The following is a 144,179-nucleotide window of genomic DNA, read 5'->3' on the forward strand; positions in this document are numbered from 1 at the left end:
TCCGGAGGCCCTTAGAATGGGCTCCAGACTGGTCCATGCATATCCCTATTGTACTGGCAGCGGACTAGAAAGCTTCATGACATCAGTAGCTGCCTTCTGAATGGCCATGAAGGAGCAGGAGGAGGACCAGCCCTGCTGAAGCAGCTCCAGCTTCAGGATCATAGAGTGTCCTTTGTAGAGTGGCATGTCTATGGATTTCCATGTGAGAGAGGCCTGCTGGGTCCTGGCAGCTGGGTAGAATAGGTGAGTGGGATCACATGGCCAGAGAATCAAGGTAGGAGAGCTCCCTTTTCCTCCTCCCTCACTTAAGAACATAAGAACAGCCCTACCGGATCAGGTCCAAAGCCTATCTAGGCTCAAGGCCTATTTAGTCACACAGTGGCCCACCAGATGCCTCTGGGGAGCCCACAGGCAAGAGGTGAGGACATGCCCCCTCTCCTGCTGTTGCTCCCTTGCAACTGGTATTGAGAGGCATTGTGTCTCTGAGGCTAAAGGTGGCCTATAACCACTTGACTAGTAGCCATTGATAGGTTAAGAATAGAGTGGGAAAGTGCGGTTACCCTGCTTTGAGCCACCAGGGCTGGAGGGTGTTTTCTGAATTCCCACAATCATGCTACCCTGATTTTGATTATTGTGTGAACCAGCCTGGTATCTTCTTGTTTTGTTTAGTTGTTTATCTTGTGTATTGCCTTGGAAGTCTTGTACTGAAGGACAGCCTATATGCATTTATTAAATAAAATAAAGAAATAAAAATACCTATTCTGCCCCATCTTCTACCAGCTAACATTCTCATGTTTCCATCCCTACTGTGCTCTCAAAACAGCTTTTCCTTCACTACAGGTCATTGCTAGAGCCCCTGGTTAGCAAGTGTAGGGTCAGAGGTCCATTCCTTATTAATTCCCATGGTGTTTTTGTTTTAAGGGGAAAGCCTGGTGGTGGGGGCAGAAGGACACAGAAAGCCGCAGCCAGACAGAAACATTTATAATGCTTCCCTAGACAAAAACAAATCCTCCCTGAACACAGAAAACTAATTTTGACCTAGCCTTCTCTCTGACATGCTAATTTTCTATGGGCAGATTCTATCTATCTGCCCATAGAATTCAGTCTATTGGAGCCTGAAGCGGCACAGTTCAGGAAAAGGACTCGATCCCTTGATTTTGCCAGCTGTATGAACTAGTCCTGTTATGTGCAGAGGGAAGGGCACAGAATGAACCAGAAGGGTTTCGTAACACACCAGTAACTCAATCCTCCTGAAACTCGGGGTAATTATACTGGTTAATTATACTGGGGTAATTATACTGGTTCCCATAATGCACAGTGAACTGCTGATCCAAGAGAAGGATGAGCTCGCTGCTTCTGGGACTCCCTGCAGCTCATTCGTGCTGCTTCCAATGGCAGGCTACTCCATGTCTATCAAGGACTGTGTCATCACACTTCCGATACTACTCCCATCATTCCCAATGGGAGTAGCATTGGAAGTGCATTTATGCATTCCTTAATAGCCATGGAGCAGCCCCACTGGAAGCAGTGCATGCAGACTGCAGAGTGACTCATAAACAATGAGTATACCCCCCTTTTGAGGGGCAACTTACTACATGGTATATGAGCAGTATCTCCAAGGATTATTACCATTTTACAGACAGAAAAACTGAGGCTGAATGGCCCAAGTCCAACCCACTACCCACTGGATCTCATTAGTTCTTGGCATCAAAGTTTCCATAGAGAGTAAGTGCCTTCAGTAACAGGACCCAAAATTAATGTGTCCAGCTCTAACCAGTCCTCCCATCAGCTTGCACTGATTAATAATTAAGTGCTTGAACTGATTAATATTCTTAGTTTATCACAGTCGATCACTTTGAAAGCAAAATGAACATGATAAAGAAATAGGTGATTTCTCCAGATGCAGCAGTAGCCAGCGCCGTGCAAAACTTTCTAATAAATGAGATTTGTTAAAGATAAAAGTACAGTAATTGTCTTTTTAGGGGAAAGGTCATTAGTACTTGGAAAAAAGGTTAATAGAACAATATTAATAGCTTTATACTGGGCAAGAGAGATGCAGTATTAATGTGAATGAAAATCAAGAATGAAGATGTTGCCCATTACCAAAAGTTAGGTCAAGATTCAAAAGGTCATCTTCATCCCTGGTGTGCCTAGAAATGGCAAATTAGAAAGAATATGAAGTGTTATCAAGGTTTTTCATTCAATTACTTTAACTGAAAACTGCAGGAAGGAAGCAATCAAAAAGCCCACAGTCAGAGCCACTGGCCAAGCTCCATGGCAATGGAAAGAGAAGGATCTGGGAAGGGGAAAAGTCAGTCTGACACTGCTCACAGCCTTCAGTCAAAAAGAGTATCCACCATATTGAATGCTTGAGCAATGTTTTACTGAGTGACATAAGCATTCGAGTGGGGTGGTGCTCAAAAAAGTGAATGTCCCTGTTTTAAAACTTGCAAGCAGCATGTTGGCAAACACAAAGCTTCACACAGACTGTTGCAAACAGAAAAGGAGGGATGTGTTTGCCTCAGTCCTGTAAGCCACTCTCTTCCCTCTTTCCCCAGGCCCCTAGAAATTTAACTTGGGTCAATGGAGTGTGCCGGGGTGGTGGCTGGTATCTATCTATCTATCTATCTATCTATCTATCTATCTATCTATCTATCTATATGTAATTTTATTTATTCAATTTCTATACCTCCCTTCCAAATGGCACAGGGAGGTTTACACAGATTAATAATAAATAAATAAGATGGATCCCTGTCCCCAAAGGGCTCACAATCTAAAAAGAAACATGAGATACACACCAGCAACAGTCACTGGAGGTCCTGTGCTGGGGATGGATAGGGCCAGTTACTCTCCCCCTGCTCAATAAAGAGAATCACCACATTAAAAAGGTGCCTCTTTGCCAAGTTAGCAGGGGACATATAAAGCTGCCATTTTCCCAATTAGCTCAGTATTATCTACACTGGTCTGGTTTACCACAGTAGTTCGAATCTAGGTTTAATGCAGCAGTTTCCAACCTCCCACGTTGGGTAAGATGATTGAGAGGGTGGTGGCTGACCAGCTCTAAGTGGTTTTGGAGAACAGGGCTGCTCAACTTTGCCCCTCATGTAGATGTTGGCCTACAGTTCCCATAATCCCTGGCTATGGGGGGGTGGGGGCTAAGTTGAGCAGGCCTGATTCTAGACCCATTTCAAACTAGCTTTAGGGTGGGCTTTAGTGTTGACATGGCCTTGGACAGCCTGATAGATGACCTTTGCCAGGGAATTGACAGAGGGAATGTGACTCTGGTGGTGTGTGTGTGTGTGTGTGTGTGTTTAACACATTTGTATATCACCCAAAACTATTGTCTTTGGGAGGTTTACAACAAAACAATACAAAATAAAACAAAATTAAAAATATCACAACATTAAAATAACTCAGAATTTAACACAATGAGCCTTTTTTCATGAGCAGTAAGCAAAAGCTGTACAGTTTGCGGGGAGGAAGCCCCAAAGCACTCACCTCACCGCAGACAATCATGCTGTCTTCCCTGAGCAGGCAAATTGCCCGCCCAGATGAGCAGCAACTGCTGCCGGCAGCTCTGAGGGTCCGGGTGCTGGTATGCGCCACCCCATGCCATTCCACCCCACCCCCCAGAACTCCAATAATACACTGCATGAGTGTGCAGTGCATTATTGGGACCCCCCCCCATGAATCTGCTAGATGATCCAGAAAATGAGGTTAAGGGAGCACTCACTCCCTTGACCTTGTTTTCAAGGGAAGCTTCGCCACCGTGGTGCCACCAGGATCAGGCCCGACCTCAGTGGTTCACACACGCATACAAAACTGGACTGGGCTCCCTTCACCTGGTTTTGCACGTGCGTGTGAGGCTCAATGTTAAATCCAAACATTTGGATCTCTCAGCAACTTTTGATACTATCGATTATGGTATCCTTCTGGATCACCTAAGAGATTGGGGGTAGGGGTGTTCACGGAACTGCCAGTGGTGGTTCAGTTCTAATTAGAACCAAATCTGAACCACGCCACCAGTCTGTGAACCGGTCCATTAGAACCAGCGGGGCGGTTCGATTCGTGCACATGGGCTGGACCAAACCGAGACCAAAAACTGTGATTGACCCAGTTCGACCCGGTTCTGGATGCTTGTAAAGGGGAATCCAGTAAGGATTCCCCTTTACAAGCCTCAGGGGATCCTTAGTGACCAAAGCTGGGTTGAAAAGGGTAGGCAGGAGGTCACAATACCCGCAGCGTCTCCATAGCAATGCCGGCGGCAACTCCTCTAGGCCCCGCTGGTGAACCCCCCTCATCAGCACAGGCTGGCAGGGGCCTGGTTTGCCACTGCTGCCATGGAGTCACCACAAGTAAGGTGACCTCTTGCCCACCTTTTTTAACCCAACTTAAGTTGCTAGGGATCCCCTGATGCTTGAAAAGGGGAATTCTTACTGGATTCCCCTTTAGAACATCCTGAACTGGTTGAACCAGGCCAAACCAATTCAATCCCAAACAGGCCTGGTTTAGTTTGAACTCAGACTGTCCCCCCTTTGGGGGGGGCTGGTCAAACCAGGCCATTTTTATTTGAAACAGATTTGATTCGAACTGGTTCTGCAAAACCCTAATTTGGTGAAAGGAGGCACTGTTTTACAGTGGTTCTGCTCCTATATCTTTAGTAGATTTCAGATGGTGGTGCTTGGTGATAGTTGCTCTTCAAAATGGGAGTTCCTATATGGAGTCCCTCAGGGCTCCATTTTGTAACCAATGCTTTTTAACATTTGCATGAAACTGCTGGGTGAAGTCATCAGGGGATGTGGTGCTTGGTGATATCAATAATCTGATGACACTCAAATCCATTTCTCTTTGTCATCGATATCAGGAAATGGCATTAGCCCCTTAAATGCCTGCCTACAGGCAGTAATGGGCTGGATGAAGCTGAATCCAAACAAGACAGAGGTGCTCATTTTGGGGGGTTGTAATCCATAAGATGAGATAGAGCTTCCTGTTCTGGACAAGTTTACACTCCCAAAGAAAGAACAGGTTCATAACTTGGGCATGCTCTTGGAGCTGGGACTCACCCTAGTGCAGTGATTCTCAAACTTGGGTCCTCAGGTGTTATTGGACTTCAACTTCCATAATCCTCAAGCAAAGGCCACTGAGGCTGGGGATTATGGGAGCTGAAGTCCAATAACACCTGAGGACCCAAGTTTGAGAATCCCTGCCCTAGTGCCTCAGATCAAGGCTGTGGCCGGGTGTGCTTTTTACCAGCTGCGATTGATTCAACAACTCTACCTGTTCCTTGAGGAGAATGGCCTGGAAACAGTGATACACCAGCTGGTGACCTCCAGGTTGGATTACTGCAATGCACTCTATGTAGAGGGGCCTTTGCACATAGTTTGGAAACTTCCATTAGTCCAAAATGCGTCAGCCAGATTGGTCTCTGGGGTATTCCTGAGAAACCACATTATACTTGTTCTTAGACAGTTACACTGGCTGCCAATATGTTTCTGGGCAAGATACAAAGTGTTGGCTATTACCTTTAAAGCCCTGGATGGCTTAGGTCCAAGTTACCAGAGAGAATGCCTTTCTTTACAAGATCTCCACTGCTCATTAAGATCTTCAGGAGGGGTTCGTCTTGGGGTGCGACCAGTTCATCTGCTGGTGACCTGGGATTGGGCCTTCTCAGTTGTCACCTCTGTACTGTGGAATGTGCTCCATGAAACCGCTGGGAGAGATCATTGAGAAGTTTGGGGCTGGGTGTTATCACTATGCTGATGACACCCAGATTTACTTCTCCATGCCAACCTCATCAGGAAATGGCATGTCTTCCCTAAATGCCTGCCTGGAGGCAGTAATAGGTGGGATGAGGGATGCTTTTTATCAGCTTCGGTTGATACATCAGCTATGTCCATTTCTAGAGGTGAATGACCTTAAAACAGTGGTACATATGCTGTTAACCTCCAGGCTTGACCACTGTAATGAGCTCTATGTGGGGCTGCCTTTGTATGTAGTCCAGAAACTACAATTTGTACACAATGTGGCAGCCAGATTGGTCTCTGGGGCAACACAAAGGGTACTAAAAGCCATTTTCTAAAAACCTAAAAGTTTCTAAAAGCCATTTTCTAAAAACCACTCTGAGCCATTTTGGAAGGGCAAATCAAATCAAATCAATCAATCAATCAATCAATCAATCAATCAAAGAACACTGGTTCTAAAAAAACTGCACTGGCTGCCAATATGTGACCAAGTGAAATACAAAGTGCTGGTTATTACCTATAAAGCCCTTAATGGCTTGGGTCCTGGCTATGTGAGAGAGCACCTCTTTTGTCATAATCCCTGCCACCTGTTGCGATCTTCTGCAGAGGTCCGGTTACAGTTGCCACCAGCTCGTTTGGTAGCAATCCAGGACCGGGCTTTCTCTGTGCCTGCCCCAGGGCTTTGGAATAAGCTTCTTGCTGAAATAAGAGCATCTCCTTCTCTGTTAGTTTTCAGGAAGAACCTCAAGACCCTCCTGTTGTCTCAGGCTATTAATTAGAATTAATTTTAATAATTTAAAAAACTTGTTTTAATAATTTTATTGTATTGTATTTATTGCTATGTATTTTAATTTGTGACTTTTAAATGTTTTAAATTCTGTACACCACCTAGAGGTATACATCAGGCGGTATAAAAATATGATAAATAAATAAATGAATGAATAAATAAGAGGATTAGCTTCCTTAGCGGCCTTCAGGAAAGCTTTAAAGACCCATCTTTTTAGCCTGGCTTTCAATGATATCTAGTTTTAATTTTAATTTTAATCTAATGCAGAGCATCATTTCCCCCTGGGGACTGGCTGCAGACTAAAGATCCCAGAATCCTGGGTATGAAAATGACCCTCTGCATAGGATTCCAAGTGGGAAAAGGATATTGCTGGGGACCACCACATCCACTGTTTTCTTCCCTTTTTAAAGTCAAGCAGCTCACTCCTTCATAGCTGCTTCACTCCCCACTCCTTTTGAGAGGAGAGCTGATCTTATGGTAGCAAGCATGAATTGTCCCCTTTGCTAAGAAGGGTCTGCCCTGGTTTGCATTTGAATAGGAGACTACATTTGTGAACAATGTAAGATATTCCCCTTAGAGGATGGGGCTGCTCTGAGAAGAGCACCTTCATGCTTGCATGCAGAAGGTTCCAAGTTCTCTTCCTGGCATCTCCAAGATAAGCTGAGAGAGACTTCTGCCTGAAACTTTGAAGAAGCTGTTGCCAGGCTGTGTGGACATTACTGAGCTAGATGGACCAATGATCTGACTCAGTAGAAGGCCACTTCCTATGTTCCTGTGAGAAAGATGGAGATCTGGAGAAAAGCTGTCCTTGTGCAAGCATGAAGTGTTCAGTTTCCTATGGAGGTTCCACCTATGTTTGCATTTGGATGGGGGACTACATGCGAGCCCTGTTTGCTGTAAGATGCCGAGGAGCTTCACACGACTGGTGTGAAGCGCTGTTAAGGTTAGTGCAGGGAGCTGTGCCTGCATGGCTGGATTGGCCACCCACATGATTGCTGGCTCCGTCACGGAGCCGGCAGGGGCAGCAGGGATCGGGGGCCAGCCAGCCCCCAGAAGTTCCAGGATGTCATGTGAGAGCATGTGGGGCATTCTGGAGAGACCCTCCCCCCCCCGGGACTGGGAGGTTTGTTTTAGCCTCTCGGCGGGATCTCCTCGTGGGTTGCCATGGCATGGAGCCATGCCAGGCAGCACACGATCAACCAAATGGGGTTAGCGGAGTGCTCACTCCACTAACCTCGTTTAGGGGGAGCGGTACTTTTGGTAGGTTGCTGGCGGGTGCCACGTGGCTCCCATGGTAGCAGATGACAAGGAGAAATCAGACTCAGCTCCCTTAGCCCAGTTTCTCCTGGTCGTGAGAATAGTTTCACCATATTCCCTTAGGGGATGGAGCCATAGCTCAGTAGTAAAGCAACTGCTTGCATGCAGAAGGTTGCAGGTTCAATTCCTGGCATCTCCGGGTAGGACTGGGGGGGAAACCCATACTTGAAACCACAGAAAGTCTCTGTCAATCAGTGTAGACGATGCTGAACTAGATGGACCAAAGGTCTGACTTGGTATATAAGGCAGCTCCCTGTGTTCCTAAAAACTAGTGACTTTTCTCCTCACCCCTCCTGGTTCTGGTAAGTAGTTTGAGGAACGAGGTGGGGGTGAGAGGGGCTGAAGGGTTCAGCCAATTTTGCTTCACTTCATCCTCACTTTTGCCCCCTCAGACAGCTTTGGGTCAAAGAGGGTCAACATGAGTCAAAGTTGACAACCAAAATAGACCCCTGGTGCTGCATACAGTTCAAATTTACATACTGCTTTTCAAGACAAAGGACTGGGTCTCACGATCAGTGAGACCTGGTTTGGGGCAGTGAGCGGGCAGGGAGCCCTGGGCGGCTGGATCGGCCACCCACACGATGGGTGGGGGGAGCGGGGGCTGCACACCCCCTGCAAGCCACAGTATGCCCTGCACAAGTGTGCAGGGCATACTGGAGAGACCCCCGGAGCTGGGAGGCAGCTTTTCGCCTCCCGGCTGGGGGTCTACTCATGAGTAGGCGTGGCGCGAAGGCACGCCGCAGCTACTCACAGTCCTAAAAAGCAGGTTTCATAGATCATAGGATCATAGGAAGCTGCCATATACCAAATCAGACCATTGGTCTACCTAGCTCAGTATTGTCTACACAGACTGGCAGCGGCTTCTCCAAGGCTGCAGGCAGGAATCTCTCTCAGCCCTATCTTGGAGATGCTGCCAGGGAGGGAACTTGGAGCCTAGATGCTCTTCCCAGAGCGGCTCCATCCCCTAAGGGGAATATCTTACAGTGCTCACACTTCTAGTCTCCCTTTCATATGCAACCAGGGCGGATCCTGCTTAGCTTAAGGGGACAAGTCATGCCTGCTACTACAAGACCAGCTCTCTTCTCCACAAACCTGCTCTTTAGCAGGGGTTCTCGAGCAGGTTACCCACTCAAGAACCACCGGGCTCGGTTGCGAGCCCGGTGGTTCTTATGGTCAACAAAAATCGGGCTAGCCTCTGCTAGCCCGATTTTTGTTGATTGTGAGAATCACCCCAAAGAGTTCCCAAAGCAGTTTACATAGCAAAAGGATGCACACATGTGCTCCTGTGCATTGGTAAAACATCATGCAAAAGGTTGTACAATCAGTTGATTGTACAACCAAATGTATAACCATCACACCAAGATCACTTTGGGGGACTTTCAGTCAATAGGCTCATATGCTTTGGAAATGTTTGGACAGGAAGGAAGTGAAAAAACTGAAAGCTGAGCTGCACATCCCCATTGCTCTATATAAACTTTGGAATGTTTTGTTACAAATGGAACAATGGATAATCCCTGTTCCACCTAGAAGCAGGCAGTTTGGACTTCCAAAAATCTGGAGAGAAATGCAGATGAGGATAATTTTGGAAGCACCCTTAATATACCATTCTTAATATTTCAATACTTAATACTGCAATGCTCAATTGCAGAGAAGTGCAGGGGTTATATAGGAACCTGCTGTGTACTGGGTCAGACTATTGCTCTATCTAGCTCATTATTATCTACACCAGGGAGTCTCAACGTTGGATAATAATAATAATAATTATTATTATTATTACATTTATATCCTGCTCTTCCTCCAAGGAGTCCAGAGCGGTGTACTACATACTTGAGTTTCTCTTTCACAACAACCCTGTGAAGTAGGTTAGGCTGAGAGAGAAGTGACTGGCCCAGAGTCACCCAGCTAGTTTCATGGCTGAATGGGGTTTGAACTCAGGTCTCCCTGGTACTAGTCCAGCACTCTAACCACTACACCATGCTGGCTCTCACTGGATAATCCCCAGCCCCAGTGGCCTTTGGTTGGGGATTATGAGAGTTGAAGTCCAATAACATCTGGGGACCCAACGTTGAGAATCCCTGGTCTACACTGACTGGCAGCAGCCCTTCAAGATTTCAGGCAGGAATCTTTTCCCAGTCCTAACTGGAGATCCTAGGAATTGAACCTGGGACCTTTGCATGCAAAGCAGATGCTCTACCACTGAACTATGGCCCTACCTCATAATCTGCCTACAAAGAAATGTCTTCCTTATAACCTGCCTACGAAGAAACCTACTGGGTTGTAAGGGCTGGTTGACAGGGAGATTGGGACAGTTACACTTCAGGATGGAGAAGAATAATGGGGATAGGTTACTTCAGTGAATTACTTGATTACTGTTTCTGGTGTACTTGATAAGACTGAAAAGTGTTCCTTATCAGGTGTCCAAGCAAACTACACATGGGAAGAAAAGGAGAATTTAAGAAATATTTACGAGTCTGTTGCCCAAATGCCTGGGTACCCAGTTGTGGAAATTCCTCAGGTCAAACAAACAAAACAGATTTGGAAAGAACAGATAAGGATTGCTTAGTCAGCTGAAACTTTGTCTCTGCTGATGAAACTCTGCTTCTTCAGAGAACAGAAGACTTCCATACTTTTCAACATAGTATCTTTGGGAACTGTGGCAGGATCCCTCAAGAATTTGTAGCTTTGGCCCGAAATGACCCCAACTGCAGTGTGACCTCATTCCAGATGGTTATAGTGTGTTGAGGGGCTGATTATACAGAGGCTGTGACTGCACAATCACAGATATCTTGGTTAAACAGTTAACCATTATTGCCAATCCCTGCAGAGCTGATATGAGAACCAAAAATTTCCAGGCAATTTCTGGTCATACCACTGTAGTTAAATTCACTTAACCAGGATAGATAGTGAGGATCTGGTTTTAGTTATCTGTCTTGGTTAAATGTGTTTTGACCAGGATTGCCTGGAAATTCTGGGTTCTCACAATCAGTTCTGTGGGGCTTGTCAATCCTGGTTAACTCTTTAACCAGGACCACCATGATTGTGTGAACATAGAATGTAATTTCTCAGAATATCAACCTCTTGGCTTAAATGACCTCATCCAAACTGGTCCCATCTTGGGTTACCCACAATGCAACACAGCCCGGAAGCTGAAGGCCTTCTAGATTACCATCTTTGTGCTATGAATGTGCCATAGTAAATACATAGCTGTCAGTCTGCAAAGCACTACTTCCAGGAGTGTAACTACTATTAGGCAAGGGGAGGCAGCTGCCTGGGGCCCCCCATGCCTTGAGGGGCCCCCCAGAGGCAAGTCACATAACTATATATTGTGAAGTGTGTGTGTGTGTGTGTGTGTGTGTATCAGCGAGGAGCCCATTTTAAAATTTTGTCTCTGGGCCCACTCCAGCCTTGTTACGCCCCTGACTACGTCCCAATCTGTACCATGAGAAATAAAGTATCCATCAACAGAGGAGTAGATGTGTCTCTGGAGGCATCATTGTTTTGGCCTTGTCTCCTTCCAAAGTGTTCCTGATGGAGGAGAGTAATGAAGCTATATTTCTACATCAGAATTCATTCAATCACTTCTGATACAAAGCCATAACAGAATTACATGTTTTTGGAGGAGAAAAGTTGCATCTCTGTATGAACTACGGTCAGGAGCTGATCAGAGGAGTGACATACAATGGGGGATTTCCCCACTACTGGGCACTCTTGCTCCCCAGCTTTACGGATGCTTGGGCTGTAGGCAGCGCAAGTAGTCACACTATTATCTCAGGTACAAATCCCAGGAATCGGGGCTGATCCTGGCACTCTGCGCAACCAGTCCTACCCAGGTAGGTCTGTGCAAGCTCACGTAGGGCTGGTCCTGTGAATGAACTATGTACTGCTGCTGCTACTGCCACTGCCTGTAGTACGCCATATGCAGGAGAATTCTTTGGGTAGCAAAGGATTCCAAAGTCACTGTCTCCTGCTGATCTGGGAGGATTATAAAAGCTTCTGCGTCATCCAGGACTTTGCCTGGACAGCATCATAAGCCTCACTCTTGGCTCTCAAACTTGGAAGCCCTGCTTGCTGTGTCTTTCTCCCAGAATGTGAGGCAGGTGAGCTGACGAGACTTTCTCAGTGGTGGCTCCTCACTCCCTACCTTCCCAGTGAAGGTCCACTGGGGCCTCTTCAATGAAGATGCTAAAATGTTTTTTATTTCAACGGGCTTTGAATGTGTGATTCTGCTGCTGACATCACAAATAATTTTTTAATTGATTTCTGTGGGCCTCAAGGTCTTTTAAATGAAGGAAGGAGCAGAATCCAGGGCTTTGGGAACCGTGCATGCTCCACTATCATAACCATGAGAACTCCGAAAACATCATGGCTGCCTGGTTGGCAACATACCAACCCAAGCTGCTCCTCCCAGCATCAGGTCTAAGATTACCAATATCAAGAAGGGCTCAGGCTGGCTCATTGCCAGCCCATCACCACCATTTTTGCGGATTCTCATGACATCTTCCACAGGAGTGTGCCTGTCTTGGGAATCTCCAATTCACCTCTCCCATTGTGATGATCATGAGAACCCACACTCATAGTTAGCACTTAGGATTTCTAATTTTTCGATTTAAAAATGCATTACTTTTGTCATTATTATATTGTGTTTTTTCCTAGTGTAAGCAAGTGAGATATAGATCTATCAAATGTAAAGATCAAATAAATAAATAAAAATAAGCAGGGTGGTCTCTTACCCTTACAGATTTAAAAGGTGGCATGTTGATGATGTAAAAGCCAGGTGTGCTCTCAATTTTGACTCAGAACAAATGTGTGCTTTCAGCTATCAGAAGTTTGGCAAACACATTCCAAGAAACAAGCTCTATGCTACTGTACAGCTGTACTCTAACAATAGTTCATGCTCATATTTTGAGTTTCTTCCAGTTCATTGCACACTTGGGTGTGAATTTTATTCCATGTACTTGTTTATATCTCCTTTAGTTTACACAGCCAGAAGTGGAACTGATCTGCTACGTGTGAAAAAAAAAATAGTTCATGAAATAATCCCTAAGGCATCCTAGTATGAATCTATTGCCAAGCAAGCAACGGATTTGTTTTCCATAATAAAATCTCTTCAAGAGGCTTGATGTCTACCTGTTTTCTTTGACATCTCTTCAGTGCAATTCCGTTTTTTGCTTGGATAGTTTGCTCCAATACATCTTAAACAACCTGCAACCAATTTTGCATAATGGTTGTTACTGAGGATTGAAAACTTTTGATTTCAACAACAACAACAACACAACTTTATTTGTTAGTCACCCCATAACAAATTGTTCTCTGGGCAGCTCACAACACAGCATTACAACATCAAATAAAAACACATTAAACACATTAAATCACAACACACACACAAAATACAAGGCAAAATATTTAAAGCAAATTGTCAATTTTTAAAAATCCAATTAAAAATCAAAATTTTAAAGAACTAAGTGAACAAAAAAGTTCTTTATCTGGCATCTAAAAGAACAAAGTGATGAAGCCAGGCAAACCTCACTATGGAGGCTATTCCTTAAACAAGGTGCAACCCTAAGGTACAATCTCTCGTATTCGGGCTGACTTGGACTCCGTCTCCACAATTACTTCAGTGTCTGATGTGGAGGTGTCCAGTGACTCCTCTTGTGTGGTTAGGTTGGATCAGTTCCAGGTTTTGACTCCTGAGGATGTGGACAAGCTGATTGGAACGGTGCGGCCCACCACCTGTCTTCTTGACCCTTGCCCGACATGGTTTATACTATCTGGCAGAGCGGTTGTTGTAGAAGGCCTGGTAGAGATTATAAATGCGTCTCTGAGGGAAGGTAGGATGCCTCCTAGTCTTAAGGTGGCAATTATTAGACCACTTCTGAAGAAGCCTACCTTGGATCCCTTAGCGCTGAGTAACTACAGGCCTGTCTCCAACCTTCCATGGTTGGGCAAGGTAATTGACAGGGTGGTGGCCTCCCAGCTCCAGACAGTCTTGGATGAAACTGATTATCTAGACCCATTTCAAACTGGCTTTGGAGATGGCTATGGGGTGGAGACTGCCTTGTTCGGCCTGATGAATGATCTCCAACTGGGAATTGACAGAGGAAGTGTGACTCTGTTGGTCCTTTTGGACCTCTCGGCAGCTTTCAATACTATCCACAATAGTATCCACTGCTCTGCCGTGGTTCCGCTCCTACCTCTCGGGCAGGTTCCAGATGGTGTCCCTTGGAGACTGTTGTTCTTCAAAATCTGAACTTTTGTATGGTTTCCCTCAGGGCTCCGTATAGTCTCCGATGTTTAACATCTACATGAAACCACTGGGAGAGATCATCAGGAGATTTGGTGCAGGGTGTTATCAGTATGCTGATGACACCCAAATCTATTTCTCCATGTCAGCATCATTGGGAGAGGGCATAACCTCCCAAAACGCCTGTCTAGAGTCGGTAATGGGCTGGATGAGGGATAACAAACTGAGATTGAATCCAGATAAGACGGAGGTACTCATTGTGTGGGGTCGGAACTCGAGAGATGATTTTGATCTGCCTGTTCTGGATGGGGTCACACTTCCCCAGAAGGAACAAGTACACAGTCTGGGGGTGCTTCTGGATCCAAGTCTCTCCCTTGTGTCCCAGGTTGAGGCAGTGGCCAGAGATGCCTTCTATCAGCCTCAGCTGATACACCAGCTGCATCCATTTCTTGAGATAGATGACCTCAAAACAGTGGTACATCTGCTGGTAACCTCCAGACTGGATTACTGTAATGCACTCTATGTGGGGCTGCCCTTGTACATAGTCCGGAAATTACAGTTGGTCCAGAATGCGGCAGCCAGGCTGGTTTCTGGGTCATCTAGGAGAGACCATATTACTCCTGTATTGAAGGAGTTACACTGGGTACCGATATGTTTCCGGGCAAAATACAAGGTGCTGGTTATAACCTATAAAGCCCTAAACAGCATGGGCCTTGGGTATTTAAGAGAATGTCTTCTTCATTATGAACCCCTCTGCCCACTGATATCATCAGGAGACATCCGTCTGCATTTGCCACTGGCTCATCTGGTGGCTGCTCAGGGACGGGCCTTCTCCGTTGTTGCCCTGATGCTTTGGAATGCGCTCCCTAGTGAAATAAGAGGGGGGGGCCATCTCTGACCATTTTTTAAAAGTCTTTAAAGATGCATCTGTTCACCCAGGCTTTTAACTGATATTGTTTTGATTGTTTTTAATGTTGTTTAAGAATATTGTTTAAATTTTTTTTTCAACTGTTGTGTATTAAATTTCTTGTTTTTGTTTTTAACTAATGTTTTAATGTTTTATCTTGTAAACTGCCCAGAGACGTAAGTTTTGGGCGTATAAAAATACGTTAAATAAAATAAAATAAAATAAAATAAAATAAAATAAAATAAACCTACCTCTCTCTTGTAGCCACCTGCCTGACTTGGGGGGCACTCGGAGCAGGGCCTCCGAAGATCTTTAGGTCCCAGTTGGGACATATGGGGCACGGCACTCTCTCAGGTCACCTGGTTCCAAGCCATTTAGGGTTTAAAGGTTAAAACCAGCACTTTGAACTGGGCCTGGAAACAGACTGGGATCCAGTGTAGCTGATGAAGCACTGGCATAACAAGATCAAAATTTCCAGCCCCAGTTAATAAAGCAGCCCTATTTTGTACCAGCTGCAGTTTCCAGACCATTTCCAAAGGCAGCCCCACCTACAATGCATTGCAGTAGTCTAAGTGGCAGATTACCAGAGCATGAGTAACTATGGCCAAGCTATCACTATCCAGATAAGGTCGCAGTTGGCGTATCAGCTGAATCTGATAAATGACACTCCGAGCAACAGAGGCCACTTGAGCCTCTAGTGACAGTGCTGGATTGATTAGCACCCCCAGACTGCAAATCTGGTCCTTCAGGGGGAGTGCAACCCCATCTAGAACTGGCTGAACATCATTCATCCAGGCAGAGGAACCACCAACCAGCAGTATTTCTGCCTTGTCTGGATTGAGTCTCACCTTGTTCACTTTCATCCAGTCCATTACTGCATCCAGGCACTGAATCAGGCCTCTCACCACCTCACCTGCATCTGATAAAAAAGAGAGATACAACTGAGTGTAATCCGCATACTGATGACACCTCAGGCCAAATGTCCGGATGACCTCTCCCAGCAATTTCAAGTAGATGTTAAACAGCATAGGGGGAAGAGTGGAACCCTGTGGAACCCCAAAGCATAACTGCCAAGGGGTTGAGCAGTAACCCCCCAGCACCACCTTTTGGAAATGGACCTCAGGGTAGGAGTGGAACCACCTCCAAGCAGTGCCTCCAACATGCAAATCAGTCAGCCTATCCAAAAGGATATCATGGCCAATGGTACCGAAAGCCACTGAGAGATCCAAGAGAATTGACAGGGTTACACTCCCACTGTCTCTCTCTGTGTACAGATCATCCCAAAGGTTGACCAAAGCAGTTTCTGTTCAAAAGCCAGGCCTGAAGCCTGATTGAAATGGATCTATAGAATCCATTTTCTCCAAGTGTGTCTGGAGCTGGTCTTGTGGTAGCAAGCTTGACTTGTCCCCATAGCTAAGCAGGGTCTGCCCTGGTTGCATCTGAATGGGAGACTTGATGTGTGAGCACTGCAAAATATTCCCCTCAGGGGATGAAGCCACTCTGGGAAGAGCAGAAGGTTTCAAGTTCCCTCCCTGGCTTCTCCAAGATAGGGCTGAGAGAGATTCCTGCCTGCAACCTTGGAGAAGCCGCTGCCAGTCTGTGAAGACAATACTGAGCTAGATAGACCAATGGTCTGACTCAGTATATGGCAGTTTCCTATGTTACCTTGTCCAGAAAGGGAATATTGGCCACAGGCCAATAGCTGTTAACATCCTCTGGGTCCAGACTGGGTTTCTTTAGGAGTTGTTGAATAATCACTTCCTTCAATGGAGCTTGGGCCACTCCCTCTCTCAATGAGGCATTTAGAATCTGCTGGACCCAGATAAAAATTCTCTCTACTAGATTTAATAATCCATGAAGGGCAAGGATCAAGCATGCATGTGGTCGGCCAAACTCAACTAAACAACTTGTCCACATCCTCAGGCTCCAATAAATGAAACTCCTCCAGCAAAACTGGACCAGGTGTTACTCTGGACACCTCTCCCAATGACACTGTGTAAACTATAGAGTCAAAATCATGGTGAATGTGAGTGACTTGACCCTCAATGTGGTGTGCAAATGCATCACAGTGTGCTACCGGGTTCTAATACATCTTGCTTGGGGCAAGATTTCAAGAGGCCCCTCACCAACTAGGCAAGCCCCACTGGACAACATTGAGAGAATGCAATGGTGGATGAAAAGAAACGTTTCTTCTGTTCTATCACTGCCACAAAATAGATGTGATAGTGAGCTCTAACTTGTGTTCACTCAGACTCACCCCAAGTTTTCCTCCACTTATGTTCCAGCCATCTCCCAGCTTGCTTCATCGCCCTCAGCTCAAGTGTATACCGAGGAACTGCATGGGCTCTGCTTGGCAGGAGAGGGCACTTGGGAGCTATCATGTCAACTACCCGAGCCATCTCTCCATTCCAGAGAGCTACTAGAGCTTTGACAGGAGCACTTGCCATACCAGCAGGAAAATCCCCCAGAGTCCCCAAGAATCCATAGGATTCCATTGGTCTCTGGGGGCAGACCATTTTAATAGGTCGCCCAACCTCACAGAGTAGTGTAGCTACTGAGACTCTAAACCTCAGAAGGAAGTGATCTGATAATGACAAGGGCATGGATGACATACCCTCTGCTTTCAAATCACCATCCTCCAGTCCAGTCGAAAAAATCCAGAGTGTGACCCAATTCATGTGTTGGGCCAAAAACATGTTGGGACAGCCCCATGCTTCATGGCAGCCATGAAGTCCTCAGCCACTCCAGAAAAGGCAGCCTCTGCAGGGATGTTGCAGTCACCCAGAACAATCATTCTGGGAGTCTTCAACACCAAGACCAAGACCACCTCCGTGAGCTCAGGCAGGGAGACAGTTGGGCATCAGGGTGGTCAGTACACCAACAGAATTCTCACTCTGTCCCAAGAGCCCAACACTGGGTACAAACAGGGGCGTATCTAGGGTGGGGCAGGTAGGGCATGTGCCCCGGGCACCACTTGAAGGGGGTGCCATTTTTTAAAATAATTTTTTTAATGGCCACCAAAAATAAAATGGCCACTGTGCATGCTCAAATGGCCTCTGTGAGGCCCTAGGTCATGCCAGGCCTTGCAGAGGCCATTTGAGCATGCACGGTGGCCATTTTGTTTTCAGTGGCCATTAAAAAAAAATAAATTATTTTTAAAAATGGCCTCTGCACATGCTCAAATTGTCCCTGCGAGGCCCTAGAGGCCAGCGGGGGGAGGGGGAACCTTTGCAGACCCCTCCCCACGGCCTTTAGGAACCCCCCCCAAAGGGGCTACAAGTTAAAAAGAATAAAAATAATAATATAAGTCACTGTACACATATTCAGATTGGCACTATGTACAGAGAATCAGGGCTTGTGAATACTGAGCTGAAGCTTATGAGCTAGGATTGTATTCATTTGCTCTTACTTTGCTTCTTGTGATAACTGAGTTAAATGTGATGTCTTAAAAATATGGCTATTAATGGTGAGTTTGTCTTTAAATTAGTGTGAAATCCTTAGTATTAAGGCCCACTGGGAGTTCCTTGCTCTCTTTCCTTCATTTTAACTGTCTTTCTGAAATACTAGAATATATTCCAAGCAGTGACACAGTTTACTCTGCATATCCTTTCAATATTTTCAGAGTATCTGGGAAAAGTCAAATTCCCCATTTATTTTTAAAACTTATGTAATAGTGATGCTACAATGAGTAGTAGAGAATTAGACAGGCACTTCTGTTTAGTTTTCCAAGTACACCTCCACATAGTATTTGGGTATTTCATGAGCCCCAGCATACTGAAATTTGTAGTTTTCCAGCATTTTTTGGTCTGGCTAAGTCCACTGCTAAATAGTTTTTGAAATATTAAAAGATTAACGAGCTTGACTTGTATTTTGAGTTAATATTATGGTAAAGTTATCTGAAAGGTGGGTGTCAGGTGTTTGGACAGGGGGCACAATTTCAGTGCTTGCCCTAGGCACTATTTTCCCTAGATACGCCTCTGGGTACAAACACTCAGAACTGGCACTCACTTGGACATGGGGCCTAGAGAGGAAGCTAGAGCTAGTGATGTGCACGGAAGCGTGGAGCTGCGGTCCGGCACTGGGGTGGGTTTTCTTTTAAGAGCAGGGGGAGGGTGTACTTACCCCTCCCGCCGCTTTCCCCCCTATGGTGTGCCTTTTTTAGTTAGCAATTGGGGTGGCAGGATACCTCCCTGCCGCCCCTTTCCCCACTTGGCTGCAAAAGGCTTAAGGAAGCCTTTTGCGCGTGCGCACATCGCATGTTCGCATCACATCTCTGCGACGTGCATGCATGTGTTGCATGCATGTGTTGTGTTCCTGAAGCCTTTTGCAGTCGAGCAGGGAAAGGGGCGGCAGGGAGGTATCCTGCCTCCCTAATTGCTAACTAAAAAAGGTGCGCTGGAGGGAGGAAAGCATCGGGAGGGGTAAGTACACCCTCCCCCCTCCCTTAAAGGAACCCCCAGTCCGCCCGAACCCTGAACCGCCCATGTCCGGACCGGTCCGGAGGCCTGTAGAATGGCCTCCGGACCGGTCCGTGCACATCACTAGCTAGAGCTTTTATAAAATACCCTGGACACAGCTGGGAAAGACTAATCTCTCCCAGCTCCCCTACCCAATAGACCTGTATTAATGTGTCTTATATTGAGTCAGAGCACTGGCCCGTCGAACCCAATACTATCTCATCTGATTAGCAGTTGCACTCCACAATCTCGGGACTCATTCCCAGAACTGCTGCTCAAGATCCCAGAGACCTGCCACCCCTATAACAGAGGTGGCAGAAGAAGCGGGGAGGAGGCTATGTGGGAAGCAGCCATATGTGAGCAGTGGTCTGCTTCCTCAGGAGGTTGGCAGGCACTCCTGAGCCAGAGAGAAGACTGCTCAGGCATTAGGACTTAATCAAGGGAACTGGGAACTGAGTGTGGTTAAAAAGCTGGATATCGGTGGCAGAAGAAGGGGCTACCTACCGACCTACTGCCCTTCATCCTGAGATCCCAGAGCCATTAACAAGAAGATAAAAACAATTCAATAAAAACATAAATACAGAACAACTGCGGCTAAAATCTTAAAAAGAGCAAGGGACATCTCATTGGTAAAAAGCCTAGATAAAGCCTGAATAAGTTACCAGAAATGGATGAGAGACAGAAGTAGGGATGTCCATGAAGTGTTTTGTGAAATCCCTGGGGTGGCGGAGAGTGGTAGCTTTAAAAGGAGGCATGCAGATCCCTACCTGCTCCTCCGCTGCCCCACTGTGGCGCTGTCCATTCCATCCATTCTAAAAAGCCCCGCACCGTGTGGCTGCTTTTCTGTTCCAAGCAGCACATGCATGGGCATTGACATGCGCATAGCATCTGCGCATGCACAGGCACCATTTGTGTAGTCAGTAGTGATGTGCACAGACCAGTCCAGAGACCATTCTGAAGGCCTCCAGACCGGTCTGGATATGAGGGCAGTTCGGCGATTCGATGCCGGGGTGGGGGGCTCTTTAAGGGTGGGGGGAGGGTGTACTTACCCCTCCCACCAGCACATGTATTTTGGAAGGCTTTGGGGGTGGCAGGGTACCTCCCTGCCGCTCCTTCCCCCAGTCGTCAGCAAAAGGCTTCAGAAAGCCTTTTGTGCATGCGCATGTCACGTGCGCACGCGTCTTGTCTCTGCGACACAAGTGCGCACATGACGTGCACGCGTGTGTGACATGGAGATGTGGTGCGCATGCAATGTGCGCATGCACAAAAGGCTTTCTGAAGCCTTTTGCTGACAACTGGGAGAAGGGACGGCAAGGAGGTACCCTGCTGCCCCAAAAGGTTTCCAAAATACATGCGCCGGCGGAGGGAAAGCGGTGGAAGGGGTAAATACCCCTATCGCCAGACCGCAGCTCCACAGTTCTGTGCACATCCCTAGTGGTCAGCATGGTGTTGCTGACCATGCAAATGGTGCCCATGCATGCATGGATGCTATGCGTGTATAGATGCCTGCTCGCACACTGCTGGGAATAGAGAAGCAGCCGTGTGGTATGGAACTTTTTAGAATGGATGGAACAGATAATGTTACGGTGGGGCAGCGGAGGGCACTGGAAGAGCAGGTAGGGACCTGTGTGATTCCTTTTAAAACTACTGCTTGTCCCCACCAAAACATTTTGGCTACAGCAGCCCGAATCATTTCAGTGCCTCTCTATTGAGGCACTGAAACGATTCGGGCACATCCCTAGATATCAGTAGAATGAAGGGGCACTTCGGTTAGCACTGTGCATGTGTGTGGTTTCTGGCTGGTTAGCATAGAGGCTCCCTCCCAACCTTGAGGCAATTCCAACCTTGGTTTACAGTTCCTATCATCCCAAGACACAATGGCCTTCAGCCAACAACATCTGGGGACCCAAGGTCAAAAACCTGGGCTAGCAGGTTCTGGTTAGGGGTGGATTGCTGATGTCAGCAAGAGTTGCTGCCAAGGTGCTTGGGTACTACTCACTGCCTCCCATTGGTTTTTGGTTAAAGATGTGGGTATTCCCCTCAACAAGGGTCAGGACCACCATGTTGCATGGTGAATGTGTGACAAAATTACTGGACTCAGTGACAGACATTTCGAGGGGAGGGCTGTGACAGTTTTCATTCAACTAACTAGGCAGCCCTCAGGAGCACTGTTGGAAACTTAACTGCAAGGCAAAAGGTCACAAAGAAAGCAGTCAGGCAGCACTAAAGATCTTCAGGAGGCCAAGGCTATGGCCAATGAGCAATAGATCTGAAAATCCTGACCAATCAGAGCAGGTGGCAGGAGTCAGGACTACCTAGCCAATAGGAGCAAAGATACCTCATCACCAGGTCCATAATTCAGACATTACACTGTATGAGTATCCAGGTGTCTGTACATTTATACATCTGTTTGTGTGAATGACTTTAAAAGTAAACTGGGACACAGGCCCTTCAAATGCATGGTACAGATAGGAAGTGTACTTCTGCACCTGGGTTCAACATAACATGTGAATGACTGTTCCTGTGTACAGATCTATATCGGTGTTCCTTCTAACAAGGACTACCAGATGTTGTTGACTACAACTCCCATAACCCCCATGCAAAAGTCATTACAGCTGGGTATTCGGGGAGTTGTAGTCAACAACATCTGGGAATCCCTGTTAGAGGGAACGCTGATCTGTATCTGTGTACACTCCCCATGTGAGAGTTGAACATAATGAGTGAATTGGCCTCACCTGGTTTCAGTCTCCGGTTCTCTGCTCAGCTGGGCCCAAAGTTGCTGTGCAGGGCTCTCCCCTTTCCCCCCACCCCAACAGATCTTAACATTCTTTCCCATGTACATTTGTGTCTTTATACAGACATGCTGCTGATCACCACCACCCCCAATCACCCCACAGTGCCAGTCAGCAATATCTATATATTTATTTCTCTAAGACATACCCGTGGCTAATCCCATGCGTGGCAACTCTTGTGAGAGTTCACAGGCAGCTGCCGATTAGCCACGAGGACAGGGGAGAATATGACAATAGCTGCAGCAGGTAGTGGAGAGGGTGGCCCAGCCTCCCTCTCTGGCCCACCGGCTGGCCAAATGGCAGGAATGCCGGGGGGAATGGTGGCTGGTGGGCAGGCAGCAGAAAGCGTGGCACAGCCTCCCTCTCCGGACTACCTGCTGGCCAAAAGGCAGGAGCTCCAGTGTGTGGGGGGGGAATGATGGCGGCGGGCGGGCGGCGGAGAGGGCAGCTTAGCCTCTGTCTCCGGCCTGCCTGCTGGCCACAAGGCAGGAGCACCGGGGTAGGAGCACCGGTGGGGGACAATGGGGGCAGGGGAATGGGGGGAGAACTAGAGGTGCAGATGCTCTGTGCCCGACCCAGCTAGTTTATATATAATTTGCTAAGGCATACCCATGGCTAATCCCATGCGTGGCAGCTCTCCATCAGCAAGGGCAGCCGGAGAAGGCGGGGCAGGTGGGAGAAGGTGAGGGCAGGCGGGAGAAGACAACGGTGGTGGTGGGGAGGGCAGGTGGGTGGGGGAGGAAATGGCAGCAGGGAGAACTAGAAAGTGCCGGCCAGGCCGACTGGTGAGGGAAAGTGGACTGTGAGGGAGAGAATGGACTGGGGGGAAATGAAGATGGGGAGGAGAGACAGGGAAAACTAGGGGCACAGATGCTCTGCACCGGATCAGCTAGTTCTTATTACTGAGGCTCTTCACAAGCTGCCCTTTTGTAAAATACTGGCTGCTTAACAACCCTTTTACTAACTCAAGCAATATTCTTGTGGTGTGGGAAAGGTGTCACAACAAGTACACACTCCAAATCATTTAAGCCGATCACTCTGTTTTCTCAGACTTGGGAAAGATTAGAAGAGCTGTGGAACTTCTAACCCATCGGCATTGTCACAAAAGATTTGCAATGTTTCTAACGCAAGTTTTGAAAATGAGCAAATTTCATCAAGAGGTTTAGCTTGACAAAGGTGGTGCCCCCCCCCCACATATATAAATATATTGAAGTATTTAAATTGCTTGTAAATGTAAAGCTACCCATCCACTGACACTTCAGAAAGTATAATATGCAATCAGACATCATTTTTTTCCTGATAGGATTTTTCATGTTGTCTTATAGCATAGTAAATGGGGATGCTCAGAAGCAGAACTGAGAGTAGATTTGTAATTTTAACCTTTTAAGTGTGCATGTGTGCGTGTGTTTGTGTGTGTGATTTCTCTTTAATTTTCAGAATGTAATTCTGCCCCCAGCTGGTTAAAATATCGCTGACATGGGAGACTGAAAGTGAGGGAATGTTGAACCTGTGAACTCTCCTGTCTCCTAAGATGATAGCTCCAATTTGCATATAAAGTGTTGGCAATTCTGGAGCTCAGTGCAGGTGCTGCAAACAGATTCAGAAGTTTTTATGGGAGTACAGACTGCTCCCTCTTTATCAGAGTGCTTGTAACAAGTGGGAGATGCTTTTTAAAAATACTTCTCAGTGATTACTGCTACAGTACATCGCAACTAATGAGCTACTGCTCACTGGGCTGTAGTAATTGTCCCACCTGTATCCGTACAATACTAAATTGCACATTAATAAAGATTCCCGTTACTCTCGGATGCTGATTTGCATTCCGAAAATAAAAAGGTCGAGTGTTGTCATGTAGGCCAATTCCTCCATAGTTCTTTGTGAACTGGGTTTTTTCCCCAAGCCTGATATCTTGCCAGTACTGTTGGAATGCATAATATTTTGAAGCCATTTTTAATTCATTTGGATGTATTTCATTGTATGATTCATGCTCGTCCATGCCAAAGAAGAAACGAGAAACGAGAGCATAAGAAAAAATACGAGTGCCCTCGGTAACTCTTCAAGCATTTTGATCATGTATATTCAAAGGTCCCGTTCCAATGAATGTGCATAGCTTTGTCAAGAATCAAAAAATTGTGCCGATCATCTGTCTGATCTCTGTCTGGCAGAAAGGGAGCAGGGCTGAACATCATGAAGAGAGTCCTTCTCTGGATCCAGGAAGAGGTTCTTCTCACGTGGGATATCCCAACAATGGAGTCTTCTGGCTAAGGAAGCGTGCCTTTTTAGTGCTACGTGGGGAGCTTTTTATTTGTCCATACCCGCTAGATCTTTTTAGTTTTCTTTTTTAATGCTCACACTCTTTTAGCAGGATGGCAGTGGGATGCAAGGTGACATATTCAAATCACCTTAAAAGTATTTCTGTAAGCATATTAGTGCAAAACCTACTTGCCTTGCAGTCCATTCAGGTGTACAGACCTGTTATGAAGCACCTGATTCAGCCCCTTTACATTGCACGGTAGGATAAAGTTGCCTTGGAGGTCCCTTTAAACATCTCTGGCCCCCAAGAAGCCGCTTGATCTTTGTGATTCGTGTCAGCATCATCCAGTCCTACATCTGAGCTCACCCAGGCATCTTGTGCTGGACCCAGAGAGGCTGTTCTCACGCACAAGCAAAACTGGGCTAATGAAGCCAAGCCTGGTCTTGCCTGCACATGACAACCACCAGGATTGCACCCGATCCTGGCAGCGCCTCAGTGATAGGGATGTGCAAATAGGTTCAAAATTGAACATGTTCGACATCAAACCGGTTTGGTTCGACAATTCGGGGTCAAACCAAACACACACCCCCCATTAGATCCAACACTGGACCACCACCACCCCAGGCATTTGTGGGGTTCACAAGTCAATTTTTTTTAATGTACTTACCCCCTCTGGGGGTCTTCTCTGATGCCATGAGGGGATCCACAGTGTTCGAATGTGTTCAGCGTCAAACCGGTTCAATTTGACAATTTGGGGTTGAACCAAACCACCCCCTGTTCAGTCCAACTCCGGACCAACCCTGCCCCCCTCCCAGGCTGTTCAGGAAGGTCATGAGTCAATGTTTTTAAAAAAATAAGTTTGGTAACAGAAATACTTTTAAGGTGATTTGAACATGTCAGGGGGAACCTCCACAAGGGCGAGGTCCTCAGAGAAGCCCCACTGGAGGGGGTAAGTATTTAAAAAAAATAGAAAAAATTGACTCACAACCCCCCCTGAACTGAACCAGGGGTGGGGTTTGATGGGGGGCAAAACCGAATTGGCTCGGTCCTGTTCGGTTCTGGTTCAGACTTGAACCGAACCAAGCCAGCTGGTTTTGTGAACACCTCTACTCAGTGGCAGACCTGCCAAACCAGCCACCCTCTTCCATGGGGTTAAGGAGTTATTTTAGACCCATTAAGGGTCTGAGCCATTTTGGAAGGGCAGTATATAAATTGAATAAATAAAAGAATAAATTTTCTTGATTGTCTGCCAGCCCCAGCTGATTGCAGCTAGGGCTGGGAGACTGCAGGGCTCCTGAGCAACACTGGGAGGATCCCCATAATGCACCGTGCACTCAGGCAGTGCATTATAGGAGTTTGAGGGGGGGGCGACACCTCCCGACACCTGACCCTCTGCACTGCCGGAGAAGGCAGCTGCATGTCTGGGCACACGATCTCCATGTCCAGACCAGCAACAATCATCATCTGCGGGAAGGGAAGCTTTTCCAGTCTTCCTCCACACTCGCTCTCAAGCCCTTTCTCACAAATCATGAACAAGGGCTCAGAATGAGAAAGAATGAAGTTTGTCATGTACCCCTAATCTTTGCCAATTGCCTTGGCTTTTGTGAGTGGGTTATGGGTAAGAGAGACTGTCCTCACTTGTTTCCCCGTCTTGCCTACATCATCTCCTTTTATTTATAGCTTATCCATGTATGTATTACATAGAATCATAGGAGGACAGTGTTGGAAGGGACCTCGGAGTAGGGATGTGCAAAACGTTTCGGATACAAAACGTTTTGTACCCCAAACAGCCTGTTTCGGGTGTTTTGTAGACAAAACAAAACACCCATTTTCCAGATCCAAATGTTTTGTATACAAAACAAAATGTCCCTGTTTCGGCTACAAAACGTTTTGTTGTTTCGGACCAATGGAGATTTTGTAGTGATCTCTGAGTCAGAATCCATTTTGTGTTTGACCTATCTTTGAATTTCCCACCCTTCCAGCCTTCTGATTGGTGACCTAAATCATGGGCTGACCTGCTGACAATTCCCTCCTTGTTCCCCATTGGCTCTTTTGCTTCTTGCCACTCTTTACTGACCCCACATTGGCCAGGGGAAGGGTTGCTAACCCATGGGGTGCTGGGTTCTGTTGTTTCTGTGGTATTCTGAGTGTAGATTCCCTGGTAGCATATGAGAGTGGATTCTTGTTTTTTACTGAAAATCTCATATACTACCAGAGAATCTACAATGAACACCTCAGAAACACAAAACCTAGCTTGTGGTTATGGAGGTAGTTGGCACCCTATGTGCACTACACAACCCCTCACTCTGGGAAACCCCAGTGCCTCCCAAGTGGAATTATGGGGCTGCTGAAACCTCCATTATTCCCTAGGGGGGAAATCTTAAAAGGCACGTAAACTTCAACTATTCACAAAAGATCATCCCTTTGCCGAATGGAGAGGAGAACTGGTCTTGTGGCTGAGCATGACTTGTTTCCCTAGCTAAGCAGGGTCTGCCCTGGTTGCATATGAATGGGAGACTTGATGTGTGAGCACTGCAAGATATTCCCCTCAGGGGATGAAGCCACTCTGGGAAGAGCAGAAGGTTTCAAGTTCCCTCCCTGGCTTCTCCAAGATAGGGCTGAGAGAGATTCCTGCCTGCATCCTTGGAGAAGCTGCTGCCAGTCTGTGAAGACAATACTGAGCTAGATAGACCAATGGTCTGACTCAGTATATGGCAGTTTCCTATGTTCCTAATTCTTTTGAGATAATTCGGGAAGTTTCCTTGCCCCCATTGGGCACTACCACCCACCACACTCCATTCTGGGTCATCCCTTTCCCCTTGATTTGAAGCGATACATTTGCTGGAATCCCCATTATTCCCTATGGGAAAATTTTTAAAGATGTGTAAATTTGAAAAATTCACAAAAAAATCAGCCCTTTGCCTAATTCCTTTGAAATTTGGGTGGTAGCTTCCACCCATTGGACACTACCATCACCACCCACTCTTTTTGCCCTGGAACCCTTTTTACAAATCCAAATCGATTTGGATTTGGAAAATTCGGCTACAAAATAAAACAGGGCTGATTCGGATTTAGAAAATTTGGGTACAAAACAAAACGGGGGTATTTCGATTCGGATACAAATCGAAACAAGAAAATTCCAAAATGCACACCCTTACCTCGGAGGTCTTCTAATCCAACCCCCTGCTCAGTGGAGTAATCTCCTAGAGCAGGGATTCTCAACGTTGGGTCCCCAGATGTTAGTGGACTTAAACTCCCATAATCCCCAGCCCCAGTGGCCTTTGGTTGGGGGTTATGGGAGTTAAAGTCCAATATGATCTGGGGACCCAACGTTGAGAATCCCTGTCCTAGAGCATACCTCACAGATGGCTGCCCAGCCTCTCTTTGAAAACCTCCAAAGAAGGAGAGTCCACCACTGCATAAGGCAGACTGTTCTTTATTAGAAGAATTCCCTAACAGTAAGGGCACTTAGAATTAGAAAGTCTTACCCAGCTCTACCTGGAAGTGCCGGATTGATCCTGGGACCTTCTGCATGCAAAGCAGATGTTCTTCCACCGAGCTGTGTGATTTCCTCTGATTCAATATTTCTCTCTCTCTCTCCATCATGGAACTCAAACCAGAGTGCATGGGGTTTACAGGGAGTCTGCCAGCCAGCCACTGACTGGACCTAGCCCTTCTGTGTTTCAGAAAAGCGTCTGTATCATATGCCTCGAACAGTGCCCATAACCCTTTGATGATGAAACAAGGCAGGCCTTGTAGGGCCCTCACATCAGCCCTCCGTAAGGCTGATCCCACTACAGAGAGACATAGGAAGCTGTCTTGTACTGAGCCAGACCATTGATCCACCTAGCTCAGTATTGTCTACACTGATTGGCAGTGGATCTCCAAAGTGTCAAGCAGGAGTCTTTCCCAGTCCTACCTGGAGATGCCAGGGATTGAACCTGGGACCTTCTGCATGCAAAGCAATTTCTCTACCATTAAGCTCCAGCCTCATCCCCACTTGTCGTTCATCACAGTACCTGTTTTGTCTCCAAGAGGTGAAGCACCAAACTTTATTGGTTTTCTTTCTGCTGACTTCCACAGCTGCATGCCTCTTATTGCTTCCTGGCATTGATCAGTCCACTGCTCAGTCCACTAAAGGCTCAGCCGTCCTTTAATTTCTCTGCAGAGTCCTCCCAGACCCCTGTCATGACACTGGTCAGCCTAACCCCAAATCTAGTCTTTCTGAGCAAAGCAGAAAAGCACTCTCTCCTTCTTGTTATCTTGAATGTCCTATGGTTTCAGAACAACAAAATGCCTTTGTTCGCACAACTGAAGTATGCACCAAGAATCAAAGAAGCAAGGGGGAAAAGGGAATGTTCTAAGCTATTACTGTAACAATCCAATTACAATGCCTATCAAACTTAACTTCACAGGTTATAGCTCCTAATTGCCTGACAAAAATTGACACTTCAGTCGCAACAGCATAATATAATCAGAGTCCAAATTAAATTTGATCGTGGGCAGAAAACGATGCTATCGTTCGGCAGCATGGAAACAGGAGATCAACTAGCATGATATCAAGGATCAGAAATGAAAATTATTCATTACTGGCAGAGGTTTTCTGATAATGGAAATGACACAGTTCAGACGGCTTCGTAAAAACACTATTAATTAAAAAGATGATAGACCTAATAAGGCATAGAAACTAGAGGAACCTTTTTTTTTTCTTTGCTTGTTAAGGTGAAGGATGACAATGTTTAAGAACAGAAGTTTATGCACTTTTGTTAAAAAGTATTCCGCTGATTCTGTAGCAGGTTTATGGGGTTCTTGCTTAGTGAAGCATCTTTCTCTAGGGTACGATGTCTGAGGGACATAAAAAGTGGCTCAGTCATAATATGGCATTGTAATAAGCAAGAATAGTTTTGGCTATAAAAAAAAAGAAGGGTCCAATTCATAAAAAGAAATACACATGGGATTTTTGCATACTTCGAAGGAGGGGGGAAGAGTGCAGAGGAAGGGGGGAAACACCCTTTTATTTTCCTTTGCAAGCAGCTGTACTTTCATTTTACACTGGAGAAATGTTTTTTTGGTGTTTTTCTTTAAGCAAGAGCGTGCTAAAGAAGCAGTAAGCCAGAATGACTCATAGAGCTGCCTAAACTTTGGAGAGAAGACAGAAAGACATATGTTGGGGGAAAATATAGTTATTGACACATTTCTTTTACCCTGCCCTTTCTCCATGGAGCTCAAGGTAGCACATATAGGGCATCTAACCACATAATGGTGGCAAGTAAGTTGGAGGTGACCAGCATTCCCAGTAACTGTACACTCCGGGTGTGAATCATTACTTCTGCCACTTTCTGTGTCAACTGAACCCAGAAATATCAGGTGGCCAAGATCAGGTCTCCTCTCCCCCCTAAAATCCATCACCAACTTCAAACCTAAGTTACAAATGTTGGGTGGCAGAAAGGACCTGACACTGACATTTCTGGGTTTGGACAACAAAGAAAGTTCCGTAAGAACTGGCTGGTGCCAGGAGTAGGGATGTGCAAACAGGTTCAGAACCAAACTGATTTGAAGTCGAACGAGTTCAGTTAGAAGGCTCAGGGTCAAGCCGAACCACTCGCAGTTCAGCTTGGCCCCAGATTGAACCCGGCCCCGGCCCATTCTGGGGGGTTGGTGAACGATAATAATTTGTGGGGTGTGTTGTTGTTGTTTTTTAAAAAATTAAAATTAAAAACTTATTCCCTCTGGGAGGGTTCTGCGAGGTGGTGGGGGAGTCCACTGAGGTTTCCCCTCCCCCCGCTGGCCTTCCCTCCTTCAAAAATGGCCCCATTTGGATGGTCTTCGGCCCGTTCGGGCCTTTCCCCCACTGGTGAGTTGGCCATTTTGGAGGCCACTGTGCCTGTGCAATGGGCCTCTGCATGGCCTGTGCATGACCCAGGTCACAGAGAAGCCCATTGCTCAGGTGTGGTGGCCTCTGAAATGGCCGCCATGCCAGGGGAAAAGCAGAAGGTGGAACAGGGCCATTTTTAAAGGAGGGAAGGCTGGTGGGGTAGGGGGAATTTCTGTAGACCCACCACCACCTCAGAGAACACCCCCCCCCCGAGATGATAAGTTTTAAAAAATAAAAATAAAATCTTTTCATCTGCCTAACCACACCCCTCCCCCTCCCCCCAGAGTTCAAGGGGGTGCCGGACCAAACTGGCCCAGTCTGGTTAGGGTCTAGTTCAGACTCAAACCGAATTGGACCACCCAGTTCCGTGCACACCCCTAGCCAGGAGTACACACTCATTGGGAATGCCAGTGTGTAATGGCTCAGTGGAGAAATGCTTGACTATCAAGTAAGAGGTTGCCAGTTCGAATTCCCGCTGGAACACCTATATCAGGCAGCAGTGATATAGGAAGATGCTGAAAGACATCATCTCATGCTGCATGGTAGGAGGCAACAGTGAACTCCTCCTGCATTCTATCAAAGACAACCACAGGGCTCTATGGCTGCCAGGGGTCGAAACCAACTTGATGGCACACTTTACTTTACTGATGCCCTATGTGGTGAGCCACCTGGAGTTTCCTTGGTTAGTAAAAGGTTCTTAAGCTCAAGGGTAACTTCATCTATCCAGAATGCCCATTGACCCAGGGCACACAGAGGCCTATTATGCATGCACAGGAGCCTCCAAAATGGCCACCATAAGGGGGAAAGGCCCAGAAAGGGCAGAAGAATGCCCTAACCAGATTATTTTGGGCACGAGTAAGGCCAGCAATGGGAGGGGGTACCTCCGTGGACAACATCGGTGCCATGGTCTCAGAGAAGCTCCCCAGAGGGGTAAGCACTATTTTAAAAAAGATTTGCGAAGCCCCCTGAACCGAACCCGGATGGGATTTCGATGGGGGACAAAACCAAACTGGCCCAGTCCAGTTTGGGTCTAGTTTGGACTCGAACCAAACTGGGCCAGCTGATTTTGTGCACAACCTTACCACCTGACCTGGAACAGCTACAAAGTCTTCCAGATCAAGCCAGGACTTTCCCCTTGGCACTGTGTTTGCACCGTGTCTTGGTTCTTGGCCCCGTCTGACTCCTTGGCTTCTGTGACCCAACATTGACACTGGACGGCAGGGATTTCCCAACAGCACTATTTTTGGTTGCTTGGTGATTTCACTTGAGCTTCACACAACCTCACTGGATATTACTTGTACAGTTTCACTCCTCAAGGAACCCTACCCTTGGGCAGATTCTTCATATGTATATATCTGTCATTTTATATTCATTCATTCATTCATTCATTCATCCATCCATCCATCCATCCATCCATCCAAGTTTCTAGACCACCCCGTCTCTGTGTGGTTTACCACATTAAAAAAGAATGAAAATGGAAACCTTATAACAATTTAAAACCACAGTCCAGTTAAATTGCTTTGGTGAAAAAAAAACACAATCCTTTAGAGACTTTTTAAAAGGTTGCCTGAGATGGGGAGGCTCTTATCTCAGCAGGGACATATTCCAGAGTCTTGGAGCAGCAACAGAGAAGGACCATCCCTGCGTAGCCACAAAATGAGTTGGTGGTAACTGCAGACAAACCTCTCCAGATGATCTCAGTGGGTGGTGGGGCTCATGGCGAAGAAGGAATTATCTAAGCTGTTTAAGGCCTTCATAATTCCACACATTATGAATTTGCCAAATTGGGAACATTCAACTGTATCCTATGAACTGCACCCACAAGAACATAGCAAACTGCCTTATACTGAGTCAGATCATTGGTCCGTTTAACTCCACCTCCAGCCTCAGAGGCAAGATGTCTCTAAATACCTGTTGCAGGCGAGCAACAGCAGGAGAGAGGGCATGCCCTCACCTTTTACCTGTGTGCTTCTCAGAGGGATCTGGTGGGCCACTGTGGGAAACAGGATGCTAGACTAGGCCTTGAGCCTGATCAAGAAGGGCTTTTCTTACAGTGGCAGCTGGTGCGGGTGCTGCCAGGGAGGAGGAGTGGTGGGAGGCCATGCAAATGGCCTCTGCCAGCTGAGTAGTGGAGCTGATCCTCTGCTGCAGGGGGTGCTGGGTGGTGCACCACTGCTGGTAAGAGCTTTCAAGTGTGGCAGTACGGGAGGTAAGCAAGCACTTACTAATTTAGACTTAAAGGTGCCTCCCAGTGCTCCACCCAGCATGCCTGCACTAGCCACCACTGTGTTCTTATGTTCTTATGTTAAGTCCATCCTGCTCAGTATTAAGCACTGCTAACTGAGAAAAGAGGCACCTTTTAAAAGTGGTGATCCTCTTTATTTAGCAGAGGGAGAGCAACTGGCCCTATCCATCTCCAGCACAACATCCCTCCATTGGCTGTTGCTATCTATCTATCTATCTATCTATCTATCTATCTATCTATCTCAGCGTAAACCGCTTTGGGAACTTTTGTTGAAAAGTGGTATATAAATATTCATATTCATATTCATCATCCACACTGACCAGCAGTGACTGTCCAAGATTTCAGACAGGAGTTGTCATCCCCCGCCACCCTATCTGGAGTAGGAGTGTGTATGGAAACGGCTGGTCTGGTTCGGTTAGAGTCTAGAAAGGTCCCCCTTGGAAACTCTCCCTGGTTCGGTTTGATCTGGGGTGGTCCACGAACATTTAAAAAAACAAAAAAAACAAATTATTATTTTTACTTACCCTTGTTGGAGGTGGCAGAGAGGGGTGACCCAGGCCACACAGGGGCCAATTGTGTAGGCACATCAACCTCCAAAATGGCCACCGTGCCAGACGGGGAAGCCCCGAATGGGCCGAAGAGTTGGCCAGCCAGCCGGGATGAGCATCAAGGGTGTCTGGTGGGGGGAGGGGGAACCTTCACAGACCCACCACCACCTCCAATAACTCCCCCAGAGGGGGTAAGTTAAAAAAATGTCCATGAACCCCCTGAACAGTCAGGAGTTGTTTGGTCCATGGTTGGACCGAACAGGGGATAGTTCAGTTTTACCAGGATGGTCAAAGCGAACCGGTTCGACATCAGACATGTTCAACATCGAACCTGTTTGCACATCCCTAATCTAGAGATGCCAGGGATTGAACCTGGGACCTTCTACATGCAAAGCAGCCACACTGCCAATGAGCTACAGCCCCCTCCTGCCTCCCTGATTAATGTAAGGTTTCAGAATTTGCAAACTGGTGTTTATCTCATTCACACTTTACATTGCTCAGTGCACTTGTAAGTGTTCGTGTGTGAAGAGATCTCCCCTCTGCCTGCCACTATTTTTCTGGAGGCAAGGGCAAAACTCCAGTCTCAGGCTGCTGTCCACACTGTGATATCATTGTTCCCCCCCCCTCTCTTTCTCCCCCACTCCACATCTCTTTTTCTTTACTGTGAAAACTGGAGATTTTTTAAAAGAGCCCACCCTGAGCTGCTGGGAGAAGATAGGCCATAAATCTAAATACATTCCTTGATGCCACTTGCACCCTTTGCCCCAGTCTGCAAAGAAAGATTTGTCACAATGCGTCTTCTTGCCGTGAGAGCCCAATGCTCTTATTGCTGGAACAAGCTCATTGCCTGGTCCACCACTGAGCCTAAAACTGTAAACAGCTGTGGATCTTTGTAGTCATTAACAGGCTCCTATTGAGTGGTGCAAAAGCCTGAATTCACCAAGGGAATGGGCTTGGCGCAAAGCCTAATTGTGAGACTTGCAAGTTTTAAAATAGGGGATCTGACGGTGGGCCAGCAACCCTGTTAAGCCGAATTTCATTATTTGTTTTCTCACTAATGCCCTGCCTTTCCTGATCCAGTGCAGATTGCTGGGAAGTGAAGACTCCTAAGCTGTGCAATATGTATATCGTGGAGGGGGAAAAAGTAGTCAAACCATAGAAATGTTAGATTGTTCAAATTAGGCAATATGTTCCTTAGCCAAGTAAGAAACTTGTCATAGCACAAAATAAAATCTGTCAATTACCAGTCCTGGGATTCATGGTGCTCGTATAACCAGGGCATGCCAATGGAGATCCCTAACATTTATTTGCCATCTCATAGGGACATAGGAAGTTGCCATATACTGAGTCAGACCATTGGTCTATCTAGCTCAGTATTGTCTTCACAGACTGGCAGTGGCTTCTCCAAGGTTGCAGGAAGGAATCTTTTTCAGCCCTATCTTGGAGATGCCGGGGAGGGAACTTGGAACTTTCTGCTCTTCCCAGAGTGGCCCCATCCCCTAAGGGGAATATCTTACAGTGCTCACACATCCATTCAAATGCAACCAGGGTGGACCCTGCTCAGCTAAGGGGACAGATCATTTGACCTGTCCCCTTAGCTAAGCAGGGTCCACCCTGGTTGCATTTGAATGGGAGACTTGATGTGTGAGCACCGTAAGATATTCCCCTTAGGGGATGTAGCTTTCCTCAAGCTTTCCTCAAGCCCTAATGATTCCAGGGAGCTACAATTCCACACAGCTGTGGGATCCTAGTTAGGTATGCTAACCTAGCATTCATAGTAGTCCAAGTAAATAGGTCTGGCAATTATCAATAAACTAAATCCACAGCATCACAAGCATCACCATGTTCTTGTTTGGGAACATTTGCGCTTTAGAAAAGTCTAGCCTTCAGTGCCACTTCTATCGAGAAGCCTTTGTCTTTGATCTGAGAACAAAGTGGTTATAAAATAATTAAAAGTATGTCACATCCTTCTGCTAAACAAACAATCAGAGGAAGCAGAACACCAAAGGTGGCCTTAAGATGATAATGCATCAAACTAGGGAAGATTTATAAGCCTTTAGTGACCTTATGAGTGTAAGATTCAGTATTATTAGAAGGCATTGTGTGTAACAAAATAGTCATCTCTATTGTGATTGATCAAACACTTTATAATGATACAGAGGCCTAACAATGGATTCTCCAATGTTAACTGGAAATTCACGCTTCTTTTCCAATTGGCTTGCCTGTAGCATTAATTGGTCAATAGAGCTACTGACTCCTCATTCACATGGCACTTTCATGACTCCTAATGTATAGGGATGTGCAAAAAATTTCAGGCACAGAACGATCTGTGCCCGAAACGAACAATTTCGGGTGATTCGGGGCCGAACCGAATCACCCCCGATGTCCCCCGATATTTTTCGGGCACGAGCCGAATCACCCGAATTTCGGGCATGAAAAATTCGGGTGATTCGGTTCACGGTTGATTTTTGGTGAATTTTTAAAGTTTTAGTGACTTTGGGGCAGTTTGGGGGCATAGCATGGGATCTGGGCAAAAGGAGTGGAGTGGGGTGGTAGTGCCTAATGGGTGCAGGCTACCACCCCAATTTCAGGGGGATTGGGCCAAGGGCTGATTTTTGGTAAATTTCTGAAAATTTCATGTCTTTGGGGCAGATTGGGGCATATTGGGGCAGAAAGTGGGGCCTGGGGCAGAATAGTGGGGTGGGGTGGTAGTGCCTCATGGGTTCAGGCTACCACCCCAATTTCAGGGGGTTTGGACAAAGGGCTGATTTTTTGAGAATTTTTGAAGTTTTAGTGACTTTGGGGCAGTTTGGGGGCAGAAAGTGGATCTGCCCCAAAATAGTGGGGTGGGGTGGTAGTGCCTCATGGGTGGAGGCTACCACCCCCATTTCAGGGGGATTAGGCAGAGGGCTGATTTTTTGAGAATTTTTGAAGTTTGGGTGTCTTTGGGGCAGATTGGGGGCAGAAAGTGGATCTGCCCCAAAGGAGTGGGGTGGGCTGGTAGATAGTGCCTAATGGGTGGAGGCTACCACCCATCCCCAATTTAAGAGTGATTGGGCAGAGGGGGGAATTCTGGTGAATTTATTTTTATGAGGTTTGTCTTCATAAGGTGAAGTGTGCTAAATTGATTACTTCCTCATATTCATAGTAAGTGTGAAAAAGTGAAAGTGGGGTCATGAGAGTTGTTTAATTGAAAAATATCTCATTTGCTATGATAGAATGAGAATTCACACCTCAGAAGTTTTTTCTGAGGTGTGAATTCTCATTCTATCATAGCAAATGAGATTTTTTTCAATTAAACAACTCTCATGACCCCACTTTCACTTTTTCACACTTTCCTTTACTATGAATAATATGAGGAAGTAATCAATTTAGCACACTTCACCTTATGAAGACAAACCTCATACAAATAAATTCACCATAATTCACCCCTCTGCCCAATCACTCTTAAATTGGGGGTGGGTGGTAGCCTCCACCCATTAGGCACTATCTACCAGCCCACCCCACTCCTTTCGGGCAGATCCACTTTCTGCCCCCAATCTGCCCCAAAGACACCCAAACTTCAAAAATTCTCAAAAAATCAGCCCTCTGCCCAATCCCCCTGAAATGGGGGTGGTAGCCTCCACCCATGAGGCACTACCAACCCACCCCCACTATTTTGGGGCAGATCCACTTTCTGCCCCCAAACTGCCCCAAAGTCACTAAAACTTCAAAAATTCTCAAAAAATCAGCCCTTTGTCCAAACCCCCTGAAATTGGGGTGGTAGCCTGAACCCATGAGGCACTACCACCCCACCCCACTATTCTGCCCCAGGCCCCACTTTCTGCCCCAATATGCCCCAATCTGCCCCAAAGACATGAAATTTTCAGAAATTTACCAAAAATCAGCCCTTGGCCCAATCCCCCTGAAATTGGGGTGGTAGCCTGCACCCATTAGGCACTACCACCCCACTCCACTCCTTTTGCCCAGATCCCATGCTATGCCCCCAAACTGCCCCAAAGTCACTAAAACTTTAAAAATTCACCAAAAATCAGGATTTTGCCCAATCCCCCCGAAATTGGGGTGGTAGACTCTACCCATTGGGCACTACCACCCCACCCCAAAATTTTGCCCCTGGGCCCCTTTTTACCCCCCCTAATCAATTCAGATTCAGATTCGGATTAAATCCGAATCCGAACCGAATCAAGGGTGATTCGGGTGACCCAGATTCGGGCACAAAACAGAACAGGGGTGATTCAGTTCGGGTCCGAGCCGAATCACCCGAAATCCCGAATTGCACACCCCTACTAATGTACTTCACCACTCCTAAGGTACTTTCTCTTACCTAACGCACTTTCCGTTGAGAAAGACTCTGTGGGCTTTTGAGACAAAGGTATCTTGCAGGTTCAGTGGGACGACTCTTGGCCACTAACTTCGCTTTCCTGTTGTTCCAAGATGTATCCAAGATGGCAGCACCTATATTGTGGACTCTCTGGGAAGCCATTTGAATGTTCTCCTTGGCTCAGTCCTACTTTTGAAAAGTGGGGAACCAAAGAGCAGCAATTACAACAATGAGTCGATTAACCACAGAGCAGATTTTATCATTTAAGGCATCAGCCAATAAAATATCCTGTTCCAGGTTTGTTTCATACAGAATGAGTTCATTTGTCATTTGAGGCAGGCACTTTTAGGCCTTTCAGTACAGACAGTTTCCAGAACTGGAGCACCCACTGCCAAGAGATTATTAAATTAGGACAAACATTAAAGAGATGTCTGCAGTTGTGTTGTTAGCCAGTAGCTTCAATAATTTAGAGATTCAGCATACAGCAATGTGAAACAACAACAACAACAACAACAACAAAACCATCAAACAAATGAAGCTTTTAGTGCATGTGGAAAAATAAAAGGATGCTGGCACAAAAGGCCAGGGTGTATTATTTCTAATACTCAAGCAGAGTTCTTCCTTCTTAGAGCAGGCAGGCACTACCCATTTGGCAGAATTCTCAGTCCTGTGTTTGCCTCCAACATTCTGAGGGTATGGGAGCAGCATTTGCATGAGAGAAATGGTGGTGGTGGTAGGAAATGGTTGACCAACCATGCTGCATCTTCTCTGCTGACCCTTAGTTCTCTGGCTGATGAGAGAGGGCCATGTGTTCTCGGGGTGTGCACGGAACCGGCTGGCCCGGTTCAGATCGAGTCCAAACCAGACCTGGACCGGACCAGGCCAGTTTGGTCCGGAACCCCTCAAATCCCCCCAGTTTGGTCCAGGGAGGTTTGCTGACCTTTTACTAAAAAAGAATATATTTAACCTTAACCCCCTATGGGGGGCTTCTCTGAGGTGGCAGCAGAGTCCATGGAGGTTCCCTCTCCCCCCGCCAGCTTTTCTTCATGCAAAAAACAAGCCTGTTTAGGTCATGACCCAGGCTACGCATAGGCAAATGGCCACCACGCTGGGGGGGGAGGCCTGAATGGGCCAAAGAACGCCAAAATGGGGGGCATTTTTTTGCATAAAAGGTCAGTGGGGGAGGGGGAAACTCCATGGGACACTCGCCCGCCACCTCAGAGATGCCCCCCAGAGGGGGTAAGTTTTTTTAAAAGTTTTTTTTAGTAAGAGGTACACCAACAGGCTGCAGGGGGCGGGTTCGGTCCAGGGTCGAGCTGAATCAGGGGTGGTTTGGCTTGACACTGAACCTTCGAAATGAACCAGTTCACATCTGCTTTGCAAGCAGAATGTCCAGGGTTCACTCCCTCACAGTTCCAGGCAGGGCTGGGAGAGACTCCTGCCTAAGACCTTGGAGAGCGGTTGTGAGTCAGTGTAGATCTGTGATTCCAAACCAGAGTTCCTCCAGATGTTACTGAACTACAACTCCCATAATCCCCAGACATCATAAATTGTAGCTGGGGATGCTGGGAGTTGTAGTTCAGCAACATCTTTAGGAACCCTGGTTGGGAACCACTGGTGTAGACAATACTGAGCTAGATGACCTGAGATGACCAATGACCGGAGTATGATGAATACGAAAATGAATATGATGAATATTTATATACCACTTTTCAACCAAAGATCCCAAAATGTTTTACTAGATAGATAGAAAGATATAAATTTTTAAAATGGCTCCCTGTCCGTAAAGGCCTTACACTCTAAAAAAAAAAAGAAACATAAGATAGACACCAGCAGCAGCTGCTGGAAGGATACTGTGCTGGGGATGGATCGGGCCAGTTGTTCCCCCGCTGCTGGATACAAGAGAATCACCACTTTTAAAAGGTGACTCTTTGCTCAGTTAGCAGGGGATAAGGCAGTGTTTTGGGTTCCTATGGACAGGCTGTTGGCTGGTGCAGAACCAGTGAGCATGTCTCCCTATTCAATGGGAGGCTCACTGCATAGAATGCAAGCCAATATGTTTTATGATTATGTTTTTGATTATTGGAATTTTTGATTATTGTAATTGTTTATCAGTCCTAATTATGTTCTTATTGTACATTGCCCAGGATGAAAAGCAGTTTTCAAAATGCAATCAGTCAATCAAATCTTGTTGTAAACCGCCCAGAGACATAAGTTTTGGGCGGTATAAAAATATGTAAATAAGAAAAGAAAATAAATATTAGATGATTCTTTTGCTCCCCACTTACTCAGTCTAAATGGTGCATATTTTGTTTGTTTGTGATGCCTGGGCAAAGTAGTCCGGGAGAATCCATCCTCACCCCTTGCCAGCTGCTCTTTCCCTACATGACTTGCATTGTGGAGCACTAATAGGCTATTGCCCAGGCTGCACAAGCAAATTAGAAGCATATTCTGAAGTCGCCCATATGAAATCTTTTTGGAGACCTAGCTTCAGATGTAGCTGTAGTTCGTCCATAAAATGTGCCAAAACAAATTTTGGATCCGATCCGATTTATATCTGTGCACAGGAGGTGGCATATAATTACCTCTCAATGCTCCGGCAAGATGAGAATGACAAAACGTGCCTACCGATCATTTGCATGTGATTGCAAATTAACAAAAGGACTAGAGAGGCTAGTGAAAAAAGTAATGCTGCTCTCCCGGCAAGGGCCTAGAGCTGCTGCAATGATGCCTGAAATACTATGGAGGGCTTTCACACACCTGAGTGGGAACCCTGCTTCTCAAAGTTTCCCAGTCACATGGGGAAAGCTTTCTACACTGTTCTCAGGTGCAGCCAAGACTGAGCTAAGGAAGCCAAGCCTGCTCTTGGCTGCTAATAAGAACAGCTGGGGTTGTGCCCAATTCCGGCAGTGCTTCGTATGGCAGCCCCATTTTCTCAATCGTCTGCAGTGCCAGCTGCTTTTAATCAGTGCTGTAGCAGTGGAAGGCACCTGCCCGTCGCTGCTGGGATCCCCACAAGGCACCACGCACTTGAATGGTGCATTGTGGGATTTCCAGGGGCTGGGACAATGCATCCCGACCCTCTGTACTACCTGGGCCAGTGGAGGATTGTCTGGGTGTGCGGGGAGCGTACCCAGCAAGGACTGATAGATGATCTGCAGGGAAGGTAAGTTTGAACAACCTCCCCCATGACTTGCCCTCCAGCCCTTCTCACTGATCATGAGACACGGCTCATTCGGTTGTACATGTAGGGTTTCCCCCCACTCCCATCTTGCATATTCATTCATTTCTTCATTCGCCCTTCCACAAATGGCCCAGGGCGGTTCACACAGAGAAATCGTAAACAAATAAGATGGGATAAATAATAATATTTAACATGTGGAGGGCGGATATGCTGCATCCTGCTGCCATCCATTTCCAGACATTCAGTCAATTTCTGAAAAGTTATAGACCTGGTTCATATAATCATTCAAATCTAGGTTTAATGTGGGTTAACACATTAGTGTGATTGTGGAAACTCACACCAAGATGGGAATTTCAGGTTCACCTTGGCCCATAAATCACCCTGGCATGGGTTCGCCGCATCATGCTAATGTTAAGAACCCACATTATACCTAGATTCAAATGATTAAACCAGGCCATAGTCTTCACAGACTTGGGGGCCTCAAATGTTTCAGTCTTATCCCAGCAACACAGGCAGTCCACCTGTAATGATTTTCCCAATATGATCTAGTACAATGGGAATTAAACTGCCTTCCTCAGAACCATATCAAAGTCTCAAGATCAAAAGCCTTGATGAGAAGATCAGTAATGATACAAAAGTTTCCCTGAAGAGTCACCTAGCCTAATATTGCCAAGCCACTGGTTCATCTAAGCCAGTTCTGCCTGCTGCAGTTGGCAGTCGCAAGCAAAGGGGTGTCTGAGCTCTAGGTAGCCAATACATTTGGGGTCACAGTGAGACCAAGCAGCCTCCATATGAACTGAGACTGAATACACCCAGAATTCCCTTAAGCAGAAAGGGGTTCTGTGTCAAAAATGCAATCCTCAGCAGTTGCATCAATGCGGAAAAGATTCCCTAAGGGTAAGAAGTTCACTCCTATTCACACAGAGAGGCTATTCCCACAATCCCTGGAAAGCAGCTTAAGGGAGCTTAGCCCGCTTTCCAGGGATCGTGGGAACCACCAGGCTCACAGGCGAGCCCAGTGCTCCCAAGGTGGTTAGCATGCCTAATTCCCCCTCCCCTTAAATGAGGTTAATGGAGCGAGCACTCCGTTAACTTCATTTTGTTGCTCGTGTGTTGCCGCAGCACACTGTGACACTCAAGCAGAGCCCACACTCGCATGGGGCATCCTGGAACTTTCGGGGGCCACATGGTCCCTGATCCTCGCAGCCCCTGCTGGCTCCATGACGGAGCCGGCAGTCATGTGGGCAGCCAATCTGACTACCCAGGGCTGCCTTTCTATTGTCTGCGGGGAGAGCGGGCTAAGCCCACTCTCCCCACAGACCCGGAAGAAGCTCTTCTCGCCAGTCATGAGAAGAGCTTCATAATGTTCAACATGCTTGCAATCTATGTACAGTGTACACATGTACAGATTTGTTTGCACAGACAGTTCTATACACATTATGTTCAATATCCATACAGTGGTGCACTTCCTATCTTTAAGAACATAAGAACAGCCCTGCTGGATCAGGCCCAAGGCCCATCCATTCTAGCATCGTGCTTCACACAATGGCCCACCAGATGTCTCCAAGAAGCCCACAGGTAGAGTGTGGGGTCCTGCCCTCTGTCCTGCTGTTGCTCCCCTGCAACTGGTATTTAGCGGCATCCTGCCTCTGAGTCTGGAGGTAGCCTATATAGTCACCCGATTAGTAGGCATTGATAGACCTGTCCTCCATTGATTTGTCTAAGCCCCTTTTAAAGCCATACTTTTGTCAGTTCTGAATTTCCCAACCTTCAGTTTCATGGGATGACCCCTGGTTCTTTTGTTGTAAGAGAGGGTGAAAAATCTCTCTCTGTCCACTCTTTCTACTCCATGCATAATTTTATACACCTTTATCATGTCTCCCCATAGTCGCCTCTCTACTCAGGTTTGCTTCTAACATCAACACTTTTAAAATGAATGGTCTACAGGGAAGAAGAAGAAAAAACCCCATCTGCTTTGCCTCCGACTCAGTTTTCTATGCCCAACTCCAGATATAGGACTCCAGATTTGGGCAGAAGCACTGTCATTGCCTTTAACCACGAGCTAACCCTCATCTCCTTAGATCCTGGCCCATATAAGAGTTAGTGCATGGAATATAAATGGCTGTACATGAGTAGGGTTAGCAGAGCCAATTAATGCTGTCTTCTGGAAATTAGCTTTAAGGTTATTTCAATTAAACCTACTATCAGAAAGGACAGGATGTACCTAGTAGTCCTAAGTATTTTTAAGAGGTTGTTCTTTTTACTACACCTCAGAGGAAAGCTAAATGTGATGTAGTATTTCATCACCCCACCTTGCTTATTGCAACCTCAATCTAGCTACCGTCTCTAATGCCCCCCTTTTCTCCGCCAAGCTCTAAGTACTATTTCACATGTGACAAATTGAGGCAGAAAACTGAATGCGCGAATCACTGACCATTCCGTTTTTCACTGCAAGTTGCCTTGTCCAAAGAAGCGATCCACACATCTTGCCTGCAATGATTTCCACAGGCTCCAGGAATGTGCTACATTTACATCTCTTCACTACCTGCATCAGGAGGGTGTTCGGACAGTATGCTTTACCATGAGTTTACCGTGAAGCTTTACTGCGAGTTTGAAGTTGCCCCCCCCCGCAAAATGATGCAGCAGCTGCTTCTGCCGTCCCTTCCAGATAAGGCTACTTGGGGGGGGGGTTGGTGTGTGGTGCTCTCTGTATGAGGAGGTCGGGGAGGCGAGGGAGAAGGCAGGGTGGGGAAGGATCGAGCTGCACTGTACTCTCTGTATTCTGTCATTGGCTGACATCATGGGCATAGCACCCGTTGGACAAACAGGGACAACTGTCCCTGGGCCCAGAGGGTAAGGGCCCCCCCAAGGGGCTCCCCAGCAGGCCTTCCCTGCCCCGCTGCTGCTATTTGTGTTGACCTGGGGGTTGCTGGGGGTGAGTTGGGTGGCAACGATGGCAGCAGGCCCTTTGGCCAGCCTGCTGGCTTGTCTGCCGGCCTCTCCATCCAAATTGTGCATTAATATGGCTGTCACATGCCCATGATGAAACGGGCATGCAACTCCATATCCAACTGCACAGGCATGCAGTTCAGATGGAGAGGCCGGCGGAGAAGCCAGCCGGCCAGCCACAGCCACTGCTGCTGCCGCTTGGCACCCCCCACCCCCAGTCCAACAAAATAGCAGCGGCAGGGCAGGGGTGGCAGCAGGGAGATTTGTTGCCCCACCCCCTGCATCTGATGTCAGATGCAGGGGGAGTGGCTTAGGGGGCTGGGGGTGTGCGTGCTTTGCACACAATGGGGAGGCCCCCAAAGAAGATTTTGTTCCCTGGCCCCCAGGGTTCTTGCTATACCCCTGGCTGACATACTGCACAACATTACATGCATATCACAACACAACATCCACACAGTTGTGCAAGAGCACTCTTAAACTAACCACAATAATTGTGCAAACACAGTTGCACAATAGCCAGCCATTATTTCCAATGCTTGTTGTGCATGAGGTTTGGATTGAAGTGTCAGCAATATGCAGATAACACTCAGCTCTTCCTTTCCCTGACGTCTGATCCTTGGGAGGCAGTGGATGTGCTGAACCAGGGGCTGGAGACAGTGATGGGCTAGATGTGGGCTAGCAAACTGATGTTGAACCCAGACAAAACAGAGGTGCTGCTGGTCAGTAGAAAATCCAATTGGGATAGAGTGATTTGTTTGGTGGGTTTATGGTTTTTACTGTTTAACTGATTTTAAAGTTTTGATTGAGATTTTTATGGAGTTTTAATGTATTTTAACTTTGGTAAACTGCCTTAAGATGTCTTATGAAAGTCAGTATAAAACGGAGCAATCAATCAATCTATCTATCTATCTATAACACTTCCTGCACAAATGTAAGATACAATCGTGCACTGGGACAACCTACAACCTGGGGGGAAATGGTGGCCACTAGGAAGTAACTGCCAAGGGGAGTTCTGCTGACATCTAATGTAGCAGCAACATAAAGTGAGGGAAAGAAAAAGGAATTGCCACTGTTGCTGCCACTAATGATCCACTACAGACTTGTTGGTGAATTTTGCTGTCCTCCCCAAACTCCCAAATGGTCCCAATGCAATTTAAAATGGTAGTAAATTTAGAAGATTAACCTTCCAAAGGAATTTGAATCTAAAAACCAATAGGCAAAACATCTTATGAAATAGCAGAGCTCAAAGAAGTGAACAGAGCACAAAGTATAAAATAACTGTAGAACAAAATAATACTTTTAAAAAGTATTAAAATTTGCTGCAAAAGTGAACAAAATCAATGATATGCTTGCTGGGTAAGAACAATTTTGCAGCCTCTTCTATATTTCAGGAACAGATCTAGCTTTCTGCAGCACCTTTGGTAGAAGTTTCCAAAGTTTAAGAGCCCCAGATACACCTGCTTCTAGTCACTGGCATTTTTACTTTGTCACAAAGACAGAGAGAACCAATCAAACCAGAGCATCCGAACAAACAAAACCATAACAATTTCATTCCTTTCCAGAAAGAGTTAAACATTCAGACTAAGTCTAGCACTATGTGAGATTCACCACAGCTGCTAAGATGTCCCTGTACTGGCACTCCCAGGAGGTGCAAATTTTGAGAACCTCCCCTTCCCCCACAAGCATACAGTGCCACATGAAAATATGTCCCTGAGGCCTGTGTGACCCTCACATACATATTTTTGTGTGGCACAGAGCACCTCTGGGGGAAGAGGAGGTTGTTGAAATCCCCCTCCCCTCTCAAGTGATGCTTTCATCAAACTCCTCAGTAGCACCAGCATATCTCACATAGCACGGGCACTCTATTATTTTTAATTATTTTTATTTTTTTTAATTGTTAAATTTCATTAAAACAATCCCAAGGTGGTTCACACACAAAAATTAAAACAAGACTACAAAAAAAACCACAATTAAAATATTAAGCTACAATATAAAAACATGAATCTGACTAAGACGATTTAAAATACAAGCATAAAATAACCATACAAAATACAATATACAAAGAAGCAGCAGTAGACACAATAATATAAAAGCTTTGTTAGTATGGATGTCAGCCACTGAAGAGAGTATGTGTCTGCTGAGCCTCCAGTAGGTGGTAGTGGCAAACAGGGGCCACCACAGAAAAGCCCTGCTCACTGCTGAGCACAGCCAAACATCAACAATTGATAGTATCCACAGGAAGGCTTCACTGACAAATCTAAATGCACCCAATCTAAAAAAATATAGAAATCTAATAGTATTTTACATTTTCTGGAAGAAATTTATTTCTAACTTGCATTATTACTTGCAGGCTATTAAATATGTTTAAAAGAGATTTATTGTATTGTATTATATTTTTTGTTATAATACTGTGACCTATCAAGGTAAGGAGTGGAAGGGGAAAAAAACTTATTTATTCATCAAGCAAACAAAATATTCCATTTAGATGGTGTCAGCCAATATCTTCCATTGTGTACAATATTCTAAACATATGCCTGATTGTCAGGTTTCTGTTTTTTTTAAAAAAGAAGAGGCGGGTTACAAGTGAAAATCTGACTGACAAGTCCACCAAAGACTCATTAATTAATATGGTGGCTGTCAGGAAAATGCTGGCAAACTGCCAGGTGGCATTCTGTCTGTTTTTGGTACAGGTGTGAAGTGAATGACAATTGATTTCAGATGGAGGAACTGTTCCTTACATCTTTCAGGGGCCTTCAGTATGGAGAGAAACAAAAATCAACTCTTTCATCACAAAACAGAACCAAAACAAAATATGGGCCCAGGATGAGGATATGGTAAAGAAGTAACCCTTTTCCAAATCATAACTTGGGCAGACTTCAGCTCTTCAGCAAGGAAGCTGAATCTAGCCATCAGACAATGGAGCAGAAGGACCTGTCCCCCACTTACTGTATTTTACGGAGTATAAGACGCACTTTTTTCCTTGAAAAATATCCCCCCCAATTCAGGTGCGTCTTATACTCCGATTGGCCGGGGAAAAGTTGAAAGTTTAGCGCTTGTCAGAAAGAAGGGGGGGAGGAGGAGGAAGGGTTCGGAGGGATTGGGGTGAGGGGTTCCATTAAGGGCGGGGGAGGGTTTACTTACCCCTCCCACGCTTTCCCTACTCCAGCACAGTATTTCCTTTACAAATTGGGTGGCAAGATACCTCCCTGCTGCCCCTTTCTCCTTGTTCTGTTCAAATCGGGCGGCAGGAAACTTCCCTGCGGCCCCCTTCCCCGCTGGGCTCCTTTTAGAAATCGGGCAGCAGGATACCTCCCTGCTGCCCCTTTCCAGGCTTGGCTTCAAAAGGCTTTAAGAAGGGGAGGTCCCTGCCACCCCTTTTCCGCTGGGCTCCTTTCCAAAATCAGGCGACAGGATACCTCCCTGCTGCCCTTTTCCCTGCTTGGCTGCAAAAGGCTTTAAGAAGCCTTTTGCAGGTATGCGCACAAAAGTCTTCTTAAAGCCTTTTGCAGCCAAGCCTGGAAAGGGGCGGCACGAGCCCACGCAGGTGAGCACCAGCCCGCAGGAGCCGCCGGAGGCACAAGGTGAAGGAGGTCCCGGGCGGGCCCCGCTGGCGGCCGCGATGAGCAATAACTAGCAGCAGCCGCCGCCGCCGCGGGTCACCAACGTGGGCTCACTACTGCTGACAGGAGGGGAAGGACAGAGCGGGGCTCGGTGGGAGGGCTTGGAGGGGAGATGGAGGCGAGAGGAGAAGGAAAGCTCGAAAACTCAAAAACTGGATGAAAATTTAAGGTGTGTCTTATAGTCTGTAGCGTCTTATAGTCCGTAAAATACGGTACCCTTTACATATGCAAAGCTACATTGAAATTCCTTCAGAGATTGTCACCTTGACAATTAAGCCATCACTTATGGGCAAACGTCCCCATTCACATCAATGGAGAAGGCAGCTAGCCCCATGCCTCCTTTCCATTGAAATGTATGGGCAGTCTGCAGGAGTCTCATGTGTGCTATCACAAAGCACAGTGTTTTGTTCTGGGTTTGTGTCTCCTGAGAACGGAAATTGTAGAGAACCGGCCCTCAGAAGTACACAATACCCCCCCCCCCCGAGTGAAGTGTTTCCATTGTATTAACCCCATATTGTAATTCAGGGAGGGGGACTGAAGTTGAGAGAATGAGAGAGGGATTTATTGAAAGTCACCTAGTGAGTGTGTGGGTGAGTGAGATTTTTAGATTGTGGGTCCTTTGGCAACAGAAAACCATCCTATTTGTTCATTCTGTATTATTCTGTGTAACCACTTTGGAAACTTTGTTGAAAAGTACTACTACTAGTAGCAGCAACAGCAAGAAGATTTTAAAGAGAGGCTTCCATCTACCTTACATACTTAAGCTCTATTCAGACATTATGTTGTATGAGTGTACAGGCAACTGTACACTCATACTTGTTATTGTGTGAATGACTGCACTTGTTTGTAGGGAATTGCAATTCAGTTCATGGTGAATCAGGGGCGATTCGAGATTCAACCACAAACTGAATCACTCCTTAACTGAAGGGGCAATTCCGACCACAAATCAAATTGCCCCCAATTTGTCCCACATCAATTTGTGCAATTCACATTGTGGGTGCCATTTTGTCTCCATGTTTTTCAATTACTGGTTCGTTTGCTGGCACAGCCACTTGCTTCTGATTGGCTTGAGATCTCCTTGCTCCTTGGTTGGCTTGTTGTTTTTCAAATCAAATGCTGTCATGGGCAACTGTGCCCCCATTGGCTGGGGGGAGGGAGCATGGAGGGGGAGGCCAAAGGAGGGATTTTCAGAATGTATTTAGGGGGCTGCATGGAGGCATAAAGAGCCATTGCTTTTGTGCCTCAGGAGAGAAGAGAAAGATCACAGAGAGAGAGAGAGAGCAACAGTACTGAGCTGAGAGCAGAGACTATGGTCTGGGCCTACTTGCCCTGCCTGGCCCAGCAGTGAGTAAAGAGAGAGAGTGCCTTCTCTGTCTCTATTTTTTTGTTAACCTTTTAATTGCAGTGCCAACTGCTTTGCTTTTATTTTCTTCCTCTGTTTTTTAAATTATTATTATACCAGCAGCACCAGTGGCTTAACTGGGTGCTGCTTGGAATTTGTTTTAATTATTCTTGCTTGCAGCAGCCTTGCCCCCAATGGCTTTAATAACTGGGGTGCTATGTGTGCTGTTCCCCACCCACCCCCCAATTCTTTTTAAAATAGTAGCAGCAGCCCTGGTGGCTTAACTGGCTGCTGTTTGGAACTTTTTCCTTTCTGTGTATTTCCCCCCACCACACACACACACACACAAGCTTTTTGCTTTTGGATTCCTCTCCCCCAACACAAACACACACACACACACACACACACACACACATATACACAAGCATATTGCTTGTAGCAGCTAGCCCCCAGTGGCTATAATAAATGAAGTGCTGTGCTCCCCCCCCCCCCCGCTCTTGTGGCCCCAAGCTTCCCCTCTTCTTGCTGCTTCTGCTGGACTAGATTTTTTTTTTAAAAAAAATTTCTTGCAGGCTGGTGTGCTGTGATGTGTGTGCAGTGCCCAGCCTGTGCCCTGGCTCTTGTTGACTGCCTTCCTTTTTTGGGATTCTTTTTTATTTTTATTGTTTGGGTGGGTGCCTGAAGTGACTAGTGCCCACCTACCCTCCACCCAGCTGTTGAGTCCTGGCGCCTGCTGGGCCCCAAAGTGCCTCCGACAACAACACCTGGCAGACTCCAGCTGAAGATGCCACTGGAAGCCCCCAGCCAAAGATGCCAGAAAAATGAGCCCCTGCCCTCAGTCAGATAACAGGTCAGACTTCTTTAAATAGGGCCTGCTAGTTTAGGGAAGGGAGGGATTAGGTGGCAGGACTGTAGGGCAGGAAGGGTGGGTTAGAGTGAGGCCACAGTAATCCTCTGCCCTTCTTTGCCTTCCCTTTCCTTAGACCTGACCCCATTGTTGCTTGTCCCCCTTCCAAAAACAGCCCCCCAACAAAGCCTGCCTCTTTGTTTGGGGTGATTTACTTTTTCTAGCTTCTCTGTGTGCACAACCATGCTACAGATAGTGCTGTGTGGCACACAGACCATAGACAAACCATCCCCGACCCCACACCCCCTTAAAGGTGATGCATGGTGGGTGATGGTGAGACGGGCCTACTCTCCATGTCATCCCCATTCCCACTGATGTGGTTGTGCACAGGCTTTCCTTTCCAGAGGAGGCCCTGCAGCTCAGCCTTCTGTGCTGGCTGAAGGGGGGCAGGTCCTCCTTTGTCAGGGAAGAAGCTCTTCCCATGGCAGTGGAGTGGAGGAGGAGGTGTTGTAGGCTGCTAGCCCAGCCAGATCACTCTCTACATCCTCCCCAAGCCCTGTTGGTGACCCCCACCCACGCACCCTGTCTGAGACAGGTGTTGCAAGTAAGGATGGAGTCATAATTGTGTGTGAAAGAACAAGTTGTGCCATTGATGCTACTGCAGCACAGGCACTGTGGCTGGCAGTGATTCTGGATCACTGATTCTTTTTTTGCCATCCTTGGACTGTCTGTCTGGCAAAATGTGGAGTTCTCAGCTGGGAGGGACTGTGTGTGCTGCTTCTGTTTTGCAGTGTTTGTTTATTTGTTTGTTTGTTTGTTTGTTTTACAAGGCCAGGTTCCAAATTGTGTGCACTCTGCTTGTTTCACCCATAGGGAACAATGGGGAACATGAATCTCCCCATTGTTTCTCATAGGCAGGTGCTAGAGACACAAAAGTGGTTTGGATGGTAGGTCATGATATTTGCTACCTACCACCCAACCCACAAAAGATACGGGCAAGCAGGCAATTAAAAAAACCCTAAACTTTAAAAAGAAAACCAAACCCATAGGATCCTATGGTGTAATTGCCTGCTTGTCCATTTCTTTTGTGGGTTGGGTGGCAGGTAGAACCCATCGTGCCCTACCACCTAACATACCTTGGTGTCCCTAGGACCTATCCATGGGGAACAATGGGGTGATTCCCACAATGTTCCCAATGGGCAATTCACAAATTTTTCACAAATTTCCAATTTGATTCATTTTTTTGAAATTTGATTACAGGTTGAATTAAATAACAAAAACCTATCCATGCACACCTCTGCTTGGTTGTGTGAACAACTGTACCCAAGTACATGTCCCAAGTACAGTACACATAGGAAGTGTACTGTTGTAACTGTGTTCATCATGTGAATAAATGTACCTGTGTACAGATCTGTACCTGCGTACACTGTACACTTGTATGAGTGTTCAACATAATGTCTGAATAGGACATGTGGGTGACTGTACCTATGTTCATTACAATGTGTGAATAACTGTACCTGCATTCAGATCTGCACCTGTTTACACTGTACACTTATTGTACAAGTGTTTAACATAATAGCCTGATTCAGATGTTATAAAATTGTACCTCTGTAGTTGTGTACAGAGGCATAAAGGGGAAGAAAGCCCCACACTTGCTGCATCAATCGGCAGTGTGCCCCACCACTTATGCTTACGGCACTTATGCTTCTCTGATGATGGAAGGGCTCTACCCGTTATGGCAGGCACTTCTGTGATTGCTTGTCTGAAGTGGGAACAACCCTAAGCATGATGGCAGTAGGAGTGTGCAGGTGGTTTCAGGCTTGGCCGAACCGGGCTGAGCTGGTTCACGGGCTAGCTCAGGTATACTTGAATCCTTAGTGTGGGTTGGGAGTTACCTAAAGAAAGCGGCCTCTGTTGGCCTCCATACCTTTAGAGGAGGTGGTGGAGGCAGTGTAGAAGCAGCATAGGGGGTGGTGGCAGGGGCTCCTAGAAGCCCCTTGCTAGACTCCCAGATGACAGCCTGGGCTGCCTCAAGGATTCCCCTTTACAAGTATAGCTGTGCCGGCCCACAAGCCAGTTCTTCAAACCAGGGGCTGGGCTGGTTCAAACCCGGACCGGCACCTCCCTTTGAGGGGCCAGTCCAGTTTGAATTCGGACTGCACAAACCAGGTCAGCTTAATGTCAAGTCTGGCTCGAAGTGGGCCAGTTCACACATCCCTAGATGGCAGGTGCTTCCATGAGTGTGAAGCTGGATCGATCCAGCCTCGCAATCACAGAAGTGCCTGCGGTCATGGCTCTTCCCTCTTCAGAAAAGTCCCACTGTAAGTGTGAATGGTGGGGCATGTTGCTGAGCTGATTGACACGGCAGCGAGGGGCTTCCCCTTTGCCCTGTTGTACACAGCTACAGTGGTGCAATTTTATAACATCTGGATCAGGTTCATCTCTGAATAGTGCTTTTGTCACTACATTGCATCCAACAACAACTCCCAGCTCCCAACAACATTCTTAGATCTCCCAGTGCTTAATTCAACATTACCTACCATAACATCCTCCCAAGTTCTTCATTATCTTGTACAAGCACTGGACTTTCACTGAAATAACCACAAGTAGGAGACACATAACTGAAGAAGATAAGATCCAAGGCAGAGGTCACTGCTAGATTTTTGCCATGATTTACAAAATGTTTGTTCATAATCAACATCATTATGATGTATTTGTGAAGCACCTAAAATGACTAAACACCGTTTCATTGGAAATTGCTTCCCACCCACCCCCACCCCCACCACTTCATCTTACTGTTCTACTTGTACCTCAGATTGCTTCATGAGTGTAGTGATGTTGTGTCTTAAACAAAGGTAACACTAATGAATTCAACTTCAACCTTTTCAGCCATGTGATAGGAAAAGATTTTCAGTCACTTTCGCCTGGGTTCCTCCTGTACTTGGGGTCATCTTGATGCTCTTTGAGGGTTAGAACTTCTGGCATGCCCTTACAGGAAGGCATGAACGTGAAATTAAACCTTAGAATGCCATTTATCTGATCCCCAATTAAAACATAATCTTTTAAAAACTGTCAATAGCTACTAACTGGGATCAATAGGAGGAAAGATTATGATTGATAGTTCCCCAGTGACTCCCAGTCGGAAAGAAATAAATTGCTCTTGTCAGGTCAGCAGGAGTAAGAGCAGAAAATGGACCCTGGGCATAACCACTTGACAACCAAACCAAATTTGATACAGCCTGTGATCTTTCTTTCTTTTTTTAAGCTGAAGGATTGGAAGAAAAATGTGATAAAATGGCAGTCTTGTTTAACATTCTTAGGTCTGAAGCATGAGTCTTTAGAAAAATTCTTTTTCAAGTAAGGTAGATTTTTTCTCCCTCTGATCTTCCTATATATGCTGAAGTTCCTGAGTCAGTCTCCTAAGAGTGGGAGACTTAGTTCCTTTTTCATTTGCATTTAAGAAATATAAGCTTACGCTCGTTTAAGCAGATCCTGGATATTCCTCATCTTCGCTTCAGGAGTTAAAGTTTTAACTATCTAAATCTAATGTTTGACATGCAAGCGAGAATGTAAGCTTAGGGTAAGAGGACTAAACTACTCTTATTTGCCCTGACCTACATTATGATCTCATATTTCTAGGCCAGCTTAAGGAGTTCATGTTGAAATTCAATTTCCTAGTGTGTGGAGGGAAGAGAAGCACTTTCAAATGTAATCTTCTTCCTTTTCTTCAGTTTTCCAAATGTTTCAGCTTTGCCTAAAGTGTCAGGGAAACGAATTTGTCAAAGTGACAAAATAAACATCTTCATTTTATGGAAGTCAAACCAACCAATCTGACGGGGTTGCCACGGCAAAGCCCTCAGAGAGACACTGTGGCAGAGGGTGGGACAAGGGTAGAACCGGAGACGTGACTCTGAGGGACAGTTTAAACTATGGCCAGGGGTCTTTTTAGGGAGGGCAAGAAGAACAGTCTGTATTTCATGCCATCTCTAATCCATTACTTTGGAACGCCTATATATTGAGTTATTATGAGTTATTAAACCATCACAACAAATACTCTTAAAATGCACAGCTTTTTTGCAATGTATTTTCAACCATATTCAAGAGCAGATCTTTATGCCTTGCTCTTTTTTTGCTCCACCGTGAACTGCAATCTCTTTGCCTTTCACTCCTAATGAAACCTGACTTCCTGTCTCAGATCAAAATTAACTTTTAAATGCCAACCCTCAGTACAGCAATGTTTGAAAGCTGCTTCCTAGGTGGTTCATCAACAACAACAACAAATATTTATATACTGTTTTTCAACAGAAGTCTTCAAAGCGGTTTACATAGAGAAATAATAAATAAATAAGATGGCTCCCTGTCCCCAAAGGGCTCACAATCTAAAAAGAAACATAAGATAGACAGCAGCAACAGTCACTGGAGGTACTGTGCTGGGGGTAGACAGGGCCAGTCACTCTCCCTCGCTAAATAAAGAGAATAACCACCTTAAAAAGGTGCTTCTTTGCCCAGTTAGCCGGGGTTAGGGTTCAGCCTAATCTCATGGAGAATATCCGTGACACCACTGCATATGGCTGGTACTACGTTGAAGACTTGTTATGGAGTTTTCTACAGTCAGCCTCATCAGATTTTGCATCAGACCTTGCATGTGAAGCAGAGAGAGCATTCAAAAAACATAGCACTGTATGCCTATTTACTATAGGAAGGAAGGGATCTTCTATCAGGCCTTCTTTAAGGTTCCCCCAGGGCTCTGGAACATGATCCCAAAGGAAATCAGAATCTCCCTTTTGAAAATGCACCCATCCTATCAGGCTTTTAGTTTATAATGTTTTAAAGTTTTATTGGTGGTTATTTTAATTTGTTTTATATGATTTAAGGTTTTTATCATTGGGTTTTAATTGTAAACTACCTAGAAATTTTTATATGTGGTATCTATCTATATGATAGATAGATAGATAGATAGATAGAAAATACTATAGTGTTATATTGATAATAATAATAACAACAACAACAACAACCCCCAGTGAGGCACTACTTTGGCATGGTTGTGGGGCTTGTGTGCTCTGAGGAAGGTGAGAGCTATGCCAGAGGTCCAACCATACTAGACAGGTCTCACCAGAGGAGCCAGACAAAGAGTGCCTCTCCCATCAACAATATGGTGAGATGTAACTTTAATAAATCTATACCGGATCGGTTGTCGCCCGGGTCAACAAGGACCGCGCCAGGTGCTATAGTCCCTGGACATCTGGTGGCAAGTGAGCAACAGGACTCAGGATCTTCAGTTGAGCAACCAGGGCTGAAGACTGCAAGGTTACTGGAAGAAACGTCGCTTAACCGAAAAAAAAAAAACACGAAAAATGCCAGCAACGAAATAATGATCTGCTTTTACAAGTCTAGTCCAACTAGAAGAGGTTATTTAAAAAGAATGTACCAAATTTGGAAAGAGAAGCATCCAGATACAGAAATAACAGAACAAAGGCTAGCAGACCAGAGAAGATTCATAATAAGAAATAAAGTATTCACATGAGTTGAGCTGGAAGAACTGCAAAGAGCAACACAGGCTCAAGATATGAAAGAAGAATTACCACCAATTGAAGAAGTTGCTCAGGCACAGGTGGAGGAGGTGTTGGAAATCGAAGATGCCACTGTTACTGAACTGTTTCAAAATCAAAACCAGGCAACCGCCCCTTTGCCTTCACCTCAAAAACCCAAACGCCGTTTAACAGAAAAGCAACAAGAACTAAAGCAAAAAATAACTGAGCACATGAGCCAAACAACCACCAGGGTTCGACTTCCAGCTCTAAAAACAGTTGCCAAAAAACAACTCACTCAGGCATTAAAAGATGTCAGTGCTGCACTTGCAGAAATAACAACCAATAATTTGCAAGAAACAAACCAACTAATGTACAGTGCAGCAACAATAACAACACAAGAGCTCGGATATAAGATCAGTGGACCTGTAAAAAAAGAAAGTAGGACATCAAGTAAATGGAAGATTAGATTAGAAAATAAAATCTCCAGGCTTAGATCAGATGCTAGTAAATTGAAAGATATGAAAGACAAGAAGCTGAAAAATGAAAACACCAAACAGTATCTGATCCAAAAATACCACCTAGATTCAAGGAAAATTAGAGAAGTCCTGGAAATAATAAAGCAGCAAATAATAGCAGTGTCAAAGAAGATTAGCACGTATGAAGCCAGAATCACACAACACAGGCAGAATCTCCAATTCCAGTCCAATCAGAGACGTTTCTACCAAAGCATAGAAGGAGAAACTGCAAGAAACATAGAAACACCAAATAAAGAAGAATGAGTGCAATTCTGGGGGAAATTATGGGACAATCCAATAGATTATAATAAAAAAGCAGGCTGGATGAAAGAGGTCAAAAAATGTAACCAACAAATGCAAGATCTAATAATAACACCAGAATTAATAAGTGAAAGAGCAAAGAAAATTAAAAATTGGACTGCGCCAGGGGACGATGAACTGCATGGCTTTTGGCTTAAACACCTAACAAGCCGTCATAAACAATGATCAAAACAGTTCAATCACATTTTGCAAGGAGGTGATATTGAACAATGGCTAACAACTGGGAAAACTCATCTCATCATGAAAGACCCAGCAAAAGGTGCAGTTCCAAGTAATTATAGACCGATAACCTGTCTGCCAACCATGTTCAAATTATTAACTGGAATAATAGCAGATGAAGTGATGCAACACTTATTGACTAACAAACAGCTTCCAGTTGAACAGAAAGGAAATTGCCCGAACACCAGAGGCACAAAAGACTAGCTGCTGATTGACAAAATGATTTCAGAAAACTGCAAGAGACGAAAAACCAATCTAAGTGTTGCATGAAATGACTACAAGAAAGCCTTTGATTCATTATCTCACACATGGATACTAAAATGTTTAGAAACAACTGGTGTCAGCAAAAACATTCAGATATTTATTTTTTAAAAAGCAATGAGCATGTGGAGTACACAGTTAACAATCAATGGCGAGACACTTGGACAGGTTAACATTAGAAGAGGCATTTTCCAAGGGGACTCACTATCCCCTCTGTTGTTTGTTGGTTGTGACTCCTTGGCTTTGGAACACGCTCTCCGAAGAGTTTCGCTGTACTCCCTCCTTAACTTTTTTTTTTAAACTATTAAAAACACATCTTTTTAAAGAGGTTTTTACATGTTTTATCTGCTACTTATATCTGGTAGGTTCTTTAGTATTTATTTATTTATTTGAGAATTATATATTTATTTTAAATATTTCTGTGCTGCCCAAAACTTGCATCTCTGGGTGGTTTACAATGAAAATCATTTAAAACATCAAATCATTTAACATTTAAAATCTTTAAAAGATTTAAAAAAACATTTAAAACATTTAAAACCCAGTATTAAAAAATTTAAAACTATAAATCTTATTAAAAGCCTTGGTGAATAAATGTGTCTTCAGTGCCTTTTAAAAAGTTGCCAGAGATGGGGAGGCTCTTATCTCAACTGGGGGCACATGCCAAAGTCCAGGGGTAGCAACAGAGTGGGCCCGTTCCTGAGTAGCCACCAGACGGGTTGGCAGAAACCTCAGACGAACCTCTCCAGATGATCTTAACAGGTGGTGGGGCTCATGGAAAAGAAGATGTACTCTTAAATACCCAGGGCCTAAGCTGTTTAGGGCTTCATAGGTAATAACCAGCACCTTGTATTTTGTCCAGAAATGAATCGGCAGCCAGTGTAGTTTTTTTCAACACCAGAGAAATATGGTCTCTCCTAGATGACCCAGAGACCAACCTGGCCACCGCATTCTGTACTAACTGAAGTTTCTGGACTATGTACAAAGGCAGCCCCACATAGAGCGTATTGCAGTAATCCAGCCTAGAGGTTACCAGAATATGTACCACCGTTTTGAGGTCGTTCATCTCAAGAAACAGACACAGCTGGTGTATCAGCCAAAGCCAATAGTTCTCAGTTTTTAGCTTTTTAAATAACTTTTTTTTGAAACTTTAAAAAATTGTAATGTTAATTGTCGTCTTAACCTGGGCTTTTGTTTAATTGTATTAGTCTCTGTTTTATTAATGTTGTGAGCTGCCCCGAGCAGTAGTGTACTGGAGGGGTGAGGTATAAATATTTCAAATATATAAATAAATAAACATTACTATCATGGCAGGTCAAAAGTTAAGTAAGTTCATTCCATCCCTGCTATTTTGCATTTTAAAGCAGACTTTTGTCAAGGCAACCTCTCTCTGTTATTATTACTCCTTGAATGATAAGCACTGGGATTGACCTTCAAAAGAGATTTAAATAGGTCTTATCCGAAAAACAGTCTGTGAACATCTATAAACTAATACACTGCCTTTTACACCTTCCTTTCTGAGGTGTAAAAAGGCTTCACATCAAAGTCAGCACGGGACTTACAATAATGGATTTCAAAGTCAAAAATCTAATGCAAATCTCAGTATTTGCTTATAGACACTTTGAAGTCTCAACAGATTAAGTTTAGAAGTATTTTCATAGATGGTATCTATGTAATCTAACACAGATGATTTCAGGAACTGAGTTGATGTTTCCAGTTGATAGTTCATCTGCACAGCACCAACGAAGCCAAAATGAAATGCATTTGTTGTTTAATTTATTTATTTTTTGTATATGTATGTATGTATGTGTGTGTGTATATATATATATATAAATTGAATGGAACTTAAATATATATATATATATATATATATATATTTAAGTTCCATTCAATTTATAGCACAACACCCAGGGTTTATAAATAATATTCTGGCTCCATGGAAAGGTCTTTATCTCTGCAGGGTAAAAAAAAAAAAAGGCAGATGTGTGGGATAAAGGAGTTCCATCTCTGTTAAGCTTATATAGGGTAATTGACTTTGTTAAAGGACATTTAGGTGTTGTTTGATTTACATCTGGTGTCGGCTTAATGCATCAACCACGTAAGGTTCCACTTGTTTAAATATTTCATTTTAAAAGGTGCAGTAAGCTCATAACTTCATCAGCATCCACCCTTCCCTGACTGAAATGGATTCTCTAGTTTAATCTATTACACCCATGACTTGAAGTAAATGAAGTCTTCACCTCTCTTCCTGACAAGGGAATGGAGGCTGTCATATTACTTATTCCCATCAAAGTTATACAGAGGAGTGGGCAAAACTCCCTCTGTAGATCTGTATATATCTCCCCTTTCATTTTCTTAAAGAGCCCCCCCCCCCAAAAAAAACCCTGCAAAAACAAGAATTTTTTAAAAACTGAAAGTGAAAAACGGCAACCTGACGTACTTGAAACATTCTTGCTTCTTTATTTTTCTTATCAGCATTTCACTTTTAAGAAAGAAAACTGTTTGTTCTCCTTCCAGGTTTGATTTCTGTTTATTTGTTAAGATGTTCTGCCATATGAAACTGCCCTTTACGGAGGGCTGTGGGTGATCTTGGTCAGTCGCTGTTCACTGGCAGCCCCTTTCTGAGACCCCAGGACAAGGGTCTTTCCCAGCCTGTGCCTTTTAGCTGGAGAAACTGAAGAACGCACCAGGGACCTTGTGCATCCAAACATTACTATGGATTGCCATCAAAACATGCTGTTCATCCCTACTTCCCTGCAATATTTTAGAAACTGGAAATGTTCAGGGTAGCTACAGGCACATATGCCTACAATTTTATACGTATAATTTATAATCTTATCTAAAAACAACAACAAAGGGGTGCAGCTGGGAACTGGAACAAAACATTACATCTCCCCATTTCTAATGCCCAACTGACTCAAGCAGGTCGATTCCATCCCTGCTCTCCCTTGCCGTTGTTCTGGGTTTTGTTTGATTTTTTTTCATTTGATTCTGCATTCAACATTCCGTGACTCTTGCAGTCCACTGCGCATGTTCAGTCCTCATCAGGCTAAGGTGTTTGTTGTTGTTGTTTAAAGAGCGGAGGGGGGGTGTCCTTTACCTTTTCCTTTTAATGTACAAGCTCATTTACTTCTACATATTTAGGGAGTCCCCCGTGTAGGTAGAAACAATTTTGTTTCCAAACTGATAGACACACAACTACAGGTGAAACTCGGAAAATTAGAATATCGTGCAAAAGTCCATTAATTTCAATAATGCAAATTAAAAGGTGAAACTGATATATGAGACAGACGCATTACATGCAAAGCGAGATAAGTCAAGCCTTAATTTGTTATAATTGTGATGATCATGGTGTACAGCTCATGGAACCAAGAAGACAAGGATTGTAGAACAGAACAATATCGGACCTCTGAAAAGTATACAGTGTACTGTGCTTGATTGGCCAGCAAACTCGCCTGACCTGACCCCATAGAGAATCTATGGGGCATTGCCGAGAGAAGGATGAGAGACATGAGACCAAACAATGCAGAAGAGCTGAAGGCCGCTAATGAAGCATCCTGATCTTCCATAACACCTCATCAGTGCCACAGGCTGATAGCATCCATGCCACACCGCATGGAGGCAGTAATTGCTGCAAAAGGGGCCCAAACCAAGTACTGAATACCTATGCATGCTTATACTTTTCAGAGGTCCGATATTGCTCTATTCTACAATCCTTGTCTTCTTGGTTCCATGTAATATTCTAATTTTCTGGGATTGTGGATTTGGGGTTTTCATGAGCTGTACGCCATGATCATCACAATTATAACAAATTAAGGCTTGACTTATCTCGCTTTGCATGTAATGCGTCTGTCTCATATATCAGTTTCACCTTTTAATTTGCATTACTGAAATTAATGGACTTTTGCACGATATTCTAATTTTCCGAGTTTCACCTATATAGCCCTATCGAGACATTGAGCTGTATGGATGTACAGATGTCTATACACTGTGTTTGTGTGAGTGACTGTATCTGTGTTCATGTGGAAAGTGAACCTGGGGACAAGTTCTTCAAGTGCATCGAACAATAGGAAGCTGACTGCTGTAACTGTGTTCAGCCTAACATGCCAGTAACTGTATGCCATACACTTGTTGTACGAGTGTTGAAATTAACATGTGAATAAGACTAAAGTCTGAATAGGGCTTACGTGGGTTCACTGTTAGGGCATATGATATGATGGTGATGCTTTGGGGGGAAGAAATGCATGTTAGAAAATATGCAGGGCTGCCACCCCAAACAACTGAATCATATTGAGTTTTCCCATCTCCCTGCATAATGTGTAGAAGGGGCTGGGCCCGCCTTCCCCAACTATGAAAAAAATTGACCTCAGCCATTCAAGAATTCCTGATTAGGGCTGCCCATTAAACCAGATCTCGGGTATCCCCACCCAGCCATATGTTTCAATTCCAGCACTCTAATGTTGTGCCCTGCTTATGCTGCCACCTGGAGAGATTGTGCTTGTGAACATACATCTTTGTAGCTTTGTTTTCAGGGAGCAAAGAGACAGAGTGGGAAGAGGGCAAATTTTATTAATTTTTATTGTTATGTATAGCATCTTTTTTATTAATGTGAGCCACCCCAAGCAGTAGTGTACCGGAGGGGTGGTTATTTCAGTATTTTGGATCATTACATTGACAAAGGATGCTGTAGCTGACATACTGGCATTATTAAACACACAGTGGAACTTAACGTTTGCACAGTTGCACAAGAGAAGTGTTGTGCAAGCACACAAAGGCACCAATGGGGATGCACAATAGTAGTTCAGCAACAGTTGTAGAGCAAAGGCAGAGGTGCACCTAGGTAATTTTGGAGCCTGGAAAATAAGGCCTTTGGAGCCCACCCACCCTCCTCTGTAAATTAAGCATCATCGTGCTCGGCCAGGTGACCACACCACCTGGGAAAGACTAAAGAGGATTTGGGAGGCTCCAAGGGCTATGGAGGCCCTGGACTTCGTCCCCAAAGTCCAGGGGTAAGAGCGCCTCTGAGCAAAGGTTGCCTACACCTGCTGTAGCCCTGGCATGCAACTCAATCTGTGCAATTTTGGTGCTTTGTGCAGCTGCAGAAACATTATGTTCCACATGCATAATGTTATACAATAAGACCATTCTCATGACCAAAACTAGGTTGGCCTGGGAGGAAGGGAAGCACCTAGCTCCCTTCCTCGAGATGACCCAAAGCTGCCATCACCACTGCAGCTTGCGTGCCCACATGACCGATGCACAAGTCTATTACTGACCTTCACTTCCTAAAGGAGAAAGGAAATGGAGTATTATTGATGGGCCATGGGTTGGGGTATGTCTGTGTATGTATATAAAATAAAACAAGCATTTTGTTTCAAAGCCTCTATGTGATTAGTAAAATGCCTATAAATGATTAATAAGCCATCAAGGCTTTTAATATCGCTTTAACTTGTGTTTTATTTACTTGCAATTTGCTACAAAAGAAATGTTTATGCAACAATATGAGATGATGCATATTTATCATGGGCTGCAGGTTAATATGTGATACCGGGGAACTATGGGGGGAGGGAAGAGGGTAGACCTGACCTGACTGCTAAGTAGATGTATAAGAATTCCATTTTTCTGTATTTAATTTAGGATTTGTTTTATTATCATTTAGGTGCATCAGTTCAATGGTTTCTTCCTAACTTTCTTCTTTGCTTCCATAATCTCTTCATTCATTGGGTTCTTTTGTTGTTGTTACTTTCTAAACTTTGGATTTTTACTTTTTGGGTGGTCTCATTTGTATGCATTTTCTTTTGTTCAGATGTTTTGCATATTGATCAAACTGTTCAATCCCTCCCAGCCTTGAAGAAACATCTTAAAACACATTTGTTTCAGGTAGCAGATACTTGATTTTATCGTCTGTTTCCTCCCCCTCCTTTCTTATTTCATTTCTCTTTTCTTTTCCCTCTCTTTTTAATATTGTGTTATTTATTAGATTGTAAACTCTTTGACAGGGTCTTGTGGGCTTTTAAAAATATTTTAATAACACCTTGTTAATAAAGGTGCTTAATACTTAACCAATATTATCGTGAACCTTCCTAATACCTAAGTACTAAACAATGAAAACTGAAATGTAGCCATTTATTTAAGAATTCCTGAGTGTGGAGAAAAGGTGAGAATTTACCAAGAATTACTTATTCTCAGGAGGTACAAAAATGCTTCTGCTGCAGGCTAACATGAAATCTTACCATGGCATTTATATTGCATTGGTCAAGTTCAGATGTAATGCAAAACCAGATTTAAATGGGGCAAGGGTTGGAACTTCATTACATCTGAATTTGTGCAACTGCAATTTTGAGCCAAAAGTAGCCTCCGGTTTGCCTTTGCAAACTCCAATTTGGCAAACTACAAATTCCCTGATCCTTGTCAGGGAATTGGCCTATATCAAGTGTGTGTACCTAAGTTTAGGGACCAAGGGTAGATTGGGAATCCTGTTGGTGTATTGATCACCCCGCTGTCCAACAGAGTCCCTAACAGAGCTGAGAGACCAAGTTGCGGAGTTGTTGTTGTTGTTGTTGTTGTTGTTGTTGTTATTATTATTATTATTATTACTACTACTACTACTACTACATTTATATACCGCTCTTCCTCCAAAGAGCCCAGAGCGATGTACTACATACCTAAAGTTTCTCTTTCACAACAACCCTGTGAAGTAGGCTAGGATGAAAGAGAAGTGACTGGCCCACAGTCACCCAGCTAGTATTATGGCTGAATGGGGATTTGAACTCGGGTCTCCCCGGTCCCCGCACTCTAACCACTACACCACACTGGCATTGACATTGGTGTGGTCCAGGTTGTTGGTGGTGGGGGACTTCAATGTCCATTTCAGGACCAGGTTGTGAGGGGCAGCTCAGGAGTTCATAGCGGCCATGACAACTGTGGGCCTTTCCCAAGTGGTTTCTGGACTGACCTATGATGCAGGTCACATGCTTGACTTGGTCTTTTGCTCTGGTCAGGGTGGTGTTCTGTGGGTCATCTGTCATCTCCCCACTGTCACAGATGGATCACCATCTGGTTAAGGAAGGACTTGCAACCACAACCCACCTCTGCAGGGGTGAAGGGTCCATTAGGTTGGTCTTCCCAAAAAGCTTATTGAATCCTTAGGATTCCAAGAAGCCTTGGAAGGGGTTCAAGCTGGCTCTGTTAGTGATTCTATCAATGCTCTGGTACAATTATGGAATAATGAACTTACTAGAGTGGTAGACACAATCACTCCTAAGTGTCCTCTCAAAACTGCTTTAAAGTCAGCCCCATGTTATTCAGAAGAACTATGGAATCTGAAGTGGCGAGGTAGACAACTAGAGCACAAGTGGAGGAAGACAGCACAAATCCGACAGATTGCAACACAGAGCTCATTTGAAAATCTGTGCTCTGGTAGTGAAGAAGCACTGATCTTCACTGAAAAGATCACCAATATCTATGCTCGGGCAGCGAAGAAGCAGTTCTTTTTTGCCTGCATTGCTTCTTCAAATTCACGTCCAGCTGAGTTGTCTAGGGTTGTGAGGGGGCTAGTTCATGCCCCTCTACCTTGATTTTGAACTTGGAACCATTTGTCACTCACTATGATGCTTTTAACAACGTTTTTTGCAGATAAAATCTCTTGTATTCATGCTGAACTAGACTCCACCGTTACTGCAGAATCTATTGTAGAGGTGTCCAGCAACTCCACTTGTAGGATTGGATTGTTTCAGTTTCAGTTGGATTTCAGTTGGATTTCAGTTTCAGTTGGATTTCTTTCAGTTTGTTACTTCTGAGGATGTGGACAAACTCCTTCGGACTATACGCCCTACCACCTGCTCTCTTGATCCTTGCCCAACTTGGCCTATTTCATCTGGCAGTCATATTATTAGTGAGGGTCTAATAAATATCATAAATGCTTCCCTGAGGGAGGGCAGGATGCCTCCCTGTCATAAGGAGGCTATTAGTAGACCTTATTAGAAGAAACCTGCATTGGACCCCTCAGATTTTGCTTATTACAGATCTGTCTCTAATCTTTCTTGGTTGGGCAAGGTAACTGAGTGGGTCACTTAGCTCCAGGCAGTTTTGGAAGACACAGATTATCTAGGCTTATTCCAAACTGGCTTTTGGATGGGCTATGGGGTTGAGACTGCCTTGGTCAGCCTGATGGATGATCTCCAATTGGCTATCGACAGAGGGAGTGTGACTCTGCTGATCCTTTTGGATCTCTTGGTGGCTTTTGATACCATTGACCATGGTATCCTGCTGGATCACTTGAAGGAGGTGGCATTGGGTGGCACTGTTCTACAGTGATTCCATTCCTACTTCTCTGGCAGATTCCAGGTGGTGTCACTTGGAGACTGATTTCCTCAAAGTGAGAGATAAAGTGGGGAGTCCCACAAGGCTCCACACTGTTTCCAAAGCTTATTAACATCTACATTAAGCCACTGGGAGAGATTGTCAGGAGGTTTGGTCTGGGATGCTATCAATATGCGGATGACACCCAGATCTATTTCTCTGTACCAAATTCATCAGGAAATGGTGTGATACCCACCCACCCCAAGTTCCTGCTTGGAGACAATAATGGGCTGGAAGAGTGATAACACGCTGAAGCTGAATCCAAACACGATGGAGGTACTGTCTGTAGAGGGGTCAGAAGCCAAGAGATGGTTTAGATCTGCCTGTTCTGGATGGGGTTACACTCTCCCCTGAAAGATTAGGTCCATATTCTGGGAGTTCTCCTGGATTCCAAACTCTCCCTGGTTTTTCAGGTTGAGGCTGTGGCCAGGAGTGCTTTTTATCAGCTTCGACTGATATGCCAGATACATCCATTTCGGGAGACAAATTATCTTAAAACAGTGGTACATATTCTGGTAACCAATAGGCTTGACTACTGTAATGCACTCTACGTAGGGCTGCTTTTGTATGTAGTTCAGGAACGATAGCTGGTACAGAATGCAGCAGCCAGATTGGTCTCAGGGTTTATCCAAAGGGACCATATAATACCCATTCTAAAAGAACTGCATTGGCTGCCGTTATGTTTCCAAAAGGAATACAAAGTGCTGGTTCAGGGGCGTAACTATAATAGGGCAAGGGGAGACAGTTGTCTGGGGGGCCCCTGCCTTGGGCCCCCCCAGAGGCAAGTCACATGACTGACTTCTCCAGCCACGCAGCCGCCAGGGCTTCTTCAGTTGTAGTCTTCCTCTGAAATTGATGTGAGTGTTAAGACCTGGAGCTACCAGAACAGCATGTCTTTCTCTAGTACCATTAAATGACTTGCATCGTCCACAATTTACAAAACCTTTTTAAAAATAGTTTAGGATGGTGTTCTATTGTGGCACATGGGATATATATATATATTTACTTCAGTGAGGGGGGTGCATTTGGGCCCACTACAACCTTGCTGCACCCCCTGCACTGGTTATTATCTATAAAGCCCTCAATGGCTTGGGTCCAGGGTACTTAAGAGAGCGCCTTCTGTCATGCACCCTGTCACCTATTAAGATCATTTGGAGAGGTCCAGTTACAGTTGCCGCCAACTCATTTGGTGGCAACAAAGGACCAAGCCTTTTCTGTGGCTCCCTGGGGCTTTGGAACGCGCTGCGCTCCTTGCTGAAATAAGAGCATCTCCTTCTCTGTTTGTTTTTAGGAGGACCCTTAAGATGTACCTGTTTCCCTAGGCTTTCCACTGAAATTGAAATTTTAATATTTTTTTATTTATTGAGATTTTTATCTGTTTTATGAATTGTAACTGTTTTATATTGTTTTTCTATTACGCCTTACCTTGAACACTGCCTGGAGATTTCTATATCAGGTGGTATAGAAATTCAATAAACAATAATAATGTGAACCTTCAGTTTGCAGTAAGGTTTGCCACCAAGACCTGAGGTTTGGCCCCTGAAGTGTTACGTCCAAACCCAGACACCGCCATAACCACAGTTTCATGCAATTTTTGAAGCTGCAATCATAGAAAGAGCAGTGTAGACCCACCTGGGATCATGCCTGCTCCATGCCTGTGTCGCTTCTCGCTGGCTGCCTCTCTGAGCACCAGCCTGACTCCTCCTGTCCCCGACCCAGCTAGCAATTACCCAGCAACAGGGATGCTGACACATCCCTTCCCAAGCTTGTCAGCCTATCAAGCAGCAAAGTCAAACATGGGCATGCCCTCTTCCCACTCCACCCCCTGCTCCCTCCTACTGGCATGCAGGAGGGAAAGGGGATGGGATGGCAATGATTTATGTTCCCAAGCACAAACACTCCAGGTGGCAATATAAGCAGGGCACCCCAACATAGCAGTGGGACGAGAACATATGGCGGGGGGGTACCTGGTGTTGGGTTTTAAAGGGAGCCCCAACCAGGGATTCTTGAGTAACCAAGTTCTATTTTTTGCACATAAAGGTTGGGGCAGGGGGGCCCAGAGTGTGATTTGGTCTGCATGGACTGCTTTGCTGGGGTGAGCTCTCACAAGAGCATTCTAGGTCACAGTGACCTAGACCCACCCCCAGATACTTTGTCCTCTCTCATATACATATTCCCTCCTAGGAAGCCATCATGTTCCTTTCTGTTTCCTGATTAGCAGGGGAATAGTGCTCCCCAAGCCTCCCCGCCAAAAAACCTCATTCTTGTGTGGGGCTATTTTGGTGCAGGCCTCTTTGGTGAGCAATGATGCCATCGCTGTCAGAAGAAGTGCTGGAATGGCATGGTATTTAAAGAGATTTAAATGCCCTTTCCATGCCGAGGATGGGTGGACCATTCTGAAAATGCACGATTTCACTTGGCACGCCCACATCAAGATTGTGGGTAATTGCAGCTGCTCTGCTGGTGAGCTGACGCTTTGCCCACAGTCTAGCCATGGAGCTTGCTGGGATCTGCGTCAGTGGCCAAGGAGCAGGGAGCGGCTCCCCTCTCCTGAAACTGGAAATTGCTGGACCACGGCTGGATGAATGTCTGTGGTGTGATTCATGGTTTCAAATTGAAACCGTGCGTTCAGCAACCTCCCGTTTCATGTTGCATGTGAATGTGACTATTATATTGCATTATACAACTTTGTGGACAATGCAGCACTCACCATATCCTTCCTCTTTTGTACGTCCTGTTTATTGTGCAAGTACTAACCAAGAGGCCTAGAATCGCTAAAGGCTGTCCAACAGGAATTGAGGTTGCAGGGCTGTCCTCACAAAGTTGTTGTACCAGCAGCTAGCAGAGGAGATGATGTAGTGGAACTGCCTGCTCTGCCTCTTCCTGGATCTGGCTCTGATCCAGACATGCATTTTTTGCTTACTCTTATCTCCTGAGCATTGCTGATGGAGAGGAGGCTCCAGGTGGCCAGATGGATGCTATGTCACAGGTTCTGGGCTTGAGCTCATTATCGCCACTACCAAATGGATGCCATAACAGTGGTTCAGGGAATGGACCCATTGTTGCCATAGCTCCAGAGACCTGGAGCGAGAAGGCAGGTTTTAGAGTTGGGATCACTGCAAGAGCATTGTGCCTTGCAGAGATGAATCAAGCAGGAATTCATCAGGTGCATCTCTAGCAAGCGATTGGGGAAGCTACACTTCTTGAACTTCTTCTTGAATTCACTTCTGAATTTCTAAATGATGTGACCTCCCTCTCTTTCTCTCTCTGTGTTTGAAAATTGTACCTTTGTAATTTACAGAGTGTTAAGATGTTTAAGCCACTTCATCTTGGTCCCTCAAGTTATGGTCATAACAATCCTGTCAGTTATATTAGGCTGAGAGACCATGGCTAATCCAAACTCACCCAGTTGAACTAGAACCAGGGTTGAAAGCCCTATTCAGCCCCAAAACTCACTGGTTCAAGTGAGGAGGACTCATGATTTGTTCTGACCAAGTACTATGATGATCTTTGCAGCAGCTTATACATTGAACACAATTTCCAAGATTACCATCAAGAAGGTGGTTCTCAGTCTGGTTTCCAACCTGGCTTTGGGAATGAAACTCTGATTTTACTCTAGTGCATATCTAGGAGAAACTAGACAGTGGGGGAACATGCCTGTTGATTCTGTAGCACTTCTCAGCATCTTTTACTATAACTGAGCATGGTATCCCTCTGGGGAGCCTTGCAAGGATGAAGTTAGGAGACTATGAGGCTATTCTCACACACAGTGGAAACCAGGCTAGAGGAGCCCAGCCCAGTTTCCACAGTGCGTGAGAACCACCGGGAGCTATGTGGCTCCTGGCAACAGTGTGGCAGCAAACCTTTTAGGGTAGCCTGCCACTTAACCCAGGTTTTGGGTTATAGTTAGTTGATCATGTGTCACCTCAGTGCGGTGCCACGCCTCATCAACTCATGACTAGACCCCCGACAGGGAGGCTACAAGGCTCCCCAGAATGTCCTGCACACTCGTGCGGAGCATTCTGGGACTTCTGGAGACCAGGAGGCCCCCCCAACCCCACCTCCCCAACTAGATCCATGATGGAGCCAGTAATCATCTGGGCAGCCAATCCAGCTGCCCAAGGAGGGCTCCTTGCTCGTTTGTGGGGAGAGCAGGTTAAACCCACTCTCCACACAAACCCTATTCAGGCTCTACACACAGATCGTGTGTAGAGCCTTACTGTTTTGCAGGGGACATGCAGGGCAAACTCCAGAAGGTAGTGCTGAGGGACTCCTGCTTGGCACCTTGGAATGGGCCTATGCTACCCCCACAGGGCTCTATCTTGTCTCCTATGCTTTTCAATATATGTCTGAAAACATGAGGAGAGGTCAATTCAGGAGCTTGGCGTGGGTTGTCATCAGTATGCTAATGACATCCAGCTTCATATACCTGTGCCACCCCAACCTGGAGAAGTAGTAAATATCCTGAAGTGGTGTCTGGAGATGGTGAAGGACTGGATGTAGACTAACAAGCTGAAATTAAATCCAGGGGTGCCAGATACCCCTCTGGTCAGAACTGCTGATTCAACAGTGATATACTGAAAGAGCAAGCAGGGGGGCTAGGGAATACAATTGGGGAATATTGCTAGAATGTATGTTTTGTAGGAAGTGTGTGTGCGAGTTGTTCTCAGGCAGAGGCAATCAACTGGAAAAGTACCTGAATCCCCATGCAGTTTAGCTTAGGCCAGGCTGACACTGCACGTGTTTAGTTTAATTTGATTGATTTGATTTGATTTAAGTGTTTAAGTTCACAGTGGGGATTTTAGACACTCCCACAGGATTATCCCTAGAATCTTCTGACATTACCAAGTAACAGCCTGTTCTGGATAGAGCTGGACTCCTCTTGCAGGAGCAGAGCTTGGAGTGCTCCTGGACTCAGCATTGTGCTTGGATATCCAGGTATATCCTGTGGCCCACAAGCCTTTGCTGAGCTTCGGCTGGTGCATCAGCTAAATCCGTTTCTGACCCAAACAGATCTGGCCACAGTTATCCATGCCCTTGTTACATCTAGACTGCTCTATTGTAATGTGCTCAACATGGGGCTGCCTTTGAAGACCATTTGGAAACTTCAGTTGGTCGAAAAATACTTGCGGGATTCTTGACTGGTGCGAGATGCATGGATCATATTACACCAGTGCTTTATGAGCTGCATTGGTTAGGGACTGTTTCTGGGCACCATTCACCCAAAGGATTCCCTTTGCCCACATGACTCCCTCTGACCCATAAGAAACCACAGGGAGTGTTTCCTGTGTGTGCTGCCACCATCTAAGCTTCACCTGGTGGTCACACAGGGAAAAGATTTATCTGTGGTGGTGCCCCTTGTTGTGGAATGCTTCCTCCCTCCTAATTTTCTGGTGCCTCCTAAAAACTCACTGATTCCAGCAAGTTTCCCCCATCATGTCACTAACATAGCTAGTGCATGGGAGGCCTGTCTGCATAGCTAGTGCATGGGGGTCCCCAGCACATGGGGTCCCTACCAGTGTTCCCTCTGTGGCCTGTGCACATGCACGCTCTCTCAAGTTTTTTGATGTCTGCTCAGTTAATTTTAGTTCCCGTGCAAATTGAATCAGGAAGGCCCCATTCTGAATGCACTTGCTGACACACTGCTTTGATACTTCTGCTCAGAACCAAACTCATTGTACACACATTTTAAAAAATAGAGAGAATACTGGCTACCACCCACCTGGGGTAGTGGAGGCCCAAGAGCAGCATGCACAAAGCCCCACTCAACCTCTGCCCCCTCTGCTGTCCACTTGCCTCCACTTCCATTGGCTGCTGCCTCTCCTCGCCCTGCCTGCGAACTGCCTCTTTCCTTCTCCTTCTCTTCTGCCCACATGTGCTGTTTTCCAGCAATTCCTGCTTCTGCATGTGGGAGAAGCAGAGGACGAGGAGGCAGGAGGTGGGCGGGTGGAAGCATGAAGGAGCAGGAAAGGTGGAGCAGCAGAAGTAGGGGTGAGGCACAGCCCTGAGGGGGCAGAAAGGCCCCGAAGGGTGGCTGGGCCTGTGCTCCAGGAACACCCTGGAACACCAGTAGCTCTGCTCCTGTATCGTGTTTAGTTAGAGCATTTTTTTAATTATTGCTTTGAGCTCTCTCAGTGTTCTACTGCACTTTTATTGTAATAAGTTGTTTCTATTACGCTTTTAAGAGTGATTTATGTTTTGCAAGATGCCTTGGAACTTTTAAGTGAAAGGCAGATTAAAAAAATTAAAAAATAATACCATGTCACCACCTTTGACACAGATATGAAAGCATAAGGAATATAAGTAGTGAATTCATAATTCAACATTAATTTGAATAGCTATGCTCAGTTGCATTCTGCAGCTTCAAAAACTTTCTGTATACACTTTATATGTCTACTTTACTGTTTATATGCATAAAAGCTACAATAAAGAGATTTTCCCCCCAAAGCAAAGCTTTATACATACAACTGGGACTTAAAGGATCAGATTTTACAACCTGTTCTTTCCAAGCTGATTTCTAACGACAAGCATAATAGCACCATTCAGGCAAATGGAAATCCCAACAAGTCCTGTTTTAACTTGGAGGCAGTCCTTTGCCCACAACATGCTTATGGGTAGGGCAGGACAGAAATCCAGCTTTTGAATCCTCTTGCATACTCCCAGCAGGCATGTAACCAAGAGCTCGGCTTGGATTGTTCTTCATAAGCTATGATCCTGAGGACCCATGTGGCCGTTCATAATGGGTTGCATGCTGGAGATCAAAAGAAGGCCTGACACAATGGGCACAGTTTTTGCTTTACAACACCACTAAGAACCAAGAGCCAAACAGTTTGTATGCTAAGAACAGATTATGCCTTGAAAGGTAGGGAGGAATTCTGCACATAAATAAAATAATAACACACTATAGTGTCTTTTGAAAGAGTCTGGTATATAATGGCCAGTCCCTCTCATGTGTCTGTGTTTTCAGGGCCAGCTCTAGAAAAAATAGCCCTAAGATAAATGCACATGCACACACACACACACACACACACACACACACACAATGGTTGCCAGGTTTTGTTACTTCTGCAAGTTCAGCTCTGCGCCCCCTTCAAGTAGGCGCCCTGGGCAACTGCCCAGATTGCCCATCCCTAAGGCTGGCCCTGAGGAGAGATTGTCTTGTGATAGTGAGCATGAACTGTTTCCTTTGCTAAGCAGGGTCCACCTGGGTTTGCATTTGGATGGGTGGCTACATATGAGCATATGCCCTGTAGGGGATGGGGCCATAGCTCAGTGGAAGAGGATGCTTGCAGAAGGTTCCAGTTTCACTCCCTGGCATCGCCACATTAATTCCCTGGCAGCTCCAAGTAGACTCCTGCCTGAATCCTAGGAGAGCCAGTGCCAGTCAGTGTAAACAATACTGAGCTAAATGGACCAGTGGTCTGATGTGGTATGTGGCAGCTTTCTGTGCTTGTGTGTGTGTGTCTGTGTAATGCTGGCATAAGGAATGGATTTTTACTCATCAGTATCCCAGTGCTGAACCCCAAATTAGAAAAAAAACACAGCAGCACCCGAAATGAAAATAAAAACAATATCAAACAATAAAAATGAAACAAACTGATAAAACATACAGCAGGGGGAAAACCAGCAGTGTTAAAAGCTTGGGAGAACAAAAAGGGAGATTAGATAGCTAGACAGCTAGATGCATTAGAGAGTAATAGCAAAATATAGGTTCCCTCTAAGGAGGGGAAGATGGAACTGGGGATAAACAAGTAAATGATGTGTTGATTTTCAAGGCCTAGGTAAAATGGGGCAGAAGGCCCTGACCTTTGTGCTCACTTATGTCACCTCAGAATTTGAGGGGACATGGGGCCTCAGCAGGGCCCAGTGACAGGGTGGCCTTCACACATCAGAATCTTCCCCAAAAAGAACTAGAAAGGCCCTTTTAAGATCAGATAAAGAAAGATCAGTGTGGTAAGACTGCACCTGTCTAAGGAGAACCATTCTCAGGACCAGACCAGACTAGACATGGCACCAAACCAATGGCGGCTCAAGATTTCTTGTGTGCCTGAGGCAGCACATTGAATATTGCCCACCTTGCATGCACCCTGGTGGGACCAGGATGGCCTCTTGCTACCTTACTGGCACCGCAATAATCTGCTGCCTGAAGCAACCATGTCACATCACCTCCCCTCATGGAAGGGTCACCCCTCCACATCACTCTCCACTTGGGAGTTTTTAAAACTTTAAAGTAACTGGGAGCCAGTTGGGAGGGAGCCCAACTGGGAGCCAGCTAGGAGCCCAATCCAGCACTGCATTGCAGATATTGTAAGAGGCATTTGACCCTTTCCCACTGCACTTTTCACCTCCCTTCACCAACCCTGTTCCTGTTCGTGCCACTGCTGCCACCTACCAGTAAGCCCCTCAATATACTCATTCACTCCCACCACCACCTATGAATGGCATGGCAAAATGCAGTAGCTGATGGTAAGGGTGGGACAGAGGGAGGCGATAAATTAGCACAGATGTGGTTCATTGCCACTCTCTTCTCTCTACCCCAGCCACCTTGTGCTGCTTTCTATCACCCACCGCAACATTAACCCTTGGTGAATAGGCTGGTCATTCACCTGGCTCCCCACCCAGATGAAGAACTGACTTGCATGCCTGGGGTTATCGCAGTGGTTGGCAAAAGAAGGTGAAGTGAGGTGGTCGGTTTGAGGAGAGTGGAGCAGGAATCCCACTCCTGTCCGAATATGAATATGAATACAACGAATATGACGGAATACGACAAATATTCGAATACGACGAATATCAGCCACTACTGGCAAGATGAGGGTGGATTTCAGCTCCTGCAGCAAATTGCACCTTCAGGGACCCATATAACAGCTTTGGGGAGGAAATAATTTTTTATGAGAAAGCAGCATGGAGGATTAGGCTTAGATACTCCCTACCTCCATCATTCAGTCCCAAACCACGTCAAGGCTTTGCAAGATTGTAGTTTTAAGTTTTTTGTGTTGCTGTTTTAAACTTGCTCAAACTAATATAAAAATTACTGTGCTTAATATCACAAGTTGTTTGGCCCTCAAAAGTAAGCCAAAGTGTTGTCTACTCAAAGAATTGCCTTCTGTGGGCTTCTGCTGGGCATTTGTGAAATATGAATCAAGTATTACCATGTTTCATATGCTTGCCTTGGCTATAAAACTTACAACAAATCAATCTTCTGCATTTTCCCTATGATTTCAGTCCAGGATTTCTTCCTTGCAGAGCTGGCAAACCTAAAGGGAGCGACATTCCAGCACAACTAGCCCTGTTGCATCTGTGCTTGTGTTATTAACTAGCTAATCAATTAATGTGTTCAGCACAATTTTAATCAGAATATGTCCCTGGATGCACATGAAGAGAAATAACAGAAACTATCAATATATATAAATACATCTGATTAAATGTCCATATCATATTTCTCACCTAAAGAATAATTTTCACTGCCAACTGCAGCCATCTGATGTAGGGCTAGTCATATAGTCAGATATCTCAGAAATTTCTCTCTTTCCCCCACCCTTCCAGCAGAATTGTACAGAAGAAGAAAAATAACAAAGACTCCAAGAGTTGAATGAACCAATGGAGCCGTGCAGTTTTAACAGAGTACCAACAAAAATATACTTCTTTATTGGATTTGACTTACCTTAAGTTTTAAATCAAACTCAAGCAATCAAATTTTCAAAGTCTGATCAGCTGAGAAATAAGGATATTAAATATGATTAAATGTGATTGCATTTGAGTGTGAGGACTATTCTTCCATTACTGCTTTGATTAAAAAAAGTAATCTGAGCTCTGAGGTAGAAAAGTTAAATGCAGGAGGAAAAGAAAAGAAGACTAAGTTTGCTTCCTTTTCGTGAGGGAGGGAGAAAACACATGATTTCCTCTGTGAGAAAATAGAATGGCTTCCATTCTCTTTACAAAATTGAAAGCAATTTTGGGTGAGGTTTCTGCAACTTACTACTTTTCATGCTTTTTTGCCACTGTGGAATGGGGGGTCATAGTTGAAAGAAAATTTAAAAATGCAGAAAAGATATGTGCCAGCAGGTACAGTAGCTCTCATTGTGAATAATTACTTACTGATCTCTAAAACCTTTACCCCGCCTTTCTGCATAGTAATACAATCAAGATGGCGTACAAAAGAGATTTCCATTTAAAACATAACATCAAACACATTTTTTTTTAAAAAAAATCTCACTTAAAGCATCAACAGATTAAAACACTCATCCCATAGGCAACAAATCCTGAACGGCTTGCCAGAGCAGAACAGTCTGCTCTGTTTAAAAGTAAGAGGGCAGCCAAGATGATCAAGGAACACTTTCCTTAGGAAGCTAGGCTACAGTATCTCAGGCTCTTTACTTTGGAAAAGAAGCGACTAAGGGGAGACATGATCAAGGCACGTAAAATTATGCATGGAGTGGAGAGAGTAGACAGAGAGAAATTTTTCTTCTTCTCTCACAAACCCTAGCTCAAGAGGCCATCCCATGAAACTGAAGCTTGGGAAATTTGAAACCGACAAGAGGAAGTACTTTTTCCCACAGCGCATAATTAATCTATGGAATTCTTTGCCATGGGATGTGGTGGTGGCCACCAGCTTGGACAGCTTTAAATTGGGCATAGACAAATTCGTGGAGGACAGGTCTATCAATGGCTACTAGTCTGGTGGCTGTGGGCCACCTCCAGCCTCAGAGGCATGATGCCTCTCAATACCAGTTGCAGGGGAGCAACAGCAGGAGAGACGGCATGCCCTCACCTCTTGCCTGTGGGCTGGACTAGATAGGCCCTGGCCCTGATCCAGCAGGGCTGTTCTTACGTAGGCAATGATGGGGTAGGCAGTAACAGGCCAAATTCTGCAGGTTCTTCCAGAATGTAGGTGGCAGAACAGAAAGGGCCCTGTCTCTCATGAGCATCCACCATAGCTCTAATGGCAGGGAAACATGGAGAAGGAGCTATATAGCAGCTTGGGCAGGAGTAGGCTAGAGTTCTCAGAAGTAGGGAAGAGATCTTGGTGATAGAGTGGGCAATGATATGGCAGAGTTTTCAAGAGTAGTGCAGAGTTCTCAATAGTAGGGCGGACAGTGGTGGGGTGTGGTTCTCAATAGTAAGGCCAATAGTAGCATGCTAGAATTCTTCATAGTAGTGTGGAGTTCTCAATAGTAGGGCAGACAGTAGTGGGGTAGAATTCTCAGTAGTAAGGTGAATAGTAGGCCAGAGTTCTCAGTAGTGGGATGGAGTTCTCAGCAGTAGGCAGTCTGTCTGAAGATCTCAATAGTAGTGATCTCAATAGAGATAAGATCTCAACAGTAGTGCAGGGTTCTCAGTAGTACGGCAGACAGTAGGATAAAGTTCTCAGTAGGGTGGAGTTCTCAGCAACAGGGCATACATTAATATAGATTTCTCAGTAGTAATAGAGTGGAGTTCTCAGTAGTAGGGCAGACTGTAGTAAAGCAGACAGTAGGACAGCATTCTCAGTAGTAGGGCAGACATTAGTATAGAGTAGGGATGTGCAAGCCCAGTTTGGGCAGTCCAAGTCCAAACCGGACTGGCCCTCCAAAGTGGGGTGTTGGAGTTAGAACTGAATCAGCCCCTGTTCTAAGAACCAGCTCACGGACCAGTTTGGGTATACTTGTAAAGGGGAATCCTTGAAGAATCCCCTTTACAAGAAAAAGGGACATCCCTAATGCCTATGCTAAAGGTGCAGGAGCAGAGGAGGGGAGAGAAAGGCACCTCTGTACCTTTAGAGGAGGCCACAGTGGAGGAGGCAGTGGAGAAACATTGGAGGTGGCAGGGGCAGGGATTCTGCCAAGCCCCCCACCGGCATCCCGAATGACAGCCCAGGCTTGCTGCAGCCCAGTTCGGACCTCCATGCACATGCAGAGGCCATTTTTGTGACCTGCACACATGCATGCAGGCCATTTGCATCACCATGCAATCAGCTGCCCCCCACCGCCTTCGATGTTTCTCCACCATGGCCTCTTCTAAAGGTATGGAGGCACCTTTCTCTCTCCATCCCTGCCTCCATGCCTTTAGCATAGGGATTAGGGATGCCCTTTTTACCTGTAAAGGGGAATCCTCAAGGAATTACAAGTAGATCCAAACTGGTCTGCAAGCCAGTTCAGCCTGGTTTGAGAGTCAAACCGAACCAGACCTGGTTCAAACAAACTCGGAATCGAGCCACATTGGTTCGAATTCAGTCCAGATTCAAACCGAACTGGCCAACCAGTTCCATGCACATCCCTAGTAAAGGGGGTAGGGCAGAGTTTTCAGTAGTCAGGCAGAGTTCTCAGTAGTAGGGCAGACAGTAGGATGGAGCTTTCAGTAGAATGGAGGAATTCCCTGTTGCAGCGCAGATTTCTCAGGCAGACTTTTAAGAAAAGAGTAGTAAAGATCTAATCCAATGCATGCAGAAATGTGACATAGACTTGCAAATAAGTAGTTGCCTGTGGCAAGTAAGGATCACTTCCAGGCAGGGAAATTTCACCCAACTGGAGGAGTTTGATAGATCCTAATTAATACATATAGGGCATCATAAGAATATAAGAAGATAAGAACACCCCTGCTGGATCAGGCCCAAGGCCCATCCAGTCCAGCATCCTGTCTCGCACAGTGGCCCACTAGATGCTGCTGGAAGCCACAGGCAGGAGCTGAGGGCATGCCCTCTCTCCTGCCATCACTCCCCTGCAACTGGTACTCAGAGGCATCCCGCCCCTGAGGCTGGATGTGGTCTTCAGCCCTCCAACCAGTAGCCGATGATAGACCTCTCCTCCAAAAAGTTATCCAAACCCCTCTTAAAGCCATCCAGGTTGGTGGCTGTCACCACATCTCGTGGCAAAGAATTCCACAAGTTGATTATGCGTTGTGTGAAAAAGTACTTCCGTTTGTTGGTCCTAGATTTACCAGCAATCAGTTTGATGGGATGACCCCTGGTTCTAGTGTTGTGTGAGAGGGAAAAGAATTTCTCTCTATCCACTTTCTCCAGACCATGCATGATTTTATAGACCACTATCATGTCTCCCCGCAGTCTTTTTTCTAAACTAAAAAGCCCCAGGTGTTGTAGCCTTGCCTCATAAGAAAGGTGCTCTAGGCCCCTGATCATCATGGTTGCCCTCTTCTGCACCTTTTCCAGTTCAACAATGTCCTTTTTTAGATGCGGTGACCAGAATTGAACGCAGTAGTCCAGGTGTGGTCACACCATCATTTTGTATAAGGGCATTATAATATTAGCCATTATATTTTGAATCCCCTTCCTAATTATCCCCAACATGGAATTGGCCTTTTTCATAGCTGCCGCACATTGAGTCAAGACTTTTAACGAGTCTTGTTAAGACCCCAACAACCCCAAGATCCCTCTCTTGGTCAGTCACCGACAGCTCAGATCCCATCAGTGTATACTTGAAGTTTTCGTCCCAATGCGATCACGTTACACTTACCAACATTGAACTGCATTTGCCATTTTGTCGCTTCTATCTGACTCAGTTCTTTAGCCTCCAATCCCGAAAAGCCTAGTTCAGGAACAGGTATATGCCCAGTATCCTCTACTGTGAAGACAGACACAAAGAACTCATTTAGCTTCTCTGCAACCTCCATATCCTCCTTAATAATCCCTTTCACTCCCTCATTGTCTAATGGTCCAACCGCCTCCTGCCTCCCTGGCAGGTTTCCTGCTTCTGATGTACTTAAAGAAATTTTTGTTATTCCCTTTGATATTTTTAGCTAAATGTTCCTCAAACTCTCTTTTTGCCTCCCTTATTGTCACCTTGCATTTCTTTTGCCAGAGTTTGTGTTTGCTTTATTTGGACAGGCCTTCCAGTTTCAGAAGGAAGTCTTCTTCCCTTTATGGCTTCCTTGACGGTACCTGTTAGCCATGCTGGCAGCCTCTTGAACTTAGTGGTACCTTTCCTCCTTTTAGGTATACAATCTAACTGGTTTTGAGTAAACTCCATGCACTCTGGAGCGAAGTGACTCTCCTGATTTTCCCTTTCAGCTTTCTTTTCACCATACTCCTCAATTTGGAGAAGTTTCCTCTTCTGAAGTTCAAAATGTCTGTGTTAGACTTCTTTGGTGATTCTCTCCCCGCTTGTATGCTGAATTTGATGGCACTATGGTCACTGTACCCTAAAGGGTCAATGACACTGACATCACGCACCAGGTCCTGGGTGCCACTCAGGATTAAGTCCAAGTTCGCCTTCTCTCTGGTTGGTTCCAAGAACAACTATTCTAGGGCACAGTCATTCATCATATCTAGAAATATGATCTCTTTGTCATTACCTGACTGTGAATTTACCCAATCTATGTGTGGGTAATTGAAGTCACTCATTATGACAACCCTGCCTCTCCTTGATGCCTCCCTGATTTCCTGCTGCTACTCCCAGTCACTGTCAGTGTTTTGATCTGGAGGCAATAGCATGTCCCCAGTAGCATGTTCCCTTTCAGGCCTTGTATTGTCACCCACAGGGTTTCTGTGGAGGTCTCCAGTCCACCTAGGTTTTCTAGCTTATTAGATTCTATCCCTTCTTTAACATACAGTGCTACTCCACATCCTAGGCACCCCTCCCTGTCCTTTCTATAGAGTTTATATCCAGGGATAACAATGTCCCACTGGTTCTCACTGTTCCACCATGTTTCTCTTATGACCACTATATCTATTTCTGCGTTAGCAACCAAGCACTCCAGCTCACCCATCTTGGCTCGGAGGCTTCTGGCATTGGCATATAAGCACCTATACACTGAATCTCTTCCCTGGTCTATGCTATCTTTCTTTTGACCACCTGGGCTAAGCTGGCACAGGCTCCTGTCTGCTCTTTATGCAGTTCTGCTCTGTCCCCTTCTGTTTTATCAGAATCCTTTGCACCCTTGCACTTTAAAGGATGGCTTTTGCCAAACCGGATACTGCCCAGCTCCTGTCGACTATTCCCCAGGCGTCATTTTAAAAGCTGCTCTGCAACCTTTTTGATTTTAAGCGCCAGCAGTCTGGTTCCATCTTGGTTCAAGTGCAGCCCGTCCGTTTTGTACAGGTCTTGCTTGCCTAACAAATCTAAACCCCTCCTCCCAGCACCAACGTCTCATCCACACATTGAAACCCCTCAGATCTGCCTGTCTCGCTGTACCTGCGCTTGGAACAGGTAGCATTTCTGAGAGATTTCCATGAGAAAAGTAGAGTAAAAAGAGTCACCAGCCAATGGGGGGCAGGTGGAGAGGGAACAGAGAGAGATAAATGGTAGTGCGTGGAACAGGTAGCATTTCTGAGAATGATACCTTGGGAGTCCTGGACTTCAATACGCTACCTATCAGCCTAAATTTGGTTTCCAGGACCTCCCGACTACATTTCCCTACATCGTTGGTGCTGACATGCACCACGACAGCTGTCTTCTCCCCAGTACTGCCTAAGAGCCTTTCTAGACACTGCGCGATGTCTGCAACCTTTGCACCAGGCAGGCAAGTCACTGTGCAGTCAACACGCGGGTCACAAACCCATCTCTCTATACCTCTAATGATTGAATCACCCATTACAAGGAGGCCCCCACCCACCGGAGGAGTATCCCCTGTGCGAGAGGATATGGGCTCAACATCCATGGAAGGGGTCCCTTCTAAAGGAGCATTTCCCTCTCCCTCAGACCATGACTTCTGCCCATGGGGCAAATAGTCATAAATGTGGCACTCTGTGCAATACACTGGGAAGTGCCCCCTCCCCTGCTGACTTTCTATCTTCATACTGCTTTTGTTGGCTGATTACAGTGTTTAGAGATAGTTTATTAGAAGGATAGGTCTCAGTTGTAATGGTGAGCTATTTAACTGTCCAAACAGCCTTTCCCAAGAATATGAGGGAGGGATTTGTACTTACGTTCTCTTCTCCACCAGGCTCCTTGTGATGACCAGGGCTTGTTCCAGGCTCCCCCGCACACTTCCCGCTAAACTCCTGCAAAACTCCAACATCCTGTTTGCTATCCCTGTCTGCTATGCTCTGTTCACTATGCTCTCAGGCCCCCACCTCTTATGTAGAGAATAGTCTTCCAACTGAGACACAGGATGTGATTCAAAGGAATGTCAAAGGAATGTGGGGCCTCCCCCAGCCCCAGCTGACTCCACCCCCTCCAGGCAGGGACAAACTAAAACACTAGAGTTTCCTAGCCCTGGCAAATAACAGAGAGAGAGAGAGAGAGAGAGAGAGAGAGAGAGAGAGAGAGAGAGAGAGAGAGAGAGAGAGAGAGACTAGGACTTATCCCTTAAAGAGAAACCAGCCCCTGAAAATCTCCCCTCCTCCTGTTAGTTAGTTTGAAGGGGGGAAAGGCTAGATGTTTAGAAAAGCTTGCTCACCTCCTGAACTGTGTCTGCTCTTCACAAAGTAGTCTTCCAACAGAGTAGTCTTCCAACCAATTATCTTTCACCTCGTGATCTACCACATATGTTCAGACTCCCAGAGAAATGTAATTATTTTTGGAAAAATGAAAACCACTGATATTATTGATAAGCCAAATAGTCATGTCTAGGAACTCTTCAGTTAAATGAATAAAAGGTAGCAGTTTGCTATCAGCATGGGGCACAATGCCTAGAGAAATCAGCATAGTTGTTGTACCTCCCTTCCATCCCCACCTTTGCAAATATACATAGAACCACCTACGCCATTATTGAGAACGGGAGGTCTCTACATACACCATATATCTGCATCCAGCCCTTTCTCTTACCAAGGTTCAGGTTACTCAGAATCAGAGCTTACATATACTCAGAGTTCATCCAGGCTTAGAGGAAGAGTAGGATTGCGGATATGGGAGGTGTGTGTGGATCTTCTGTTTCTGATTAGGACCCGGGGGTTGAGATGCATGAGCAATGAGGTAGAAGTGATACAACTACCAAGCCCAGTCTCTCCATGTGCAGGTTCTGTGCCTGTGCTAGGTTGAAAACCACCATAGATTTGTGGCATAAGTTACTGTTTTTACCTACTCTTCTGAGCTAGACAGGTCAATCAAAGCCACCAAGGTCCCTTTGTGATCTGACCTGGCAGAGCCAAAGTCAGAGACCTGGCAGACAGAATGGTGATCAGCAGAGGAGGTGTCCAGCAGTGCTAGCAAAATTAACATGAATCAGATGACTGAGTGCTGAGCAGCAGGGGAGCGGACCAGGAGGATGCTAAAACTAGAAGCTGGTCCATAGGATCGTTGCACTAGAAACTTCTAAGCAACAGCTTAGGATTTTTGAAGTCAGCTTGGTTGCCTTACCCTTCCTAATTTATTAGCTGGACCCTTATGCTGATGAGGTAAGCACTATGCCATCTGGTCTGACCTTGAACTTGGGTTGCTATTTCTGCTCTTGAAGTCTCAAGGTTGATCATGGCAGTCCAGAGCTGGTGGCTAAATCCAGGTGAGGCACATTAGCCTCCCCACAATTCTGCAGATTCCCTGGGTAGGGTGTCTTTCTGGGTTGTCATAATGAGTTTCCCCTCAAAGTGTCTTGATTGTCCCTGATGCTAGTATATGCTGAGGCTGATGGAGGAGGTCCTTCTCCAATTAGGAGTTCTTGACTGTAGGCACAGGCTGATGCTAACAATTACTGACACTGACAAATGAGTTTTGTTAAATCAGCCCTCAGGGACATATTTCTGGGTGGCACAGGGCACTTCTGTGGGAAGGAGAGCTTTTTATCAGCTTTGGCTGATATGTCAGCTAGGCCAATTTCTTTAGGTAAATGACCTTAAAACAGTGGCACATATGCTCATAACCTCCAGACTTGGCTACTGTAATGCACTCTATGTGGGGCTAGCTTTGTACATAGTCTGGAACTACAACTGGTACAGAATGTGGCAGGCAGGTTTGTCTCTGAAACAACTCAAAGGGACCATATAGCACAGATACTGAAAGATTTGCATTGGCTGCTGATCAGTTTCAGAGTGAAATACAAAGTGTTGGTTATGAACTATAAATCCCTGAACAGCTTAGGTCCAGGGTATTTAAAAGAGCACCTTCTTTGTCATGAACCCTGCCGCCTACTAAGATCATCTGGGGAGGTCCAGTTATAGTTGCTGCTGGCTCATCTGGTGGCAACTCGGGGCCAGGCCTTCTCTGTGGCTGCCACATGTTTTTGGAATGCACTCCCTGTCAAAACACAAACATCTCCATCTCCACCTAAGGGTGGAGACACACCTGTTTCCCCAGACTTTTAATTGAAATTAATTTTAAACTGTTTGTTTTATTCTGTGAAATTGTTTTACTTTGTGAATTGTTTTTATTGTCTAGGGGGAAGGTAGGTCCACCCTTGCTTTCCCCCTGCCCATCCACCCTGCCCCTATTATGGCCTTATTACCATAATTAACATACTGCTTTTCAACTAAAAAGTTCTCAAAGCGGTTTATACAGAAAAATAATACAAAAGGTTCCCTGTTCCCCAAAGGGCTCACTGCTTAAAAAGAAACACAAGGCAGACACCAGCAACTGGAGGGATGCTGTGAGGAGGTTGGATAGGGTCTGCTCTCCCCCTGTTTAATGCAGAGATGATCACCACTTTCAAAGGGGCCTTTTTGCCCAGTTAGCAGGGGACCGTATAATAGCAGTACAGTCATCCCTCACTAACCGCAAAGGTTCTGTTCCTGGAAACCCACGTGGTTGGCAAATTTGTGGTAGGCAAGACATCGAGAGTAATGGGAAACAGGGGGTTAGGTCAGGAAAGTACCTTAAAATGAAGGGGGGAATAGAACAAATCCCCCTGACTCCCCAAAATGTTCCCCTGACCCCAGAAATTACCCCCCCCCAATCACCCCAAACTCCTTAAAATCACCCCTGACCCCTGGAAATGACCTCCTGACCCCCAAAATCCCCCCAATGCCCTTTTATTTTTTTAAAAAAGGTGCAAAACCATGAATACTCAGGTCGCAGTTGGTGAGGGTGATGACATTTTCCCAACATTTTCTCAAATGCACAATTGGGAAACCCGTGATCGGCAAGGGATGACGGTATAATAATAAAAATAATTGTTGTTATTGTTGGCTGAGATGTTGCACAGTTCATACAGACATGGCCTGGAGCCACTGCTATAGAGACAGAAGCAGTGGAGTGGATCGAGAGATGAGGTGATAGTGACAATGGGAGGAAACATTTATTGTGACAATGGGAAGTGATTGTGGCAAAGGGAAGAAACATTTATTTATTTATTTGTACATGTCTGTCCTGCTCTTCCTCCAAGGAGCCTAGAGTAGTCAACATGGTTGTGTTTAACTCCATAACAACCATGTGAGGTATCATAGGTTAGGCCAAGAGATAAAAGACTGGCCCAGAGTGATAGTTCATGACTGAGTGGGGATTTGATCTCAGCTCTCCTAAGTCTTAATCCAACACCCTAACCACTAGATCATGCTGGTAATGCTTCTAGCACTACTGTCCAATCTCTCGAGCTTTGCTGCTGCTTATCTGCAAAAAATACAAGCTACCTGTAGCCAAAAATTGGTGGGACCATAAAATTGAAAAAGTTGAAGAAAATGAAGATGTAAAAATATTATGGGACTTCCGACTACAAACAGACAAACATCTGCCACACAATACACCAGATATAACTGTAGTCAAGAAGAAAGAAAAACAAGTTAAAATAATCGACATAGCAATACCAGGTGACAGCAGAATAGAAGAAAAAGAAATAGAAAAAATCACCAAATACAAAGATCTACAAACTGAAATTGAAAAGCTGTGGTAGAAGAAGACCAAAATAATCCCAGCAGTAATTGGCACCCAGGTGCAATTCCAAAACACCTTGCAGAGCACCTCAACACCACAAGGGCCACAGAAATCACCATCAGTCAATTACAAAAAGCAACTTTACTGGGAACTGCCTATATTTTTGACGATATCTGTAATAATAACAGCAACAACATTGATAATAAAATTCAGCCATCCCAGGTCCTTGGGAAGGACTCAGTGTCTGGATAAAACAAACCAGTCAATAACACCTGTCTGACTGTGTAAAGAAGAAATAATAATGTAGTTTAAATAATATTATGGAGGAATACATCACTAATATTTTATTATATTTTAGCTGCTCTCTAAGGCGATTATTTTGTGTATGTTCATTTCTACTACTGTGGTCATTTAAACTTTTGAAAAAATTGAACACATGAAATGCTGCGATACCAGTAAACTCCACAAATAAAGGGATCTATCCATGATCACAATGGATTTGGGCTTTAGAGGGCTGGAGTGATTCAGTATTTTAGAGCCTTTTGTCGGGGGCAGAATCTGAAAAAAAGTGGAGGGAAGTCTGTCCTTAGAAATGAGATAAATGGCCAAAAAAAAAAAAAAAAAACACCCAACCCCAGCAGAGATCACTCATATTCAACTCCTAATTGAAAAGTTGGCTGCTGATCAAGAGCTGGCAATGGCCAGATGAAGCCCTCAGGATGCCAGTAGATTCTCCGACCTGGTTTCTCCACCCCCAAAAAAGATCAATCACAAATTAATGCTATATTAGCAAAAGCAAAGGGTTTTTTTATAACACTGTTGGGAGGGATGCGGGGTCAGAAGGAATCCTTAAAACAGAGTTGGATAAGATGGTTCAGAACAGGTTGGTGACAACACAAAGCAAGGCCAATGGGTGAATACATAGCTGGCTGGTTCCAAGTATAATATATAATCTAAAATTTAAAACCTTTCTGAAATAGGGACAGCCATGAAATATTTGCACTCAAAGACAATGTAATGCGTTTCTCAGTGCTTGCTTCAAAGGTGCTTGCCTTCCTGGACTTGTGCCCACTGTAGCTAACTGCAAAGAATTATCTGCACGACTGTATCGTCAGTGATCTAAAAACATTTAATACAAAAATATTATCTAAAGGACGTAACGGCTGTGACACAAGCTGTGAGAAAATAGCACCTTAAGTTACCCACTAACCAGAGTTGCTCGGCACTTTTAACCTACGTGGATAAATGAAGGTTCGGGAAGCCGCAGGAGGGCATAATTAATCTTGGCTCTGCTTCCCCTGGCCCTCCTTTCATTTTAAAAATATTAAGCACAAGTCACTGAACACACTAATGTAGAAACATTATAGAAATTGCTTGACATGGAGCTGAGGTAAACACAGTCAGGCCTTTCCCTGGATATTTTGAGACCTTCCTGCACAAGGAGAATAGCCGCTTGTGTGAATGGCCTCCATCAGATTGTGTATTGAAGTGTCATTCACATGCATATTTGAATCGGCAGCGTGTCTTGTGATTTTTTTAGTTCACCAATTTTTAGCTTTTGGCATTTTTTCACATGTCTTAGCTTTTGGCCTCCAAGGGCCAAACGTGAAAACCTATCACTGCCTCTCCCAAGCTCTATTCACGCATGATGTTCAATGCGTGTACAGGATACATATGTACAGATCTGTCTGAACCTTCAGTTATTCACAAATTGTGCACATGACCATCGTTGGCAGGTGGGGAGGGTGCGGGGGAAGGCAAGATCCAGCTTATCTTCCCCCCAGACGAGCAAAATCCACATGTGGGATGCGTGACTTGCTCACACGATCTGAGCTGCGCCCAGCAGTGTGGATCTTTGGAGGCTGGAGGAATGAGTCCCGCCCTCCAGGAATCCCTAAATGCACCGTGCAAGCAGCAAGTAGGGATTCGTCGGTGAGTCAGGCACTCCAGGCCCCTGATTCTGTGTGTGCTCGGGCTGCGTGCAGTCCAAGCACATGCATGACCCCTGCGCCAGGGTTAAGGGTGCGCTCGCCCCCTTAACCTGGACTAAAGGCCTGGGTAGAAAGAAGTGTAAGGTGGGGCGGCAGCACCAGGATCGGCCTCGGTCCTGGGGCTGCACATGAGCAGCTTAACCCAGGCTACTTGTGAGAATAGCCTCATTATGTTGAACAGAGATACAGCACTGCACTTCCTGTCTGTATCCTGCATTTCAGGGGGCTTGTACCTAGGTTAAACACACTCATTCACAGAAAAACATGTACAAGTGTACAGACATTTGTACACTTGTGCAACATAGTATCTGAATAAGGCACCAGTGCCTTTCTTTTAAAGCTCAAAAGCAGCCATGAGAAGCAGAGGGTAAACTGGCTTGGGGCATTGGCCTGGGGGGAGTAATGCCATATTTCCAATTGAAAACATGTGTGCATACACACACATACACCATGAGACAAGTATCCAGTGGGGTGTAATGGTGAGAATATTGGGATAGGACTTGGGAGACTCAGTTTTAAATCTCCTCCCCCACCCTCAGGTATGATGCTCAGTTGGGTGACCCTGGGCCCATTGGGGTGACTAATCCTTACCTACGTCACAGGAATGTTGTGAGGGTAAAAGAGTGAGAGAAAAGAACTATGTATGCCACTTGGAGCTCCTTGAAGGGAGGGCAGGATATGAATGTGAGAAATATAGACATCTTTGAGGTTTTTGGAAGGGGGGATGAGAAAAAGTATTGATGCTTTTGAACTTTGGTGCGGGAGAAGACTTTTAGAATACCATGGACAGCCAGGAAAACAAACAAAATAGATCATAGAACAAATCAAATCAAAATGTTCATTTGAGGCACAAATGACCAGGCTCAAGCTATCATACCTTGGACACATTATGAGAAAACCCAGCTCCCTTGAGAAGTCCATAATGCTGGGAAAAGTTGAAGGAAAGAGAAGAAGAGGATGGCCAGCAACAAGGTGGATGGACTCGATTACAACAACAATCAATGCACCACTGAGAGACCTAAATGGCCAAGTTGCATACAGGTCATCCTGGGGAGAATCTATCTATGTGGTCACTAAGAGTCGACACCAACTTGATGGCACTTAATCAATCAATGAATAACTGCTTTTATTTTATTTTATTTTATTTTATTTATTTATTTAGTCATTGGCAGATCTGATTGTGAGCCCTTTGGGAAAAGGGATCCATCTTATGTATTTATTATTTCTCTGTGAAAACCGCCCTGAGCCATTTTTGGAAGGGCAGTATAGAAATCAAATGAATGAATGAATGAATAAAGCTGCTGATGATCTATCTATCTATCTTCTCTACATCAAGGTTTCTTAACCTTTGGCCCCCAGATGTTGTTGGACTACAACTCCCAGAATCCTCAGACATGGCCTTTGTGGCTGGGGATTCTGGGAGTTGTAGTCCAACAACATCTGGGGGCCCAAGGTTAAGAAACCCTGCTCTACATAATGTGCAGGTCAGTCCTGAGACAATTCACAGTTAACTAGGATTGGCACTAAAATACTTTTTTTTTTTAAATGAAACTTCGAATTGCAGGGTTCCTACCAAGGGAAATGTGTGAATCGTCAAGTGACATTTACTAATTCCCTTAAAGGTGCTCTACATGGGCCTGCCCATGGAGATCCTTTGGAAACAACAGCTGGTACAGAATGTTGCTGCAAGGATCTTGATCGATGCTAGACGCTCAGGAGAGCTGGTCTTGTGAGGTTATGAAGCATGAGTTGCCCCCTTTTCTAAACAGGGAGCACCCTGGTTTGCATTTGGATGAGTGACTACATTTGAGCACTGCAGAATATTACCCGTAGGGGAAGGGGTTGTAGCTCAGTGATAGAACATCTGCATGCTTGCATGCAGAAGATCCAAGGTTCATTCCTTGGCATCTCCAGGTAGGTGAGAGACTCCTGCCTGTAAGCTTGGAGAGCTAGGGCCAGTCAGAGTAACTGAGCTAGATGCACCAATGCTCTGATTTGGTATAAGGCAGCTACCTATTGAACTTGGCTACTATATCAGCATTCCTAATTACCAGTTGTTTCCAAGTGCAATTTGAGGTGCTTGTCACTATGTTTAAGGCCTTAATTGGCATAGGACCTAGATACCTGAAGGATCACCTACTCCCACATAAGTCTGCCCAGCCTATAAGATCTTTTAAAGAGGCCCCTCTATGTGCCCTGCAACCATTTAAGTTCAGCTGCTAGTGATATATAGGTGAACCTTCTCTATGGTGGCCCCTCCAATCTAGAATTCCCTCCCGCCTGAACTTTTGCTGCTCCCCTCCTTATTTGATTTGAAGTGACAGCTGAAGATGCCCTTTTTTTCCACCCAGGGAGGCCTTGCTGGATCTTGTATAATTTCTGTCACCTGCTCGCTCTTTAACTGGTTTTTTTCACTGCTTTAAACAACTGGTTTTAATGGTGCATTGTGTGTTTACTGGTTTATGAGTTGAGTTTTTACTGAATTTTATGGTACGGCAGTTGTTAATGTAAGTATCCTCAAGTTCCTTGGAAAGTAGTGGGGTATAAACCAACAAACAAAAATGGCTCTAGGAATTATCTGAAGTCAATTTAGGATTTAAATGATCTTTATTTAAGGTCAAGGTCAGCTCCACCCAAGCTCTGAAGAAACTGGTGGTGCCTGTTTGTTGTGTGCTGGAGGTGAGCAACGTCTTGCATTCTTAGGAGTTTTGAAAATGAGTCTGTGGCATCACAAGAAAGAGATGGGGCTACCTTCTCAGGTCTTGTAGGTGAAGGCATTGCTGGCTTGTTGGGTTCTCTTCCATGGGCAGGTGTGGGTATATTTCTAATATCTAGTCCTCCTCATCCTCTGTGCCCTCCTCTGATACAGTATCTGGGGTCAGGCTCGACCCCAGTGGTGTACATGAGCAGCCAAATACAGGCTATGCTGTCCAAGCCAGGGATTGGCTGCCCATGCGAACAGCCTCATGGTCTTCACCAGTGTTCCCTCTACAGCGTGCACATGTGCACACACTCACACGTTTTTTGAAGTCTGCTCAGTTAATTTTAGATTCCTCTCAGATTGAATCAGGAAGGTCCCACTCTAATAAACAGGCACACACACTGCCTTGATACTGCCGCCAGAACGAAACTCATTCCTCACACAGATGGGGAAAAAATTAGAGAGAACACCTCCATCTCATCTGAGTACCAGCCTAAACTTTCACTTCAGCCTATTTTCTGTAGTTTGTGTCCCAATTAAATCATTATTCCAGAGCTGTTTATATTGTATTTAACTTGCATGCTTTTTAAAACTAAAGCAGGGTGGGGGGAGAGACATAATGGATAGCTCTTGTATGCATATTAATTATCTAAGAGACCAGAGAGAATCCTGTGGCTAAATACATATTTATAAATCTTTTTAAAATGTACATTATTTACCTAATAGACTAAAAGTACTCTGAAACTAGTAGACTCTGAAACATCTTTCCCCTCTAATCAGGTAAATACAAATTTGTATGTGTTTTTTTAAAAAAAACACATTATTTTTCCAAGAGGCAGGAAGAGTCTGTTTATTTTTCCCCTGAAGAACTCTATTGTGGGCTTCTGAAGTATGAACAATTTTACACTCCTTGCTCAAGGAAGCTGGCAGGTGACCTTAGGAATGATTTTCACGTTCTCCTTAGTATCTCTACATTTTTAAACACACACTATAGAAGCTGTAGAACAAGCAGTTCATAATCTTTCAATATGCATCAAGAATTTCTTGTCCCCAATGTTTACAGTGGAATTGTATTAATAGAATGTTTTCTTTGTCCTGGTTAGATGTAAGCAAACATCTCTGGGAAAAACCTAATTTCCCCAAAACTGTGGCAAGCTTCACTTACATCTACACAACTTTCTCAGCTTTGATAAAACTGAAATCCAGTGGTTCTTTTGCTTGGGAATTAGGCAACGCTGTCCTAGATGTCTTTACAGGTACCGTTCTCATTGTAAATCTGGGCTCCTCCTGTTTTCTGCACATGGCAAACAGTAATTTGTATGATCTAGGTAAATCCAGTAGAAATCTTCAGATAAAAGGGAATCCACTTCACAGGGGATTTTGCTCCAAAGTAATTAACATTTTTTTAAAAAAAAGTTGCCCAATTAATCAAGGGTTATTTTTAGTCAATCAACAAGTTTTTAATCAACTAATTTGACCAATTAATTGACTAAAGTTTGCAGCCCAACTAAATAATAAAAATGAATAAACAGGCTGAGGTGCATCTTGAGTTCTTAGTTTTAGTTTTGATTTTTAAAATTGACTGAAAAGACCAAGCTTTTCCATTGTTTTGTACTGTATTTTGTATCCTTTGGCGGTGGGGTGTGTGTGTGTTGTAATTTGATGTATTTTGTGTTTTTATTGGATTTTTAAATGTTGTATGGTGAGCCGCCCAGAGAATATTTTGTTACGGGGTGGCTAACAAATAAAGTTAGTCAGTCAGTTAGCTAGCTATTTTAGAGTCAAGCCACACATTCATGGGAACAGTTCATCTGGTGGCAACCTGGGGTAGGGCCTTCTCTGTTGTTACCCCTAGGTTGTGGAACATGCTCCCCATGAATATAAGAGGATTGTCTTCCCTGGAGGCCTTCAGGAGAGCCTTTAAGACCCATCGTTTTAGCCTGGCTTTTAATTATATTTAGTTTTAATTGTAATTTTAATCTGCTTTTAAAATTATTTTAATTGTTATGTATTCCTGGTTTTAGTGTAAACTTCCCTGGGCCACTTTGGGAAAGGCGGTATAGTAAACAAACAATGAAATAAATAAAATACACGTCTTTTTTCTGGTACCTTATTCGAGGGGGGGCGTGTCAATGCTCTGCAACTAGAGGGCACAGCCATTTTCTTCCCAATAATGCACCAGGAGAAGGATGCAACATCATGACATTACTTCCTGCTCTGGTGCATTCTGGGACAATTTGAATTGCTGCTGCTGCCACTGCCTTCTTTCTTGCTGCCACTTTCTTCAGGGAATCCCAGATATTCAGGAAAGGTGAGCCCCCCACCCCACCCCACCCGATGAATCAAGCTGATCCAAATGCATCTGATCCCAATGTATCTGCTCAATACAATCCAGGGCTCCCAATGACTGGATGAGCAACCTGATCATTACCAGGATTAGGTCAATCCTGTTACCGATCCTGGAAATTAGCACTGTGCACAGCCCAAGTGGCCAACTCTTTCACCTCATGTGGTTTTCTCCTGCTTACATGGACACCCCTGTGGCAATTGCCACCAAAGTGAGTGGCCAGCATCCTCAGTAATGTGCCCATGCAGCAAAAAGAAAAGAAAAGAATAAAGGAAGTGCACCGTGCTGGTGGCCCTGCTCCTGAAGTGTGTGGGGGGGGGGCGGATTTTTGCCCATCTCCTCATCCCCCACAAGTGCTCAGAGAGACCTGAAAGTATGTCCCTGAGGTAGGTCTGGGCCTCCTGGAACTAGTTCCTTCACACAAACCTGCACAAGCATCCATGCTTCAGAAGCTGGGCTGCTAGCACTGCACAAATGCTCCCCTGCCCCCTTTTTGGCTGCATGTCTGCTTATTTATTTATTTATTTATTTATTTATTTACCGCCCCAACCAGAGGCTCTGGGCAGTGTACAACAACTTTAAAAAGACATAAAAGCACACAATTCAAAACACAGTGCTAAAAATAATATAAAAACAATTAAAAAAAACACAATTACAACCATTTAAAACCAATTAAAATACTTTTTTAAAAAAACAACAACACTTTATAAGCCTTGGAAGGCCAGGCCAAACAAATAAGTCTTTAGGGTTCTCTTAAAGGCCGACCGTGAGCCTAAACTGCAGATATCTGCTGGGAGTGCATTCCATAGACCAGGAGCAGCTACAGAAAGGCCTGGTTCCAAGTTGCCACCAGACGTACTGGTGGTAACTGGAGACGGACCTCTCCAGATAACCTCATCAAGCGATGGGGATCATAACAAACAAGGCGCTCTCTAAGGTAGCATCTACATCATTAGTGAGGATGTCAGTCACTACTCCCCAAATAGCCATTTGAGGGGCAAATTGCCCCTTTAAGGGACTTTGCAGCAGGAAAATAGTGCTGGCGAAAGAGTTAACCTCCCCACATTTCACAGTTCTGACAGCAATCACCCTTCTGCTGTTCATATAAGAAAAGGAGAGGCTTCCAGATGAAACCCAGCTCTTTATCAAACATTACCACAAATGTGTGGTTTGACCATCTGGGCGTATCTAATAGGGGTTTGCACAGAACCGTTTTCCCAGTTCGGTTTTGGAAATTCAAACCAGATTCAGACCAGACATGCTCGGAACTCCTCATCCGAATCGGGCACCTGGCTCTGTTCGAGTTCAAACTGGCTTGGGTCTGGTTCAAAGCCCCTATTTGCAAGCACAATTGATTACTTACAGCTTCCGCTGACAGTTGCAGCAGACACAGCCTCCCCCAGAATCTCCAAGGCTGAGCTGGGCCCATTTCGGGCCTCTTCGTATGTGTGGAGTCCATTTTTTAAAAATCTCTGTATATGCACACAGGCCACATGCATATGGCCTGTGTGAAAGCGCGGAGGCCAAAAAGTGCCTCCACACATGCGCAGAGGCCTGAAATGGGTTGAAGAAGGCCTGAACCAGCCCTGGAGACTCTTGAGGAGGCCGTCAGGGGTTGGGTTGGGGGAGACCCCCCCCCCATGGCCCCTGTGATTGCCACAGCCACAAGCAGAAGCCATAAGTAATCAATTTTACTCACAAGTAGGGGCTTCAAACTGGGCCCGAGCCAGCTGGCCCAGTCAGTTCAGCTCAAGCTCGGACCCAAACCAACCCAGTTCAGTCTAGAGTCGAGCCTTCGAACCCAATCAGTTCATGCTTGAACCTGCTCAATTTCAAATCGGTTTACACACCCCTAATATCTAATTTGTTTTGCTAGCCCACAAGTTTAGAATGCTGTTCTATGTATACTTATTTGGGAATAAGCCTCATTTATTTCAGTGGGAATTACTCCTAAGTAAACAAGCTTAGGGACATGCTGCATGAGGTCAAAGAACATAATGAGGAGAAAGCACATTGTGAGGTCATTCACCCAATCAAATCTGAGTTCTACCTGGGTTTGGGAGCTGTGTGTGCTCCTAGTTTTTAGTTGTGTGGAAGCAAGGTAGTTTTTGATTGTGTGAATGACCTCTGTATTTTTCTAATATCTAACCTTCTTTGGCCAGCGTGCCACAAGGCAAGGGTATAGGAAGTGGCCATCTAGTAGGCAAGACAAGCACATGTACATCCCTCTCCAGGGACTTGATGTAGTTTTTGCTTCTAGTCTTTAAAGCTGAGCAATAACACTGGCAACAACATGGCAACAGAAGGCCAGAGAGGAGTCTCCCCCTAAGTCTATAGGCCAAATTATATGACCTATGATAAATCAGTAATTAGGGCTGGCATGTCAAAGTTCTTTATTTGCGACCCAAGGTCAGCATAACATAACGTAACAACATCTCATAGCATAGAGAAATACAATAAGGAAGTAAAATATTTAAATATATAGATGGATATCCACAAACAAATAATCAATAAAAATTTTAAAATTAATCAAGGAAAAGCTCACTGCCACAACAGTACTGCAATAGAACAGAATTTAGCCACCTTAAAGGTGACATCTAAAGTTCTATCCGCAAGAAGATAGGAAACATAAAAATCTCCAGAGCAACCTGGGAAGGGTGTCAGAAGAGGAGTAAGTAAGGAACATCTTAAATTTCTATATAATGGACAGCGCAACAAAACATGTTGTATGGATTCGACTTCCCCCATACCACATGGGCATAATCTATCCTCTCTAGGAATCCCCAAAAACCTCCCTGAGAGCACCGCTGAGGGTAACATATCAAATCTTGCTCTAAAAAAGGCCCTCTGAAAACATGTCAAGCTCAGGGCATTCAACTAAGCAGCAGGGCCCCAACTAAAACTGCTCAAACCCAGCCTCCTTTTAGTGCAATCAGGGATTCGGGAAAGTTCTTGTTGGATTTCGAAGTCCAAGAGTCTTTGTTTCAGGATCTGCCTGGCCTGGTTGTGACTTAACAGGACCAGGTAGTCCATAGACGGACCCAAGGACACAATTTTGTCCTGGATAGCCTGGTCCCAGGTGGGCTGGAATACATCAGCCAGGATAAGGGAAATCCATCCTCGGGGTGAAAATCTGACTTTAAGCCAATAGGTCAAAATAGACAGCCAGGCCCAGACCTCTATCTTCAGAACACCCAACTCGAACCTTAATAATGCATTGGGGACACATCTAGGTACTCTAAGTAGAGCCCTAAGGAATGATTAGGCATGATTAGGGCTGGCATGATATAGAAATCAAATTGATGATGATGATGATGATGATGATGATGATGATGATGATGATGATGATTGGTGTTTTTCCCTCAGTAACAAACAGCCACAAAGGAGCCAGATCTGGACTTGGACCGTGGCATAGAGTAGAGGGACTTTAACCCTTTGTTTCTGCTGCAGTCCTGAATTAAATCACACACACCTTCTCCTGTGGCTACTATTTACTTGGGCTTGGGCAACTAGTGGCTGCAAGAGGACCCGATCTGGATTGGGATGCCATAGAGGCAGGGGGCTCCTCCTTCCCTCCCCCTGCCCCAACCCAGGTCACAGCCAACAACAGGGTCCTCTACAGTTGCTTGATGGAGAAGAAAACCCTAAGCATGTCATGAAACTTGCTTAACATGACATGTAGATTGGCCCTGTGCCCATATTGTCTCTGCTAACTGGGCAAGGAAGACACATCTTTCAAAATAGTGATTCTCTTTATATTTAGCAGGGGGAGAGCAACTGACCCTTTTCAGCCCCGCACTGCATCCCTCTAGTGGCTGTTGCTGCTATCTGCCATGTTGTTGTTGTTGGTGGTGGTGGTGGTGATTGCTTTTTTTGATTGTGAGCCCCTTTGGGGACAAGGGACCATCTTCTTCTCATTGCTCTTTTTCATTTTTCTCAAGCCTGTTTGAGAATATTTTTGTTGAAAAGCAGTAGGAACATAGACACTACCTTGTACTGAGTCAGATTGTTGGTCTGTCTAGCCCAGGATTATGTACTCTGACGGGCAGCATTTCTCCAAGGTCCCTGGCAGGAGTCTTCAACAGCCATGCCTGGAGGTACCAGAGATTGAACTTGAGACTTTCTATCAATATCCCTGAGACCCTGGACTTTGGAATGCACTCCCTGCCAGGATATGAGGTTTGATTTTTCACTGGCTCCTAAAAAGGCCTTAAAGATGCATCTTTTTAACCAAGTGTTTGGTGGTTGATTTAATTATTTTGTCTTTAATTGTTTTAATTTTGGCTGTTTTAATTGTTGTTTTAATTGTTTGTTTTAATTGTCGCAGGCTGCAAACCGCCTAGAGACTAGTGATTGGGCGGTATGTCCGTGTACTGAATAAAACAAACAAGCAGGCAAGCAAATGGGCCTTCCTAGCTTTGTCCAAGAGTGCAAACACAAACACACCACCCTGCTGCCTGTGCCATTTCCAGCATCCATGCCACAGGTTGTTCAGCCTGTAGCCTAGGGCTTCTGAAAGGCAAATTCAGCACACCTGGAACAAAATCTACTTGTACTTCCTTATGGAGGATGTTACATCGGAAGCTGCCTTATACCAAGTCAGACCTCTGGTCCATCTAGCTCAGTATTGCCTACCCTGTCTGGCAGTGGCTCACCATGATTTCACAAAGGAGTCTTTCCCAGCCCTACCTGGAGATACCAGGGATTGAACCGAGGACCATCTGCATGCAAAACAGGTGCCAAGAAGTTCAAGCACCCTCCATATTCCACAGCATTATAGGCTGCTGTAGCACATCCTTGGACTAATGCAAGTCTCTTTTTGTGTAGCCCTATTCAGACATTATGTTGTACCCAGGGCCGTGGGGCCTCCTTTGCGAGCTAAGCTACGCCCCCTGCATCTGATGTCAGATGCAGGGGGCGTGGCTTATTTATGTATGTATGTATATACTGCCCAAAACTTGCATCTCTGGGCTTAATGATGTCAGATGCATCTGATGCAGGGGGCGGGGCTAGGGTCGTGGTGGCCACCGCTGGTCTCTTTCTGCCCCTGGCAGTGGGGCTGCTGGTTGGTTCATTGCTCTCCTCTCCTGCCTACCTGACCCATTGGCAAGCTGCTGACTCCTGATCAGAGTGCGAGGAGAGTGTGATATTATTTCCATAGGAGTGGGAGAAATAGTCTGCTGAGATTGTTATATTTTTCAACATGTCCTTAACATTCTTCTGCAGCAAAAGCAGGGGGCAGGGGGGGAGAAGGCAGGGGGCCCAGAGGCCCATCTTCATTTCTTATCCCATGGCCCCCTTCAACCTTGTTATGCTTCTGGTTCAATAAAACAATATCCCCAGGGTGGCCACTAGGATAAAAACGTACAATTTAAAATAATAATTAAAACAGAGCAAAATAAATAAATAAAAATAGCAGAGACCACAGAATAAACAACAGCAAGGTACCATTAAAAGCAGCTCAGTCGATACTGTAAAAAGGCCCAGGGAAATTTTAAAAGGCTGAAAAGACCCAAGAAGGTGCACCAAGCAAACTCCCCTGAGGAGAGCATTCCGAAAATGCCCTCTCCATAGTTGCCACCCATCTTCTGAAAGTGGGGCCCCTTGAGAAAGGGCCACGGGCAACTCTCTTACTGTACAGGCTGGTACATGTGAGAAAAGATCATTTGTATAGGTAAGCACCACCAGCACTTTGAATTGTGTTCCGAAACAGACTGACAGCCAATGAAGCTATTTCCAAATTGGCAAGATGAGTTCCCTAAACCTGGACTCAGTTAGCAGCCTAGCGGTTGTATATGTCACACACAAAGGCAGAAATTGCTATCCTGTTGTTAGGGGGCTATTACACCTTTGCAGAACCTTAAACCTGCCAGAATTTAATGCCTTTGGGTTCTTCACTTTGAATTTTCAAGCTCTCTCGCTCTCTCTCACGCTCTTGCTCTCTCGCTCTCTCTGTATAAAGAGATTAGTAGCAAACATCATCTCATACCTTCTCCTATCCAACCTTGTAAATCTGATGCTGCCCTTGGTTAAAAGCACCGGTGTTAAATACTAACACCACTCCTCTCCTTGTGCCTTTCTGACTCTTTGCTTTTCTTTGCAGATTTCAAGGTGATGACAAAAGAGAGAACAGTCTTAGCATTTGTTAATACCCACTTGACCCACAAAAGAAATTCACTAGTATTTGCAGCTTCTAATTTAAAAACCATTAGACCGTTCCGCTTGGCGGACCAGATCTAAATATTCTTAAAGGGGTGGTTTAATTTAATCATTACCTTAACAAGCCCCCTTTTAAAATGATGATCCGCCAAATTCAGGGGATTTGTTTTGGAATCTGATCCAATAACTGGCTTTGCACAAAGAGAAGCATAGCTGCATCTGATTTGGTTCAGAACGGGGTGATAATCATGAAAATTACTTTGCATATTTAATCACTGTGAAAACATGAGTACAAACTACTTTCTAGAGATTACCTTAAAAATGAAGGGGGGGGGGAAGCTTCAGGCTTTGCAGCAAGCATGCCAAGTACTTTGATTTACAGAGAATTATTTGGATTTTATAGAAAGCTCAGTGTTTCAAAGACTTCAAGCTAGTCAGCCACTGGCAAAGAAACAGTTTTCACAGTGAAGGCGAAAGGGGGGAAAGGAAGAGAAGAGAAGAAAAACTCATGACTTCTTTAAAAATAATTTTCAGACCAATTGCTTCAGCCTGTGCAACTCAGAGGTTTTTTTAAATGTAAATTCAAAAAATATAATAATGCTACTGAAATAATTTTACTACTGACCAAGGAATCCAAGCGGTTTCATATGTTTAATTTCTTTCCAGGGTGCCTCCTAAGATCTGTAAATTTTAACTCCTTCACAAAATAAAATGTTAGCTCAGAAAACATCGCAGTTTAATTAAAAAACAAATATATTCTAGAGCTGAGATGAAAATATTCACTGGTTTTCCACTAACATTTTCAGAAGTGCCAAAAATGCCTGCCTTTTTTGTCAGTTTTCAACACTCACTGTGAAAATGTTTGCTTATTTATCTTTATTTCCCTCACTTGCATTTGCTCAATTAGTTTTCAGTGACATCATCACGTAGCCAGATCTTATAAGTTATGTATGCTATGACATCATCCTGCTCACTGTGTGGTTCCTAACTGGATGGGACAGATCCACAAAGGAGGAAGGAGTTGCAGCAGCCAGTGGGAATAATGGAACAGGATAAAAGAAAAGTGAATCTTTGTATAATTGCTTTCCTGGGTTAAAAAAAATCTACTCCATGAAAACTGCTAGTTTCTGTCTGAAAATCAAAACTGGAAAAATGTTCAGTGTAGCCTTAATATATACTACAGTGCAGCAGAAAGAGAGAAATACTACACTCACTATTCCTAAGAACCAGGATTATCAACTGATTAAATAATCTGCAATTAATTGATTAATCATTTGTCAACTGTTTAAACATTTAATATATCAATTACATTTAAATAAACTTGCATATTCTCAAATCATTAACATAGAAAGTGTAGGAAGTATGAAATAACTTGCAATTGAATAAATACAATATCGTTTATTTCTTCCTGATCAGAAAGGAAAAATCTTTACTCTCCTTTTCCCCCCATTCTCTGCTAAAACAACCTAGAAGAACAAAATATACGCTTTTAAAATGTACCTAAATAGGCTTTATTGGCTAAAATTGAAGCCTAATGACTAACCAACTAATACGAAAGTTGATTGATCCACCTATTTATCCAATGAAAACTTGCAGCCCTACTAAGAATTAAGTCAGAGAAAACTGAGCAACAACTGGAATTAAAAGCTGATAAGAAAATGAGAACGAGTCCCCTCAGTCCTTTTACTGCATACAAAAATGTTTGGAGCATATATAAGCTAAACTGAAAATTCCATATATTTGAACACATATCTGGCAGCAGCCTTTTTGTAGGACAGCAGCCCAGGGTAACACTTTGGTGGCCCATTTAGGAGATCTAAATGCCAATATAAATGGACACCACCCAGGTACATTTAACTAAAATGTCAGCCTGTGTCATCAGTTAGACCAGCTTTAATAATAGGATCATCATCCAATGAAAGAAGTGTTAGTTGATTAATCATATTACTTTTAATCAAATGAATTCATTATTAATGAATTAATAAGTTATTTGTCATTCATTAAACCTGCCTAAACTTGCTATAAGTAAGAAGAATAGCTTTGAAGAAAAGAACATGCTTTCTTTTTTCTTTTAAGATGATGCTCATGTGCCACAATCTAGCATCTTAGAAAGTATCTTAGAAAAGGCATTATTTTTGGTATGAGAAGTGGGAGGAAACCTCTACAAACATGGTGAACATGGTTCCTTTCACCCATAGTTTTTCTTAATATTTGCAATAAAAGTAGTTTAAACCAAAAATAATCTGCTGCCTAATTAATCAGGGCAACCTCTTCAATTGATCAAAGGTTTTTAATCAATTACTCTAACCAAGTAATCAACTCAGTGTTACAGCATTCTTTATAACCATTGAATTATTCTGCAGCATCTAATTGTAAACAGACAAACCTTTAATAATTTACACAACACAATTTGCTGCAAAAATTTCTGCCTACAAATATCAACATGCTTCATTTAATATGAAAACTTACCTACTGTTTATATCTGCACGTAACTATACCTACAGAGGTGAACCTACATATGCCTATGTTTTCTTACAGAGAGACCTTCAACATATACCTTCAGATGTACACAAAAATGGAGACAGAAGCACACAATAACACCATGCACTTGCACCTTTTGTATGTTTGTCATATATAGTGTGCATATCCCTGGAAGCTGTACATGCAACACAGATCCGGCAGTTGAGAGGTTAATGAACAAGCCTGCTCTCACATATGCACAGAACAGATAATTTTCTTTACTGCTCACGATAAGTTGAAGGAGCTTTTGAGTGACAGACCAATTTGTCAATCAAATACAAAGTGTGGAGGGAGCCTCCTCTGCATAATTCTACACTACAGATCAAATATAACCTCCAATTGTACACCAGGTAGGAATGGACAGCTAAGGTTACCGAGTCCAAAAGGAGTCATAGAAAAGAAATCCTCTGCTACTTCTGAATGCCGTGCCTTTCTGGGGTTATCTCTGCATTAAAATAATCATTGCTGAAAGAGAAGAAGGAGGGAGGGTGGGAAGGAGAGAGAGAGAGAGAGAGAAGAAAAGATGAAAAAGTCCCCTTTTCTAGGAGTTTGAATATAGGGAAAGATGTGTGCATGCATTTGTTACGGAACCTCTGCGTCTGTGTTTTTATTTTCCTGCTGGAATTAAGTTTTTAGGTCTCAACACTAGCCTCTTGTAAACCGACGTCTCATGTGGGGTGCTTTTTCTCCCTCTCCCCTCCCTCTTGAAAGCTGTGTTTGAACAGTGGCGCCCTTCATTTAATGTTAGCCACTTCAGTTGAGTTCTTTGCTAAAACCTGAATTATGAAAATCACTTGTCAATTACCCCGGAAACCTGTGTAAAAGAATTACTGCATATTCACAGCAAACTTTATTTTCACCACTTTCCAGTAAAAGCTAATTCAGAATAACTCCATTTAACAGTTATTTTATGCTGAAATACTGAATACCTCAGGGAGTCTTTTAGGGATTTTAAAGTCTCATTATTTATAAATGATTCATGCTGCATTTTCAGAAAAACCTACAATTAGTGTGGGTAGTACATAGACTCCTTTGGGAAAGGTGGGGAATAAAAAGCACAACAAAACATACATGCATTATATACAGCCTTTTTAGCTTTATTGTTTTGCAGTGGACTATAAAAAGAAAAGAACTGGGGAAAGGCAAAGAGATATTCTTTCTCTAACCTTTTAATATATGTCTCAATTGACAGTATTTTGTGAAGCAGCAACCCTTAACGATTTGTTCAACCCACATCGTACTTTGAATGCAGATTTTAATTCTGATTTTCACTCCCCAGCCTCAGATGCAAGTGAGAAAGCTTCCAACGCTGAGGAACTTTTGATAACCCAGTGGGACAAATACTTTCGTTGCTCATATCTAAAATGGCTTTCTGCTGCACAAACATGGTAAGCAGCTGGTGTGAGCCCTCAGAAGGCCAAGTCAGACTCTACAAGGTCTTCAGGCCATGGAAGTCTTTCACAACCCCTCACAATTGTGAAATGATTTTTAAAAAAATGAAAATTCTTGATATGCCGTAGTTTACACTGCAGAAGTTTTGAAGAGTCTTTTTCTTAATTGGAAATTGAGATTTTCATTCGGTTTTGTATCTTCAGGTTCTCAGAACATAACACCTGTTAGGTCAACCCCTTTGTTTAAGATAGCCTCATTTAAATTCCAGATTACCAACACCCCCTTTGAACCAGTCATTGCTTCCAGAAGTGATAGTAGGGCTGGACAGGAAGCACCACAGAAAGTACTTCAACAAAGAAGTAGGTCCTATCATGGGAGATTAGAGCTACTGTTGAGATGTACAGTACTAGTAGCAGCACCTGTGTTAATCCTGCTACCTGTGTGGGCTAGCCGCAATTGACATGGAGATCTTTGACATGGAAGTATGGCAGGGGCATAACTACCATTAGGCAAGGGGAGGCGGCTGCCTGGAGGCCCCCACGCCTCGAGGGGCCTCCCAAAGGCAAGTCAGATGTGAAGTGAGTGTGTGTGTATCCGCGAGGGGCCCATTTTAAAATTTTGTCTCTGGGCCCACTCCAGCCTCGTTACGCCCCTGAAGTATGGGTTGCAGCTGGTTGGTGCTAAGACCACCCAGAAAACAGTATATCTGGAAACATCCTACACCTCAGCTGTGTCCAGATGACAGCTTCCTGTCTGTTACTCGCATGATCTAGTGCTAAGATAGCATTGCAGGAAGTAGTCTTCTAACGAGGATGCAAAGCTATGTAACTATCTCTGCACAAATTGTCCCTGGGAATGAGTCTTTCTGCCATGCTGACTCCACTAACCTGTAGTCTCTTTTTTGAACTAAAATAAATTGGTAGGGATACATTACATGCCCCACATTGTTTGCAGGTGCTGGTTTCTACTGAATCAGTATTCCTGACATCCATAAAATCCAGCACCTGAGAGTATCCTAAATGTCCCAAGTGAATCCCATATAATTGTAGCCCTAGATAACAAGGGCTGACTGGAGCATCAAGTAATGTCTTGCATGTGTGAATCTCTTAGCACACATGAGTAACCACAGAGAAAACTTTATTTCACCCAAAGTCAACTTAAACCAACAATTTGCAACAGAAACAGTTCACACATTTGGTTGAGAGTCATCAAGTTCTGACATATCAGGTGATGAAAATGCATGTGTGAATCAACCCTTACTGAAAGGTTGCCAACCCCATCCATTTAACACATTTGCTGTAAAGCCTTTGCCACTAAGAGCTGTCCTGAAAATGTGGTAGAATTTCAGAACTGAATTTTGCATTGTACCCAATTGCGCACCGGGGGGGGGGGTGGAATAGCATAAATAAAATATGGGGAGTTGGGAATGAGGGGGGAAAGAAATGCTATCAACTTAGCACGAATGCTATACATAATTTATATATGGTTGTGCATGACGGGTAGGTATTATCGTGTTCTCACAATGGTGACTTAAAATGGTGACACCATTGTTTCCTCTGACATATGGACATTTCAGACAACTAAGCACTACTTTTAGCAGAAAAGTTGGTTGGTCGCAGTGGTGTTGAATTAAAAAAGAAGTTCACTGTGTGACAAAACTTTTACTGAAATGAAACTGGTGTAAATATATACCAATAGCTCTCTCATGAAGTTGTTTGCTTGGGACATACAAAATTATGGTGGGGATGAAAGGAAAAAAGCTGGATTGTTTAATCATGAGTGGTACAAGCTTTGCACTGTACCATGGCTGATATCCTGACTAACAAGTACTGATGCTTCTGAAAAGTTCAACTAACTCAGCTCCTCTGCTGGCTCAGTGGTGGGAGCAAATTTTGACAGCTTCCCATTCCTCAGGAAGCATTTTGTACCATCCAAAAATATGACCCTGAGGGTCATGCAGCCTACAGGACGCATCTTGGTGTGACACAGGTGGCTTCTGAGGGAGGTGTGCAATTCTCCCACACAGAGACTAGCAGGAACTCTTCAGAATTATTGAGGCTTCTTTGGCCAAACCCTTTGTTGGTCAGGATATTAGCCACTGAAATTTACCATGTCAGTGAGAATCATCATTGCCTTAAGTTGACAGTTTTCCAAATCCTCCAAATGTATGCATTCCCAGGCAGAAGAGAAAAGGATTGATTTGGAATTTGGTGTTGATTATTAAATTGCCTCAGACAATACAGTACCATAGTGATGACTTTAAAACACACACCAGTGTGTGCTTTGGCATTGTCACAGTTGCTTGGATACCACCAATAGGCAGGAATCAAGAAAGAAAATCGGGTATGAATGGAAACATCAGCAAGAAGAAAGGCATCGCTTAGCTGTGGGATAAAAGAGAATCAGTAGCATAGTGGTATATTCTTTGTTTAAAGGTGTTTAATTAGTTGATCATTTTGTTCTTAATTTATTGCATAATCCTACGCCACAGTACCAGGAGGTATTCAATATGCCACTTGCCAAACGCGGCTTTCAGTACAACACCAAATCAGGAGATCATGTACATTCAAATCCTGCATCATGTCCTTTATATAAAAAGGCAAACCGATCAAAAGCTCATTTTCTCTCTTTCGAAGCTGGCAAAATGCAAAAATTATAGTCTGAGCTTAATTCTATGCTTTACTCCTCAACATAATCAGGTAAGCGAGACTGAATCTTGAACCTGCAGTTTATAGCAGGGTAAACTTACAATCAGATGCAGAAAGAGAGGCTTAACACTGGGGTTCTACTACATGAGGCAGGTTTTTGGCTGTAACATTGTTCTGGGGAGTGACAGGGACTTGATTTCCAGGTGAAAAGTGGGCTTTGCTCTCCATCCCAGGGGAGATGGTGCACTGCCTCATTCCTTTTCTGCCGCAAATACACTTCTTCCCCAGTGTTAAGGGTCAGGCTTACTGCTGCTTCACACTTTGCTAGACAGGTATTGTCCAGCATGTCCAACACAATGAACCATGCAGTGACCACCATAACTTCTGAAAGGGAGATGCACATCAGCAAGTATGTGATATACACAAATGTGCAACACTGCAGGTGTTGTAGCTATATGTTTTGCATATGAGCGTAAGTTTTGCATATATAATCAGAGGTCCAATCCCTGTGATCTCCCATCAAATAGTTTCTTGAGCACACTGGAAGAAGAACACGCTGGCTGGCTTCCAGACTACTATGGGAGAAGTGCTGACGCTACTAAAGCAGTGAAATTTTACTAACTCAACTCTGCTGCTGACAAATGGGTGGGGACAGGGGCATAGCCACAATGATGACAGGGAGAGCTAGGGCCTGGGGGCTGTGGTGCCCAGGGGCTTATGTGTCTGAGGCCACCAGCCATCTATGCCAGCCCCCCTCCACTAGGCACATGGCCTTAACTCATGCTGTCTGCTCTCTGGCAGCTGCACTGACTCCATGACGCACAACCACCCCAATGCCAGAGGGAACAGGTGGCCCCTATAAAGCAGGCTTGTTCTCACTAGCATCTAGGCAACCCTGCTGATGTCATCAAGCAATGTTGGCTGGGTCAGAAAGCAGCTGGTGCAGAGTTTAGCCATTATTATTACCACTACTACTACTACTACTATTTCTTGTTTACACAGTTAGACAGGTGTTATTGACTGGTTTGTTTTATCCAGACATCGAGTCCTTCCCAAGGACCTGGGATGCCAGAATTTTATTGTCAATGTTGTTGCTGTTGTTATAGATATCGTCGCAGAATATAGGCTGTTCCCAGTAAAGCTGCTTTTTGTAGTTCGCTGATGGTGATCTCTATGTCCCCCCTGGTGTTGAGGTGCTCTTCAAGGTGTTTTGGAATTGCACCTAGGGCACCAATTGCCACTGGGATTATTTGGGTCTTCTTCTGCCACAGCTTTTCAATTTCAATTTGTAGATCTTTGTATTTTGTTGTTTTTTCTATTTCTTTTTCTTCTATTCTGCTGTCACCTGGTATTGCTATGTTGATTATTTTAACTTGTTTTTTTTTTCTTCTCGACTACAGTTATATCTGGTGTATTGTGTGGCAGATGTTTGTCTGTTTGTAGTCAGAAGTCCCATAATATTTTTGCATCTTCATTTTCTACCAATTTTTGGCTACAGGTAGCTTGTATTTTTTGCAGATGTTCCAGTGTACCATGCCTGCTACTATGTCATGCCTTTGTTTGTAGTCAGTCTGTGCGATCTTTTTACAACAGCTGATTAGGTGGTCCACGGTTTCATCTGCTTCTTTACAAAGGCGACACTTGCTGTTTGTAGTTGACTTTTCGACTCTTGCTCTTATTGCATTTGTTCTTAGTGCCTGTTCTTGTGCAGCCGGTATTGAACCCTCTGTTTCTTTCTTCAAGTTGCCATTCTTAAGCCATTGCCAGGTCTTGGTGATGTCTGATTTTCCACTTATATTGTGCAAATATTGACCATGCAGGGGCTTATTTTTCCATTTTTCTGCTAGGTTCTTGACTTGTTCTTTCTTGTAGGCCTGCTTTCTTTCATTGGTGTTGAATAGTTTCTCATTATCGACCATTTGAAGTGCATCTTCTCCACTGTCCTTGATATATTCTTCAAGGCCTCTTTTCTCCTCCTCTACTGTTTGATGGACTTGCAGCATTCCTCTTCCACCTGAGCTGCAAGGGAGGTATAGCCTATCGACATCACTGCGGGGGTGCAGAGCATGATTGATGGTCATCATTTTCCTGGTCTTACGATCTAGCGTCTCTAGCTCTGCCTGGGTCCAGTCTATTATTCCTGTACTGTATCTGATAACAGGTATAGCCCAGGTGTTTATGGCTTGTATGGTGTTCCCGCCATTGAGTTTGGACTTGAGGATTTTTCTAACTCTCCTGATGTATTCACTTCCCATTTTTCTTTTAACTTCAGTGTGTGCAATGTTATCAGCCTGGAGAATGCCCAAGTATTTGTAAGGTTCTTTCTCTTCCAGGTGCTTGATCTTGCTTCCATTGGGCAGTTCTATTCCTTCTGTTTTTGTTATCTTCCCTCTGTTCATTATTAATGCAGCACACTTGTCTAGTCCAAACTCCATTGCTATGTCGCTACTGAATATATGGACAGTGTTTAGCAGTGATTCAATTTCTGACTGGGACTTTCCATACAACTTCAGATCATCCATGTACAGCAGATGGTTGTTTTGACTTGATGTTTTAGATGTTTGGCATCCGAGGCCTGTTTTGTTTAGTATTTGTGAAAGTGGGGTCATGGCGATTACAAACAACAGAGGGGATAGTGAGTCCCCTTGGGAAATGTCTCTTCTAATGCTAACCTGTCCAAGTGTCTCGCCATTGATTGTTAACTGTGTACTCCACATGCTCATTGCTTTTTTTTATAAATATCTGAATGTTTTTGCTGACACCAGTTGTTTCTAAACATTTTAGTATCCATATGTGAGGCAATGAGTCGAAGGCTTTCTTGTAGTCAATCCATGCAACACTTAGATTGGTTTTTCTTCCCTTGCAATTTTCTAAAATCATTTTGTCAATCAGCAGCTGGTCTTTTGTGCCTCTGGTGTTCGGGCAATTTCCTTTCTGTTCAACTGGAAGCTGTTTGTTAGTTAATAAGTGTTGCATCTCTTCATCTGCTATTATTCCAGTTAATAATTTGAACATGGTTGGCAGACAGGTTATCGGTCTATAATTACTTGGAACTGCACCTTTTGCTGGGTCTTTCATGATGAGATGAGTTTTCCCAGTTGTTAGCCATTTTTCAATATTACCTCCTTGCAAAATGTGATTGAACTGTTTTGATAGTTGTTTATGAAGGCTTGTTAGGTGTTTAAGCCAAAAGCCATGCAGTTCATCGTCGCCTGGCACAGTCCAATTTTTAATTCTCTTTGCTCTTTCACTTATTAATTCTGGTGTTATTATTAGATCTTGCATTTGTTGGTTACATTTTTTGACCTCTTCCATCCAGCCTGCTTTTTTATTATAATCTATTGGATTGTCCCATAATTTCCCCCAGAATTGCACTCTTTCTTCTTTATTTGGTGTTTCTATGTTTCTTGCAGTTTCTCCTTCTATGCTTTGGTAGAAACGTCTCTGATTCGACTGTAATTGGAGATTCTGCCTGTGTTGTGTAGTTCTGGCTTCATATTATTATTATTATTATTATTATTATTATTATTATTATTATTCATCCGATTTCTATACCACCCTTCCAAAAATGGCTCAGGATGGTTTACACAGAGAAATAACAAACAAATAAGATGGAACTCTGTCCCCAAAGGGCTTGCATTCTAAAAAGAAACATAAGATAGACACCAGCAACAGTTACTGGAGGTCCTGTGCTGGGGGTGGATAGGGCCAGTTACTCTCCCCTGCTATATAAAGAGAATCACCACAGTAAAAGATGCCTCTTTGCCCAGTTAGCAGAGGTGCCAGTATAGGAGCCAATTAAAGTGGGCAGGAAAGCAGAGGCCATGGTGGTAGTTCATTCATTTTAAAAGTGAACCTGTCTCCAGGCCCCAGGACATTTCATAAGAACAGCCCTGCTGTACACAGTCTTCCAAATGTGGCTGTACCATAGTTTTGTGTAAGGGCATTATAATATTAACAGTTTTATTTTCAATCCCTTCCTAATGTTCCCTAGCATGGAATTGGCCTTTTTCACAGCTACTGCACATTGAGTCAACACTTTTAACGAGCAGTCCACTACAGCCCAAAGATCCCTCTCCTGATCAGTCACTGACAGCTCAGACCCCATCAGCATATTTGTGAAGCTGGGTTTTTTTGCCCCAACTTCCATCACTTTGCACTTGCCAACACTGAACCACATCTTCCATTTTGTTGCCCACTCATCCAGTTTGGAGAAATCATTTTGGGGCTCCTCACAATATGTTTTGGATTTCACTACCCTAAATAGTTTAGTGTCATCTGCAAATTTGGCCACTTGGCTGCTTACCCCAACTTCTAGATTATTTATGAACAAGTTAAAGAGCAATGATCCCAGTACAGATCCCTGGGGGAATCCCACTTCTTACTAGGGATGTGCACTAAATGTTTCATGCACATCTGGGGGGGTGGAGAGTGGGCACTTTAAAAGGAGGAAGACAGGTCCTACCTGCCTGTCCATCGCTCCTCCACCGTTCCCCACTGCCTCACGGCAGCACTGTTGGTATTAAATGCTGTGCCGTGTGGCTGCAGTGCTGCTCCCAGCAGCCAATGGGTGGCACCAGCACATAAATTTGCATGTTCAGCAACACCATGATGACCAGGCAAATAATGTATGCACATGTGCAGACATCATTTATGTGTCGCCGCCGCCCGCAGTCTGCTGGGAGCAGCACTACAGCCGTGTGATGTGCTGTTTAATACTGACAGCACGGCGGTGGGGCAGCGGGGGAGTAACAGAGGGGCACTTAAGACCTGCCTTCCTCCCTTTAAAGTGCTTGCTTAGCGCCTGCTGAATCAATTCAGTTGGGGCAGCTCAAAGCATTTCAGCACCTCGAATTAGAGGAGCCAAAATGCTTCATGCACATCCCTACCTCTGACTTCCCTCCATTTAGAGAACTGTCCATTTATCCCTGCCCTCTGTTTCCTGTCCTTCAGCCAGTTACCAATCGACACATGAACCTGTTCCTTTATTCCATGACTGATAAGTTTACTCAAGAGCCTTTGGTGAGGAACTTTTTCAAAATCCTTTTTGGAAGTCCAAGTATACTATGTCAACTAGATAACCTTTATCCACCCGCCTGTTGACATTCTCAAAAAACTCCAAAATGTTGATGAGGAAAGATTTACCTTTACAAAAGCCATGCTGGTTGTTCTTCAGCAAGGCCTGTTCTATCTGCTTAACAATTTTATCCTTGAGAATGCTTTCCATCAGTTTGCCCGGAACAGACATTACGCTAACTGGCCTGTAATTTCCCAGATCTCCCAGGATCCCTTTTTGAAAATCAGTGTTACATTGGCTTTCCAGTCCTCTAGTGAAGAGCCTGATTGTAGGGATAAGTTAGATATTTTTGCTAGGAGGTTGGCAATTTCACATTTGAATTCTTTAAGGACTCTCGGGTGGATGCAATCTGGCCCTGGCGAATTGTTAATTCCTAATTTTTCCAGACAGTTTAGAACTTCATCTCACATCACCTCTATCTGACAATACCTTGCCCCAGCCACCCCTACCATTTAAAATGTATGCATGTGCAGTCATTCACACAAACTCATGTACACGTGTGCAGACACCTATACACACATATAATGCAATGTCTAGATAAGGGTATCACCGCAGCCTCAGAGGGCTGTTGTGAGGATAAAAGGAGTATACTTCATGTATGCTTCTTTGAGCACTTTGGTAGAAGGACAGGAAATAAACATGAAAAGCAAATTAGACCCACAAGTTGTTATAACAACTGCGGAAAGCACTGTGGTTTTAAGGAGACACCTCTTTAGAAGGTGTCTGCTCTCTCTTACAAGCACTCTGTGGTCTCGTATCATGTTCTAATCAGGAAATACCAGACTAATGATGAAAACCTCATCTACTCTTGGTTTCTTGAATATGGAGAGATATTACAGAGAAGAATTTCTGTATTTATCTTACAAAATAAAAATCACCAAATGGTTACCCCCAAAAGGGGAATAGTTTAAAGAGACTGTAATCATATTGCACTTAGTAACATATTTTAATTTTATCCTCGTTTACTGCAGACATAGACTTTTTCCCCCCTTTTCTACAGCTGATTTAGTCCCAGGATAGTGGAGTTCATGGACTCTGTGCCCTATCTCAAAAATATGTGTTTCGTGCAGATACACAAAGCCACTAATTAATAACAAGAATTCACGAAGGGAGTTTTCTAGCTGAAACCACAGCAGGAAACAGATAAGAATAGTGTATATGCTTCTATTTTAAAAAATGCCCTGCCATACGATGTGCCAGTAGTTCTGCAATGTCATCTAGTATCTGTCACAAGCTGCAACATAATGAATTCTGACATGAAATAACCATTGGGATGACCCACCACAGCAAAACCAAATGTAAAATTATTCATTCTGACCAAGCATGTCAGAGATTATTGGGGGGGGGAATCTTAATCGTTTATTCATGAAGCATAGATCCAGTTAAAGGATTCCAGCTAATGGGCATATATTATTATTATTATTATTATTATTATTATTATTATTATTATTATCAACATCTCTTACTTTTGCAGCACTTTTAGGATGTATAATGTAGTGTACAGTACAATCCTCATTTCATTCAGCTTCCTGGTATTCCACATGAGAGGTGATTATTATTATCGTTTTGTCTAGAGAGGGAATTCTTGCCCAGAAGGGAACTAACTTTGCCAAGGCCACGTGGTTAAGTTTATTGCAAAGCAGGGATTAAAAGCAACATTTCCCAAACCTACATCAAATATGCTAGTAGTGATGGGCAAACTCTCCCAAGCTCCACTTGAAATTCGGATGGCAATTACAAGAATTAGTGGACACCACTTTGGGAGGGGAAGTACATGAGCCAGCTGGGGTGGTCAGTACCATCTGGGGTGGCAAATGCTCCTTGTAATTTTTGACAAGGTCTACACCCCAAGAGATGAAAAATAGGTGATAGCAGTGCAATACTTCCAGCTTTCAGTGTATCACCCTTTTATTGTCTTGCCATCGGGCCTGCAGTGGCCACAGTTGCAATAGTGTTTTAAAGGTTTTTAAGAGTTTTATCACACAAAAACCACTATAAAATTGCATCTATGTTGGCAGAGGAATGGAAATGGAAATTGGCAGAGATGTCCTCCGAAGATTACTCCATAGTGAGAGTATAACAGTTTGTCCATTGTTACCGCAACCCTTACCTTTACCCTTTGTCCAAAAATGACTGCAATTCTGCAGCTATATTATCACCTATTTCCATCTCGGGGTGGGGGGGCATGGGTAAATGTTGCCAAAAATCATTATGAGCATTCATCCCCTGAGATGGTACCAATGGCTAAAAGGTTTGGGTCTGGCTCATGGATTGATTCTTTTCCCTAAATTTCTAGAAAAGTTCTAAGAATTCTAAACTGATGATGATGATGATGATGATGATGATGATGATGATGATTCCACTTTCAACAAAAAGAGTTCTCAAAGTGATTTGCTTTAAAAAAAATATGTGAAATGAGCTAAGAACTTATTTATTTATTCATTCATTCATTCATTTAACTTATATACCACCCAAACTTTTGTCTCTGGGCAGTTAACAACGACATAAAAACAAGTAAAACAAATATAAAAGGTTAAAACAGTTTAACAGTTTAAAACAGCATAAAATTAAAACCTACAAATCTAAAAAGCTGGAAAAGCTTGGGTGAAGAGATGGGTCTTCAGATGTTTTTTTTTAAAAAATAGTCAGAGATGGGGAGGATTGTATCTTAGCAGGGAGCGCATTCCACAATTTCGAGGCAGCAATTGAGCAGGCCCGTCTCCGTGTGGCCACTAGACAAGCTGGCAGTAACTGGAGACAGACCTCCTCAAGTGACCTCAATGGGCAGTGGGGCACATAATGAAGAAGACGTTCTCTTAGATACCCACGGCCTAAGCCATTTAGGGCTTTATAACTAGCACTTTGTATTCTGCCTGGAAACTTATTGGCAGCCAGGGTAGCTCCATCAACAAGGGAGTAATGTGGTCTCTCCGAGATGACCTGGAGACCAACCTGGCTGCCGCATTCTGGACCAACTGAAGTTTCCGGACTAAGTACAAAGGCAGCCCCATGTAGAGCACATTACAGAAGTCCAGTCTGGAGGTTACCAACAAATGTACCACTGTTTTGAGGTCATTGATCTCGAGAAACAGACGCAGCTGACGTATCAGCCGAAGCTGATAGAAAGCACCCCTGGCCACCACCTCAACCTGAGAAACCTGGGAGAGTTGTGGATCCAGAAATACTTCCAGACTGAGAACCTGTTTCTTTTGGGGAAGTGTGACCCCATCTAGGACAGGTAGATCAAAATCATCTCTGGAGTTCTGACTCTGCACAATAAGTACCTCCATCTTATCTGGATTCAGCTTCAGTTTATTCTCCCTCATCCAGCCCATTACTGCTTCCAGGCAGGTGTTCAGGGAGGATATGCCATCTCCTGAAGAAGTTGACATGGAGAAATAGATCTGGATGTCATCCACATACTGATAACACCCCGCTCCATTTAAAAAGAAACATAAAGAAGACACCAGCAACAGCCATGGGAGGGATGCTGTGCTGGGGATGGATAGGGCCAGTTGCCCTCCCTCTGCTATAAAAAAGAACACCACTTGAAAATGTGCCTCAGTCCAGTCAACAGAAATCAATCAAGTTTAAACATTGGTTTAAACTAAAAGCGCACACTGCACATGCGCAAAAGCTCATTTTACATTTTAGGAAAATGTTGTTAGATTGATAATATATTTGAGCATTATGGGCTAGAAAATCCACATTCCAAACTAGCTCATTGTGAACTGTTTGGGCATCACTACAAACTACCCAGTGGATGTTATAGCTCTTTCTGAAAAACTAAACTTTGAGGGCTGGCCAGGCTCACAAGATACCAAGTGGAACATCTTCACTTGTGGACGCTGTTTAGTCTTTCGGATTTATTCTGCTTATTATTCTGTTTATTCTTTCATGCTGGAAAAAAATAATGATATTATTAATATGAATTTGTCTAGAGGCCATCTTTATTTTCTGAGCATATGTGTTTTTCCTTATTACCAGCAAATCTGTCGCTGAAAGAAAGGATGTGTTACGCCTCCCTATAGAAATTAAAGAGCAAGGTATTCACATGTTATCAACACTCAAACAATCTAGCTTTATTCAAACAAAAACACTCGTACATATTTTTGTGTGAATGACTGTATCTACATTCATTTTAAATGTGAATCTGGGTATAGTTCTCCCAAATGTATGTATGTATGTATTTAAAATTTCTTGTATACTGCCTCCTCCAAAGATTCTAGGCAGTAAACAATAACAATAGCAATAAATTTTTTTTAAAGGGCAAAAGCCTGGCAAAAAAGATAGGTTTCAAGAAGGACCTTAAAAGCCACTAAGGAAGGAGCTGAATGAATCGGCGGGGCGGGGGGGGGGGGGGGGCAGTGTTCCAAAGCAGAGGGGCGGCCACAGAGAAGGCCCTCCTATGGGCCCAGGCACCATGCACTACACCAGTATCAAATCCCCTTTCAAAGCCATATTAGCTGGTGGCCATTGTGGTAGTGAGTTCTATACGTTCCTCAGGTGTAAAAGAAACTTAATTAACCTCAATATACTGCCCATCAATTTCATCAGGTGAGCCTAAGTTCTAGTCTTATAAAAGAGATGGAGAAACATATATCCCGCTCCCACTCCTAATTTTATAAACCTCTGTCATGTACCCCTTTAGTCACCTTTCTTCTAAACTAAAAGACACCCAAAGTACCATAGAGATAAAATATTATTTGTGGAGGTCTGACCTACCACTGGAGAATGAAGAAGCGTTATTAGTCTCACTTTACTAGAGTTTCTTTTTTTAAAGTTGTGCCTTTTCCTGATCCAGATGCTTGCCTTGTTTGTATTCATACAAGCAAAAACGGTAAGATAGCAAACAAAATCTGATAGCACCTTCAACTTTAATCTGACAAATGCATCACTGCATGCAAGGATTGTGTGTTTCAAGTTATATTGTTTAAGAGATCAGTTTCCAGAAATCCTGGGTACAGAGGCTTAACAAAAGTTTTAAAATGCATAAATGCTAACGCTGTCAATAAATGCAGATCAGAACTGAATATGCAATAGATATAAACCTAAAAATTGAGGCTAAGACAGGCTTATGGGCATCAAATTTCTGTACCACAGCATTATGATCTTGCTCATTTTACATATTATAAAAATTTTTAAAAGACCAAGGCAAAAATGGGGGCGTCACAATTCTCTACAGGCCTGATCCAAAGACAGTCCTACCTAGAGAAAAGCTTTGCATTAATTCTCATTCAAAATCAGGCACTCTCTGTCTAGCTGTTGTATTTCTTGATAGAAACTTCCCCACCTGTGCATCCTTACCCACAAATAAGTATTCTATATGGAAAACTATGATCCTAAGGTGAGAACTCTATATAATATCCTCCTGGATGGAATTTAAACAAAATATCCATCTGCTAAGATTAGTTTTCTTATTAGAATGCTATAAGGATGCAGAATCCAATATGCTGTCCAAATATAAACTTTGATGGAGGTGGGGGGAAGGGTCAGGACTGAGTGTCAGGGGGGGAAGGGGCGAACCATGCCACGACATTCACGCTCAACTCATAAAAACTTTGTTGAAGCCGACCCCCTCTATCTTCACTTTTTTATTTATTTATTGTAATTCCAAATCCTTAACACTCCACAACAATGTCACATTTTAATGTAATATCGTCTCCTCCAATGCATATTCATGAAATAAAATTCTTGGCAGTGGCACAAGAAAAGGGGGATGAAGTGTGTTTGGCGGAGTGCGTCACGTTTCCAGACCAGCGGATTTTTTGATTAAAGTCCCTTATCCGTTTTATCATGCATATCCACTCTCTGATTAAAGTGATCTGGAGCTGACACTCACAATGTCAGTATGCACTGAGACCCTTCACACAAAACATGGTTGGAATTTATATCCTTAAAGGAAAAAGAAAGAGAGAGACCAGCAAATACCTGCTAGATTAATTTAAGCATATAGGTATATAGATACGCATTGAAGTAAGAGATTTTCACTAGGGCTGAACCTAATAGTCTCTAATTTCGATATTTGCTTCGAAAGTAGTACATTTGATGCAGACAAACAAATTACTGGGGGGGAATAACTTGCCAAACATTCACAGTGTTTCAGTGCTGCTCAGCTCCCTTTTGTTCTCTGCCTGCTGCTTGTTTTCTGAGATTGCAGTCCTGTGCACAAATACCCTGGCTAACAGGGCAAAGAAGTGCCTTTTAAAGTGGTGCCATCCTTATATTTCACAGGGGGGTAAAGGTAAAGGTAAAGTGTGCCGTCAAGTTGATTTCAACTTCTGGTGCTCACAGAGCCCCGTGGTTTTCTTTGGTAGAATACAGGAGGGGCTTACCATTGCCTCCTCCTGCGTAGACTGAGATTATGCCTTTCAGCATCTTCCTATATCGCTGCTGTCTGATATAGACATTTCCCATAGTCTGGGAAACATACCAGCGGGGATTCGAACCGGCAACCTTCTGTTTGTTAGTCAAGCATTTCTCTGCTGCACCACTTAAGGTAGCAACCATCAACCCAGCACACTGTCCTTCCAGTGGCTGTGGCTGGTTTCTCCCTTGCATTTCTTTTTAGACTGTGAGCCCCCTTATGCAAGGGGGCATTTTCTCATTCTTTTTGCTATGTAAACTCCTCGGTGACTGACTGACTGACTGACTGACTGATTGATTGATTGATTGATTGATTGATTGATTGATCGATTTGGTAGGAAAGCAGAATAATAACAGCAGCAATGCCAGATATGGTGATGGCCACCAAACAAGATGGGATTTTAAAAGGGGACTAGACAAAATTCATGGAGGATAGGGCTATCAGTGGCTACTAGCTTTATATTTCCAATAGGATATATACTGATATATCCTCAGGATATATACTCAGCACCCTGATAAATAAGCAGAGGCACCTTTTTAAAGTGGTGATTCTCTTTATTGAGCGGGGGGGGGAGCAACTAGCCCTATCCAACCCTGGCACAGTACCCCTCCAGTGGCTGTTTGGGGTTTCTTTCTTTCTTTTTAGATTGTGAGACCTTTGGGGAGCAGAGAGCCATATCTCTCTCTCTCTCTCTCTCTCTCTCTCTCTCTCTCTCTCTCTCTCTCTCTCTCTCTCTCTCTCTGTTGTTTCTCTATGTAAACTGCTTTAGGAACTTTTGACTTTTGTTGGAAAGCAGTATATAAATATCCATAGTAGTAGTTGTAGGATGAGAGGGGGCATGCCCCTGATCACCAGGTGATCGGGAACACCAATATGAGGGGACAGTTGCCCACTTTCCACCACTTGCCGGCTTCCTTGAAGTACTGGTCAACCACTGCATAAAGCAGGATGCTGGACTAGATGAGCTTTTGGCCTGATCCAGCACGGTTTTTCTTATGTTCAGATGTTCTTAAGAGGGAATATAGGACAAGGAAGCAACTGGAAGATTGCTATATTCCTTCTTGTGCTTCTTTGCCCTATATCCCCTATATTCCTTTAGCGAGGAATAAATAGAAGAAGATACCCCCTAAGATATGTCAGCCTGGGAATGGATTCAGGGGCAGAAGAGTGGGTTGGGTGGTAGTGCCCCAATGGGTGCCTGCCAGTCTGCCACCACCCAGATCCCAAAGGTATTGGGCAAAGGGCTGGTTATTTGTGATTTGTTAAAATTTACGCGTCTAAGATTTTTCCTCATAGGGAATAATGGAGGTTTCAGCAGCCCCATAACTCCACTTGGGGGGGGCACTGGGGTGGCCCAGAGCGAGTGGTGGTGTAGTGCACATAGGGTACCAACCACCCCCATGGTTTTCTAACCCATGGGGTGCTAGGTTCTGTTGTTTCTGTGGTGTTCTAAGTGTAGATTCTCTGGTAGCATATGAGAGTGGATTCTTGTTTTTCACTGAAAATTTCATATGCCACCAGAGAATCTACACTGAACACCTCAGAAACAACAAAACCCAGTAGCCCACGGGCTTGTGGGTATGGGGGTGGTTGGCACCCTATATGCACTACACAACCACTCGCTCTGGGCAACCCCAGTGCCCCCCAAGTGGAATTATGGGGCTGCTGAAACCTCCATTATTCCCTATGGGAGAAATCTTAAAGACACGTAAACTTTAACAAACCAAAAAAATCAGCCCTTTGCCCAATTCCTTTGAAATAATTCTGGTAGCTGCCTTGCCCCCATTGGGCACTACCACCCACCACACTCTGCTCTGGGCCACCGCTTTCCCATCAATGTGAAGTGATATATTTGCTGGAATCCCCATTATTCCCTATGGGAAAATTCTTAAAGACACGCAAACTTAAAAATTCACAAAAAATCAGCCCTTTGCCCAATTCCTTTGAAGTTTGGGTGGTAGCTTCCACCCATTGGACACTACCACCACCACCCACTCTTTTTGCCCTGGGACCCTTTTTAAAAATCCAAATCGATTCAGATTTGGATTCTGAAAATTCGAGTACAAAATGAAACGGGTGATTCGGATTCAGAAAATTCGAGTACAAAACAAAATGAGGGTGTTTTGATTCAGATTCAAATCAAAATGAGAAAATTCCAAAATGCACACCCCTAAAACTTAACCCAGCACCTACAGTGTATGTGTATTGCAGCTTTAATACACATAGTAATCTGTTCTGGGGGTCAGATTCCACGTACACTTTTTTTTCCCTTCCTCACAAAAAGAGGATCAGTGCTGTCAGATCTGTTAGTGTTTAGCAGGAGAAATATACCAGATCATGGCCATGTGCTAGATTTCCATTGACTGGAGGGGGATCTAGAGTAAAGTACACCCTGGATTTCTAAATGGGGTTATATGTTTCTAAGCTATTTACTTATTTATTGGATTTTTATCCTATATTAGGTCAGAGATTCTAGAAATCTCTCATTGTCTCTATCATACTTGAGCACTTTTCTCCTTCCCACCCCCCACCCCCCCCACCCCAGTAGGGCTGCATTACAATGAAAAATTCAGCAGGAAACGTTTTACCAGAATGCATTGATGGGGGAAGCTTCTCTTGCTGAATTTCTGCATTTTACATTGCTGTTAAGGCATAGAAGACCTTGACAATTTTGCAGGCCTAATTGTCCCCCAAAAAGAAGCAAAATCCCATTTTATTGGGCTAGAATAAAATTTTCAAAACCATAAATCTCAAACATTTTCTGCCACAAGATGTGGTGACAGCCAACAACCTGGATGGCTTTAAGAGGGGGTTTGGATAACTTCATGGAGGAGAGGTCTATCAACGGCTACTAGTCAGAGGGCTATAGGCCAACTCCTGCCTCAAAAGCAGGATGCCTCTGAGTACCAGTTGCAGGGAAGTAACAGCAGGAGAGAGGGCATGCCCTCAACTCCTGCCTGTAGGCTTCCAGTAGCATCTGGTGAGCCACTGTGTGAAACAGGATGCTGGACTAGATGGGCCATGGGCCTGATCCAGCAGGGCTGTTCTTATGTTCTTATTTTAAATAGCAAGCAACCTTTTAACAGAAAAACAGCAAATTATAATATTCCTGACAAGGTTGCCAGAACCTAAGGGGTATACTCGTGGGTCAAATGGGACGTAAGCCATGGCTTTAAAAAAGCCAAATCTGGCCACTCCTGACCCCCTTTTCATTATTCTTTCAAATCATTTCTTGCAGACAAGTGTAAACAGAGGGCAGAGAAATTTCATCTGAATGGCCCCTTCACACACTCTCCAAATACTTGTTTAAAGAAGTATTTGAAAAATATGTAGCAGAGCCATTCAGATGAACAGGCTCCCATACACAATAAAGGAATGTGCTGGGAGGGCATTGGGACCTGGGTTCTCTGTAGCAGAGATTCCCAGATGTTTTTGACTTCAACTCCCATAATCTTGTACCAGAGGTCACTGCACCTAGGGATGCTTACATAAGAACATAAGAACAGCCCTGCTGGAGGCCACCTGGTTAATAAAATTCCCCTTCCTATTCATGTGGGCATGGATGGCATCATCAGTACCAGCCCATAGTCTTTCATTGCCTTTTAAAAACTTGCTTTGTTTAGACAGGTCTTTGGCCTGTATCATGGATAAATAGGACTCTCTCTCTCTCTCTTGCTCTCTCTCTTGCTCTCACCTTCGCTCACATTTTCTCGTTATATTGTCTTGATGTTGCCATTTTTATCCACGTCCTTGTTGTTTGCTTAATCGACTTAATCTGTTGTTGGGGGTTTTAGATTCTGTTGTGAGCCTAACCTTGAATGGTCCAGTTGGGACTAGAAAGGTAGAGATAGAAAATGTCTTAACTATTTATTTATTTATTTATTTCTCCTAGGCGTACCCGTCGCTAATCCCATGCGTGGCAGCTCTCATGAGAGTTCGTGAGCAGCTGCCGATTAGTGACAGGACGGGGGAGAAAACAGGGATGCCAGCCGCCAGTGGGCAGCTGGCTGGTGGGAGAAGGTGGCGGCGGGCCGGCCCAGCCGATGGGAATTGGCTGGTGGGCAGGAGGAGGTGGCAGGCCGGCTTTCCAGTTGGCCCGCCAACCAGCCAGAAACTATGGGCGGGCGGGGGAAAAGTGGGCTGCTCCTGACAGCGGGCAGCGGGTTGGCTGGCCAACGGGAATTGGCAGGTGGGAGGGAGGAGGTGGCAGGCTGGCTTTCTGGCCGGCCCACCAGCCAGCCAGAAACTGTGGGCAGGCAGGGGGAAAGAAGCAGATGCTGGGAGCAGCAGGCGGTGGGCCAGCCTGGACACCAGGAATTGGCGGGCGACGGGAGGAGGTGGCGAGCCGACTTTCTGGCCATCCCACTAGCCTGAAACTGTGGGCGGGGAGGGGAGATGCAGGCGGGGGGAGGAGAAGTGGGCCAGTGGAGGTGCAGATGTTCTGTGCCTGGCCCTGCTCTGTGCGTGGCCCAAATAAATTGTAATATTTTGCATGCATTGCTTATCCTTTTATGTTTCTGAAGAACAGAAAGATACCTGAGACCATGGAAATGGGCTTGGCAAAAGGATCACACATTTAAATAAGTAGATTGAAAGTTGTAGGTACCAGAGCAGAGCAGAATTTACAAAATCACTTTACTGGATTGAATTTATTAGTTAATCTCTCCTTAATTGTTTGTTTTGCTTTTGTTGTTACAGGTGGTCTCCGTAATTGTATACCTTATAATTTGCACCCAAATAGAGCTGTCTTCTCCCTATTTATCTGCAGCCTTTAATAGCAGAGGTAGCATTCATGGGCCATATCACTGTTAATTAAGACTGAAAGCATTTATCAATTAATCAGTTCAATTGATCTACTAATTCATTAATTACAGCATTTTAATTGAGCCTGTCTCCTGTAAAAAGGTGTTCAGCATTGATGGCAGTATTATGAACAGTCTGTGTAAGATCTCTTAAATGCATGATCCACGCCACTCAGTGAAGCTTTTTCCTGGGCATAGAGAGAAAGTTCCCAGAAAATCTTCCACTGCTTCACCCAGTGTGACTGAATGCTGTTGCAGGCACAAAATCAGGGAGGAGAGCTGGTCTTGTGGTAGCAAGCATGACTTGTCCTCTTAGCTAAGCAGGGTCTGCCCTGGTTGCATATGAATGGGAGACTACATGTGTAAGCACTGTGAAATATTCCCCTTAGGGGATGGAGCCGCTCTAGGGAGAGCATCTAGGTCCCAAGTTCCCTCCCTGGAATCTCCAAAATAGGGCTGAGAGAAATTCCTGCCTGCAGCCTTGGAGAAGCTGCTGCCAGTCTGTGTAGACAATACTGAGCTAGATGGACCAATGGTCTGACTCAGTATATGGCAGCTTCCTATGTTCCTAATACCAAATGAGTCAGTATACATTACTCTTGTCAGGGGCATAGCAAGGTTGGAGTAGACCCTGGGACAAAAAGTGAAAATGGGCCCCTGGACCCTCTGCCAGAGATGCACTGTCCCCACGCCCGACGCTGCCAATATCATTGCTGCAGAGTCCTGCAGAGCAATATCTTTGCTCCATGTCCTTAAACTGTAAGGACACGAAGTAAAACAAAATCTTTTCCATGCACACTTTTTCTCACTCATGCAAATAATACCACACACACTCCACACATGCAAACACTTTACACATGCAAACACTTTCACCCCACACATGCAAACACTTTCGCACACATGCTTGCACACACATTTCGCCGTCTAAGAAATATATTTTAGTAGGGATGTGCGGACCAGTCCAGCGGTCCGGAGGTCCGGTCAGGGGTTTGGGGTTGAACCAAACCACTACCCCAGTTCCGTCGGACTGGAACCAGACCGCCGAGTCCCGTCCGGCTGGTACGCAAATTTTTTGTTTTTTGTTTTTTTTAAATTAAAGTAGATGGTAAGTACCTTTAGCCCCTTCGGGGGGCTCGCTGAAGCCACGGTGTGTATGAATGTGTGTGTGTGTCCGCACGGGTCCCCCCCCCCGCGCTGGCCATCCTTATCACTGCCGTGGCCCACCACAGCCGGGTAACTGGAGCATTTTTGGCCCTTTCGGGCCTCGGTAAGAGCGCGCGGCTGCCATTTTGGCGGCTGCCGCACATGTGCCAATGCCCCCTGTGAGGCTGTGGCCTCACAGAGGGCATTGCCGCATGCACGGAGGCTGCCAAAATGGCAGCTGCTCGCTCGTACGGAGGCCCGAAAGGGCAAAAAATGCTCCAGTTACCCGGCCGTGGCGGGCCACGGTGGTGATAAGGAAGGCCAGAGGGGGGAGAGGGAACCCGCACACACACACACACACACACACACACACACACACACACACAGCTTCAGTAAGCCCCCCGAAGGGGCTAAAGGTACTTATCGTCTACTTTAATTTTGAAAAAATTTGCAGACCAGTCTGGGACCGGACCCGGGGTGGGGTTCAATGAGGGGCCAGACCAAACTGGCCCAGTTCTGTTCAAGGCCGATCCGGCCTCAAACTGAACCGGGCCAGACGGTTCCGTGCACACCCCTATATTTTAGCATATATACCTCAGCTTGACACCAAGATGAATCCTCCAGTCAGGAGCCAGAAGCATGCCAGTGAGTCAGGGAGGTGAGGGAAGTGAAATGTGAGCTGATGCCCAGCCAGCAGACACCTCCCCCACAATGGGAGGGGGCATTTATCCTTCTTCCATTATAGCTACGTCCCTGGATCTTGTGCAGTATTCAGGCAGAAGCAGATAAATTACTCTCTGTCCCCTTATGCACATCTCAGCCTCCAAATTCCCCCACCTTTCCATTAGCTAAGAGAAACCCTGCTGCAGGTGTGCATTAGAACCCTGCTAGGGAGAGTAATGGCACAGCAGGGAAATGACTTGATTAGCAAGCCAGAGGTCGCCGGTTTGAATCCCCACTGGTGTGTTTCCCAGACTGTGCGAAACACCTATATCGGGCAGCAGAGATACAGGAAGATGCTGAAAGGCATCATCTTATACTGTGCGGGAGATGGCAATGGTAAACCCCTCCTGTATTCTACCAAAGACAACCACAGCGCTGCCTCCAGGAGTCAACATCGACTTGATGACACACTTTACCTTTAGGGAGGGTGATGTAGAAGGCAGGAGGACTTCACACTCTCATGACTCCGACCCTAGTCTCAAAAAAGAGAAATGAAAGCACACATGCTGGATGTACAAAGAGAGGACAGGTTCCCCCTGCTTTACTGCTGCAAGTCCTTAGATGTGCAAAGGGGATTTCCAGCCACACATCCCTGCCCTGTGATGTATCAGCAGCAGACTGCGAGCAGCTTTTTCAAAACTCTGAGAGGCCCAGTGGCTGAATGTTCACTTAATATCTACTTCCTTCTCATTCCCTCAGTTGGAGTGCACTGTTTGCCAAAGCTAATGTGGCTTCCTCATGTGTGAGACCTGCAGAAACTCAGTCAAAGAGACTTCCTTTTTTCATATTTGTATAGGAGCTGGTTCGGGAGATGCATACGAACCACCTTCCCTCCCACACGATTAAGGACACAATCACTCACATCCTGCTCCCATCGCTGCACAGAGCATTTCTGCATTTCTTAATCAGGGTTTATTAATTGCATAGGGAGGAGGTTTGTCCAAAATTTGAAACCCAATTGGGAGGAGTGCTGGTCTTGTGGTAGCAAGCATGTCTTGTGCCCTTAGCTGAGCAGGGTCCACCCTGGTTGCATATGAATGGGAGACCACATGTGTGAGCTATTCCCATTAGGGGATGGAGCTGCTCTGGGAAGAGGAGCTAGGTTCCAAGTTCCCTCCCTGGCGTCTCCAAGATGGGGAACATAGGAAACTGCCATATACGGAGTCAGACCATTGGTCTATCTAGCTCAGTATTGTCTTCACAGACTGGCAGCGGCTTCTGCAAGGTTGCAGGCAGGAATCTCTCTCAGCCCTATCTCGGAGAAGCCAGGGAGGGAACTTGAAACCTTCTGCTCTTCCCAGAGCGGCTTCATCCCCGAGGGGAATATCTTGCAGTGCTCACACATCAAGTCTCCCATTCAGATGCAACCAGGGCAGACCCTGCTTAGCTAAGGGGACAAGTCATGCTTGGTACCACAAGACCATCTCTCCTCTCTGAGAGAGGAGGGCTGAGAGAGATTCCTGCCTGCAACCTTGGAGAAGCCGCTGCCAGTCTGTGTAGACAATACTGAGCTAGATGGACCAATGATCTGAACATATGGCAGCTTCCTATCTTACTAATTTCCTGATAGCTAAGAAACCTGGAGTGGAGGTGGGATGGGGCATGAGCTATTAGGAATCCTGGAATTAGGAAGCCTTGAATGGCCTAGGAAACCAGAATTAGGAAACCCAGTTAGGGTCAAACCAGTTAGGAAGCCAGAAATGGCACTCAAAGAAGTGGGTGGGATGTGGTCAGGTGCTATATATCCTTAAGCATGGAACTACTCACCCCTCATACTTGTAGTTTGTTTATGATACAGAATGGTTTCAAATTGATGTTGTGAGCTGCCTTGGGCAACCGTGGGAAAGCAGAAATCAACACAAAGATTCAGAACAGAAAACTAAGCACAATTTGGCTCTTCATGTCCGAATTCAGACAGCAGAGTGGGGGTGGGGTGGGGAGCAGAACTGCGGGTCCTTTGGAACTGCAGTTCAGCGTTACGTGCAAATGTGGACATTATGTTATGGATTTGTCTGTACATTAATATGTACATGTGTTTGTACATGTGTCTGTACACATGTACATGTTTTGTCTGCATAAAATGAATACAGGCATTCATTTTAAAAGCAAACCTTGCTACCAGGTCAACTCAAATGCAGGCTACAAACAGGAAGTATACTACCTCTATGTGCATTGAACAGAATGTGTGGATAGCTTGTACACGCAAAGAAATCTCTATGTGTGCAAACTGTACACAGATCATATGTACATTGGACATAAAGTGTGAATATGGATTGAAATAAAGAACCAAACTGATAATCTTATGACACTGAGAGGTCCGATATAAAATGGCCTCCTTTTTCAAGAGCTCCTTTGAGACTAAGCCTGTTCCCAGCATGGCTGCACATCTGAAATTATGTGAGGAAGAATAGAGAGGGTAGAGAGGGATATTGGAGAGGGAAGGGCAATATCCAGGGGTCACTTTCCCGCCCACAGAAATCCCCAAACCAGACCTAATAAACCAGGTGAATGATGAGGAAAATGTCAGAGTCAAGGTATTCTCAGTGGTCTAATTTCTCCATATTGAAGCACCACGTATCACTTCTCTGTCGTAGCCCTCAGGCCATGGCCCTTGTCGGTGATTGTAAGATTTGATCTCTCCATACACTGAAGAGGCTGTTTTATGTTACACCTAAAGCTTTTTTTTTTTTTTTTTTTTAATCATAGCTATAGATTTTATTAAAATCTAATGCCGCTTCCAAGCAATAGTATTTGGGGTTGAGATGTTTGTACTACCTAAGGCTGTGATCCTAAGTGCGTTTACTTGGCAGTATGTTGGATCACATTCAATATGCCTTACTTTGAAGTAAATGCATTCAAGACTGTTGAGTAAGGCTCTCTTTTTGATTTCTAGCTGATTTTTAACAGAGGGTTGATAGGGAAGGAGAGGAGCTGGGTTATAAATCCTGTTTTAGTGTTTTGCTATTTATGCAAATTTTCAAATAGAAAGGCATATGGCAGCAAAGTAGCACTAACTATCTGCTTTTCACCAGATCTCTCACTGCCGCATTAGAAGGAAAAGGAGAATGAGTGAGGGGAGGGCTGCCAGGGGGAGAGGAATGTCACATTTAAATGCTGTATTGAATTTGTCTCTGTTATGCTCCCTTGGTTTTTGAAATTGCTGTACTGGTTTCTGCTGGCCCTCTGTTAAATATCCCTTGTGCTCAGCATTCTTGGATTATCATCTCAAATGTCCCTCCACAAAAATTAGAATACCTTTTTCTGAAACTGTCAAGTGGTTACAGTGGGGCTCATCCTAAAACTCAGCACCAGCAAGGAATCCTCGGTGGAGTGAGAAGGCAATGCAAAAAGCCTGGGGAGATTGGGACCAGGATACTTATCACAGATTATGCAGGGGCATAACTATAATAGGGCAAGGGGAGACAGTGGTCTGGGAGCCCACTGCTTTGTGGGGGAGGGCAGAGGCAAGTCACGTGACTGACTCCCCCAGCCGTGCACCCGCCCAGGCCAGTTGTATTCATCCTCCAAAATTGATGTGGGTTTTAAGACCTGGAGCTACCAGAACAGCATGCCTTTCTCTAGTACCATTAAATTACTTGCATCATCCACAATTTACAAAACCTTTTTAAAAATAATTTAGGATGATGTTCTATTGTGGCACATAGGTTTTACATTCTATATAAATTTTACTATGTTTTTTGTTACCACTATTCAGCCTCATTTAAGATTTCTTTACTTCATGAACTGAGCTTCAGTGAGGGGGAGGGGTGCCATTTTAAAATTTTGTCTCTGGGCCCACTCCAACCTTGCTACGCCCCTGAGATGATGCCTCCGTTTGAAGAAAACAGGAATGACTACCAGGCAATGCTGAGGGAAGCACCTGAGACGGAGAGGGAAAGGGGACATTATTACCAGAAGAGGACGGGGCTGAGGACAAGGAAATAAGGGGTAAGGAAGGGAGAAGAAAGGGGTGAATTCAAACTCTGTACAAATAAAAGATGCAAGACAATAATGAGGCTAGCTCATTCAGCTCCTCAGCCTTGAGAGCTAAATGCAGGGAGCTGAACGAGCTAGCCTCGACATCAGCTTCTTATCCTTTATTGATACAGAGTTTGACTCCACCGCTTTCATCCCCCATTTCCTCTTCCCAGCATGGCTGAGCCAGAGCTGGGTCAGGGGCAGTGATGTAGTTGCAAATTCAGAAGTGCAGGCACTCTCCATGACAGCCCCATGGCCATACCCACCCCAACAGCCAGAGAAGCCAAGAATTACCGGCGCCCCACCCCTGCATGTTCACCCTCCACTATACCCCTGGTCAGGGGAGGACCAGTGCGAGGAAAATTCCCTCCCTGGCAACTCTGAGGCTCATAGTAACCCTGAGAAGTATCACCGAAACTAAATTTGCCTCATAGAATTTCCATCCATGTGCATACAAATTCCTGTTTCTGGAACAGTTTCCCCCCCCCCCTCCACAGTTATTGGAACAGGTTCTGCATACTACAAATGCAAAACAGGCATGAAAAATAACCAGTGCAAACCCTCACCGCAGGTCAAAAACCGAGATACCTGCTGACTTCCCTTCATGCAGAGTTCTGTCGGAAGTGAACAGCACCAAGGCATGGCATGTGTTGCTTTGTGAGAGACCAGGGAGGCATAATACATTGTGACTGGAGAGCAGCCATCACTCAGAATAAATGCTGGAGTTACCATGTCAAGACTGGAAGAAGAAGTACTGTTCATTTTTGTTCTTTGGCAAAACTCAGTCGCTATTTGCTTTTTGCTCCTGAAGACATTTCCTTTTTTTTAAACCCTCTTACGTTCCTGCTAACATTTCCCCCCTTATGCTGAAGAAATTTTGCTCAGTCTATGAATGGTAAAGTTAGTGTGATGCTCCACGTATGTAATATGGGTGCTAAATCTGGACAGGGAAGGGGTTGGGGATAGAGAATAGAAAGAAACCGTTGGAGTAAGAGATGCCCTTGTGGGGAGAAACAACCCGTCTCTACTGTGTGGGTTTTTGTGTATCCACTTTGCATTCTGCCTGATAATGTACCATGCCCACCATACTATTTGAAAGCAGCAGGGTTACTTTCCCCATTCTAATTGATGAACAGCTGTGTGGTAATAGACTACAAAGCACAGCTTCTCCGGTCTCTCCTCAGGCCACATGAGGAACTGAAGGCACCACAGGGAATCAGAGAAGAATCAATGTCCGCCCCCCCTTCCATTATTATTTTATTTTAAAATAAATACATACATTTTTGAAACGTCTGCTCTCCTCTCTCTCTCTTTTCTGCTACTTTTTTTTTGGGGGGGGGCACTTCATAGCAATAATTAACTCCAATTTCTCCTCAGAGAGAAAGCAGCTGCTTTGGATCATCCCATCCCGAAGCTCCATCATGCTTTCAACCAATCAAATGATAGTGGGATAGTTTCTCTCTTCCTCCCTTGAAAGAGAAGTATCGGTGCTTTTCATTCCTGGCATGCTATTATATTGGTTTTTTCACCTCCATCAGGATTGCAGAGCACACAGCTTGTATCTTTGCAAGCCCTGGGGAAAGGGTTCCATGGTTGTGAGGTAACTGGATCCCCTGGCATGACACTGGCCGTGGAAATAACCATAAGAACTTAGGAAGCAGCCTTATACTGAGAGTGACCTGTAGTCCATCTAGCTCAGTATTGCCTACATCAGGGCTGCACAACTTCAGCCCTCCTGCAGATGTTGGACTACAACTCCCATAATCCCTGACTATTGGCCACTGGCTGGGGATGGTGGGAGTTATAGTCCAAAAAACAGGTGGAGGGCTGTAGTTGTTCAGCTCTGGTCTACACAGGCTGTCAGCAGCTCTCCAAGGTTTCAGGCAGGAGTCTTTCCCAGTCACACCTGGAGATGTCAAGGATTGAACCTGGGATCTTCTGCATGCAAAGCAGATGGTCTACCATTGAGCTATGGTCCCATCTACAACCATATCCATCAGCAAGCCCACAAGATGACTTCCTATACATGTTTCCAGAGTGATACAGGGAACAGTTGTGTCAAAGCGGTTTCCCAAGCTGCTATCATAAGAATTGTGCCTTTGAGGATGGCTTCATCCCTCTTCACAAGGGATCCTGTGAAGATAGCTTTATAAAGGATGTTACATCAGCCCACTTCACAACATAGGAAGCTGCCTTCTACTGGGCCAGACCATTGCTCCACCTAGCTCAGTATTGTCCACACAGATTGGCAGCAGCTGCTCTAAGGCTGCAGGCGGGAGTGTCTCTCAACTCTACCTGGAGAGGCCAGGGAGGGAACTTGGAACCTTCTGCATGCAAGCAGGCAGGTGCTCTTCCCAGAGTGGCCCCATCCCCTGAGGGGTTGTATCTTACAGTGCACACACATCTAGAGGCACTTCACAGGATTGGTGTGAAGCACCAGACAGGGTTTGTGCAAGGAGAGTGGGCTGAACCCCGCACATGTGCGGAACCCCGCACATGAGCAGTTGCTTGTTGCTGGGCAGCCGGATTGGCTGCCCAGACAATCAGCTGCTCTGGTCGGGTGCTCCTGTGCCTGGCCGCAGCTCCATCGGGAGCTCCATGGGTCGGGGGAAGGGGAGCGTACTGTAACTTGGGGATGTTTCCAAATCCTTGTGTGTAAATCTTTGTAGATATATGATGTACAAACAACCACTTTGTATATAATTGTGCTTTGGAAACGTACTGTATGCTTTGGTAGTTTGTTGGTTCAATAAAAAATCTTGTCCTATTTTTTAAAAAAAAAATCTTGTCCTATCATGGAGATGTTAGGGAGGGAACCTGGAATCTCCTGGATCCTTCCTTGAAATATCAGGAGCCCTGGGTCTGTGGACAGTGGAGCAGGAGATAAGGTTTGACACCCCTCTCCCTTGCTCCTGTCCAACCCTTGAATAGGTCAGATGACTAACAGTCTCATGATGTCTGGCTTGGTATGGTTAGGCTTTCAGCTTTAATCTGAATCCCCTCTCCATTTAAGGGTGACCATTCTGGTCACAATCTACTCCCCGCTTCTGGCCACTCTTGTTTTTCTCCATCATATTGTGTGCATGCTATATTGCTAGGAAGAGTTAAATTTTATTACTTATGTTTCAGACAGTTAACAGAGAGCTGATCCATCTGATTCTATCAAAATTAGTGACAAGAGAGCACTTTTCCCATTCTGTTCATTCAGGGAAACTCCCCCCCCCACCCCCAGTTCTTGTGCCTTTGTTTTATAAGTACTCTGTGTGCATTCTTTTGTCTAGATAAGTGTTATCCAGTAAAATGAATACAATCAGACATGTATTTACTTTAATGTTGTTGGTTTTTTTTAAAAAAACACCCTTCAGATAAGAAATCAATAGCTATCCACAGATTACAATGGGGTCAACCTTAGTAGAAAAATTCAAATAGGATTGATTTTCCTTAATAAAAAAAACCCAGGACAGAAACAATAAAGCCTTTGAGAGCAAAAATGCCACATATGAGAACCCGGAGGTACTTGGAGTAAAGAGATACTGATCTAAAAGAGCTGCATTAATACAAGACTTTATTCTGAATGTTGAACTGACCAAGACTGAACTAAACCAATCATTTATCTGCCTCAATCTTCCCTCATCTGTTTGTGTTACCTGATTGCCCTGACTCCCTCCTAGCCTAGCTGCACCACTGCAGACTAGTGTCCTCTGATATCTATGAGGAAAGCACCACAACCCCTGTACAGACAGATCAGTGTAAGCTACAGTATACTAGTTCAGCAGGATGCAAGAATTTGGTATAAAAGAGGTTAATACAGCTTCACACTTTAGTAACCTCCTCCACATTTGCACAGGTACAAATCCTCATGCCATTAGAAATGCACACATTTTACTTCCTGCATTGCCCATTGGCTGTTTCATCCAGAGTCAGCTTTAGACAACTAGAGGAACAAGTTATTCGATTAAAGCTGTATTATATTTCAGGGCTGCTCATCTTTGACCCTCCAGCTCTTTCTGGAGTACAACTCCTATAATCCCCAGCCACAGTGGCCAATAGTCAAGGATTATGGGAGTTGTAGGCCAACATCTGCAGGAGGGCTGAAGTTGAGCAGCCTTGTTATATTGGATTGTTTTAATCATGTATTGCTTACCTTTGCAATGTGCAATGTGCCCCCCACACAGGAGCCAAGCAAGTACATTGAAATTAATGTTAATTAATACAGCATCAATGGACCAAAGCAACAGCACTCCATTTCATCTCCCCAAACCTGCTACTTGCCAGCCAACTCTTCCAACTTGAAACTATGTTTCTCTTCATGTAAAGCAGATCCAAAATGTTCTCTTCTTCCAGGTGTTGGTACATACACACCCACACACAGATGGCACATATCCTTTTTGAGGACAATTTCGAGGACAATTTCCAAGGTACGGGGAAAATACCATGACTAGAAAGCAACACATATATCTAGGCATAACAATAAAAACCAACTCAGTTCAATCCATTGTTTCTCCTTGGCATTTTACAAAATACCGATAACCTTTTATATATTAGTTTAGATGTGTCTATGTAGTTGAGAAATGGGAACACTCCTCCACAAACAAGACGGCAAAAATTGGATTTACTGCTGCCAAAATCTGGATTGAAATTTTGTCCGTGACCAGAATGTTCCAGTTTTCCTCAAAGCACCCAAATGTGCAGTTCTAAAAGAACATTTGTGCAGTTCAAAAATTCAGCTCAGGGAAAAGAACTGAACAATGACAGATGATGTAAAAAGTGTTTGATAACAATGAGAAAAGAAAGTGAATAGTCCAGGCTTCACTAGAACCCAGAACATGATCAAGTGTACCCATTTCTTCTCTGCCTGACAATGACGCTTCCTGTCTACAACAATAATTTTTCTATACCACTTCTCAACAAAATTCTCAGCATGGTTTGCATAGAATAATAAATAACTAATAAGATGGCTCCCTGTCCCCAAAGGGCTCACAATCTAAAAAGAAACATAAGATAGACACCAGCATCAACCACTGGAGGGATGGTGTACTGAGGTTGGATAGGGCCACTTGCTCTTCCCCTGCTAAATGTAAGGGAATCTACACTTCTTCACCGATGAATATACAGTGGGTATAGGAAAGAATCGCCCCCTTTGATAGACCTTAAATTCTGGTTCCCTTACATCCTGAAATGAAAACACAAAGAAAATTCCCTTCACCAGCTGTACTTATCCAATGCAACCTATAACATCCAACTGAAAAACATCACAATTACAGTCCAGAAAAAGTGTCAGAAATAAAAAACAAGAATTACTGAGATTGAAAAAGGATCACCCCCCCCAATGTCAATATTCTGTTGAACCACCTTTTGCTTTAATAACAGCCTGGAGTCTGTTGGGATACTTCTCTATCAACCTTGCACATCTAGACGGAGCAATATTTGCCCACTCCTCCATACAGAACTGTTCAAGTTCGGTCACATTGGATGGTAGGTGTTGGACTGCTATCCTCCCTGGATCCGGTCGTCCCTCCAAACTGGATGGAAGAGCAAGGAGGAAACTGGTAAGAGAGGCTACCAAGAAGCCAATGGCCACTCTGAAGGAGTTAAAGGACTTCATGGCAAAGAGTGGTTGTTCTGTGCATGTGACAACAATTTCACGAGCGCTCCACAGATGTGGATTGTTCGGGAGGGTCGCAAGGAGAATGCCACTTCTCAAGAAAGGCCACATTAAAGCTCGTTTGAGCTTTGCCAGAAGGCACCTTGAAGATTCTGATGCCAAATGGTAAAAGGTTTTATGGTCAGATGAGACCAAGATTGAACTATTTGGCCTCAACACCAAACAGTACACCTGGCATAAATCCAACACAGCTCACCATCCACAACACACCATACCTACAGTGAAGCATGGAGGTGGCAGCATCCTGTTGTGGGGGTGTTTCTCTGCCTCAGGGACTGGGGCTCTCGTTAGGGTAGAAGGAAAAATGGATGGGGCAAAATACCATCAGATTCTGGAAGAAAACCTGCTACCCTCTGCCAGACAGTTGAGGATGGGCAGAAGATTCACCTTTCAACACGACAACGATCCGAAGCACACAGCAAAATTGACTACACAGTGGCTGAAGGAGAAAAAAGTGAATGTCCTCGTGTGGCCCAGTCAGAGCCCAGACCTAAATCCCATAGAAAATCTGTGGAGAGATTTGAAGATAGCAGTCCACCAACACCTACAGTGAGGGAAATAAGTATTTGATCCCCTGCTGATTATGTCCGTTTGCCCTCTGACACAGAAATGACCAGGCTATAATTGGAATGGTAGGTTTATTGTAGCTGTGAGAGACAGAATAACAACAAACAAACCCTCAAAAGCCCAGTGCCCAAAAGTCAGCGATGGATTTGCATTGTAGTGAGGGAAATAAGTATTCGATCCCTTCACAAAAGATGTCTTAGTACTTGGTGGCAAAACCCTTGTTGGCAATCACAGAGGTCAGACGTTTCTTGTAGTTGGCCACCAGGTTTGCACACAACCCAGGAGGGATGTTGTCCCACTCCTCTTTGCAGATCCTCTCCAAGTCAGAAAGGTTTCGAGGCTGATGTTTGGCAACCCGAACCTTCAGCTCCCTCCACAGATTTTCTATGGGATTAAGGTCTGGAGACTGGCTGGGCCACTCCAGGACCTTCGTGTGCTTCTTCTTGAGCCACTCCTTTGTTGCCTTGGCTGTGTGTTTTGGGTCATTGTCATGCTGGAATACCCATCCACGACCCATTCTCAATGCCCTGGCTGAGGGAAGGAGGTGCTCACCCAAGATCTGACGGTACATGGTCCCGTCCATCGTCCCTTTGATGCGGTGAAGGTGTCCTGTCCCCTTAGCAGAAAAACACCCCCAAAGCATAATGTGTCCACCTCCATGTTTGACAGTGGGGATGGTGTTCTTGGGCTCATAGGCAGCATTCCTCCTCCTCCACACACGGCGAGTTGAGTTGATGCCAAAGAGCTCGATTTTGGTCTCATCTGACCACAACACTTTCGCCCAGTTCTCCTCTGGATCATTCAGATGTGCATTGGCAAACTGCAGACGGGCCTGTACATGTGCTGCCTTGAGCAGGGGGACCTTGCGGGCACTGCAAGATTTCAGTCCTTCACGGTGTAGTGTGTTACCAATTGTTTTCTTGGTGACTATGGTTCCAGATGCCCTGAGATCATTGACAAGTTCCCCCCGTGTAGTTCTGGGCTGCTTTGTCACCATTCTCATTATCATTGCAACTCTACGAGGTGAGATCTTGCATGGAGCCCCAGACTGAGGGAGATTGACAGTTATTTTGTGTTTCTTCCATTTGCGAGTTATCGTGCCAACTGTAGTCACCTTCTCACCAAGCTGCTTGGCGATAGTCTTGTAGCCCAGTCCAGCCTTGTGCAGGTCTACAACCTTGTCCCTGACATCCTTCGACAGCTCTTTGGTCTTGGGCATGGTGGTGAGTTTGGAAGCTGAGTGATTGCTTGCTTCTATGGACAGGTGTCTTTTATACAGGTACTGTAACAAGCTGGGATTAGGAGCACTACCTTACAGAGGGTGTTCCTCATCTCAGCTCGTTACCTGCATATAGTGAAAAGACACCTGGGAGCCTGAAATCTTGCTGGTTGATAGGGGATCGAATACTTATTTCCCTCACTACAATGCAAATCCATTGCTGACTTTGGGCACTGGGCTTTTGAGGGTTTGTTTGTTGTTATTCTGTCTCTCACAGCTACAATAAACCTACCATTCCAATTATAGCCTGGTCATTTCTGTGTCAGAGGGCAAACGGACAAAATCAGCAGGGGATCAAATACTTATTTCCCTCACTGTACCATCCAATGTGACCGAACTTGAACAGTTCTGTATGGAGGAGTGGGCAAATATTGCTCCATCTAGATGTGCAATGTTGATAGAGAAGTATCCCAACAGACTCAAGGCTGTTATTAAAGCAAAAGGTGGTTCAACAAAATATTGGCATTGGGGGGGTGATCCTTTTTCAATCTCAGTAATTCTTGTTTTTTTATTTCTGACACTTTTTCTGGACTGTAATTGTGATATTTTTCAGTTGGATGTTATAGGTTGCATTGGATAAGTACAGTTGGTGAAGGGAATTTTCTTTGTGTTTTCATTTCAGGATGTAAGGGAACCAGAATTTAAGGTCTATCAAAGGGGGCGATTCTTTCCTATACCCACTGTAAAACCCTTACACAATAGTGCTCTCCAATTCCTCATTCTGAGGATTTTCATCCACTCCGTATAGGCTTCTAAATGTCATAGAATGTGAGGTTGGCAACAAAGTATGTGTACACAGACAAAAATGCACAAGTGTGTGTTGCAGTGGTGCATGATACGCATGTAAATTATGCTCTCATACCACTGTGTCAATCTGATTTTTCCTTTTTTTAAAAGCCCAGCTTGACAGCACAAACAGTTGTAGATACATAGGGCTTCACTGAGATCTTCTATAGAATTTGTGAAGGTCAGGCAGGATAATCTTCACACACACGTACAAACACACCAACCTCTGTGATTCTAATGGCCTGGACAGGGTTATTGTGGAAACTAGTGACTATCCCAACAGGTCCCCTCACTAACCCTGGCAGCAAATTCACAGGCAGCAAATATGGGATGGCTGTTTGGCATTTGTAGGGGATGAGGCGAAATGTCTCACCGTTTCCACCGAGAGCTTTGTGGTGGTAGCACTGGTGCCTGTTGTATTCTGTCTAGTTACCTTTTGTGTTTTGTTGTTTGGATGTTTGTTCCAGTGGGGATCCTTTTAGAGAGTGAGGTGGGTGGAGCCAGAAAGGAAAGGGGAGAAGGAGAAAATGGAGTTGTTGCTGAATAAAGCTTTACCTTTTTAAATCTACATAAGTTTTGTTTGTGTGTATTATTTATTTATTTATCACATTTATATGCCGCCCAAACTTTCGTCTCTGGGTGGTATGAGGGAAGCAGCTATTGAACAGTCTCCCCCTCTTCTTCTTTAAATAATGTAGTGCTGCACCTGTGCAGGAGATGTTACATAGGGGCATAGGAAGCTGCCATATACTGAGTCAGACCATTGGTCCATCTAGCTCAGTATTATCTACACAGACTGACAGCAGCTTCTCCAAGGCTGCAGGCAGGAATCTCTCTCAGCACTAACTTGGAGATGCCAGGGAGCTAACTTGGAACCTAGATGCTCTTCTGAGAATGGCTCCACCCCTTAAGGGGACTATCTTACTGTGCTCACACATGTAGTCTCCCATTCATATGCAACCAGGGCAGACCCCACTTAGCTAAGCGGCAAGTATGCTTACTACCACAAGACCATGTTGACAGAGACAGTGCTGGAAATGCTGACAGTCTTCCCAGCAGCCAGTCCTTCTGGCTACCATTTTATTTTTACCCAGAATGCACCAAGAAATGTCAGTATGGCATGCCTCCCTACAGGTGGCATGCCATATTTAAATAAAAATTATTTGAATAAGAAAAATAGGACAGCCATGCCACAGCAACCACTGGCCCCATGAGAAATTTGTGAGAAATTTTCCTGAAAAGTCCTGTTTCATTTCTCCCCACCACCAATCTCGATCATTATCCTCCTGAATTGCCCCTTTGCTAAGCTGAGTCTGCCCTAGTTTGTATTTGAATGTGAAACATGTGAACACTGTAAGATATCCCCCTCAGGAGATAAGGGCACTCTGGGAAGAACATCTGCATCTGCATGCTTGCATTATATATATATATACACATACACACACACACACACACACACACACACACCCCGCCCAATGTTGAAATCTCTAGGCGGTGTACAGACCAGACATGGTTCCGAGCCCCTTCAAGATAGGGCTGAGAAAAACTCCTGGCTGCAACCTTGGAAAATTCACCACCAGGTCTGCTCAGTTTAGGCCCCCCAGCTGTGTTTGAACTACAACTCCCATAATCCCCAGCCACAGTGACCAATAGCCAGGGATTATGGGAATTGTTGGCCACCATCTTCAGGAGGGCTGAAGTTGAGCAGTCCTGGTGTCGACAATACTGAGCTAGATGGACCAATGGTCTGACTCTGTATATAGCAATAGCAATAGCACTTACATTTATATACCACTCTATAGCTGGAAGCTCTCTAAGCGGTTTACTATGATTTAGCATATTGCCCCCCGACATTCTGGGTACTCATTTTACCGACCTCGGAAGGATGGAAGGCTGAGTCAACCTTGAGCCCCTGGTCAGGATCGAACTTGCAACCTTCTGGTTACAGGGCGGCAGTTTTACCACTGCGCCACCAGGGGCTCTTTCCTTTATTCCAGGGCAGCTTATTATACCAGGGCAGTTTCCTTTATTCATAGATATGGCAAATTGTTCAGAATAGCACTAGTGGAAACTACTTTCATCCATTAAACTAGAAATGCACCTGAAACTGAATTCAAAGAATAGGAACTGAGAAAGCATGCAGATTTGTTGCATGTACACACAGAGGTGCAGTTAGGTAATTTTGGAGCCTGGACCTAAAGGCCTTTGGAGCCCCCACCCCCCACCCACTGCAAGTTAAGCATCATTTTTTAACACATAGGTTCTTGAGGGCAGAAACCACACCACCTATGACAGACTAAAGAGGATTTGGGGGTGTGGAGGCCCTGGACCTCAGCCCCGAATTCCAGGGGTAAGAGCGCTTCTGTGTACACAACAGCACAAATGGGGAAATAAAATATCTCTGAATACCTTTAAATAGATTGCCTTCTTGGAGAACAATTATGGGTGAATATAACTATATTGCTTATGAAGAACCTGAAGCACTATAGGAATTTTACTGCACAAAAAGCGCCAACCGAGAGTAGCCATTTTAACATGAAAACAGGGCGTATTTTCAGAAAAGAACACCAGACATCCACCAAAAAATTCAGTCCTTCAAAAAGGAGATTTTTGGATCGAAAATCAAAAATTGCCAAAATTTGACACAGAGCTAATAGTAATTTGTCTATATTATCCCAAACAGATCATTATATTTGTGCCATAGTTCAGTTGAGAGTGGCTATAAAACACCCAGCCACACACCATTTCCTCCCGAGGGTTTTGATCTCTAGTTTATTAGCTGGAGGAGCAATCCACATTCATTAGAATCCATTGAAAGTTTGCCATTGACTTCTCTGGGTTGTGGATGTAACTCCTTTTTTTATTTCATTCTTTATTTAACAAGAGTTTGAGAAGGCGGTTTGAGAACCTGAACGCTCCTGTCCAGCCTTGTGCTGCTAGCCAAAGAGGCTTACTTCATCCTACATCATTCATGACAGGACCCTCTAATAAAGTCCTGTTGGAAATGGAGTGTCTGGATAAAACCTGTCTCTGAGACTCAGAATTCAGGACAAGATAAGAACCAAGTAAGCTAGGTCAAGCGCAGATAAGGATCTAGAGCAGAGCTGACGGTGAGAGATTGGAACTGATCTGACCAAGTGATAGAAGTGATGTGACCAGAGTTGGCAGCTGTGAAGAAGAGATTAGCAAAAAAAGGTCATAGTGGAATATAGTTCTCAAGCTGAGGGGAACCGTTGCTTCTTCCTCACAGTGAAAGAGTGATACCAGATCTGAAGCAGTGGTTAAAAACTTTTTCAAAATGGTGCACCATGGGGAGGGGGGAATTCAGTCTTACAGACCACACTATTTCAAAGAATTAGATCCTAGGGATAAATAGAGTTGACATTTGTTTGCATTTCCTTCCCCTAAAAAAGAGCCAGGGTCCCTGATTCCCAAAGGCTGAGGAGGGTTCCAGGCAGCAATAAAGTAAAGTCATCCTCATGACCACTGGGTCTGGGGCTGGGTGGAAGGCAGGATCATACCTCCCTCCTGCCACATGATCTTCACCTCTTTGGGGTGCTGCCACTTGTTCACCCACAGGACCATCAGGGTGGCAGTTGCCTGTCATCCTCCCGCATCCCACAATGCACTGAACAGGCAGCAGAGCGACAGCCTACTGCAGGAATTCACAACGTTGGGTCCCCAGATGTTATTGGACTTCAACTCCCATAATTCCCAACTAAAGGCCACTGGGGCTGGGAATTATGGGAATTGAAGTCCAATAACATCTGGGGACCCAACATTGAGAATTCCTGGCCTACTGCAATGCAGCAGGGCTTCTCTCCCTGACCACATTCTAAACCTTTAGCCACGGTTTCAAACCTGGGCTACCCAGCAGAGAAGCACCGGGATTAGGAGTGATCCTGGTGGTTCTTATGAGCAGCCCTACCTGGACTAGCACTGCACTACCTGGGTAGAGCTGGTAGTGAGAACAACCTCATTATGCGATCTGCAAAACCTTTGTGCAAGTTCAAAGCACAACCTTACTCACCATACAGATGCTTTTTCTGTGCTCCTTCCCAGCACAATCTTACTCCCTGTACACATGATGAGCAAGGAACTCGTGCGATTTTCTCAGCACCACCTGCAAGCTGGCTCTTGCATTCTGAGAATAACCCACCCTTTTCTCTGGTTGCCACAAAAACAGTAATGAGAAGGGGTGAGTTCTACACAGAATGCAAGAATTGGCTGGCAGGTGACACTTAGGGATGTGCACAGAACCCGGTACCATGCACTCCCCAGAGGGCAGGGAAGGTTTCTTTAAGGGGCAGGGGAGGTGCTGTCTACCTGTCAGCCTGCACCATGGTGCTTTCCCCCCACCGGCACTCTCGCAACAAGCGGGTGTGTGAGGCTGCAGCGTGCCTCCCTGCAGCCCTGGTCAGCTTTGCCACACAAATGGCTGCTGCACGTGCGCACAGTGCACATGGGTGATGGCCATTTTATTTTTACCCAGAATGCACCAAGGAATGTCAGTATGACATGCTTCCTTACAGGTGGCATGCCTTATTGAAATAAAAATTATTTAAATAAGAAAAATAGGACAGCCATGTGCCACATCAACCACCAATAGGCCCCGCGAGAAATTTGTGAGAAATTTTGCTGAAAAGTCCTGCTTCATTTTCCCCACCACCACCATCAATCTCTATCATTATCCTCCTGAATTGCCCCTTTGCTAAGCTGAGCCTGCCCTGGTTTGCATTTGAATGGGATGTGAACACTCTAAGACAGGCCTGCTCAACTTAGGCCCCCCAGCTGTTTTGGGACTACAACTCCCAGGATCTCCAACCACTGTGGCCAATAGCCAGGGATTATGGGAGTTGTAGGCCAACATCTGCAGGAGGGCTGAAGTTGAGCAGGCCTGCTCTAAGATATTCCCCTCAGGAGATAGGAGCATTCTGGGAAGAACATCTGCATGCTTGCATTTATTTGTTTGTTTGTTTGTTTGTTTGTTTGTTTGTTTAATTTGTATACCGCCCAATATAGAAATCTCTAGGTGTTGTACAGACCAGACATGGTTCTGAGTCCCCTCCCTGGCATTGCCAAGATAGGGCTGAGAGAGACTCCTGCCTGCAACCTTGGAGAAGCCGCAGTGTCAGGTGACACTGACCGGGGCTGCAGGAAGGCATGCTGCAGCCCCTGAGCCTGCTTTTTGCAAGAACACCAGTGAAGGGAAAGTGGCAAGGCAGGGCTGACAATTAGGCAGAGACTCCCCTGCCCCTTAAAGAACCCCACGCCCCAGCCCTCTGAACCGGCTTGAACGTTGGTTAATGGAACTGGTTTGGCATGCTGAGAATGGAGCGCTAAACAGTTCCATGCACATCCCTAGTGACACTGTGAAAATCACATGAGGTCCCTTCTTTCTGTGTGTACAAATGGTAACATTGTGCTTAGGAAGGACCATGGAAGCAGTGTCAGTACAGTGAATAAAATCACACTTAGTGTTCTAGATGCAGCTCCATGTGTCACGATGTGCACATGCGTCACCGGGGCGGCAAGGAGGTACACTGCTGCCCTGCTGGACCATTTTAAAGTGCAGCACCAGTGGAGGAAATGCGGCGTGGGGGGTAAGAGCACCCTCCCCGGTTCTTAAAAGGTATCCCTCCTGCAGGGGCATAACATTCGAACCAGTTCAGAGGTCTGTAAAAGGGCCTCCGAACCGGTTCCGTGCACATTCCTAACGGATTAACATTTTACTATGAGCATGAAGAAATCAAGAAACTTTTATGTCTGATGTCAGAGCAGCCCTGGATGGTAACTTAGTTGTGGCCTAGGCAGTGAGCTGCATCTGTAAAGCGGTGGCTCAACTGGGCAATGGAGACAGTAACTAAGTTGTGACTGGCCAAGCCATTTTCTCCAGGAAGTACAATAAAAACTGAGGTGTGGAGAAGCAAAATAGGGTCTCTCTGCAATGAGCTCTCTAATGACATACAGGGAAGCTAGAAAGAAGACTGTTGTCTGGCAGATTGAAAAAAAATGAGGAGTGTCAAGGGCCAGTCCTCAGTGCCAGATGTAGCCCAAGCTCAAACCAAGGATGTCCATCCAGTCTTCAAAATGGATACAGGAGTAGCTCTAAAGATCTGAGGCATCCCACAGGTGTTTCCACAGGTCAATAACTTTGCTTCTGGTCAGTCTGTCAGGAGGACTACTCCTATGAATCCCATGGTATTTACAGTTTTTACACAAGAGATGTTGCTTGTGTGGTAAAGTTCTTTCCACAATAGTAAAGAGCAAGTGTAACTTTATGGCTACCATTTTGATCTGTATTTTCTGACCTGAGGTCAGCTCCAGGTACCCCTATATTCATCCCTGCCTTTCTCTTGAAATCCCTACAACCCAATCCTAAACCCATTTAACTGTAAGAAAGAACTGTTCATTGTAAAGGCAGTTTTGAAAATGCCTGGCTGTGGAGTAACTGGGCCGAATGGTGGTGTCCCAGCCACAATCAGCCCACCTCCTTCCCTGATTGGCCAATCCCGGCCACATGGAAGGGGAGCCAAGATGGTGGCGCCGTTCCTGCTTCAGGTGATGAGGGCACAACCCCACCTCTACCTCATCGTGCAGGCGCGGTGGTGGTAAATGGCGATTCCAGCATAGATTTGTCACAATGCCTCTGTACACCAGTTGCAGGGAAGCATGTGCAGGAGAGGGGGCGTGCTATCCTCTCCTGCTTGTAGACTTCCCAGAGGCATCTGGTGGGCCACTGTGGGAAACTGGATGCTGGACAGGGTCCAGCAAGCATAGTCTTATGCCCTTAAATTCACAAAGAGAATATTTCCTTGGATTTTGCTCTTCCTTTGAAATCACCACACGAGCCAGTATATCTGGGTGAAACCAGATTAGAGATTCCACAAGAGAGGAGAAAGATGTTTCCCAGGAACACCATGCTGTCATGTTCCTTCATTGCTATGCCCAATATTTTGACAGTGGCAAAGTCATTAAACTTGGTAGAGCCCCAGGCTCATCCTGGTGTCGCTGCCTCTCTGCTGTGACCACTATAAGACACTCTTTTGTAAATGGGAAAGAATGGATTCTAAGTGGGGAAATTACTGGAACTGGTGAGAAACATTAAAGGCAACCTTTATATCCTGCAATTTTGCACATTAAAACATTTTTTTAAAAAGCCACTACAGTGCTTATTGTATAAGGCTAAGCTTTCCACTCTTCAAACTATTAATAAGGGCTTCCCATTGAGAAGACAAATACATGCTTGATGCATTTTTAATCCTGTGCCAATACATTTGACTAAAGCTGTTTGCTGTTTCAATGACAGGATTTAACTTGCCCTTCTGTATTCAATGTTTCCGATTATTAATGGCATTTTGAAAACACTGACAGGGGCCATAAAGTTGTATGCTGGTCACTTCTCTCCCTTCAGCTCTAAAGAACGGCAGTCATGCTTTCTTTATTAGCAAGAATAATCCAAAATGTAGAACTTCCCTTTCCACTTCCCCAGGAAAAGGAAATGGTGGCAAAGAAAACCTGCAAAGAACAGCAAACTTGTTTTGTAAAAGTGTACTTCTCATCCACCACTGAGACAATTCTCAGCAGAATCCAGAATGGACCAACCTGAAACAAGTTATTTGAAAACAATTCCAAGCGAATTCTAAAATAATTGGTTGTGATTGACTCCCATCTGAATCAGGCTCCATTGCATTCCTGATGGTGTCAGGGACATAAGAGGGCTAGAGTCCTCAAAAATAATACCTGCTAAAGAACTCCCCCTACCCACTTTCCCAAAGTTGTCTTACCAATGTGAGAGTAGGTAGTAGGGAGAAGCTGCAGAAACAATAAAATACTTATGCTATCCCAAGCCTTCCCTATTAATACCCCTCCTCTCACCTGCTAAGAGTGCTGGGAAAGAGAGCTGATGGCATAAGAGTGGATGGTCCTTCTATGTTGTTTTTTGTTTTAATTCCCCTTTTCCAGAACGCCATTAATAATCAGAAACACCAAACACAGAAGGGCAACTTAAAATCCTGTCAAGGAAAAAGCAAACCGCTTTAGTCCAATGTATTGACAGAGAATAAACAATGAACATGTGAGATTGCCTTATACCGAGTCAGACCATTGGTCCATCAAGCTCAGCACTGTCTGGCAATAGCTCTTTAAGGTCTTGGGCAGGGATCTTTCTCTATTCGGAGGTGACACTGAGCGAACCTTAGGCCATCTGCATGATACATCTATGCTCTTCCACTGCATGACATGGTCTTGCATTTGAATTGTCCCCTTTGCTACGCAGGGTCTGCCCTGGTTTGCATTTGAATGGGAGATTCCATGTGTGTGCACTGTGAGATATTTCCCTTAGGGGATGGGGCCACTCTAGGAAGAGCACCTGTGTGCTTGCATGCAGAAAGTTACAAATTCCCTCCCTGGCATCTCCAAGATAGGGCTGAGAAAGACTCCTGCCTGTAACTTTGGAGAAGCTGCTGCCAGTCTGTGTAGACAACACTGAGCTAGATGGATGAATGGTCTGACTCAGTATTTGACAGCTTGCTATGTTCCTATGACAAACCCTCCCCAATACATGCTTCAAACATGTATTTGCCTTCTCAATGCAGAGTGAAGAGGGCTCACAACCATAGGGAAACATAGGTCCAAACAGGTCAATTCTGAGTTAGTTACTTACTTACTTACTTATTTGAATTCTATACCGCCCTTCCAAAAATGGCACATGGCCATTATGGACTTTGGAGGAGTCTGGGCTTGCTTCGAAATGGGCTGATAGGTTTGAGATCCACAATATTTAATATCCAACCCCCTTTCTATGAGTCCTCCCTCATCCATAAGCAGTAGTGTCCCCATATCCCTTTGGCAAATGGACCCAGAGATCTTCTTCACAATAGCTCTGAATGTATTGGGTTCACTTCGCCCTGCCCAGATACAGAAAAGAAAAGCTATGGCTCTCTCATAGATCCCTAAAGGATCACTTATGTAAGGCCAGGAAGCTATGAAAAGAGTTGTTGCTCCTCATCTAGTCTTGCTTGGAAAGACAGAGAGACAGAATTGTTATACTGCACTTCAAAACTATCTCTGCTGCCTCAAGTATCCCAGAGAGGCAATGGCCTTCCATCAATACTGTAACACCAAACTCCCAGTGGTTTCCCCCTTTGTTAGACTGATAATCTCAGGTTTCATTCTCTCACCTGGAGAGAGAGAGACTTCCATCTTCTCCCTTCCCCACTTCCTGTATGTAGCTAGCAGCAAGGCATGTAGGTCTAATCTATCTCCCTGATGGATTTCCTAAATACACTGTTTTATTTAGATTTTTAACTCCATGTCTCTAGACAATATTAATTAGCAGTGCTCCCTTTACCTGTAAACTTCCACTGCAGTTGGGGTAGATAAAGAAAGCTCCCCTCCAAGCTCTCTAACATATAGAAATCTGCAAAAACTGCAAAACTCAGACATGTTGACCAGGTTATGGGAATCCTCCCCATAGATGTATTTTGGATCCAAATGTAGTTTGAAATGGATCTATCTGAAATGCTTTAGACGTTAAAAGAGTTTTGAAACTCCTGTTTTCTTCACTAAGTGTTAAATCAGGCATCCCCAAACTGCGGCCCTCCAGATGTTGCTGAACTACAACTTCCAGCATACCCAGCCACAAAAAATTGTGTCTAGGGATTCTGGGAGTTGTAGTTCAGCAACATCTGGAGGGCCGCAGTTTGGGGATGCCTGTGTTAAATGATGCCA

General features: G+C 44.7%; 2 long non-coding RNA genes across 3 annotated transcripts; one reads left to right on the plus strand and one right to left on the minus strand.

The window, feature by feature from the left end:
• Positions 1-34,992: 34,992 nt before the first annotated feature.
• On the minus strand, positions 34,993-91,152 carry LOC128341293 (uncharacterized). The gene is made up of 5 exons (XR_008314324.1): positions 91,104-91,152; positions 80,962-81,058; positions 74,294-74,343; positions 37,489-37,671; positions 34,993-35,087 (listed from the first exon to the last, which is right to left on the minus strand). It is a non-coding gene; the product is annotated as an uncharacterized LOC128341293 (long non-coding RNA).
• LOC128341292 (uncharacterized) lies at positions 48,447-99,279 on the plus strand. Of its 2 annotated transcripts, none has more exons than XR_008314323.1 (3): positions 48,447-48,582; positions 95,364-95,520; positions 95,669-99,279. It is a non-coding gene; the product is annotated as an uncharacterized LOC128341292 (long non-coding RNA). The 2 variants fall into 2 exon arrangements; XR_008314322.1 differs by lacking the exon at positions 48,447-48,582 and adding an exon at positions 91,133-91,305.
• Positions 99,280-144,179: the final 44,900 nt, after the last annotated feature.

Source organism: Hemicordylus capensis, chromosome 1 (genome assembly GCF_027244095.1).
Source record: "Hemicordylus capensis ecotype Gifberg chromosome 1, rHemCap1.1.pri, whole genome shotgun sequence".
NCBI lineage: Eukaryota > Metazoa > Chordata > Lepidosauria > Squamata > Cordylidae > Hemicordylus > Hemicordylus capensis.